At 39.4% G+C, this 144,179-nt stretch overlaps 8 protein-coding genes across 21 annotated transcripts in view; 4 read left to right on the forward strand and 4 right to left on the reverse strand.

Annotated features, from left to right (window-relative positions):
* Positions 1-11,914: 11,914 nt before the first annotated feature.
* On the reverse strand, positions 11,915-23,589 carry LOC101474872 (alpha-N-acetylgalactosaminide alpha-2,6-sialyltransferase 1-like). Of its 3 annotated transcripts, XM_076887641.1 has the most exons (10): positions 22,840-23,589; positions 22,420-22,711; positions 22,000-22,162; positions 20,629-20,791; positions 16,091-16,229; positions 15,901-16,004; positions 15,346-15,429; positions 14,687-14,786; positions 14,316-14,410; positions 12,266-12,434 (listed from the first exon to the last, which is right to left on the reverse strand). In XM_076887641.1, the coding sequence occupies exons 1-10, from the start codon at positions 22,932-22,934 to the stop codon at positions 12,413-12,415; spliced, it is 1,257 nt and encodes a 418-aa protein (XP_076743756.1). In that variant the 5' UTR covers positions 22,935-23,589; the 3' UTR covers positions 12,266-12,412. The 3 variants fall into 3 exon arrangements, with proteins under 3 accessions (XP_076743757.1, XP_076743755.1, XP_076743756.1); XM_076887642.1 differs by lacking the exon at positions 14,316-14,410 and having other exon boundaries at positions 11,915-12,434; positions 22,420-22,594; positions 22,840-23,586; XM_076887640.1 differs by lacking the exon at positions 14,316-14,410 and having other exon boundaries at positions 11,915-12,434; positions 22,840-23,585.
* A 5,605-nt stretch (positions 23,590-29,194) lies between these two features.
* LOC101475163 (alpha-N-acetylgalactosaminide alpha-2,6-sialyltransferase 1-like) lies at positions 29,195-55,674 on the reverse strand. The gene is made up of 9 exons (XM_024803481.2): positions 55,566-55,674; positions 55,277-55,469; positions 54,854-55,016; positions 53,282-53,444; positions 32,698-32,836; positions 32,505-32,608; positions 31,986-32,069; positions 30,811-30,910; positions 29,195-29,433 (listed from the first exon to the last, which is right to left on the reverse strand). Exons 1-9 carry the CDS (start codon positions 55,658-55,660, stop codon positions 29,230-29,232), a joined length of 1,245 nt encoding a protein of 414 aa, XP_024659249.2. The 5' UTR covers positions 55,661-55,674; the 3' UTR covers positions 29,195-29,229.
* A 141-nt stretch (positions 55,675-55,815) lies between these two features.
* On the reverse strand, positions 55,816-63,798 carry mxra7 (matrix-remodelling associated 7). 4 transcript variants are annotated; one of them, XM_004556641.5, is made up of 5 exons: positions 63,199-63,798; positions 62,258-62,477; positions 62,026-62,137; positions 61,124-61,179; positions 55,816-56,306 (listed from the first exon to the last, which is right to left on the reverse strand). In XM_004556641.5, the coding sequence occupies exons 1-4, from the start codon at positions 63,472-63,474 to the stop codon at positions 61,146-61,148; spliced, it is 642 nt and encodes a 213-aa protein (XP_004556698.1). In that variant the 5' UTR covers positions 63,475-63,798; the 3' UTR covers positions 55,816-56,306; positions 61,124-61,145. The 4 variants fall into 4 exon arrangements, with proteins under 4 accessions (XP_004556698.1, XP_076743759.1, XP_004556696.1 ...); XM_076887644.1 differs by having other exon boundaries at positions 62,026-62,134; positions 63,199-63,793; XM_004556639.5 differs by lacking the exon at positions 61,124-61,179 and having other exon boundaries at positions 63,199-63,794.
* A 1,996-nt stretch (positions 63,799-65,794) lies between these two features.
* On the reverse strand, positions 65,795-68,751 carry srsf2a (serine and arginine rich splicing factor 2a). 5 transcript variants are annotated; one of them, XR_013099900.1, is made up of 4 exons: positions 68,212-68,750; positions 66,964-67,879; positions 66,540-66,629; positions 65,795-66,038 (listed from the first exon to the last, which is right to left on the reverse strand). XR_013099900.1 is itself a non-coding variant. In XM_004556649.5 (3 exons), the coding sequence occupies exons 1-2, from the start codon at positions 68,562-68,564 to the stop codon at positions 67,555-67,557; spliced, it is 678 nt and encodes a 225-aa protein (XP_004556706.1). In that variant the 5' UTR covers positions 68,565-68,751; the 3' UTR covers positions 65,795-67,173; positions 67,531-67,554. The 5 variants fall into 5 exon arrangements, 2 of the variants coding, with proteins under 2 accessions (XP_004556706.1, XP_004556707.1); XR_013099901.1 differs by having other exon boundaries at positions 67,531-67,879; positions 68,212-68,749; XR_013099899.1 differs by having other exon boundaries at positions 65,795-66,629.
* A 445-nt stretch (positions 68,752-69,196) lies between these two features.
* Positions 69,197-94,319, forward strand: rnf157 (ring finger protein 157). Of its 5 annotated transcripts, XM_004556646.5 has the most exons (20): positions 69,214-69,811; positions 72,182-72,300; positions 78,190-78,278; positions 78,682-78,831; positions 80,228-80,345; positions 80,458-80,524; positions 80,617-80,660; positions 80,817-80,864; positions 81,031-81,102; positions 81,238-81,397; positions 82,058-82,170; positions 82,262-82,494; positions 82,898-82,997; positions 83,139-83,247; positions 85,131-85,345; positions 85,448-85,510; positions 85,617-85,665; positions 88,955-89,065; positions 90,565-90,599; positions 92,388-92,519. In XM_004556646.5, exons 1-19 carry the CDS (start codon positions 69,724-69,726, stop codon positions 90,597-90,599), a joined length of 1,983 nt encoding a protein of 660 aa, XP_004556703.1. In that variant the 5' UTR covers positions 69,214-69,723; the 3' UTR covers positions 92,388-92,519. The 5 variants fall into 5 exon arrangements, with proteins under 5 accessions (XP_004556701.1, XP_004556703.1, XP_004556700.1 ...); XM_004556644.5 differs by lacking the exon at positions 90,565-90,599 and having other exon boundaries at positions 69,197-69,811; positions 85,230-85,345; positions 92,388-94,319; XM_004556643.5 differs by lacking the exon at positions 90,565-90,599 and having other exon boundaries at positions 92,388-94,319.
* A 2,345-nt stretch (positions 94,320-96,664) lies between these two features.
* LOC101475456 (5-hydroxytryptamine receptor 3A-like) lies at positions 96,665-102,869 on the forward strand. The gene is made up of 10 exons (XM_076887838.1): positions 96,665-96,866; positions 97,453-97,613; positions 97,702-97,746; positions 98,122-98,231; positions 99,247-99,416; positions 99,516-99,676; positions 100,083-100,293; positions 100,409-100,555; positions 100,872-100,957; positions 102,221-102,869. Exons 1-10 carry the CDS (start codon positions 96,830-96,832, stop codon positions 102,437-102,439), a joined length of 1,347 nt encoding a protein of 448 aa, XP_076743953.1. The 5' UTR covers positions 96,665-96,829; the 3' UTR covers positions 102,440-102,869.
* Positions 102,870-114,139: 11,270 nt separating this feature from the next.
* On the forward strand, positions 114,140-128,457 carry LOC101475759 (5-hydroxytryptamine receptor 3A). The gene is made up of 12 exons (XM_004556809.3): positions 114,140-114,226; positions 116,760-116,825; positions 120,792-120,857; positions 121,811-121,974; positions 122,577-122,621; positions 122,755-122,864; positions 125,787-125,956; positions 126,080-126,237; positions 126,927-127,137; positions 127,209-127,382; positions 127,525-127,595; positions 127,833-128,457. Exons 1-12 carry the CDS (start codon positions 114,190-114,192, stop codon positions 128,055-128,057), a joined length of 1,497 nt encoding a protein of 498 aa, XP_004556866.3. The 5' UTR covers positions 114,140-114,189; the 3' UTR covers positions 128,058-128,457.
* Positions 128,458-143,944: 15,487 nt separating this feature from the next.
* Positions 143,945-144,179, forward strand: part of LOC101476051 (5-hydroxytryptamine receptor 3E) — a 5,347-nt gene continuing 5,112 nt past the window's right edge. Inside the window, 1 exon segment of the mRNA XM_076887870.1 lies at positions 143,945-144,036. Within this exon segment, the coding sequence (XP_076743985.1) occupies positions 144,000-144,036 (37 nt within the window). The 5' untranslated portion in view covers positions 143,945-143,999.

Consider the following 144,179-nt stretch of genomic DNA (forward strand, 5'->3'; position numbering starts at 1 on the left):
CCACCGTAAATGTACTTTTATTTATTCACTCCACATAAAATGTAATAAATAAGTCATATAATACAAAAACCAACTATTCACATTTCAACTTTTAACTATTTAAATTTTTAGCTTTTTCCTTTTAAACAAATTTAAAGTGAAACAACACAAAACACTACAAACCAGAACACAATTAAATATAAATTAAAATATGAAAACAAAAAGAAGATGCACATTCTCTGTCATATGGGTCTGCATGAATAAACTTTCTGAATCCTTTATCATCCGTAACTGAAAATAGTTGTGGATGATTACTATACCTTTCTAATGTGACATTGTTGTCCCTGGCTCTCTTTCTCTCTCCCTCCCGCTCTGTTCCTGTGCTACTGCGAGTGTAATTACCGCCCCGAGAGAGAGGGTGAGAGACCAAATGAAACAAAACAAAACAAAAACCCCACAGCTTGCAATAAGGAGCCAGCTCGCGTCGTTCAAGTCAAAGATGCGGCTCTAAGAGCCATTTCGTTAGTGACCGACACATCACTACTGGCTAGTCCAACTTCAGTAACCCTACAGACGTCACTGCTGTTTAGTTTTCTCTCTTCATTTATGTTGGAAGTGACAGCAGAGCTGTACGTTTTTATTTTTTCAGAAATCTCTTAGTCAGAATAAACAGTATATCGCGACAATGACAAACTGAAACACAGGGCTTAAATACATAGAGCGAGCAATCAGGGAATGGACAACAGGAGGGAAACACAGCTGGGGCAAATCAGAACTGACCAGACAAGGAAGCGTAAACTGAACACACTGAGGTAAGACAGAGACCTTCAGAGTAAAACAGGAAACACATAACACAGACTGAACAAAGACACAGACTCGCACGCACTGCAACAGAGGGAACAGAGACGTGGGACCAGGGCAGACACAGACACTGACTGGACACGGGGATATAGCAACTAAGGATACACAGAGACGCGAACTAGAGGATACAGCTGACAGGGGAGACAGAGCAACTAGAGAAGACAGAGACATAAACCATAAGACAGAACTCAAACAAAAACTCAAAGACTAGAAATAATAAATAATATAATAAACTCAAAAACCCTGGGTCAACGACCCAGGCATCCTAACAGTTTGAGACATCGTTATAAAGACATCCATCTTTTAAATATGAAACATTAGTTTAAAGCAAACTAACAAACCTCTTCTCTACTCATACAGCAACCATAAAACAATCACAGAATGTGTATTCATGTGTTTCTTTTCGTTTGCAGATGTGCTGGATTCAGTGAAGCTGATTCCAAAGGCAAAACAGCCACTGCTTCTCCCAAAACCAGGTGGTGATGGCTGTGTGCGCTGTGCTGTGGTAGGTACTGGAGGAATCCTGAACGGCTCAAAGAAGGGGGTGGAGATCGATAGCCATGATTAAGTTGTTCGGTAAGAATAAACAACCCAAGCAAACCTTGGTTGGTTTTGTTTGACAGACACTACTTCTGACTCACAGTAAAGTGGTGAAGATTTACTGCCATTCATGTCAAAGTTATTCTTATAGCTTTTATCTTGATGGTAGTGTGAAAATGTAAAAATACTACTACAGACAACCTTACTAATTTTCTGTTGTTAAGAAGTAATAAGTATCTTTTTCTGTTCTGGTAGTCGGTCTGGAAAAATGAGCATGGGTAAGAAGACTCCAGGTTAACGAAGGATGTCAACCTTTTAGTATTTATCACCCATACCTAATTTCTTGAAGCAAAGAACAAGTATTGTGAAAAATACTTGACTTTGATGGGGAAACCTAGGGACACTTCAGGGTCATATGGCAGGCCCATTGTAACGAAAGATAAAGTAGTGTTAAACATACCCTGCTTTATCTGTCTTTGTGACTCTCATAATTTACAAAATGAACTTCATTTTGTATTCAATAAGACTTTAAACTAGTGAGAGGTAGAAATTAGAGAGCAAGAGAACCTAAGGGTTGTTTTATCATAGACTTCTGAGCAACTTCTGTACAAAGAATACAGGCTTAAATTACTTCCATATTGGCTTTACTCTTTAGATGTCCAGCCTTCATATACAGTCTATGATATATCTCATTCTAGAGAAATTCATTTCATTCATTTTTTTGTATACTGCCAAATAACAACAACAGTCACCTCAAGGAAGGAAAAACTATTCTGCAGTCATAAAAAATGTTGTTTTTTTATCAGTGCATGAGGAATGCCTTGTATGTTTCAGTAAGACATACTATCACGTCAGTGCATACTATTACATCTATTACAACAGCAGTTCTCCACCTGCTAAACTGGCCTGCCTTGAGTCCACACCCTACAAAACCTGAAATACCTTGGTGAGACATGAAATGATTAATCAATAAGGAGGTCAAGTCAAGTGGCTTTATTGTCATTTCAACCATGTGCAGTGGTACAGTACACAGTGAGGTGAGACAATGTTCCTCCAATAGAAAACCGCAACAATGGCAGTGGGATGTGGAAAAAGACTGAGCATTGTGCAAAAAGTAAAAGTATGAAGGTAGGTGTGTGTGTGTGTGTGTGTGTGTGTGTGTGTGTGCGTATGCGTGAGATTGTGCAGATAAGTGCTTGAGGTAGTGACGCATATGAAGGTATGTGTGTGTCAGTCTAGTCACTTAGTGTTCAGGAGTCTGACGTCTTGGGGGAAGAAACTGTTGCCCTAGTCTGGCAGTGAGACGCGCAGGGTACCCCCCTCGCGTCGATAAGTGAAGCAGAGGGAGCCTGACCATGCGTCACACATTTGACAAGTTGGGAGTGAGAACGTGTTGGATTATATCTTTCACCTCTGAAAGAGGGGTATGTAAAACAAGATCACATATTTTCTTTTAATGTTTGTTGGATCTTAGTGGTTGGGTTTGTTTTTCAAATTCAAATTCAAATTCAAATTCAAATTTTATTTGTCACACACACACAACCATACACAGTATGACATGGGGGTGAAATGCTTGTAGCTGTACAATGCCCGACCATTAAATGACAGAAAAAAAGTTTTACAATATTTACAATTTACAGTTTACTACAAAAATTTACAAATTAACTTAGGAATTTACAGTAAAGAATGTGCAAATAGCAGAAGAGATTATAAAGATAAGGATTATAAATTATAGGAATTATAGGATTATAGGAAATGTGTGGTGACGTGTGTGAGAGTCCAGTCTTATAGTGACGTGTTTGGGAGAGTCCAGTCCTACACCTGGTTCAGGCCCCGAATAGCCTGGGGGAAGAAGCTCCTCCTCATTCTCTGTTTTGGCCTTAAGGGAGCGGAAGCGCTTCCCAGACCTCAACAGTGAGAAGAGTCCATTGTTGGGATGGGAGAGGTCCATCATAATCTTCCTAGCTTTGGACTTGCACCGCTTGGTGTAGATGGACAGCAGGTCAGGGAGCTCTGATTGAATGATGCGTTCTGCCGAGCGCACCACCCTTTGCAGATCTCGTCTGTCCTGCTTGGTGCTGTTCCCAAACCAGGTGCAGCTGTTTGCCGTCAGGAAGCTCTCGATGGTGCAGGAGTAGAAGTTCTTGAGCACCTTCAGTGGCAGATGGAAGTCTCTAAGTCTTCTGAGGAAGAAGAGACGCTGACGGGCTTTCTTAACCAGGGTGTTGATGTGACAGGACCATGACAGGTCCTGAGTGATGTGGACACCCAGGTATCGGAAACTGTCCACTCTCTCCACTGGCGTGCCACTGATGATGAGGGGTTTGTAATTCCTCGCCTGCTTTGTAGTGAAGTCCACGATCAGCTCCTTAGTCTTGCTGATGTTTAGGAGGAGGTTATTCTCCTGGCACCAGGTCTCCAGGTTCCTAATCTCCTCCAGGTAGGCCGTCTCGATGTTGTCGGAGATCAGGCCCACAACAGCAGTGTCGTCAGCAAACTTGACAATGGAGGTGGTGTCGGATGTGGCTACACAGTCATAAGTGTACAGTGAGTACAGCAGGGGGCTTAAAACACAGCCCTGAGGCACTCCAGTGCTGAGTGAGATGGAGGGGGAGACTTGTTTTCCCACCCTCACTGATTGGGGTCTGTCTGTGAGGAAGTTGAGGATCCACTGACACAGTGATGAGCTGAGTCCTAGATCCGTCAACTTGGTGAAAAGCTTAGAGGGAATTATTGTGTTGAATGCTGAACTGTAGTCCACGAACAGCATCCTAACATAATTCCCTCTGCCAGTGTCCAGGTGACTCAGGGATGTGTGGAGCAGGTGAGATATGGCATCGTCTGTGGAACGATTAGTCCGGTAAGCAAACTGAAGTGAGTCGATGGTGGCAGGAAGTGAAGAAGTGATGTGATCTCTCATCAGTCTTTCAAAACACTTCATCACAATTTAAGTCAGTGCTACTGGACGGTAGTCATTGTGGCAAGCGGGCTGTTGTTTCTTTGGAACAGGGACAATAATGGACTGTTTGAAGCACGTGGGAACCACAGCTTGGGCCAGGGAGAGGTTAAAGATCTCCGTGAACACCGGTGCTAGTTGATCAGCGCAGGCTCTAAGGACCTGGCCAGGGATTGCATCTGGTCCTGCTGCCTTCCTGGTGTTCACCCTCCTGAAGGTGTTCCTCACGGCATGCTCTGTGATGACGAGTGCATTTTCTTCACTGGTGCACTCCGAGCGCGCGCAGCCCAGTGGCGTGTCTAGAAAATTTTTGTTGGGGGGGCCAGGTAGGGGCACAGATTTGGAGAAGGGTGGCAGATGTAATTGGCAGATAATGTTTAAATAAAAATTCTACCAACCATTAACCATAATTCAATAATCCTATAAACCTAATAACCGAATGCGCTTTTAACTCTTATTAGAATGAGATTTTAACCACTACGGTGCAAAGTTTTTAGATACTGCGTTGATAAAGTACAAGAGATACAATCAGTGCTTTGTCAGTGTTTACTCAGCATTCAAGGACAGCAATATTTGCATAGTATTTTTACTGACATGTAGTGCACATATGTTTTGGGCAAAAACATTTTTGAATATTAAAATACGAACATTTGTAACAAACAATTGACAAATTAGCCAGTTCCAATGTAAAACTTTATCTGCTTATTAAAAAAAGAAGATAATCTTCTCACAAACTGGTGTTTGATTTTGAAACAGGAAAAAAGTAGGGAAACAACTGAAAAGACTAACATTTGAATAAAACCTGAAAGCAAGTAAATACTTTCTCTGCTGCCTTATGGTAAACTTTGGTAATATTGATCAAGAACAACACTGGCTGATGATGAAATACAGTCAGCTGGCATGGTGACACTGCCAGTATTAACCTGCAGGGCTGGACTGGGACAAAAAAATCGGGCATTTTGACTACAGACCGGCCCACCAGGTATTAAAACCATAAAGCCTTTGAATGAAAACAAATGCTGTTGTGACAGTGATGTACACTGTCTTGTTGGTATATGTATGATTTCTATACATTTTACATCAGATAAAAACTTTGGTTGAAAGATTTAGATAATTATTTAATAAAAGCGAGATATTTTAAATGAGAATAAGAAAGAAAAGTAATTTCTTTGTGCTCCACCTTTCCCTGTTAATTCCCTACCTGGCCCCCTGGCATAACTTTGCTAGACCCACCCCTGCACAGTTACCAGCTGTCAGCTACGTAAAAAAGGATCCTGGTGTTATTTGTCTCTCAGAAACAGTTCATAACTTCCCTTCAACTCATTCCTGTCACCTAAAAGGTAAACCTGTTTCTCCATCACCTGTTCAGCTCTGATGATTCAGTAAGGACATCTCCTGGTTTCATCTTCATGTTTCCCTCTCACCACATATACAAACCGACATCATGACCAGCAGCTTTACAGCTGTGGCTCCAGCAAACATCAGCTGATACTTGAAATTAATATTACATAAATTCTAACAACAGCTGATCAAGCTTAAACGTGCTGCTGTTGTTTAGCGCGACATCTGCTGGTTTCCTCTTTCTGGCACAAAGTGGGCGATAAACAAACAAGAGAGACGATCAGCTGATCATTGATCAGTTTCATGATTGAAGTAGCAACAGAAGAGGGAGGGGGAGAGAATGAGAGAAGAAGAGGCAGCTGTGCAGCGTAAACACACAGAATAAATCCAGCTTTGTCTTTTTCCATTCTAGCTAAAGTTTGGGACAAACTGCGTCTCTTCTCAGCTCAATACCAAACGCATAATATTTTCTCTGAATGAGGGACCATTCCATTTTTAAGGAGCCGTTGGCAACTCTACTAACTAACCTTATGAATAAAATAAAGTTCACTATCAGTAACATCATAGCAACTGAACAGCTGTACAGAAACTCCTTCATGCTAGCTCGGGCAGTATGAGTTATTGCAACTGACAGTAAAAAGTCAGCACAACAAAAATAAACTACACCTAAACTTGGTTTATATCTGACCCAGATAGACTGCAGGTCATAACTTCTTACCTGAAGTTCAGTTCACCTGACACTCGGACTGGCGGCTGCCTCGGGGCTCTCCTCCTCCTGCCTCCCCTTCCCTCATCCACCTGCTGGCCTCTGTGGAAGCCCCGCCATAGCCACCACCAAACAACTGAGTTATTTTTACACATCGACCTGCATCTGGCCAATCCACCACCTCTCATTGTTCATGCCCTTACAAAATAAAAATAAAAAAATAAGTCACCGGGCATATGCCCGGTATGCCAGTCCAGCTATGCAACCAAATCTGCAGCTCCATACAGCAATGTTACGACTCAGATGATATCTTATAACTCATAACTCTTATGTTATCTCCCCTCAGTAGCATACTGTCTGAAATATTCGAGGGCTCCAATAATTCTTTAAGTGTTATTTTTTCCTTGGGATTCTAATTTCACCGAAGTTTACTAAACTCAACAAACTTAATATTACTTACCGGGACATTTATTCTGTCCTCATTTTCTTTCACCGAAAAATTGTTTCCAGCGGTGCCGTCTTTCGTGCTTGGCTCTCCTACCTTTGCTAACGTGATGCGCATAGCGCAGAAGCCGATGCTGCATTCACTTACACTCGGATATCTGAGCTTCACCGTGAAAACATAATCGGACATTTGATATTTGATTGAATTGTATTGTTTTGCCTTTGGGGTGGCACCTGGGGTGGCCAGTCTGGTTGGGGGGGTGGCCTGTGCCCCCCCAGGCCACCCCGCTGGACACGCCATTGGCGCAGCCGTTTGTTGTTTTAATTGCTGCGGCGTCGAAGCGAGCATAAAACGTGTTCAGCTCATCAGCCAGTGAAGCATCTGCATTCATCATTGAAGAAGCTGGTCGTTTATAGTCCGTTATAGTCCGCAGTCCTTTCCACAGGCTCCTAGAGTCGCACTGTCGTAGCTGTGACTCTAGTTTTTCCCCGTAGCTCCGCTTTGCCTTTCGGACCGCGCTGCGCACGTTGTAGGACGCAGCCTTGTATAGGTCCATATTACCGGAGACAAGCCCTTCATTGTAGGCAGCGGTGCGTGATCTCAGAGCGTCGCGGATGTTTTTATCCACCCACGGCTTCTGGTTGGGAAACGTTCGGATGATAGTTCTTTCTGCTGTGTCGTCCGCTAGTTTCCCGATAAATCCCACAACCGCTTCCGTAAACATGTTGATGTCATCAGAGCTGTGCCGAAACATGTCCCAGTCTGCGTCATCCAGTGCGTTTTATAGTACACTTTAATTTCTAGGGGTGTAATGGATATAGCATTTGGCTGTTTGCCTTAATGTTATGGTCTTTTTTGTCTTTTAATTTTTGTTCTTTATTGTTTCCAAAGTTTTACTTTCCAGAATTTGTTGAACTTATGTTTTTTACAACTCTTCTGTAGATGTTTTCGACGTTGCCTCAAATTCCTCTATCACTTCTACCTCTTCTTAAAGTCAATAAAGAGTTCTTTTACTGATGGCATGAAGTTGGCTTTAATGTTAGTTGTAAGATCTTGGGGTTGTTACAGCTTCACCTTGATCACAAACTACGCCACCGTCGAACTAAAACATAACATAAAATCCAATGAGATAGTAAGACGAGTGAAGTAAAGACATAAAATGATCTATATAACATACAAACATACCTCGCTGGCTGACCCATGCTTTGAGGCAGAAATGAGCACTTTACAGATACTTTTAAGAAACAACTTTCTCTGAATTAAATTGGCTTCTCTTGCTTCAACTTGCCATGCTCACACATCAACATGGCGTGCATCTCCCTCAGGTGCACCAGTGGAACCAACATGCAGTACAATAGTTCCTACATGAGAATTTTCACAATAAATGACCTAATGGCATATAAAATATGCATAGTGCAAAACAAAATACATTAACTGAAAGTAAGGCAGTAAAATTCCTCAACTACATCAGCGATTACTGAAATGGTCTCTAACATTTGTAAACATTGTGCAACATCTGCATGTAACATCATCTATAAAGCTATATTATGAATGAAATAAAGCTGACCTTTGTGGGATGTTTAGTGTTTTTATCATTGCATTCAATGTCGCAAACTCACAATAACAGCGTCAACGCGTTAGCGCGGTTAGCTCATTAACGCGTTAGCGCCATCCAGCCCCACACTTGCTAACGGAGATTTGCCATGTTAATGCGGTTATGCCGTGTTAATGCGGTTATGCCGTTAACATCATTTTAATGAGATTAACGCTGACAGCACTAGTTTATTTTTATTTTTTTATTTTATGTTCTTTTGTTTGAATCTGCATGCTCAATTTGTCTGTCACTTTGCAGCGGGAGTTTCCCCAATAAGGGACAATAAAGGGTTATTCTATTTTATTCTATTTTATTCTATTTTATTTGCTTCTGCATAGAATAGGACATACAGCACATCCCGAACAAACTGGTACAAACCAGATACCCTTTATTCCATACTTTGCACCAGTACAAACAATTTGGCAGTCACATATTTTAGTCTCTAGTTTTCTTTGATGCAGCTTTTTTATTTTGCTTTGGTGAAATGCTTTTTTAAATATGATCTTCTCCAAAATGTAGTTGTGGGCATAAATTTTAATATATTTCTCAAAACAGTGGTTGGTGTATTTTATGTAATTGTGTTTTTATGAATCTATATACATCCCCCTGAGGATGCCAGTAAGAGGACATAGTTTTCGCATTACCTTAACAACAACAATAAAAACCACCACCACCAACAAAAAACGTTTACTTGCACAGCACTTACTTACTCCCAGAGCTGAAGTGAAAGAGTCATGAATCTTGTTTATTATAGTGACCACCTGGCACTCTCTCCACAAATGTGTTAGTTCGTATAAGCCTGAAGCCATGGATGTTCTTGTGTGAGTATTGATGTTACTATTTTTCTACTTTAAATGGTAAATGGTAAATGGCCTGCATTTGTATAGCGCTTTACTTTGTCCCTAAGGGCCCCAAAGCGCTTTACACTACATTCAGTCATCCACACATTCACACACTTTATGAGAGGTAAACAAATTTATACAGTGTCATGTCACACTGAACATTGACATTATTCATTTCAACATTATTCAGTGTCATGGCCTCATGCAGGAGATCAAGAAATACTTCTCCTATTGCTGTTATTCTGTGGCAGGCCAAACTTTTCAAAAACTTAATGAAGCACCATCCATTCAGGCAATCTGGAACAACAAAACAATATCACACCCATTCCAGCCCGCACTCACCAGCTCAGTTGCTTATGAAGCGTAGCATGAACTAAGTAGAACATTTAAGCGTGTCACAACATCTCTGTTTACATTTCATGATTCATTCTAAGTATTTCCTTACTCATTGTAACCTTTAAACTTTCACCAGAGGCAACAAGTGAGTGAATAAAATGTAGGATAAAAGAAAAATAAGGATGCTAGATTTGTCTTCATCATTAAAACCCTTGGAGAAATACGGATATGTTGGATATATGTGTAATATATTGCAGATACTGTTAACATGTTTATATGAAATATTAGTCTTTACCACTAGATGGCAGTAAAGGATTCGCTAGGCCAATCCAAAAACCTACACCTGCCTTTAGGCAACAGTCAGTTAAAAATAAAGAGATTCGGTTTATCCACACTGTGCTTTTATGCAAAAATAAATCTAGTGTTTCAAGCTGCCTGAGTTACTCGTCAAGTGAATAACTGTTACATTTGCAGTATTTTTGGTATAGAATTCCTTTAATTAGAGTGGGATTGCAGCAGTTGTATATATACAAAAAAGCATATTCAAGAAATCAATATGATTTGATCAATTTTGACAACAAATATTATTATTTGTGCTTCTGACGCAATTAAAAACAATTAACCCTGCTTATAAGTAATTCTGTACTTATTTAGTACAGTTGAGCATTTTATTTTTAATTAATTAACTTAACACTATCATTGCATTGTACAGTAACAAAAATATACTAAATATTTACTAAAATAAAATGCAAATTGTTATAGTATCAGAATCTGAAAATGTACGTGTTAAGAATCCAGCATTGAAGCTATTACTTTGAAAAGGTTAGGTTGCATGCACTCAAAGAAGGCGGTGATCGAACGATTTTTCAATAAGAAAAAAACAAACAGAACAAACATGTTGGCCATGTTTGACAGACACCACCTTTTACTTGTAGTAAAATAGTGAAGGATGCGATACAAAGTTGTTCTGATGATTTGAATCCTGAAGGGAGCAGTTCTTTTTTTATTTGAATTGCAAAAAGGAATGTGATCGAGGGGATTTCAGGCTTCTAAAACGTTGGCTGAGGCTTTCAGTATTCGACAGTGCTATTGCTGTTTGCACATTTTATTTGAATTTACTTGAATATCTGAATAAGAAATGAAAAAGTGCTTTGAAGGGAAAACGCTATCAAAAAACTGAAAGCAAAAATTAAGGATTTACTGAGATATAATGGGAATGGAAATAGTAACAAACTGTAGGAGACTCAGAAAAAGAAGGGAACACACAATAATGTGGGGCAACTCAACACAAGACTGAAACAATAAATACAAAAGATGTCTTGCCCTTTTCACTTTTTTCCCTTTTTACGTAAATGGCCTCCTTGACTCCCCACTCAAACCAGCATTGCTCCCTGTGTGTATCCTCATCATTGACAGTGTCCACTAGCGTGTAGGTGTGAATAGACTGCGGAGTCCTGGCCTGACGAGTTAGCTTTTCCGTGTTGTCCCATCTGCTTAGCCAGGTCGGGTTCCCCGACGTATAAATCATGACAATCCTCCTGGCACCTAACAACGTAATCTATGTTACTCTGTTTGTGTCAAGGAACCCGATCCTTGGGGTGGGCCAATTTTTTGCGCAGTGCATTTTGAAGTTTGTAATCCAAAGAGTTTAAAGAGAATGTGTCTCAACTGCTGCAATACTCCTGACACGTAAGAGATCACTAAGGGTTTTCGCTCAGTCAGCGGTTGTCTTTCTCTCCTGGATTGGCTGAAGTTTTCATTAGGCGCCTTCCCAGCTTTAACAAATGTCCAGCTGGGATAATCACGATATGTTCTTCTGCTTTCCTGGCCACTGTAACTGTGGGGATGGTGTTCGCTCCATGTTGTAGTGTCCTGATGACACCCAATTTGTGCTCCAGTGGATGATGAGAGTCAAACCTTAAATACTGATCCATACGTGTTTGTTTACAGTATCATCAACTTTTCTTTGCATATGAGTATGCATGTACTCTAAAGAGTGCTAAAGTCTTCTCCATTAAACTTTTTGATTTTTTGCCCTGTTTTAATCTTATTTATTGATCTTTTTTGTATTTTCTTTATCACTGAGGGCACCACTGAAATTTTTGTTACGTTCTTGTAACATAATGACAATAAATAATCTAAACCTTGAGACAATTTAGTTACAGTTTAGAGTTATAAACCTTGGAGGAGTCCTTTTACCTTCAGCTAAAAGCAATCAGGTTGTCTCATAATATAAAAAATAACCTACAGACATACACTTCTTTTTCTTTTCTTTTTTTCAAAAAGTCCCATGGAATAAACCTTTAGGCTGACAAGATGTTTCAATGTCTTTAATTTAAAGATTTCTGTTTGTGATGTTGTTATATACTGGACTGAGGACCCCTTTAGGATTGGCAAAACATCCCAAACAAATTAGAACAAATCAGATCACCTTCATTCTATCCATCCATCTATCTTCCACTTATCCAGTTGAGGGTCACAGGGGGGCTGGATCTTAGTCCCTGGCGATATGGTGGATTTGAACACAGGACTTTCTTAGGCTAACCACTGCACCAACGTGCTGCCTGAAACAAGCTTTGAATATCAACAGAGCAGTGGTGTGGGTTCTGTCATTAAGAGGGAACTCAGTGTTGCTTCGGGTTTTCTGTCTTTGTTTCTGGCTCCGTTCTTTGAAACAGCTTTATTATTTTTCTTTTGTGAAGGTTTTTCCATGTATTCTTCTCCAAAATGTAGTCATGGTTGGCATAGAAAATTACATTACTTTTAATGTACTTCTCAAAATAGTAGTTGGAGTATTTCATGTATTCATCAGTCATGAACCCATATGCATCCACCTGAGGATACAGAAAGAGAGAAAGAAAAAAAATATTTTAGTACAGCACTTTTCAAAACATATTTTGCAGAATACCTTAATACAGGATCAATCTGGATCATGCACAGCACAAATCTACAGCAGAATGTCTATATATACATACATGCAGTCAACATTAAAAACATTAAAAAATATCAGAAATGTGTGTGTGTGTGTGTATATATATATATATATATATATATATATATATATATATATATATATATATATATATATAAATTCCCCACTCGCCCCTGTGGGCGGTTTATCCTTCAAGCTCGGGTCCTCTACCAGAGGTCTGGGAGCTTGAGAGTCCTGCGCAGTATCTTAGCTGTTCCCAGGACTGCGCTCTTCTGGACAGAGATCTCCGATGTTGTTCCCGGGATCTGCTGGAGCCACTCGCCTAGCTTGGGAGTCACCGCACCTAGTGCTCCGATTACCACTGCGACCACCTTCACCTTCACCCTCCACATCTTCTCGAGCTCTTCTCTGAGCCCTTGGTAGTTCTCGAGCTTCTCGTGTTCCTTCTTCCTGATATTGCTGTCATTCGGAACTGCTACATCGATCACTACGGCCGTCTTCTTCTGTTTGTCTACCACCACTATGTCTGGTTGGTTAGCCACCACCATTTTGTCCGTCTGTATCTGGAAGTCCCACAGGATCTTAGCTCGGTCATTCTCCATCACCCTTGGGGGCATCTCCCATTTTGACCTCGGGACTTCCAGGTTATACTCGGCACAGATGTTCCTGTACACATGAGTGTGTGTGTGTGTATATATATATATATATATATACACACACACACACACATTATATATATATATATATATATATATATATATATATATATATATATATATATATATATATATATATATATATATATATATATATACATAAAATATATCTTCAGGGACTAAGATCATGCTCCCCTGTGACCCTCAAAAGCTAAAGGGTTGTTAACTAATTCTAGTGCCAAGTAAAAACCACAATGATTAGTGGTCATTAAAACTGATGATTTTCTCATAAATCACAACACTTGGGTGGGTCCTGGGTCGTGTGACCCAGTGTTTCAAGTTTCATGGTATTTGGTTTTTCATTGTTTATGTTTTGGTTCATTTCAAGTTTTCAAGGTTTTCATGATTTTTGTTCTGGGCTTGTTTCCGTTTTTGCTCCAGTTCAAAATCATGTTCATAGTTGCTATAGTCATTTCTGGTTTCCCATTTTAGGTCCTAGTTTAGCTTTTGCCACTGTCCTTGCTGCCTAGTTTTGCTTTTATGGAATCAACCATAATAAAGGCTTGCTTTTGTTTTTTGAAGGTCAAGGTCAAATTATATATAGCACATTTTCAGACAGACGATGTTGCACAAAGTGCTTAACAATATAAAAATGCCATTAAAAAAGAAACAATGTAAAACAATAATAACAATATAAAACAATTATAGGACAATAAAAGAATGAAAACAATAACTAAGACTGTCAAATAAGACCAAAGTCCTTGGGTTATAGTGTGTTAAAAGCCAGGGCATAAAAATATGTTCCGTTGTCCACAGTGTCTGCTTTTGGATCTCCTTCTCTAATCTCCAAGCAAACCGTGACAGACATACTTCTCTCTCCTGGATAAACTGCCTTTATAGGTTTAGATGCATTGTTAGGACGCATTGTCATCGGCAGTACTAACCCTAGCCCAAATTTTGATATCAGATAGATATCAAAATTTGCTGTATCACACAGAACTGCCTTTTGAGGTGGTTTGAGCATTTGATTCGGATGCCTGCTTCACACTTCCTAGATTACGTAGTTTGGGCATTGAAAGAGGACCCAGGGCAACTTCAAGATACGTTTAACAGATTACATGTCCCGCCTGGCTTTGGGGTCCCTTGATGTCTCCTCTAATCTCCAATGAGCTGCAGGAAGTGGCTGGGGTGGGGGGAAGTATGAGGATCTCTGCTCAGACTGCTGTCCGGAATAAGATGAGCAGCAAAAAAAAAAAATGGACGGACAGATGAGCTTGGATGAAAACAATGCAATGCTTTCTGCTATGCAAACAGAGTAGCGTTTGTACTGATATGTTTAAAATATGTGATGTTCAGTTTTAACCAATTTGCAAAATTGTGTTAAATAATTTCTTTTAATGAAAGAGCTGCTCTGGGGTTCAGTGCCTGTCAGTATCTGTATTGTGTGCTTTGAAATCTGTGACTCTCACAATGAAATGTAAAGGTGATAGTAACTCACTGTATCACATGTGTGCAAAGCCAGGAAGAGAGTGAACGCTCCGTTGGTTGGTCTGACTAATGGCCAGAATGTTTCATTCAGATTAGGTGACTTTAGGAACCTGCGGATAAAAAAAGCTTCAATGGAAAATGAACAGAAAACAAACCAAACATATAAAAAGAAGAAGAAAAAAAATACTGACAAGTAAGGAAACACTGCATCCTTCACACTGACCTTTAAGTTAAAATAGCTTCAGGAAAGGCTGTAAATGATTGTTGGCTGTAAATGATCAAATATCTGATTGTTGGATTTATAAGAATTAAATGATTTTGAGTTCAATCACCAAAAATAATATTTTATGGTGATTGCGTGGCCCAGATATCTTACATTTTTTTAATTAGTTATTTCATAATTTACTGGCTTGGAAAAAATTTCTGCTTTCCATGAATGATAAAAATAATTATTTTTTGCTTCCTAATGTCGTTTTACCCATTTTGGCAATTCGACATTACCTTTAAATGTAAGCATCTTATTTGTCATTATTATATTTAAATAGGATAAAATCTGGTATTTTAATGCTGGTTTTTTTGGGGTTTTTTTTTTTCAGTTTTTGGTGTGTGTGTGTGTGTGTGGTTTTTTTTTAATCTAATTATTTATTTTTACCTCCGATAACAACTGACCTGTTCTTCACGTATCGGAGGAAGTCCTGGTGTAGAACGTAGAAGCGGCTCTCATTGTACTGCCCTGAATAGTAGTCCCTTGGCCTGGTGAGGTTAAAACACAAAAGACAGGAGGGATAATTTATATTATTAGTTTTTTTTCTTTTGTTTGTTTCTTCTTCTTTTTTTATAAATTGCCTATTAAAACCTAAAACCAAAGTGGATTACAACCCAAGTTTCATGTTGTTTTGGGTGTTTCAAGAGGGTATTTGTCATTTGAATCTGTTAAGCAAGACACCTGTGCGTCTCTCACTTGGTTGTTGGTGCACTCAGCAGTGACATCTGGGAGCTGTGGCCATGGATTTTTACTAGCTAGACAAAACCACAGCTGCTCTTAAAAAGTTGTCTAATGTCAATTTAAAGCAATTAGAAAATCTAAATTTGTTAAAGAAAGAGAAAAATAACCAGTGTATGTAACAGTCATGTACATCAATGAGAAATCACAAATGAAAGCTAAAAATTTAACAATGAGCATACATCAAAACTTTCAGTCAATTTCCTGCAGATGATAATCACCATTCCTTGTCGAATTGGCCACCAGAGATCTGCTGTCCTTTGAGAAGACCCCCGAGCCATTGAAAATCTCTTATTCCCTCAGGAATCATCACATATTTTATTCCCTGCCAAGAGAAAAATTATGCAGAGTAATCATCTTTATTTTGTGGAGATTATAAAAAGTATCACAATCCTGTCTAAGCTTTAGTACCTCATCATGAGGGGCAGATTTGTATCCATATGTCCCAAAAACAGAAGGTGATGCAGTGATGGAGTACGCTGTGTGAACGTACACTGATGTTCTATTTCCTACATCTTCCTCAAAACCTTTGGTAACGGCACCGTTCATCCTGCCAAACAGACGCAATTCAGAAAATTGATCTTTGGTTTGGTTTATGTTGATTTCATTGCAATGTTCAAGTTCAGTCACTATAGTTCAAGCGACAGCATTCACACTGAAAGTGGTGTGATATGCCTTTCATCTTATTGTGCTTTTCCTTAGTTTCTGTCTTATAGCAGCATTTGTTCAAGGATTTCCTTGATGCCTTCCCATAAAGTACAAGAGAATTTTTTTAATGCAAGTTTATTTACATCAATAAAAAATGTTTTCAGCAATTAATTTCTATATTAATTTCTAGTTATTAATAACCCTTTTTGTCAGTTTTGAGTAATTTTCCCAGTATTTTGACTTAGTGGGGGAAACAAGCTAGTTTTTCAGCTCTTGGCCCTGTATGATGTCACTAAGTGCTCATATCTCAGGAGTGTTAGTACAAAAGCCTCATCCACCTGCCGTCTAGTTGTATGCAAGACTGGAAATAAGGATCAGCATAATATTAATTAGCTGCAATAGCGCCATTGTTTAGTAGGTTGCGGTACCAAAAAAATCGAACAGACTTCCATTCAAAGAGGTGAAACTTATGGCGTAAATAAATTTTCCATGAGTCACTGGCTAAAATCTCTTTGTTTTAGTGTTCTCATCCATTTTGAAATCAGTTCCACAAATAGCATGAATATTAGGTCTGTTTGATGACTGATGTGATTCATATTTCTAGTCTGGATTACCAGAGGGGGGTGTCATTTACCAGTACAGCTGAGTCACATGCCGGTAAGAGATCTTTTCAGACAATAGCTGGTGTTGTTTAGGCTTAGGAAATAACAGTCAGTCTGGGAACTCAAAGGTAATCTTGTCATTCCTCATATAAAGTCGGTTCTTTCTACTTGTATCACTTCCTTAAGAGTTGAGGTAAGAACAAGTTTTGTGAGTGTAATTGCTTGGCTTCTCATTTGAGTTTGAAAGTCTATTTCCTTCTTTGGATTTCATGTAAGGGTGTGGGACACACCACACTGGGCCAGTGTAAGCTTTCCTGTCTTCTTTTCACTGTCCTATCAACATGAAATAAAAAAAATAAATAATAATATTATTCAGGAAGAGACCTCCACATCAGCATGGGTATAAGAGCAGAGGAAGCAAAGAATTTGCATTTTTTCCAGAAAACTGTTGAAGCATCTCTCTCTGAGATGAATCTTTTAGTTCCTGTACTAATAGATCATTAAAATGTTGGTAAAGACCAAAATGATTGCGCACTTGCGCCATATTACAAAAATCATTGGGTGGACAGCAAGCTGAAATCAGACTTGCGACAACGGTGAGCATTAGGTTTAAGTGATTCCATGGTTAAGCTGGTTCAGCTTGTTCTTTATGGATAGAGGCTTTGGCATCTGGAGAGGACCATAGCTAAAAAGTGATTACACAGAGACTTCTAATTATTTCAAGCAACTCTTCCTTTCTCCAGGGATATAATTAGATCCCTTGGAAGGAGGAGAAAGACATAATGAGAAAGATATGATGAAAATATACAGCTATAAATGTTAAATGGTCACATATAGTTTGAATGACCTATTTGTGACTGTTAAATTAAAAACTTATAAATATCAATTCTTGTTTCAGCAAGGTGACAATAAACTGACTATTTGGAACTAGCACAAGAAAGCTGGTCTTCAATCACTAACCTGTGGGTAGGCATACATATAATTGTGGTAGGTGCACAGACATTTAGGCAATATCCTGTTCAGACATTTAAGTGTTTGACACTATGGTGTCAAAGTGTGAACCTCCTCCCTGTATGCATCCTCTTTGTTGTCAGTCATGAGTCAAATGATCCGTGATGTCCATGTTATGGATGGATTGACAGTTAAGTGTACAGAGCATATAGAGGAGGATCGCAATGACTCTAGTGCTCATATTGAGGCTTGGGGTATTTGCTTGTCCAGCCTGACAGCCTGGGGGCATTTGGTGAGCTAATATAGCATCTAGTAACATATTTAAGTCAGTGCATGAACTTTGTCCAACAGCTTATTTGAAACAATGTCATTAAATGGCAAGCTGAAGTCCATGAAGAGCATCCATATCAAGTGTGTTTGTCTACGACAGTAAGGGCTGTATCAAGAGCCAGAGAGTTAATCTGTTTCCTATATTTTATTGGTGTAAAGTTATTGCAACTGATAATGCTGTCTGATATGACGGGGTTTTCATCCTGTGACCAACCAGTCATATACTGTAGCTTACAATGAGGGTCAAAGGACAGAATGCACCTTATACATAAACAGTGGCTTGAAAGATAAATAAATAAATAAATAACAAGACAAGATATGGCACTGTTTCTGTCAAACATATTTGCCTCAATATTGAATTTTTTCCTGTCTTTCTTTCTTTTTTGCACACATTTGTCACATGCTGTAGGTTTTTGATTGTGAAAGTAATTTCAATATTAGACACTAAAGTAAATGCAGAACACAAACTTTTGTATATGATGATTTAATTTAGTAAGGAAACAACAAAAAAACTATCCAACCCTGACCCAACGAAAAAAAAAATTATAGTCCAGCCAATCCAGAGTTTAAGTAGAATGCAATAATTTGACAAAAAAAAGTAATTTGTTCGCCATTTGTTACCATCTTTAAACCGGAGGCTTAATATAAGCCATATATACAGATATATAGAGATGGCACATGAAAAACTAAGTTTCATGACAATTTCATTAATTTAAAAAAAGAGCTAGCTTATTCATCAGTCAGAAAAAAGTACATGTAAGTACTGTACCTATAAGTTTGGTAAGGTAGTGAAATTAAATTATTATGCTGTAGAAAAAATCAGCTGCAAGCGTCAGAGATTTCAAAATGCTTCCAGATTGTCCAGCACTGACTGCTTTAGCAAATATGGCCCAAATGTCCAGCGCACAGTTTCAATGTGTATGTGAAGTGCACCAGCAAAAAGTCTGTTGAAAAAGAACCTAAGGGCTGCCTGCAGTTTGCAAATGAATGAATCACTTAATCACTGTTTGAAAACACCGTATGACAACAGCGATGGATTATTTAGCAGGAAAGCTTTGACTGGCAGGAAAAGGAACTCTTAGGCAATGGGAAATATTTACGACATTTCTGCAACCCTAGTTCCTAGGCTTCTTTGTCACAATATTATATCATAATTATTGCTACTTTTGTCATTTCTGTTTGTAAGGGTTTTCTTTTTATATGCTGCCATTGTCTTTAAGCTCTGCAACAAAAAAGGATAAAAAAAAATCTGCTCAACCAAAATAACCAAAAACACCCAAATACATGTCTGCACATGTTCCTGCTTCTTATTTCTTGGAGGTTTTTTCTTTTTCTTTTTTAAGTTGTTCAAAAGAAAGAAGTTCTTGAAGAACAACTGCCGATTTTCTGAGAGAAATGAGTTTCATATCAGTGTCTGCATAAGTGTACACAAATTATATCTCAAAGGCTCTCCACCATAGTTAAATATTGTCCTATGCATTCTAATACACAGAAATAATACATTGATTTTTTTTTTTTAAGGTGTGGAATATCCTGGAATTTTAAGAGGTGTGTTCTCCTCTTGGATCCTTCTTTAGCTCTCTGACAGGTCTCATTGCAGGCTTTCTTTCTGTGCTATCTGCCTAACTCTACAATTACATATGCTTGAGTGTAAACAGAGATTAGGCAGTTTGGTTTGGCAGTTAGTTTGGCTGAGCTGCTATACTTCCTGACAGCAGCTCTCTCCACTCTCTGTTTACATATGCCCGGCATGAGAGTCTAATCCTAACCCAGTCACAACTGGCCATTGTGTTCGGTTTGCTGTGTTAAGATATGATATGTTTAGTTGTGATACATAAGAGCAGTTCTCTCTTTATACATTCAGAAAATTTTGTGAATAGAAATAACTTATAGGTTAATTTGAGTAACGTCTTGCAAAAAAAAAAATTTTTATTAGGTACACCTATTCAACCCAAACCTCTGGTAAGCCAGTCATAAGGCTTTTCAATTCAAATTTAATATAGACATGTAGAAATTGTGAAAGAAAGGTGACTTTGAAAGTGGCATGGTTGTTGGTGCCGACTGGCTGGTCTATTTCAGAAGGTTCTGAAGAGAAAAAGGACTCCAGCATAGTACTAATAAGGTTTACCTCATAAAGTACCTGGAGAATTTATGTGATGTTGTACCAAAGAAGAAATACTCTCTTTGTGATGCTTTCAGGCACTTAATTTATCTTGATCTTAAAGGTTTATAATATATTTCAGTGGTATTTTTAAATACCACTGAAATATGTTATTAGCTGGCTGTTTCTAGAGATTTCATCAGACCTAAGTGATTGTTGTGCTCTCCATTAAACTGCTCTCAAATAGGAACATTTTACCCCTAAACTACCCTTCAGTTCAGAGAGAATAGGCAGGTATTTTTTAAGCTCTTTCTTACCGAAAAATGTAATCATGAGCATCGATCTCTGCACCCACTTTTGAGCCGTTCAGAATTCCCGCAGTACCCACCACAGCGCAGTGAACACAGCCATCGCCCCCTGGTTTTGGGAGGAGCAGTGGCTCTTTTGGCTTTGGAATCAGCTTCACTGAAGCCATCACTTCTGCAAACGAAAAGAGAACGCATAAGTACAGACACTTACAGGAGCAAACCTGTTCAGACTTGTGGATGCCAGATTTTCATCCTAACATGCAAATTTCACAGCAGAATTTCATCAGACCAAATAGTGTTTTTTCCAATCTTATGTTTTCCAGTTTTGCTGGATTAGGGTTAGACTAAAACTAACTAAACTAAACTGTAGTCTTAGTTTCCTGTTTTGATAGGAGTGGCAACTGGTGTGTGTGGCTTTCTGGTAATTCAAGTTTCAATTTGTTATCTGTTCTTCTGCATACTTTAGTTGTAACAAGTGTTTATTTGCTGTTGTCTTCATATTAGTACAAAGAAATCTGTTCTCCTCTGAACTCTGAGATCAACAAGACGTTTTCACCCAGAGAACTGCCAGTGCTTCCTACCATTTTATGAATTAATTTTATTATTTTATAATTTTATTATTGTATTGTGATGGGTTATTATCATTATTAATTGACTTATGGATGGCAAAAAGTAATTTTTTAATTCACAAAAAAAAACTTTTTTTCAGTGCAGAAAAAAGCTTCTATAGTAAGCTCTAGAGATGGTTGTGTGGGAAAATTAAAATCCCAGTAGATCAGCACTTTCTGAAATATTCAGGCCAGCCCATTTGGCACCAGCAACTACGCCACACTTAAATACAAATAAATCTTCTTTCGTTGCCCATTCAGATGCTCAGTTTGAACTTCAGCAGGTAATCTTGACCATATCTATGTGTCTAAATGCATTGAGATGCTGCTATGTGATTGGATGATTAGGTATTTCCATTAAAGAGCCGTTGAACAGATATATAATGAAATGACTGTATTTTCATTGGGTGCGGTAAGAATAATTTCATGTCTTTCAATACAAGTTCAATCTTAGCTTTTTTGACTGATTGTTTATTACTTCTTTATAAGCTTGATGAGCTTTGTCCTTTGTCTCTCTTGTGCTGGAAATAGTGTAATTACAGAACTGAAAAGTGTGTGTGACACAAAAACAATAATAAAAGGTGACATAATATTTCTTAACACTTAACTGTCTTTCTTATTGACGTGTATCTTTTTCACAATTATTTTATCAGAATATTTGGAGTTAGAATTAGGAAGAGGAAATTAAATCATAAAAAAAAAATCTATTATTCCATTACTTAGCAGTCTGTTACACAATACTTGACCTGATATCAGTTTCACAACTACCTACCATCATATTTGTACTCCATAAACCCAAAAGGATTGTTAAAATGTGAAAGGCGATTCCACTCGCTCATATTAATGTTGTCCTTGTGCAGAAACAAACGTATGTTGGGAAGAAAAGCCTTCTTGAAGTTCTCATCCTGAGAGTTTCGCAGTGATTGGGCACATGTCTGATAATAACAGAAATATTAAATTGTGAAATAGGTTAAAAAGATTTTGTGCCTGACTTATTTTAGAAACCTTTAGGAATAATTAAATGGAGTGAAACCATTAAGAAACCCAGTCAAACAGAAAATACAGGACAGTTACAGCAGAGGCAACAGACTGACTGCATTGCTGAGCTCACTTCAGCGTTGCCTGCCCACACCCATCAAGTTAATTACTACATTTGTCCTGTTTCTGTCATATTGTGTCTTAGCATGCTTACTGTTGGTCTAGGTGGGGCATCCTGGTTATAGACATCATCAAAATCCCACTGAGGAGCCTTTGTGAAATTTCCTTGGTAGAGGAGAGGTATTGGAGTCTCAGCCACGGCTCCATGTGTAGAGTATTTCGGTTCTGTCACTGGGTTTGTTTGTGTTGAATCAACATTTTTTGCTGGGCTGGTTGTGGTAGACACAGAAAGCAGTGCAGTTGTTTTTTCTTTCTGTCCCCAGAGTTTAATATCAAACGAAATGCTTTCCCATCTGAGTTCATGTTTTCCTGAGAAAGTTATCCAACTGAATCATAAATTTCACAGAAAAGCACAAATGGAAACAGGACAAAAGGGAACAAAAAGGAAAGTTCAGAATTAGCAAATCAATTTATGATTCCTTTTTTTAAAAACAAAATAAAATAAACTACTTACCGTTTTGATAACTTTTCCTGAGATAGAATCAAAGCCACAAAAAAAACTGTCATTATAAGGAGCAACGAAAACATCCTGGATGTGTGGACTGCCATCGCTGTTGAGTGAAGGCTTCGCCGTTAAATTGAACACACATAGACACACATATGCACTCCCTTCTGGATTTGACTCCTTCTCACTGAAGTGACTGGGCTGGGCTACACCACAGTTTGCGGACAGATATGCAGTCAAATATATTCAGACACACAAAGCCAACCACACAGAGCTTAACAGCAATGTGGTTTGTTACACAACAATGGAATTTCAGAAACAGACATACCTCAGGGATTAAACCTGTTATACATGTAGTATTTTAAAACTAAAATAAAAGCCACAGCATTCCTTTAATAACGTTGAAAACTGCAAAAAGGTTCATTTGGTTTGTCTTGGGAATTTGACCGTGTGTGGGTGTGTCCTGCCATCTCCCCGCCTTGGGTGCCACACTTTTTGTTCAGCTGACTCTACTCAGCAATTAAGATAAGGAGAAAAAAGTCTTGTTGGTTTTGTAGCCAGTGGGATGTGTGTGTGTGTGAGATGACTGCTTATTCCTGATCAGTAGAGAGGAGTGTGTTTTTTGGTCATTAACTTATTTTTCAGTTTAGTGACAAACTCCTGGGTTTTGTTGTTTTCTTTCTTTAAAGGGTGATAGTGGCTTGTCTTTCACTTTTAGTTTAATTAGTAATTCAGTTATTAGAGAAAATCTTTAATTTAACGGGGGGCACCCTAGTTATATTTTTTGTGCTTATTATATCTTTAATTGGTGATTCACTGTTATCTCACTACACTTTACATGTTCTATGACATTACTTAAAGATGCCACTAGGTGGCGCTTAGTGCAGAGGAGGAGCATAAACCCCCTTGGAGGCAAATCTGCAGAATAAATCCTGAAGTTGAAACTTTAAACAAGCTCATGATCTTTATTTTACTTGAGTCATTTTGAGAGTTACTAGTGCTCAAAAGGACTCATAGGTAACAGCTGAAACAGTAAGGCTGTTGTCAACAGTAGTGAAAGCAGCCGAGAGCATTGTGGGGACCTCTCTTGCCTCCCTCCCCAGGCCCTCTCCATTACAGGTGACTCCACTCATCCCTTCAACAGCGTCTTCAGTTTGCTGCCATCAGGAAGGATACTGAAGAGCCTCCGGGCCAGAACACGCAGACTGAGAGTCAGCTTCGTCCATTGGGCTGTCAGGATGCTAACCATCTCTGAATCGAGAAGGGGGGCCCAAGGGTACATCTTTCGCCATCTTACAATGCTGTGATTGTAGCCATTCCCCACTTTCTGTGAATGGTACTCATGGTCATTGATCAGTAGGCTTTGATTAGTTGTCATTGATCAATGGTCATAAGAATTTGCATACTAACAATCATGGAACTAACCCCCCAGCACATTGTTTATTCAGGGGCGCTAGTTTCCTTCACTATGCAAATGTACTGTTTATAAGGTTGGGGAAACCTGCAGGCAGCTGAGACAGAAGAAGTCACTTGGATGAGTGATGAAACGTTTCTCCCATTGAAAATGTCCAGATGAACAGAATCAACCTTTTGGGATTTACTTACCTGGATGATTAAGCACGCATCAAGACGTTATTTTATTAATATTCTTAAAATGATAGCGGCACACACGAAAATTTTTGAAGCACAAACCAGCACAAATGTAGCACAAACGTTTAACATCAATTTTGTTTGATTTGGGTAATGTGGGGGGGCTGGTTGACCATTGATGACCTCTAGAAATTCTTATTAATATCTTTAAAATAATAGCAGCACAAACGAAAATTTTTGCAGCACAAACCAGCACAAACGTTTGATACCACTTTTGTTGGATTTGAAGAACGTGGGGGGGCCAACTTCACTCACATTGGTGCAATCGGCACCACTAATGGCCTTAATTCAGGTTGAGGATTTTTTAGATCTTCCACTTCACGTTTTTGTTCCATAACCCCCAGGATTATTTAAGACAGCGGTCCCAACCCCCGGGCCTCGGACCGATACCGGTCCGTGAGTCGTTTGGTACCGGGCCACGAGAGTTGAGGCTCAGGAAATGTATAGTTTTCAGGGGTTTTATCGGTTTTCCGCATTATTTTGTTATCGTTTTTATCGTTAACTCGGTTTTCCTGGGTCTTTTCACGCGTGTTATGAATAAATCTTCTTTTTTTCGGTACCGGTACTAGTTTTATTTTGTTGTATTCATCCGCTACACCTTAAAGGCCGGTCCGTGAAAATATTGTCGGGCATAAACCGGTCCGTGGCGCAAAAAAGGTTGGAGACCGCTGATTGAAGAAATGACCGTCTTAACTGCATCCCACCTCAGCAGCGATGGTGCGCTGTGAGCAGCCCTACTTATGCAGTTCAACAAGCCGACCATGTTCAAAAAGGAGAGTTTTTTTGCTTTTGCCATCAGAACATCCTGACAGTCTGACTACCTGACAGAAAATGACAATGAATCCACAGTTTTGCACAGATTTGGCCTGGCGTGTGGTCCTAAACATTTGATCAGCTGTAAAACAGCCTGTCCCAGTTTAAGTTTGTTAAATGCAAGTTAAATGTTTTGTCTCACTCCCAGTTCTGCTTGTTGCATGTTGTTGGAACCTTGTTAAGATCCAACAATGCAAAAGATGATTTGACTGTATTTAATAATCGATTAGTTTCTTCTGAATGGATTAAGAATGCTTTTTTTTCCGCATTCCAATGCATCACAATTGTAAATCATTATACGATTAATTGTGTCAGCTCTATTAGATGTAAGATTGTATATTTGCTTTTGAAATGGGCAGTTTGGTTTATTGTGCTTTGTATTTGCTTTCATACTGCAAGGAAAGAACGCTAATCTACACCGAGCATCTGAAGAACAACATGCAAGTCCTCCAGCACATTGAATCCAAAACCTGTTCCAGTTCCTCAGACACCATCAGAGACTGTTTTGAAAGCCCTCTACTATCAGGTCTGGATAAAAGGAAACTTTGCCAACCACTGCAAGTATCAAGTGTTTTAAATTTTGTTTGACTGTTTATTATGTACTTATTTGTTTTTGGTTGTATTAAGTTTGATATTAATTAGATCAGTGCCTTTTTAGTCATTAATTTGATTATTAAATATTAACTGTTTAGGGCAGCACGGTGGTTAGCACTGTTGCTGCACAGCAGGAAGGTCCCGAGTTCAATTCCACAATCAGGCTGGGGTCTTTCTGTGTGGAGTTTGCATGTTCTCCCCGTGTTTGTGTGGGTCCTCTCTGGGTACTCTGGCTTCCTCTCACCATCCAAAGACATGCAGTTTGTGGGGATAGGTTAATTGATTAATCCAAATTGCCCATAACTGTAAATGTGAGTGCGAATGGTTGTCTGTCCCTGTGTGTTAGCCCTGCGACAGACTGGCGACCTGTCCAGGGTGTACCCTGCCTTTCGCCCTATGACAGCTGGGATAGGCTCCAGCGCCCCCCGCGACCCTGAAAAGGATAAGCGGGGGGCGGGTTTTGAGAAGCTTAAGAGAACAACATACTGCCTGTAACATCATTCGCCATGAGTGGTTTGGTGATGGGCATATCCATGGAGGGAGGCATGGACCTTTGTAGCAACCTTCACAACAGCAACCCTGACTGCCATTAGGTATTGGGATGAACTCCTTGGACACATTATCAGACCCTACACTGATGCAGTGGGTCTGGGGTTCCTGCTAGAGCACAACAATGCTAGGCCTCATGTGGCAATAATATGCAGGTCGTGGAAATGAATTAGCCCCTTTTCCATTATTACCCACTCATTCTGACTTGCCACGGTTTTCAGGGATTTTCATTACATCATAGCACCTGGCACCAGCTACTAACATAGTACCTGCTTGGCCGGGGTTGCAAGTGATCTGACCATGTACCAAAATGTGAAGTCATCAGACTGCATGCCACCGATTGGCTGGTTAGTGGTGTCAGTTCATGAGCCATGAGAGCGAAAATCAAAACCAGCATTTTTGAAACCCGGGAATGAAGGAAATGGCCACTAAAAATGACATATGTGCAAAATACACAAATAGTCAGTGCAGGCTAGCAATAGTTGTAAAATGAATGTAAATCTTCCATTTTCAGTAGGCCAGAACATGGCACCTTATTCCTGTTTTCTTTTGTTGTTGCTCCCAACCTAGACACATATAGGCAGAATGAACATCCTTGTTTGTAGTCATGAATTTTGGCTCTGCAGAAATTTGCTTAGAGTGAAAAGAAACCACAACAAAAACCTACAAGGCTACAAACTCATCAACTGATCTGGACCAGCATATGTGAGCTATAGGCATCAACATTTTTACTGCAAAACTTATACTACTACTACAACTAAGAGAAAGGAGGGAACAGCAGGACAAACTGTGAACTTCTAATAGGTAAAAGTTATAAAAACAAAGACACTGAATGTCATATCTCATAGAAAATTGTTTCAATAAAAACTACATTACCAGCATCAATCTCACTTTGTATCATTTCAGACTGACTAATATTTAATGACTTATAATTGATTGCTGAATAGTTTTTGAGATGACTGGGGTTGCTTGTCTCCACAGGTCCTTGTGTTACATCACACTGACTCCACCATGTGGTAGAGGAGAGGAAATTCCTGGAAGGATCAAACACTGGAGATACAATCAACACCTGTTGTGACACCTGAGGATCACAACATTGCATGTTGTATACAGCGCTTTGAGTACCCCGGGAGAGTAGAAAAGCGCTATATAAGAACCAGTCCATTTACCATTTACAATTCCACATCCAATGTGGAATGAAGGGGTGACAGGAGGAGTAAGAGTGTGATCAGGTAAGCAACGCTCCATGTTTATATCAGTCGCTTAATGGCCACTGGAGCATAAAGAGCTGATTAGTCAGAAAACACTGCTGAGGTCAAGACTGTGTATGGAAATGAAACTTAAACACAACTTTGAAGTAGTTTTCATGCAGTGGCCAGAAAGTAACTCTTCTGGGGCCAGCAGGTGAGAATGACTCATACTTTACCCAGTTTGATCCTTTTTCAGGATTATAGACATTTAAAGTTTGTCGTGAAGTGTATCCTGCGTGTGTGTAAGTGTATGTGGTCAAAGTTCATGAAACACAGGGTCTAATGAAAAAAACCAACCTCCCTGTTGAAGTTCTGCTTGAGGTGGGAGCTGAAGATCTATAAGTTTAGGTCCGTCAGGTCTGAAAAATAATCAGATCATTTAAGTTTTTTTGTGTTTTGCTCTTAAGCACTGACTGATATGAAGAGAGGCATTCAAACTGAATCAGTCATGAAGCTCTCATTTGACAGCTGAGTGACAGATTTATATTATCATATTAAAGAAATATCTGGATTACATCCCACTAACTTGACACTATATAATCTCACAATGATTGTGTGTATAATCAAACCTCGTGTATTCAAGGAACTTCAGTAGGTGAGCAAACAGATTTAGCTGCTTTACATTAATATGTTTTTCTAAGGTTGTAAGTAAACAATGATCTGGGTCAAACATCAGACAATGTATTGTTGCATCTGTTTTTCCATATTGTTGATGTGTTTTTTTTATTAAGAAGCATATTTAATTAAAAATAAACACATTACATTGAGTAAGTAAAGCTAAAAACATTTGAACAATTTCGTTATTTTAATTTCAAATGCAACTATTAGGTATTGTACTGAAGTCATTTATGTTATTTATGGGCCTACAGTTAATATTTTCTTAAACATGTTAAGACATGACTCACAAACCTTGTGGGGCTTCTGACTGAAAAACTCCCAATACTGTAAAATTCCAGGTATACTTTATAATTACTCATAAATGGAGTAATTTTAGTTCTTTAAGCAGCTTTACACTTCCTCCAGCTAAAAGAAATCAGTTTGTCAAGGGGAGTGCGTGTCATGGAGAGCATCACCCAAAAGCAGGACTCGGAAAACAGGACTTAAAACTCAAAAACCGCTTTATTGTTGAAAACTTGTAAAAATAAGAAAATATGAGCCAAGTGCAAATTATCTAAATGAAAACTATCATACAGCAAACCCCCAAGGTGGAACACACAGCTTAAAGGTGAACACAGCAAAGAAGAAAGGACAATGTATACAGACCAGGTAACCATGACACTCACATTCACACCTATGGCCAAAATACTCTCACCAGTTAACCTAACCCAACTAAGTGCATGTCTTCATGCAGCATCAAAGGAAGCTGATGCTACAGAGAGAATCCACACAGACAAAGAGAGAACATGCACACAAAGAAACCCTCCAGTTATATGTTGGATGTGAACACTTCTTGCTGTGCTGACCACTGCACTACTGTGCTGCCTGACATGGCTCTTGAATATCTTCAGTAGTGTAGGTTTTATCCTTATGGGTGGACTCAGTGTTACTTTGGCTTTTCAGTCCCTGATTCTGGCTCCGTTCTTTGATACAGCTTTATTACTTTTCTGTTGTGAAGATCTTTCCATGTATTCTTCTCCAAAATGTAGTCATGGTTGGCATAGAAATGTACTTTTGTTTTAATGTACTTCTGAGCATAGTAGTTGGAGTATTTCATGTAGTCATCAGTCATGAATCCATATGCATCCACCTGAGGATACAGAAAGAGAGAGAGAAAAAATCCTTACTTTTCAAGACATAGTTTGCAGAATACCTTAATACAGTTCCCATCAGGAAAAACAACAGCAACAACAACAATAATAATAGGTCATAATAATAATAATTAATTAAATATTCCATTCGCTTATCCTTTTCAGGGTCGCGGGAGCCTATCCCAGCTGTCATAGGGTGAGAGGCGGGGTACACCCTGGACAGGTCGCCAGTCTGTCGCAGGGCTAACACACAAGGACAGACAACCATTCACACTCACATTCACATTCACACCTAGTGGCAATTTGGATTATCCAATTAACCTATCCCTACGATGTGACAATAAAAGTGATTTGATTTGATTTGAAGCTGCATGTCTTTGGACAGTGGGAGGAAGCCGGAGTACCCGGAGGGAACACACACAAACACGGGGAGAACATGCAAACTCCACACAGAAAGACCCCAGCCTGATGGTGGAATTGAACGCAGGACCTTCTTGCTGTGCGGCAACAGTGCTAACCACCGTGCCACCGTGCTAATTAAATAATTAATGAAATAATAATTAATGAAAGTGCCTGACAGCACAATTCCAGAAGATTGATGGTTGCTTCTTCTCTATAAAAAGAACATAGCAGCACATTTTAATTTACAAATTGCATGTGAATGACCCAGAAAGACTTCAGAAACTCTGTTCAATTTGGGCAGACAAGACAGAGTGGAGATTTTTGTCCATAATGTACAATGGCACATTTAGGAAAACAAACAAACACAGCACATTATTTTTCATATTATAAACACCTCATACCAACAAGCAGGACATCAGCTTTTAGGACAGATGAGTTAAGCTGTATCTTTCAGCCACAGTGCCTGGGCACAATCATTTAGTTGAGTACAAAAAAATAATATAAAAAAAAAACTCCTGCACGTTTTTAGTTTATAACCGATATTCTCAGTGCAACGAATGTATAGGAGAATGACTGAAAAATCAAACTTTAATGAACTGAAGCAACATTGCAAAGATGAGTGGGAAAAAAATTCCTGAACAACAATGTGAGAAACTTTGGTTATTGCTGGTAAAGACGATTCTAAAAGGTACCGAATCATGTTGAATAAATGATTACTTGGTCTGATATGTCATGTGGTGGCATTGTTCATCTGGGTTTATGTTTACGTAATTTCAAGATTGCTTTTTTTTCAAGATTCGTTCGTTTTGTGGTTTGACTGTGACATATAGATGTCATCTACTTTGCAGAAAACATGTGTGAAATAGCTTATTTTCATTAAAGAGCTGCTTTGAGGCTTTTAGTCTGTGTATTGTGTATATAGGTGTGGAAACCAATACCTCTTACACAGAAATGTAAAGGTAATATTAACTCACTGTGTCACAAATATGCAAAGCCAGGAAGAGAGTGAATGCTCCATTGGTTGGTCTGACTATTGCCCAGAATCTTTTATTCAGATTAGGTGACTTTAGGAACCTGTGATTAAAAAACAAACAAACAAACAAACAAAAAATATAAAAATACTGGAAGGGTTAAGAGATGATCTGAAAATGAAAGAAGGAAAACTTGCACAATAAATACACATGATGGTGACGAGGGAAGTGGAAATACACGGGGAACACAGTTGGGAGGAGTTAATCGAGACAGGAGGAAGCAAAACAAAACACACTAAACACAAGACGCAGGCAAGAACACACGGCCTGACATGAGGCCGGGAGGAAGGAACCCAAAGGGGAACAAGAAAGACTGGGGAGACAAACAGAGGAGACACAAAGAGGGTAATACAGAATAATTAAGAAAGATGAGACATGGAGGGGGAGAGAGAGGCGAGATGGGCTGGGGAAAATGTATAGGAAAGCACATGACAGAGAGGGAAGAGATGGAATAAAAAACAAGGAGGGAAACATGTAAACAGAAAAAGGAGACGAGGCACATCGACAAGAAAACATGGAATCAGAAATAAAACTAAACATGGAAGCAAAACCGGGACTAAACTCAATACTAAATAATAGAAACCTACAAAATTAGCACAAAGAAGCCCCATTAACTCAAAATGCTCGGTCAAAAGACCCAGAACAATAAAAACACACATAAAAAAGAATTATGCCTAGTTAATTTCCTGCTATTAAAGTTGATATCACTGAAAATAGGTACATATGAAAACCAAATAAGATTTTGAAATCCACAATGTATTTCAATTGATTGACTGGAAGTCCCAACCATCACTTTAATGATTCTCAACAGAGTTGAGCAGAAGCTCAGAAGAGTCACTCTCCCAGAATGGAGTTAACTTTAAGAGCAAACTTGTTCAGGAAAGAAAAACAATTATTAGATGATGAAACAATGTGAACTGTTGCCTGTTTCTATGTTAGCCCTGGGATGCACCAGTAATTTGTCCAGGTATGGAACCAGCTTTTCTGCAACCTTATTATATTATATTATATTATATTATATTATATTATATTATATTATATTATATTATATTATATTATATTATATTATTACCAACATCTGCTCATATGTAATCACAGTATGCTCATAGGAGTCTGACCTGTTCTTCACGTATCGGAGGAAGTCCTGGTGTAGAACGTAGAATCGGCTCTCATTGTACTGCCCTGAATAGTAGGTCCCTGGCCTGGTGAGGTGAAAACACAAGGGAGAGGAGGGATAATTTATATTATTAATTTTAGTTGTTTTTTTTAAATAAAAGGCATTACAATTGTCCATTAAAACCTAAAAGAAAAAGTAGATATCAACTCAAGTTGCTTTAGCATTTTCCAGAGTGCATTTGTAGAGTACATCTGCTAATAATGAGGCACCTGTGAACACCTCACATGTGGGTGCACTCAGCAGTGACATGTAGGAGCCACGAGGAAGGCCATGGATTTTTACCAGTTAGACAAAATCCCAGCTGGTAAATTGTCTCTAGTTCTTCTCCACTCACACCTCTGAGCTGTGAGGCTGCTCTTAAAAGATTGTCTAATGACACTATAAACTAATTGGAAAAATTGAGATTTGTCAAAGCAGGAGAAAAAAAAATTACTACATAACTACTTAATTTGATAATCACCATTTCTTGTGGTGTGGGCCACTATAGCCCTCATGTCCTTTGAAAAGACCCTCAAGCCATCGGAAATCTCTCATTGCCTCAGGAATCAGCACATATTTTATTCCCTGCCAAGAGAAAAATTATGGAGCAAAATAATCTTTAGTCTGTGGAGAGTATAAACAATATCACACTGTTGTCTTGTAAGTTTTACTACCTCATCATGAGGGGCAGACTTGTATCCATACTTCCCAAAAAAATAAGGTGATGCGGCGATGGAGTGCTCTGTGTGAACGTACACTGATGTTCTATTTCCTACATCTTCCTCATAACCTTTGATAACGGCACCGTTCATCCTGCCAAACAGACACAATTCAGAAAGTTGATCTCTGGTTCAGTTTACGTTGATTTAATTGTAATGTTCAAAATCAGTCAGTAGTTCAAGCAACAGCATTCAAATTGAAGGTAGTGTGATATACCTTTCATCGTCCTGATCCCCAAGGACCCCAAGAAGGGACCGGTCCCCTCCAACTACCGACCAATAACCTGCCTCAGTACTACATGGAAGCTCCTATCAGGCATCATATCGGCTAAGATGAACAGGCACATGGGTCAATACATGAGCGGGACACAGAAAGGAATTGGCAAGAATACCAGAGGCGCAAAACACCAGCTACTGGTAGACAGAACAATCAGCCGAGACTGCAAGACCAGACTGACCAACCTGTGCACTGCCTGGATTGATTACAAGAAGGCCTATGACTCAATGCCCCACAGCTGGATACTGGAATGCCTAGAATTGTACAAGATCAATGGGACCCTAAGAGCCTTCATCAGGAACTCAATGGGGATGTGGCGTACAACACTAGAGGCCAACTCCAAGCCCATAGCACAAGTCACCATCAAGTGCGGGATCTACCAAGGAGATGCTCTGTCCCCACTGCTGTTCTGCATAGGCCTGAACCCCCTCAGTGAGATCATTAACAAGACTGGCTACGGATACCGACTACGGAACGGAGCAGTTGTCAGCCACCTCCTGTACATGGATGACATCAAGCTGTATGCCAAGAGTGAACGAGACATCGATTCACTGATCCAGGCTATACAGCAATGACATTGGAATGTCGTTCGGACTGGAGAAGTGTAGTCGGATGGTAACAAAGAGAGGGAAGGTAGTCAGAACTGAGGGGATTGAACTACCAGAAGGCAACATTGCAGACATAGAGGACAGTTACAAGTACTTGGGGATCCCACAGGCGAATGGGAACCATGAAGAGGCCGCTAGAAAGGCTGCAACCACCAAGTACCTGCAGAGGGTCAGGCAAGTCCTGAGGAGTCAGCTGAATGGTAAGAACAAGATCCGGGCCATCAACACGTACGCCCTGCCCGTGATCAGGTACCCTGCTGGGGTAATAGGCTGGCCAAAGGAGGAGATAGAAGCCACTGACATAAAGACAAGAAAGCTCCTTACCATGCATGGAGGGTTTCACCCCAAGTCCAGCACCCTGAGGCTGTACGCTAAGCGGAAGGAAGGGGGCCGGGGACTGGTGAGTGTCAGCACCACAGTCCAGGATGAGACAACGAACATCCAAGAATACATTGGGAAGATGGCCCCAACTGACCGAGTGCTCAGTGAATACCTCAGGCAGCAGAAACCCAAGAAAGAGGAGGGAGACGAGGAACCATCATGGAAGGACAGGCCCCTGCACGGTATGTATCACCGGCAGATAGAGGAGGTGGCTGATATCCAGAAATCCTACCAGTGGCTGGACAAAGCTGGACTGAAAGACAGCACAGAGGCACTAATCATGGCAGCACAAGAACAAGCTCTGAGCACAAGATCCATAGAGGCTGGGGTCTATCACACCAGGCAAGACCCCAGGTGCAGGCTGTGTAAAGATGCCCCAGAGACAATCCAGCACATAACAGCAGGGTGCAAGATGCTAGCAGGCAAGGCATACATGGAACGCCATAACCAAGTGGCCGGCATAGTGTACAGGAACATCTGTGCCGAGTATAACCTGGAAGTCCCGAGGTCAAAATGGGAGATGCCCCCAAGGGTGGTGGAGAATGACCGAGCTAAGATCCTGTGGGACTTCCAGATACAGACGGACAAAATGGTGGTGGCTAACCAACCGGACATAGTGGTGGTAGACAAACAGAAGAAGACGGCCGTAGTGATCGATGTAGCGGTTCCGAATGACAGCAATATCAGGAAGAAGGAACACGAGAAGCTGGAGAAATACCAAGGGCTCAGAGAAGAGCTCGAGAGGATGTGGAGGGTGAAGGTAACGGTGGTCCCCGTGGTAATCGGAGCACTAGGTGCGGTGACTCCCAAGCTAGGCGAGTGGCTCCAGCAGATCCCGGGAACAACATCGGAGATCTCTGTCCAGAAGAGCGCAGTCCTGGGAACAGCTAAGATACTGCGCAGGACCCTCAAGCTCCCAGGCCTCTGGTAGAGGACCCGAGCTTGAAGGATAAACCGCCCATAGGGGCGTGCTGGGTGTTTTTTTTTTTATATGTGTGTGTGTACAGTAAAAAAGTACAGTTTTTAAATTTAAAACTTGTGCGTGTTTTTTATTTTGACAGCGAATGCGCACCTGCGGACCACTTATGTGCACCCCTGGTTATTTAGCTCATCATATCGCAGCCACAGAAATTATTTTGTCCATGAAACCATAAAGCTGCACTTTCTTTTTGCCTTATAGTCTGATTTGTCATAACTTTTCCGTTTTGTGGTAAGCTTTTCTTTGGCTGTCACTTCTTCACCCTGACCTGTCTTATTTGGCTCAGCAGAACTAAAATATATATCCTGCTGCTTTTACACACGCACTCACATTCTCTGCGCGATCAACCTCTCACATGTTTAAGCTTGCTGCCGGAGATTTCACTTGTCATGTTTGCATAGTAAGCTAACGATTAATAAGACAATGTCAGAGGAATTGGTGCACAAATTATCATCACTCACCAATCAGTACTGTCGCTCTCTATACACAGTTCACACGATTGCAAAGTGAAAGCAAAAAAACAAGCGCAAATTCAAACGCGCTTTCAATATGTCACATATTGACAGTGGCTCACCGATGCCAATGACATAATTACCCAGCTACATTTCCGAAAGAATGCAAAAGCATTGACATATATTTTTCCTTCCTACAATAGCCGGTGTTCCAGATCTACTGGCGTTTAGATCAACTGGCGTTGGTCGAACAGATGTGTGGCATTCTTGCGTTTCAGGAGCTGCTACCGACAAACCAGCAAAAAAAACGCCAAATGTGTCACCTGTGACACTTGTGAGGTTGTCTCAAACACACTCCGTCAGTCTTGATGCTGTTGAACAACAAAATGTATAAAAATGTGGCGAGTTTACCTGGTGATATCCTCATGCGCAACGCGATCGCGAAAACAGCAAACAAGTAATACCACGCCGATGTTGTTCACAGGATAGCAAGAGTAAACGATCGGGAGACCCTAGTCGTCGTTATCGTTCCCCTTGCACGGTTTATTTCTCCAAATTCAGCGTTTTTGCTTCACAACTAAAGCGAGCAGTTTACTTTGTGTGCACTAACATGGACTCGAGTCAACCAGCGCCCCCCCTGGCCAAGTGCCACAGCCTACAGCCAGATCAACCTGTGACACACATCTGCACCACGTTTGAATTTGTTTCATGCACAACACATTTGTACCTTTCAATTGTGTCTGTTTGTGCGTCATGCAAATAAACCTTTGAAAAGAATGAAATGATATCATATATTCCTTATTGGCCTACATTTGTTCAAAATCCCAAATTATATACACAAAGTCATAGAAATCACCACTCCAATTGGTCATCATGATTTTGATATTCTCTTTTTCCATAACAATGAAATACGCCTTGGACAAATATGACACATCAATATTTCATTAGTGTTGTCACATCACATCCTGTAAGCATCGTTTGTCTGTGTCCTTTCTCTGGAAATGAATATTTCCAGCCAATATAGGCAATCCATCAACATGGCTGGAGAGTTGGTAGTTATATACAGTCTGTATAAGTGTGGTTAATCCAATGAAGATTTGTAAGGAGACGGCAGTTACTTTGAATTCACAGCAGTTACACAGTGATTAGTAATAAACAGAGCCAGTGAGAGTGAGTGGATTTAAGAAAGTCAGTGACTCAGGTGTGTCGCTTGGTTTGTCATCTGTTTGTGAGACTGGAGGAGACGTAGAAATCTTTTGTTTTAAATCTTAGTTAGGAAGGTTCCTGTTTGAAAACAAGCACATTTTGTGAGAAATGCAAGAAGTACATCTGCAGAAAGCACACAGTTACATTCTGTCCATCATGTGGACAAAATAGAAAATGTTGAGCATTGAAAAACTGAGAACGTTGGGCAATTTCAACAGAAATGTGTTTGTAAGAACGAAAAACCAAATTGTTTCTAAATTAGTTATGGAAAGTCTAACTGTTGTATGTCTGTGTTCTACATGTTTATCTAATGGAAAATAAAGTTGCTATTGTTTTATTGCAGTTTTTGAACAATTCTGAGTGGATTTACACAGTACGGGTCAAAATGACCCGCAACAAAATCAATGTCACTTTTTTGTTTTTCAAAATAATACAAGGGTTAATTTCCAAAACTTCCATATGATCTTCAATTTGTAGCAGATCCACTATCACACAGCAGCTGGAGCAGTTTCAAATGGAGGTCAGTCCACTACTACCATAGCCTACTACTAGATTAACTTGTGACACATCTACACCTGCTGCTACGATCACAGTGAGTAGAGGCTGAGTGGCTGCACTTACCCCTGGTACATCCAAATCTACCCACAAACATGTTGACAGATGCAATGCCAGCAATGTGGATTGTCAACACTGAAAACAATCAGTAAGCAAAGACAACAGGGATCATTTGTTTCTGTTTATTTAGCATGCACAACATTTGTAGTCGCCTTCTGCACAGGGGAAGTCCACACACACTGTGTGGTACCACTTTCCACAGAAGGTGCATTCAGTCTGCAAGACTGAATGAGATTGTCAGAGTCATTGTCTGACTGTTTATTACTAATCACTGTGTAAATGCTGTACATTCACAGTAACTGCCATCTCCTTACAAATGTTCATTAGATTAACCACACTTATACAGACTGTATATAACAACCAACTCTGAAATGTTCGTTTGCAGAGGGAAGACACAGACAGACTACGCTAACGACATGTGATGTTACAACAATAGTGAAATATTAGTGTCATTTCATTCATTTCAAAGGTTTATTTGCATGACGCACAAACAGACACAATTGAAAGGTACAAATGTGCATGACACGAATTCAAACGTGGTGCAGATGTGTGTCACAGGTTGATCTGGCTGTAGGCTGTGGCACTTGGCCAGAGGTGGCGCTGGTTGACTCGAGTCCATGTTAGTGCACACAAAGTAAACTGCTCGCTTTAGTTGTGAAGCAAAAACGCTGAATTCGGAGAAACAAACCGTGCAAGGGGAACGATGACGACGACAAGAGTCTCCCGATCGTTTACTCTTGCTGTCCTGTGAACAACATCGGCGTGGTATTACTTGTTTGCTGTTTTCGCGATCGCGTTGCGCATGAGGATATCACCAGGTAAACTCGCCACATTTTTAAACATTTTGTTGTTCAACAGCATCAAGACTGACGGAGTGTGTTTGAGACAACCTCACAAGTGTCACAGGTGACACATTTGGCGGTTTTTTTGCTGGTTTGTCGGTAGCAGCTCCTGAAACGCAAGAATGCCACACATCTGTTCGACCAACGCCAGTTGATCTAAACGTCAGTAGATCTGGAACACCGGACAGGCAGGGCAGAGATAGATTTTGGTAGCCCGACTGGAAATATCGCTAGCCCCAGGACGTCGGGCTAGCGATTTTGCGAGCCCTGTATCTGATTGAGGAATCACTCATCTTTGGAAAAGAGAGTTTATTACAGAGAAATGTCTCTTTCCAAAATAAAAGCTATACTATCCGCTTCTTCTGGGCTATATTCTCAGCAGCATATTAAACATATCAGGTCCCCATAAGGAGAATCATGTGCTAACGGCTGTCTAAATGAATTGGGTAAAGTTTGTAGCATGCATGCTTGTTGTTTTTGTCTTTGCACTAGGATGATGTCGGTGTAAATGTGCAGTCATATTCGTTGTGTTCCCACTAGTGCTTTTAGGTTAACCTTGTTAAAATGACCTTAACGCCACAACATGGCAAATCTCCGTTAACGAGCTACCCCTGATAGCCCCGTGCATGGGGCTAGATGGCCAACACGTTAACGAGCTAACTGCGCTAACACACTAGCTCCCACCCATGTAATTGAGCATTGTGTGGCACATCCAACATACTGTTTTACTTTAGTCCATGACGCGCTTACCTTCAGGGTCATACGTCACATGAAAACCAAAATAATTCCAAACGCCAGATCTGAATGAGGGTGGGGGAGGTTCAATTTTCCATGTTGCAAGGAGAGCTTAACTTCTGTCTGGCTAGCTCGCCCTGCGCTCTTCCTTCTGACGATGCTGTCTGTGTGGAGCGCTCAGTGGATCTGCGCTCGACAGTGCAGCCTAGGCGGAGTAGTCGAACGCAGATTCACTGAGCTCTCCACACAGACAGCATCGTCAGAAGGAAAGTTGATAAAATAAATTACAAATGTTGTATTGTTCGATACATATGCGTACCAAACCGAAAGCACTGTATCGAACGGTTCAATATCGATACGAATATCGTTGCACCCCTAATATATATGTATATATATATAATTGTATATATATTTTTCATTTTGAGTTATTACAATCAGAATGGACAGGACCGGGGGACAGGAAAGAGAAAGAAGAGAGTTAACAGAAGGTGAAGGGAAGAAAAATAGAGGAGAAGAGGGATAGAGAGAAAAGACACAGTAAAACTGCCTGATCATATTACAAAATAAATATATATTCTTAGTGCTTATTTTCTATTTATATTGTTTTATAGAGGCCAGAGTAGGAGAATGCCATTGTGACTAGAATCTGAGCCAAAAGTACTGACAGGAAACTGCACGCTTTGTGCAGAGAACAAGAAGCGTGCAGACAGAAAGTGAAACTAAGCAGAGTTGTTTTGATCGAAACTGTGTGTGACGTATAGCAGAACTATATATACGCCTTTGGCTTGCAATGCTTTTAGACCTGTGTGTGCGTCCTTGTGTCTACAGCTCTCCGTTTCCGGAAATGTACAATAAAGATTATTTTTTGAGCTTGATCACACTGAGTCCGGGGTCTTTCTCTGTCATTAAAAGAATTCTAAAGAACCGAATTCGATAATCTCCTGCTGATACAAAAAAAACAAGCAAAAAGAAGACAACACTGTAAGCAAACCACAATGACCAACATAAGCATCAGTAACAGTAAATAATACATTTTCAATGTTACTGAGCAGCATACAGTACTAATAATGCATATGTTTAGAAGCAGCAGTCAACCAAGATATACATGTACACCCAGGTGTAAATGGCAGCTGGATAGTGTAGTGGTAAGACTACACACCTTTGTGTAGTTTGATTCCCACCTGGTATCTTGCTGAAACCAAGCCCTGGAATGGCGCAGCTACATCAAAAAATTAAAAATTAATTCACCCCAATGGTGATTTTATTCAAGTTCTAACCCTTTTTATTGGTCTTCAACAGACTTCCATCTAAAGAAAGGAAACTTGTGACAGAAACTCATTTTTTGATGTGTCATTATAATATCATTAGTTAAAATCTCTTCTTCAATGCGTTTAGTCATTTTGAAATCAGTTCCTTAAATAAAATGAATATTTTGGAAGGGACCTACACATCAGCATGAATATGAGAGTAGAAGAAGTTGAAACAGTAAACAAAGAAAACTGTTGCAACATCTCTTTCTGAGATGAATCTGTGAACTCCTATACTAATAGTTCATTGAAATGATGGTAAAGACCAACACAGTCATACAATAGTGCCATGTTGAAAAAGATCAGTTGGTGGACAACAAGTGGAAGTAACACTGAAAGTAATACCACTGTTCATTAGAATGACAATGGTGAGCATAAAGTAGTGATTCCATTGTTAAGCTGGTTCAGGAACACCACACTGTGTCCAAGGGATGGACCATCAATCATCCTAAAGATATTTCCTCATTTGGTGTTTTCATTATGTGGTCTAAATCTCCATTAATTCTCTTCTTTTCTCTTGAGTACTGTTACAGGAAAAATGATTCTATGTTTCTTTACCTTCTTTTAAATGTACAAAGATGCCTTTTGTCTGCCCTCTGCCTATGGTTAGATTAGTTTAGAATTATCTTTTTAGACTTTCCCAGCAAACACATCTTGTTTCTGGGACATATTGTTTTAGATTGTTTTATCTTCCCTAGCTCTCTGCTGACGAGACTAGCACCATATATGGAGTTGTTTTATTTTATCTGTTTATTATTTGTTATCCTGTTCTCACTGTCTCTGTGCTCTGTGCCTATAAAAATTACCAAGCCACTGTGCATGGTGTGAGTTGTTCTTAGCAGCTCACCCGTGTACACGTTTGATAAAGAAAGTAACTTTGTCTCATTGTGTCTTTATTTCTCCTGGGTCTTTTACAGAGTTTTCCCCCAACATTTCTTGGTCCTTCGGAGCCGGAGCGCCTCCATCGTGTCCCATCTCCGTGACCAGTCCACGTTGTTCGTCTGTCGACAGCCCACACACACTAGGTGTGTGGTCAAAGACCAAGGGCGTTAAATTCGAGTCTTGGCCAACGTTCTAGAAAGCGACCCACGGTGGTGGGGCCCGATCGAGGTGGACCAGACCCGGCGACACCGACCAGGTAGATACAGACACACTGACACAATCTTGCGTAAAAGCGTATTTTAAATTCAGGGAATTTAAAATAGCGAGAGTAGCTCGTCGCGACTGGAAGCTCCCCACCTCTGTGGGTTTAAAGTAGCTCGTCGGCTGGTAGCTTGGAGCTCGTCGACTGGAAGCTCCCCACTTCTGTGGGTTAGGTTTGGAGCTCTGGGTAGCTCCCCCAGCTGGGTCTAGACAGGGTCTAGGGAATAAGTAGCTCGTCTACAGAAAGACTGGCAGCTCCCCTTATGATAAGGGTTCCGATCGCGCGAATAGGTGTGAATGTGAATGTGTGTGTGTGTATTGTTTTAATTAATGGAGCAAGCTGAATTTTCACGGTCCAATAAGAGACTGAGCTGCTCCTACTGTGTTTTTCTTTTACTGCTATTCACTGACGTGCTGGTGAGTTGAGAGAACGGTCGAGTTCCGTCTCGTAAAGTTCACACCGCTTTTGGAAATAGTCCGAAAGTAGAAGGGCGTGTGAGCAACCACTCTCGTCTCTAATACCAGCGAAGGTGATAGCAGCTGTATCGTGTATATATTACTTAATAAACAAAAATAAGTAAATACATAAATAAGATGGGTAATCAAGCAAGTGAAATTAAAACTCATTCCTGCTGACGAGCAGTGGTGAGAAAAGAAAAGTCCAGACGCCGGACAAAAACTGAGAGATTTAAGAAAACAAAATATAAACAGTCGGGAGAACAGAACTCAACTGCCAGTTTAGTAAAACCAGAAGACGAGACACTGTGCAGTTCCCACAATCCTTTTAGTAAACCATCACCCATTCCTGCAGCCGCATCTGCAGCAACACCCATATCAGGAAGAACATAATAATCCCTTATTAGGTGAAAACTAGAGATCAAAGTAGTTTGAAGTAGTTTAAAAGGGTTGAAAACAGACCCCACTGAGTAGATATAAATATAAAAAGTACGAAATAAAGATAAACAAAGGGAAAATTACAGTAGAAATGATCTTTAGAGTATTTGAAATTAATAATAGCAAGGATAACAACCTGTAAAGTGATATTAACAATGAAACACAGTTGGCATGATGACCATGCCCAGCATGTATAAAATGAATATAAAGCAAATAATTCACACGAAAATATTTTAATAAAATAAATAAGGTATATTAAGGCTGTGTCATTGTTCAGCCAAGGACAGTGTGTGAAAAGGTAACTGTCTCCACCCTGGGAAAAGGATGATTCTGCAGGTCATCTGAAGCCCTTGATGGATACAAAATAAAATATAAATACTATATTATAATAGAACTGCCTGGTCCGCCATGCAACAGAGAGAACAAATGTGACCGCAGATTGGATGAATTCAAAATTATCTGTTTGCTGAATAAGATGATCCTAACTATCAAATTGGCTCAGGAGTAGTATAGTGGTACACACTGATAAAATATTATAATATGCTATTGCTGTCATATAAGACAAAGAGGATAATATTAACAATGACATAATATTAATATGAAGAGGCACCTTAATCGGTTATGATGTAAGGTGGATAATTGTTAAGCAGTAGTCTGCATCAAGCTTAAGGTTTGCTGAAACTCAGTGTAATGACATGTGGGATGAAGACAATACAGAGTATAACTAAACTAATGAAGTGCATAGAGGCACTTGACCAGCTTGAAACCTATCATCCTAGAATGACACATTGCTGAGATATAGAGCACACCTATAATAACAACCAATAAGCAAAACCCTGTAGACAACAGCTAAAACTACAGGATTGAGAAGCTGAATTAAATATGTAGACACTGCTAAGCTGATGAGCATGTTCCACATTTTCTTTTCTTTTTCTTTTCTTTTAGAGCAGAAGCTGCTGTAACACACCCAAAGAAAGACTCTAGGTCTGACCAACCGTCTCAGTCGTGGGCAAAAAGATGACAGTCAATAAAATTCTAAAAGATAATTTATTGACGAAAAATATATCAAGAGATAAAAGATAAAACAGTCCAGTGTCCCACTTATGAATTGTATAAAAACACACAGTCCCAAGGCCAGAGCCAGCTATGCCACACGGCCAAGTTGCACTCCACATGTTGCCTTTAACAGGGTTAGAAGTTGTCCTTGGAGACCCACCACCCTGCAAGCATATAGTCAGTGGTCACTCAAGCCTCTGCAACCCTGCTGCCTTTAGGCTGTGGCATATAATAGGCCCTGGACTGCACAGAGAGACAAAACAACACAGCAGTGTTTGTAGTGTGGGCTATATGTAGACCAGTGTATCAGTGCAATCAAGTACACCTGCCTCTAATTAGTCCAACCCCATTCCAGCCATTGGCTCACCAAAAATGTGACACACACAAAACCACTCCCAACCCAGTGCAACTTCACACAATAATATGGAGCTGAATTAACACAGGCACATTAGTCTACCATGTTACAAGCTGCATGCTATTACAAGCCAACATATGCAGACTTCTGCCTTGTTCGGGTGGCAGCATTTTTCTTTTTTCTTTTGTGTCCTGACACGTTTATGTTTTTTGGTTTTGTTTGATTATTTTGTTGGTTTTGGAAATGAATTTAAACGAACTTGTGACCATACTTGAGAATCACAGTGACACATAGTGATTAGGCATATGATTGAAAAATGCCTAGGTTTAGAGCTGTGAGCTATGAGCTGTGAGCAATGCAAAGTTAAATATATATATGTATAAATGGGAAACAACCCTAACTTGAAAGTTTGAAATGTGTGAGATCCATGAATTGTTTGAAAAACTAGAAATTATTTAAAATTGCCTTAAGTGAAAATGTAGTGTTGCATCTATTCTCCCAAACCAAGAAAAAAAAGAAGAAGCATTCTGTAACTTAAAAATAAGGCTGACGTGTTGACAACAGACTAAAACACTAATCCGCAGGTGGCTATCAGGAACAGAGAGGCGAGCAAAGTCACAAACACCAAGGCTGCAGACAGCCATGCAGAAACAGCAGATAACATAGAGACAACGCCTGCTAGAACCGTGGAGAGGAAGGTCACTTCCCACGAGATTGTAGGAGTAGAGGACAAATTAGTTGTAAAGTCAGCTTCAGGCCACACAACTGTACAACAATTAACTGCCCTTTTAGAACTAGTACACACAGCAAGTGGCCGCAGGTGCTTTATTAAATGCATATATGACCCGTCGTGTCCAGTAAATTTGCTAGGTAGAGACGCTCTGACAAAACTTAAGATAGCAGTCATGCCATTCTTTTCTGGTATTACACCTGAGTGCCAGAAACCGACCGAGTATCACAACATTCTGAGATTTAAACAAACTCCAGGCCCAGATCCACCTTATGATCAGCAAGTGTGGAAGCTAGGAGAACAGCATTTGACCTTACAGCACAGGCCGAAATTGTGTAGGTTACGCAGTAACCACAGATAGTAAAATAATAGAAGCAAAACCACTTTCTTCTTCATGTCCTGCACAGAGCGCTGAGCTGATAGCTGTGATACGCGAAAGCTAAATACACAAAGACAAACTAATAAACATACATACAGACAGCCAGTATGTTTTCTCTGCTGTGCATCATTTTGCAAAAAATTTGGCATAACAGAGGAATGATTACACCAACTGGCAAACCAGCATGCCAACCTCTTACAACGCCTACTGACTCTTTCATTACTACAGGCAACAATTTTGCTGACAGAGCAGCAAAATAGGCGGCACAACAGGCAAACATCACATTGATGGCAGTAAACACACATCAGATTCCACTGGATGTGTTGAAAAATGAACAAAAAGCAGCAAGCACAGCAGAGCAGGCAAAATGGCTAAAACACGGTGCAGTTCTGACAAACGACTTAATGATGTGTTATGGCAAGCCAGTGTTGCCAAAAAATTCCTCCACAAAATGGCGGCATTAGTGACTCATGGCTGTACGCATTTGTCAACGGGGGGACTGACCAGTATTGTCAACTCTCATTTCTACACTGTAAATTCTACACAATACTCTCATTTCTACACTGTAAATTCTACACTGTAAATTTTGAAACCTCAGCAAAACAATTTGTCAGAACATGCATGACGTGTCAAAAATGTAATGCTCAGGGAAACCTGAGACCACACAATCCATATGGACTTTATTGAGCTAAATGAATGCCAAGGGTAAAAATACACCCTAGTGGTTATAGATGTATTCTCAAAGTGGCCAGAAATCTACCCAGTGAAAAAGGCAGATACAATTTCAGTAGCAAAATGTATGTCTAAGTTGTAGGAAAATAAAGAGATGATTGTAAATGACGAAGAATGTAATGATGTCTATCAAGTGTCTTGCAGATCACAGCCCGGTGACTGGGTTCTGATCAAAGTGCTCCAAAGGAAAAACTGGAGCTTGCAAAATAGCGGAACGACCATCTTGCATCCATCAGAGCCAGTAAGTGAAGCCATCTAAACACAGCTGACGGCAGGCTTGCCCACTTGTTGTGATCTCGCCCGGTGGAGGGGTCAGCTTTCCTGGCCGGGGGGTCTACTCGCGACAGGAGGGTGTGTCCCGTCGTCATGAGGTGGTGGCTCTTAACAACTGCAGCGGCCCTGACCATGGCCGGGCTCCTCACCTTTGCTTCCGTGAGGGACAACAAGTCACGTTATATGGAGAAAAGGCAGACACTGTATGACAAAGGAAAGTACACCAAGTTTCCCCATGGCTATGCCACTAATTTCTGGTGGCAGTTTATGAACACTACAGCTTACTTGAATAATAAAACTGACTGCTATGCAAATACATATACACTTTCTGCCCACCAAGGAACGAGAGGAAGTGTATGGACTGTTCACTCAACGAAACCTGTGCCAGTAACGCGACACTGATGAGCCTCAACTGTCGCTCCAACTACAGCTACCGAATGATACTACAAACAAAGACTCATTACCAGACAGGATGTGCACGGACGGCACCAAGCAGTAAAGGAACCAGAGTTTCGCATCTGAGGAGGAGTGAAATTCTTACAGAGCTTGATCCCCGGCATTGGAGTTGCCGAGGTGCGGGATCATGTGGAAATCAACCGATATGCTCTGCTACGACACATCAACTTGACTAAGACCCTGGAACCGCCTTAGCAGGAGAACAGCAGGCCATCAGAACGATGGTGCTGCAGAACAGACTGACACTAGACCTGCTAACAGCATCACAAGGAGGAGTTTGCAAGCTGATCGGGGAAACATGTTGCACTTTTATCCCTGATGGATACGAAACTGGAGGAGACATTTATGAAACTTTGCAGAATTTGTCCATTCTGCAAAAATATGTCACTGACCACACATCTGGAGCAGCTACACCGCCATGTCTAAGAGTAATGATTTCAAAGATGATAACAACTACAATGACTGCTTATGTTGCCGTGCCTAAAGAAGAACAGCATCCCGTTGCAATTCTGTTAGAGGAGAACTTGTAATAACTGCTAATGAATGACGTGGTGATTAAAAATGACTTCTGCCTTTTTCAAGTGATCATGCACTGATTAACACATTAGTAGTTTATGCAGGTACAATATAAGGTTTTCACCCTTTTATTTTTTGAAGTTCTCATCCTTTATTTTTTGAAGTTTTCATTATTTTACATATAAAGTTTTCAATTTAAGGTTTGCATCATTTTAAGTATAAGGTTTTCATCCTTGTATTTTTTTTGAAGTTTTCATTTTACATATGAAGTTTTCATCATTTTTAAATACAAAGTTTTCATTTTAGTTTTCATCCTTTTATTTTTTGTAGTTTTCGTTTTAAAATATAAGGTTTTTATCTTTTATTTTTTGTAGTTTTAGTTTTATTATTTTTTCTTGTTTATTCCACTTGTTATTTCAATTACTATGATTTTCATTTACTATGTTTTTCTTTTTATTATTTTCTTTTGTTTTATTCTTTAGACCAGATGACTTCCATTTCTGCTATGCTGACATTTTGAAAATTAAAAAATTGTTTAAGATACTTAATAAATAACCTTCACAGACAATTGTTGTATACATTTAAAATAAGTTAAAACAGGAGGGAATGTTACAGGAAAAATGATTCTATGTTTCTTTACCTTCTTTTAAATGTACAAAGATGCCTTTTGTCTGCCCTCTGCCTATGGTTAGATTAGTTTAGAATTATCTTTTTAGACTTTCCCAGCAAACACATCTTGTTTCTGGGACATATTGTTTTAGATTGTTTTATCTTCCCTAGCTCTCTGCTGACGAGACTAGCACCATATATGGAGTTGTTTTATTTTATCTGTTTATTATTTGTTATCCTGTTCTCACTGTCTCTGTGCTCTGTGCCTATAAAAATTACCAAGCCACTGTGCATGGTGTGAGTTGTTCTTAGCAGCTCACCCGTGTACACGTTTGATAAAGAAAGTAACTTTGTCTCATTGTGTCTTTATTTCTCCTGGGTCTTTTACAGAGTTTTCCCCCAACAAGTACGAAGTTAAATTTATATTTTTAATACATGATATTTAAATTTGCAAGTCAGAGCAACCAGGATGTTGCCTAAATATCATTTAGGCAACATCCTGGTTGATTCTGGTGTTGAGGACTATGTTATTATTTGCAAATGTTAAGTGTGAACCTCTTCCTTGTACGAATCATCTTTGTCTGTCACGCATCCAATGAACTGTATGATCTGCAAACTTAACAGTGGTGCTCATGTTATAAAAAAATTGATGGTTGTGTGTACAGAGCATATAGAAGAGGATGTTGACTCTACGCTGGAGCTCTTTGTTTGCCCAGCCTGACGGCTTGAGAGCGGTCAGTGAGTAACATATGTCAGTCAGTGCATGAAGTTTGTCCACCACTTTATTTGAAATGGTGTTACATGGAACTGAAGTTCAAATAGAACATCCGGACCTGTTGTGTTTGTCTAGGGGAGTAAGGGCTTCATCGAGAATCACAAAGGTAATGTATCTGCCATCAGACAAATGTGTATATATATATATATATATATATATATATATATATATATATATATATATATATATATATATATATGTGTGTGTGTGTGTATATATATGTGTGTGTGTGTGTGTATATATATGTGTGTGTGTGTGTGTGTGTGTATATATATATATATATATATATATATATATATATATATATATATATCAGGGGTGCAACGATACACAAAATTCACGGTTCGGTTCGGTTCGATACTTTGGTGTAACGGTTCGATATTTTTTCGATACAAAATAAAATGTTCATGCCTTTTTAATTGGTCATTTATTAAAATTATAAATATAGATTTTAACTTAAAAGTACAGTTTTTAAATTTAACCCTAACCCTTGTGCGTGTTTTTTATTTTGACAGCGAATGCGCACCTGCGGACCACTTATGTGCAGCCCTGGTTATTTAGCTCATCATATCGCAGCCACAGAAATTATTTTGTCCATGAAACCATAAAGCTGCACTTTCTTTTTGCCTTATAGTCTGATTTGTCATAACTTTTCCGTTTTGCGGTAAGCTTTTCTTTGGCTGTCACTTCTTCACCCTGATCTGTCTTATTTGGCTCAGCAGAACTGAAATATATATCCTGCTGCTTTTACACGCGCACTCACATAAGCTCAGCGATTCTCTGCGCGATCAACCTCTCACATGTTTAAGCTTGCTGCGGGAGATTTCACTTGTCATGTTTGCATAGTAAGCTAACGATTGATAAGACGATGTCAGAGGAATTGGTGCACAAATTATCATCACTCACCAATCAGTACTGTCGCTCTCTATACACAGTTCACGCGATTGCAAAGTGAAAGCAAAAAGACAAGCGCAAATTCAAATGCGATTTCAATATGTCACATATTGACAGTGGCTCACCGATGCCAATGACATAATTACCCAGCTACATTTCCGAAAGAAGGCAAAAGCATTGACATATATTTTTCCTTCCTACAATAGTCGGACGGGCAGGGCAGAGATAGATTTTTGTAGCCCGACTGGAAAAATCGCTAGCCCCAGGACGTCGGGCTAGCGATTTTGCGAGCCCTGTATCTGATTGAGGAATCACTCATCTTTGGAAAAGAGAGTTTATTACAGAGAAATGGCTCTTTCCAAAATAAAAGCTATACTATCCGCTTCTTCTGGGCTATATTCTCAGCAGCATATTAAACATATCAGGTCCCCATAAGGAGAATCATGTGCTAACGGCTGTCTAAATGACTCGGGTAAAGTTTGTAGCATGCATGCTTGTTGTTTTTGTCTTTGCACTAGGATGATGTCGGCGTAAATGTGCAGTCATATTCGTTGTGTTCCCACTAGTGCTTTCAGGTTAACCTTATTAAAATGACCTTAACGCCACAACATGGCAAATCTCCGTTAACGAGCTACCCCTGATAGCCCCGTGCATGGGGCTAGACGGCCAACACGTTAACGAGCTAACTGCGCTAACACACTAGCTCCCACCCATGTAATTGAGCATTGTGTGGCACATCCAACATACTGTTTTACTTTAGTCCATGACGCGCTTACCTTCAGGGTCATACGTCACATGAAAACCAAAATAATTCCAAACGCCAGATCTGAATGAGGGTGGGGGAGGTTCAATTTGCCATGTTGCAAGGAGAGCTAGCTTGCCCTGCGCTCTTCCTTCTGACTATGCTGTCTGTGTGGAGCGCTCAGTGGATCTGCGCTCGACAGTGCAGCCTAGGCGGAGTAGTCGAACGCAGATTCACTGAGCGCTCCACACAGACAGCATCGTCAGAAGGAAAGTTGATAAAATAAATTACAAATGTTGTATTGTTCGATACATATGCGTACCGAACCGAAAGCACTGTATCGAACGGTTCAATATCGATACGAATATCGTTGCACCCCTAATATATATATATATATACGTATACACACATATATATACGTATACATTGGACACATGAACAATAACCATATGACTGTACCCGCCACTAACACATGACCCTACGCTGTGTCACTGCATCATTCCATGTTTGGCACTGATCACCACCTGCACTCATGTATATATCTTTCAACGTAGCACTCTTAATTCTTATTCTCATGTATATATCTCATGTATATCTCATGCACATATCTTTCCACGTAGCACTTTTAATTCTTATCCCTACTTTTATTTTTTTTCCATGTCTATTTAAGTGCTATTTATGACACTATGTTTGCACTGAAGCACCGCAGCAATTTCCTAATGTTGTAAACCTGCTCAACATTTGGCAATAAACCCCATTCTGATTCTGATACATATATATATATATATATATATATATATATATATATATATATATATATATATATATATATATGTGTGTGTCTTGATTTTGACCCAGGTGTCGTCCACATATCTGTACCAGTGGCTGGGTACTCTTCCTTTGAAAGAGCCAAGAGCCTTCCTTTCCACTTCCTCCATGTAAAGGTTGGCTACAATAGGTGACACGGGGGAGCCCATGGCACAGCCATGTTTTTGTCTGTAGAAGCCTTCGTTGTACTTGAAATATGTAGTGGTGAGGCAGAGGTCTAACAGTGTGCAGATCTGATCGGGTGTGAAGTTGGTCCTGTCCTCCAAGGAGCTGTCTTCTTGTAGTCGTTTTCTGACAGTCTCCACGGCCTCAGTGGTGGGTATGCAAGTGAAAAGAGAGACTACATCAAAGGACACCATGGTTTCATCTGGATCCAGGGTAAGTTTCTGGACCTTGTCGGTGAAGTCGGTGGAGTTCTTGATGTGGTGTGGGGTGTTCCCCACGAGAGGCGCAAGGATGGTAGCAAGGTGTTTAGCAATGTTGTAAGTGGCTGAGTTTATGCTACTGACTATGGGTCTGAGTGGAACAGCTTCCTTGTGGATCTTAGGAAGTCCATAGATGCAGGGTATGGCATCCCCTGGGTAAAGGCAGTGATATGTAAGGCGGTCAATAATTTTGTCCTTTTCAAAGTCTTGAAGGCAAGCTATAACTTTCTTTTTGTAGCTGCTTGTGGGGTCTCGCTTCAGGGCTTCGTAGGTATTGTTGTCACTGAGGAGAGTAGTGTACAACATGGATGCTCTGAGCCTCCCTTTCCGTTAGTGTGTGTACCTGCTTCCTGTGCTCAAAGATCACTACTGTCCTCACCTCACCTAAGATCCACAAGGAAGCTGTTCCACTCAGACCCATAGTCAGTAGCATAAACTCAGCCACTTACAACATTGCTAAACACCTTGCTACCATCCTTGCGCCTCTCGTGGGGAACACCCCACACCACATCAAGAACTCCACCGACTTCACCGACAAGGTCCAGAAACTTACCCTGGATCCAGATGAAACCATGGTGTCCTTTGATGTAGTCTCTCTTTTCACTTGCATACCCACCACTGAGGCCGTGGAGACTGTCAGAAAACGACTACAAGAAGACAGCTCCTTGGAAGACAGGACCAACTTCACACCCGATCAGATCTGCACACTGTTAGACCTCTGCCTCACCACTACATATTTCAAGTACAACGAAGGCTTCTACAGACAAAAACATGGCTGTGCCATGGGCTCCCCCGTGTCACCTATTGTAGCCAACCTTTACATGGAGGAAGTGGAAAGGAAGGCTCTTGGCTCTTTCAAAGGAAGAGTACCCAGCCACTGGTACAGATATGTGGACGACACCTGGGTCAAAATCAAGACACAAGAAGTGGAATCCTTCACTGCGCACATTAACGCTGTGGATAAAAACATCAAGTTCACCAGGGAAGACACAAAGGACCACTGTTTGCCGTTCCTGGACTGCGCCGTGCACATTGAAGAGAACGGCAAACTCAACATCGAAGTTTACCGGAAGCCCACACACACGGACCAGTACCTCCTCTTTGACTCCCATCACCCTTTGGAACACAAACTTGGAGTAATTAGGACCCTACACCACCGGGCAGAACATGTTCCCTCTAAGCCTGAAGGAAAAAAGAAGGAACACACACATGTAAAGGAAGCACTCAAAACGTGCGGCTATCCTAAATGGGCGTTCTTAAAGTCAGCAAAGAGGCACAGAAAAGAAGACCAGACACCAGCGAGGGAGGATAAGAAGGACAGACGCAACAACATTGTCATCCCCCATGTAGCCGGTGTATCAGAGAAACTCAGGAGAGTTTTCTCCAAGCATGACATCCCGGTGCATTTCAGACCCAGCAACACACTCAGACAAAAACTGGTTCACCCGAAAGACAAAACGCCAAGACACAAACTTAACAATGTGGTGTATGCTGTACAGTGCAGCGAGGAATGCTCAGACCTCTACATTGGAGAGACCAAACAGCCACTTCACAAGCGCATGGCACAACACAGAAGAGCCACCTCCACAGGACAAGACTCAGCAGTCCATCTGCATCTTAAGGATAAAGGACACTCTTTCGAGGATGCCAATGTTCACATTTTGGACAGAGAGGACAGATGGTTTGAAAGAGGAGTGAAAGAAGCCATCTATGTCCACTGTGAGCGACCATCTTTGAACAGAGGCGGGGGTTTACGACACCAACTCTCTGCCATCTATAATCCAGTTTTGAGATCCCTTCCCAGACGCCTTAACGCCCACTCACATCCTGGGCCATCTGACCTCAGGAATTCGCATGATAAGGTGGGGCCAGGTTTCACAATGAACTCACCCGAAACTCTGGCTGATTGGGACCCACGCCCAGTTTCACACCTTGGCTCAGGCGATTAGAGGATCATCAGGGGGTCCTTTTGTCCCTCTGTGGGGGGTTACTCCCACTAGGTTTATATCTGGGACTCTCCACCATTTGACCTTAGAACTGAAGAAGCTTCTCGGATGAGAGGTGAAACGTCTTCAAGCAACTTAAAGAAGTCCAGACGCTTTTCTTTGCAAGCTCCTTTGACAACACATATTATAGAAATACACACTTGATATATACTAGGTATATATTTCTGGATTTTTGAATGTTGTGTGTCCCTAGAGATTACATCAAATCTAAGTGATTGCTGTGCGCTGCACCAGCTGCAATGTGATTTTGAGACATTTGACCCTTATAATTCCCTTCAGTTTAAAGAACATTAACAACAGGTTTGTTTTGTACCTCTTACGTACCGAAAAACGTAATCATGTGCATCGATCTCTGCACCCACTTTTGAGCCGTTCAAAATTCCTGCAGTACCCACCACAGCACAGTGAATACAGCCATCGGCACCTGGTTTTGGGAGGAGCAGTGGCTCTTTTGGCTTTGGAATCAGCTTCACTGAAGCCATCACTTCTGCAAACGAAAAGAAAGACATGAGTACAGACATACATTTAACATCATGCATAATTCATAGCACTCTCTTCTGTAATAAGTATAATGGTTTTATATTATTCGCATATGTATTCCCCCATTCTTCGACACAATAACTCAGGGTAAAAATAATGAAAAATCTAATATTTGCATTGCCTTGTAATCTAATATATATATCGCATTACCCAGTATATATATACTTTTGGCCATCTTTTTTTAAACATGTTCAATATGAGATTTTCATGTTAACTTGTCATCCACTATTACACCCAGAAAATGGAATTCTGTAACTCTTTCGATCAATACTCCATCTATAGATGATACTACCTCTTCCTCCTTTACATGATTTCCAAACATCATAAACTTTGTCTTTGCCAAATTCAATGATAACTTATTTACATCAAACCATTTTTTTAGTTTTTACTTTTCAATAACCATAATTTTAGCCAATTCTTTCAACTTTTCTCTAGAACAATAAAAAATTGTGTCATCTGCAAATGTCGTTTATATATAAAAAAGTTTTGTTCCCAAAACAGAACCTTGAAGGACCCCACATTCTATTTTCATTCTTTCAGATGAGTTACCTAAATACTGCACAAATTGAAAAGTATTATCTAAGGAACTTAACCAGTTCAATATAATTCCTCTCACAGCATAAGTACTTAACCTGGAAATCAAGATGGAGTGTTGCAGAAAATAGGTTTAAATGTTAAACAAATTTCTTCCAGTCAGAGAATGTTGCATATAATTAAATTTTTGCTTGATGCATAAAGTTAAAAGATTAAAACTAATAAAACAAGTTTTAAAAAGAGACTTTTCCATTTGATTACATTTTATATGATGGATTATGCAGAAAAAGTAGAATCGGGCTGAAAGATCTATCGCTTTATCACCTATTCAGGTTGTAAATCGTGCTTTTAAAAAGTAACTAAGTAACTAATTACTTTTGAAAATAAGTAATCAGTAAAGTAATGGGATTACTTTTTGGGGGAGTGTAATCTGTAATTAGTTACTGATTACTTTTTTCAAGTAACTTGACCAACACTGGCTTGGAGTGTATCTTAATTTAGTGTTGTATGAATAATTTCATGTGTCTTAATACAAGTTCAAACTTCACTTTCTTTAACTCATCATTTAATTAATCCTTGGTGAGCTTTGACCTGATTCACCAGGAACTTTTTACTACAGAAAACTGTAGATGACACAAAAAACACTGCTTAAAGGTGCCATAATATATATTTTTTAACACCAACAGTGTCTGTCTTTATTATAATATCAGGAGTCAGAAACTGGAAGGAGAAATTAAATAACAAAAAATCTATTACTTAGTTGCTGATCAAGCTCACATATATACTGATATTTAATCTGGCATCAGTTTCACAAACACCTACCATCATATTTGCACTGCATAAACCCAAAAGGATTGTTAAAATGTGAAAGGCGATTCCACTCGCTCATGTTAATGTTGTCCTTGTGCAGAAACAAACGTATGTTGGGAAGAAAAGCCTTCTTGAAGTTCTCATCCTTAGAGTTTCGCAGTGATTGGGCACATGTCTGATAATAACAGAAATATTAAATCATGAAATTAGTTAAAATGATTTTGTGAAAGCTTTATACCCCGAGGAAACAACAAACACAACAGTTACAGAAATTTGATGAATAATTAAGAATTATGTATTTTAATTAAAGGAGTGAAACCATTAAGTGAAAGCAGACTGACTGCATGGCTGAGCACAAGCGTTGCCTGCCCACAGCCATCAAATTAATTACTACATTTGTCCTGTTTCTGTCATATTGTGTCTTAGCATGCTTACTGTTGGTCTAGGTGGGGCATCCTGGTTATAGACATCATCAAAATCCCACTGAGGAGCCTTTGTGAAATTTCCTCTGTAGAGGAGAGGCATTGGAGTCTCAGCCACAGCTGTTTTTTCTTTCTGTCCCCAGAGGTTAATATTAAACGAAAAGTTTTCCCATCCGAGTTCATGTTTTCCTGAGAAAATTGTCCAACTGCAACAACAGCAACAGGACAAAAGGGAGCAAAAAAGTTCAGAATTAGCAAATTAATACATAGATATACATAGATAGATATGAAAAAAAAATTACCTTTTTGATAAAGATTCCTGGGATAGAATGAAAACCACAAAACTAACTGTCATTACAAGGAGCAATAAAAATATCCTGGAGATTTGGGATGCCATCGCTGTCAAGTGAAGGCTTTCTGTTCAATTAAACACACATGTATGCACTTCCTTCTAAAACTGACACGCTCTCACTGATGGGAATGGGCTACACCACAGCTTGCAGACAGATAAGCAAACAAATGTATTCAGACACACAAAGCCACACACACAGATATTAGCAACAATGTGTTTTATTAGACAACCAACTTCAGAAACAAACATAACTCAGAGTTTATATCACTTATATCTGCAATATATTTTAAAAGTAAAATAAACAGCATTCCTTTAATTTCTTTTAGGATTCATTCATATATTAACCTGCTCAGTGTGAGAATTGATCCAGTCTAGTTTGGTTTTCCCTTCGTGTGGATGACAGGTGGTCAGAACAACAAAATCCAAGCAGTAAAACACAATAAATCAGAAAATTGGGAGAGCACTGTCCAGCCACGTTGAATACTGCAAAAAAGTTCATTTGGTGTACTGGAGAAGTTTTTTAGTAGTTTTTAAGAATAAACGGTTGTAGTGAGCATCTATGACACGACAGGGCTCTCAGATGGAGTAGAGTCGGAGCTGCTCCTCTATGTCTCCCTCTGACACCTCCCCAAAAGTCTCCTTGTTCTCTTTCAGTAGCTGAAAGATTGCAGTCAGTTGCTCATGCTGCACCCTGGGAAGAAAAGAACAAAAGAAATACTGAGAGGTGAAAAATGCAAACAATCCTGGACATGTTGGATTACTTTCAAAGACTTTATTTACACTATTTAGTTCAATAATATACTCAAATAACAAAAACACACAACACTCAAAACAGGAATGGTTTTACAGGTGGAGGCCACTGACGATTGACTCTATGAGAGCTGGACAGGGCCGTAGAAAGTTATTAACCCATCAGTAGGACCTGTATCTGCTCCGTTGTGGATGCAGGAACAGTATAAGCATTCCCAGAACCCAAAAAATCAGCAAGCCACTGGTGTGACTGTCTTTGACCAAACAATCAGAAACATGCTTCATGAGGGTGGCCTGAGCAATGTGGAGCCCAACTGGCATTTGCCACAGAATACTCGAATTGGCAGGTCCACCACCGCTGCCCTTTGCTTTTCACAAATGAAAGGAGGTTCACACTGTGGGTCTGGAGAAGCTTAAGAAAACAACATGTTGCCTGTAACATCATTCACCATGTGTGACTTGAGGATGGGTCAGTTATGGTCTGGGAAGGCATATCCATGCAGGGAGGCATGGACCTTTGTAGACTAGATAACGTTACCCTGACTACCGTTAGGTATTGGGATGAAGTTCTTGGACACATTGTAGGATCCTACACATATACAGTAGATGTGGGGTTCCAGCTGGTCCACAACAATGCTAGGCCTCATGTTGCAATAGTATTCAAAATTCAATAAGTTTATTGCCATGTGTACCGCAAAACACAAATGGTTACGCAGAGCAATAAAACTCATACATTCATACATTGCAGGTTCCCTTCACACAACTAAAAGAAAGTCATAAATAAGTAATACGGGGCTTTGTAGCACTTGTAACTTATGTAGCTTATGGGTGGGTGTAATCAGAATTTAAAGTACAAGTAGTTGGAACACAATCACAGTGATAATATATACAGAGTATGCAATATTAAGGTGTATATGTAAAGATATGTACAAAAACTCCAAATCTACAGGTTAATATAAATGTAAAAAAATGGCAAATTTACATTTATGGATAATTAAAGTTTGACAGTAGCCTGATGGCCTGTGGATAGAAACTGTTGTTTATTCTGGTTGTCCTTGTTTTCACAGTCCTGTAGCGTCTGCCAGATGGCAGGAGTGTTAACACTGTGTGCTGTGGGTGGGTGCGGTCCTTGACATGTGTGCCCTTTTCCTGAAATGAGTGTTGTAAATGTCCTGTAGTGGTGGGTGTGGTACTCCACAGATGAGTTGTGCTGTTTTAATAACACACTGGAGAGCCTTTCTGTCCTGAGTGGTGCTGTTCCCATACCACACTATGATGGAGTTTGTCAGGATACTCTCCACTGTGCACCTGTAAAAGTTGCTGAGAAGTTTGGAGTTTAATTCAAACTTTCTCAGCTTCCTTAGGAAGAAGAGTTGTTGTTGAGCCTTCTTGGTGATCTGCCGTGTGTTATGGGTCCAGGTGATATCCTCACTGATGAGGGTGCAGAGGAATTTGAAGGTCTTCACCCTCTCCACCCGAGTCTTGTTGATGTGTAGTGCAGCGTGCTGGTCTCTCCTCAGCCTTGGGTCAAAAATAATCTCCTAAGTCTTCTCAGCATTTAAGGAGAGATTATTTTCCAGGCACCAGGACGCCAGCTAGGCCACCTCTTCCCTGTAAGTAGTCTCCTCTTCACCAGTGATCAGCCTGACGATGGTTGTGTCATCAGCAAACTTAATGGAGGAGGTCTTGCTCTTGGAGTGGACGTAGTCATAGGTGAAGAGGGTGTACAGGAGTGGACTAACTGAGGTCTGCCTTTGAGGAAGTCCAGGACCCAGCAACAGAGGGGGGGTAGTGTTAGGCCAAGAGTACACAGCTTCCCCACCAGTCTGTTTGGGATGACGGTGTTGAATGCTGAACTGTAGTCTATAAACTGCATTCGAACACCGGTATCCTTATTTTCGAGGTGTGACAGGGCTGTGTGGATGGCAACATTAACAGCAGGGGTCCCCAACTCCAGGCCTCGAGGGCCGGTGTCCTGCAGGTTTTAGATCTCACCCTGGGTCTCTTGCCTCTGGAGAACGGCAAGACATGTTGAGGAGGTAATTTAGCAATTTGAATCAGCTGTGTTGGATCACGGACACATCTAAAAACTGCAGCACACCGGCCCTTGAGGCCTGGAATTGAGGACCCCTGATTAACAGATTACAATTGAAGTGAGTGTGATGGGGCAATAGTCATTCAAACAGGTTATGGTTTTTTTTCTTGGGGAGGGGCACTATGGTGGTGGACTTGAAGCATGTGGGCAAATTGATAATGTCTGTAAACACCACAGCTCTGAAGAGCAGACCCTCAAAGCACAGCCGGGGACATTGTCAGAGCTGGCTGCTTTTCAGGGGTTAGTTCTCCTCAGAACCTTGTATAAAACTCAGTCGATGTCAGTGAGTGAAGAGCTCTGTGCTGCCTCCACTGGTAGAATCCCTCTGTGATAGTTGATGTTGAGGGTGTCGAAGCGAGCGTAGAACTCAGAGCGCGTTGCAAACAGATCTGCCACAAGGGGCGCCATGTAGTATGGAAGGAATTCATGGAAATGAAGTAATTAGCCCCTTTTCCATTACTACCTACTCGGTTCAACTAGCCATGATTTTCAGGAATTTTCATTACATCACAGCACATGGCACTAGGTAATAATAATAATAATAATAATAATAATGGATTGGATTTATATAGCGCTTTTCAAGGCACCCAACGCGCTTTACAATGCCACTATTCATTCACTCTCGCATTCACACACTGGTAGAGGCAAGCTACAGTTGTAGCCACAGCTGCCCTGGGGCAGACTGACAGAAGCGAGGCTGCCATATCGCGCCATCGGCCCCTCTGGCCAACACCAGTACTAAAATAGTACCTGCTCAGCAGGGGTTGCAAGCGATCTGATCAAGTAGTAAAATGTGAAGTCATCAGACTGCATGCCGCTGATTGACTGGTCAGTGGTGTCACTTGATGAGTCATGAGAGCGAAAATCAGAATTGGCATTTTTGAAACCCGGGAATGAGGCACCATATTTTTCGGACTATAAGGCGCACTTAAAATCCTTTTTATTTTCTCAAAAATTGACAGTACGCCTTATAATCCAGTGCAGCAGATATATCATTGCCTCAACGTCCACCTTTGTTATAGCGACCACCATGCACATTATGTGGTACTCAATTGTAATGGAAAACCAACTGATCCGAGTCGAGGCAAGTTGTGGTGAGCTGATCTGAAAACATGTTTTAAAAAGTGCTTTTTCTTTCTTTTCTTCTTTTCAGGTGTTGCATTTCTTTGAGTGTGAGTAGTGAGCAAGTGTTTGCAGACAAGTCGGCATCTTTCATGCAAACTATGAGTGCCCAAAGCAATCTGCTTGCTGAACCATAAACATTTTCTATGACCAATTTCATAAACCAAGAGCAAGCAACCTCTAGTCACCACTTCAGAATCAGTCAGGGCACTTTTCCTATAGTGACCATTTGTTACCAGACGGTTGTTGATCGGTCTGTGGGACTGGGTCCTTAAATATTTACCAGATGGAAGGACTAAAAAGTCATTAAAGCCAAATTATCAATAGTTTGCAGGGTTGTTTAATCTTATTTATGATTCTGCAGAAAGTTTGTAGCAATTCTAATATAGTGAAGAGCGCAAAAGCTTTGTAGGGTGTTCTCAACTGCAGTTTTTAAGTCAGTTTAATTTTTTGATTAGTTTTAGCAATCTGACTAGAGTGAAGAATAAAACAACTGTAACAAGAGCCTCTGGAAATAGGGGTCTCTGTTCAGCTCCAAACAATCTCCAGAGCAGTTTGTTTATGGTGAGAACATGATCTGACCTCAATCCAATCCAGCTACCATATAATTTGCAAATCTGAGATTTTTACCTTCCCCCAGTCATCCCATATGCTTTGCATTCTGGGATGCAGCAGTGGTACCATGTGCAGAATACACAAACAGTCAGTGCAGGCTAGCAATAGTTGTCAAATGAATGTAAATTCTCAGTTTTCACTAGGCCAGAACATGGCACCTTCTTCCTGTTTCCTTTTGTTGTTGCTCCCAACCTAGACATATGTAGGCAGACTGAACATCCTCCCATGGTTTGCAGTCATGAATTTTGGCTCTGCAGAAATTTGCTTAGAGATAAAAGAAACCACAACAAAAACCTACAAGGCTACAAACTCATCAACTGACTTGGACCAGCATATGTGAGCTATAGGCATCAACATTTTTACTGCAAATGTTATACTACTACTGCAACTAAGAGAAAGGAGGGAACAGCAGAAATAATTGTGAACTTCTAACAGGTAAAAGTTATAAACACAAAGACATTGAATGTCATATCTTGTAGAAAATTGTTTCAATAAAAACGACATTACCAGCATCAATGTGACTTTGTATCAGTTCAGACTGTCTAATATTTAATCACTTATAATTGATTCCTGAATATTTTATGAGATGACTGGGGTTGCTTGTCTCCACAGGTCCTTGTGTTACATTACACTGACTCCACCGTGTGGCAGAGGAGAGGAAATTCCTGGAAGGATCAAACACTGGAGATACAATCAACACCTGTTGTGACACCTGAGGATCACACGTCTAATGTGGAATAAAGGGGCAGCAGGAGGAGTGAGAGTGTGATCGGGTAAGCAACGCTCCACAGTTACATCAGTCGCTTAATGGCCAATGAAGCTTAAAGTCAGAAAACACTGCTGAGGTCAAGTTTGAAGTAGTTTTCATGCAATGGCCAGAAAGTGACTCTTCTGGGACAAGCAGGTGACAATGAGTCATACTTTACCCAGTTTGCTCCTTTTTCAGGATTACAGACAGTTAAAGTTTGTGGTGAAGTATATCCTGCAATGATAAGAGCAGGGCATGCAGAAAAAAACTATTATTTTTCACCCAGCAGTGCTAAAAAAACAAAAACAAAAAAAAAAACTTTAAATGTTTTTTTTTTTTTTTTAAGTTGAGTGCCATTCATCCATCAGCTAATGCCTGGCAAAGACTCAATCTCGCCTTACTCAGTCTAGCCTAAAGCTGTGCAGTGATACAGGAGCTAAAGATGGAAGGCTCAGAGTGTCAGTCTAAAGAAACACAACCACACGTGAGGCAGCGTAGATAAGGTTAGAGGGAGGAGGGTGCTGAAAAAGCAAAATAGATGAAAAACACACATTTAGTTAAGATTGTTTTTAGAGTTACAAATGTTAAACTAAGGAGTGATGACATCCAGTTCTGAGATTTTAATTTGCAATGTTATAAATAGATGTTTTTTATAAGTTTATTTGCCATAAGAAAACATTTTATGATGCTTTAAGAATAAAGTGCAAGCCACTAAACGTGAACCTTTAAACGCTCTAACAGCCTGATTTCTGTTTAAAAGACATAGATTCCACATACAGGCAAAACACAAAAAATGGATGTGGCTTTAGATTGTGTTTCCGAACAACACCTTCAAGCATGCTGGGGTGGTCAGCTTCAAACCAGTGCTAGCTATGCCATGTTAAAGACTGCAGTTAAATCAATCAAAAGTTCTGCACGGAACCTTTAATAAAAAAGATTTCTGGTCACCAGGTTGTGTACAGGTAAGTATCATGATGGACAGTTTTGGAGAATAATAATTGCTTGTTGCTGATTAATAAATTGCCTTTTTCTATAGGCTGAGCCTTGAAACTGGTTTTCATATTTGTAGTTTTCACTGACCTCTGCTCCTCCTCCAGCTCCTCTTTGGTCATCATCTTTTCCAAGTGGTGGGATCGTGCCTTTCCTGGGACGTACTTCAAGGAATTATTTGCATTTGATTCCACCTTTTCTGCTGAAACAGATCAAATTTTGATTAAAAACAAACAAACAAACAAACAAACAAAGGCAAAAACAAAAACAAAAAAGGAAATCTAAAATATTTTTCTCTTTCCAAGTGAGTAAAAGTGCATACCATTCATCCCAGCTCTCTCTGATGCTCCTTCAGTTTGGGGGTAAGAAAAAGCACACTTTAGGAGCTCTGTATCAGAAAGCCCAATGAGCGACCTTCGGCCTGTCCCTGATGAAGCATTGGATGATGACTCTGCCTCTAAGATTGTATTCCTAGATCCAGGCCTGGACCAATCAGCCAGGGTTTCCAGTTCTTCAGATTGAGGGTGGGAGTGTGCTTCCTCCTGTTAGATAATTAAGGGATAAATGAGGAGAATCATACCATACTTTTCAATGTTTTCCTCACAGACAGTGATGTCACTGATGAATTTACACACTCAGTAAGCATATCCTGGATTTCCCACACAGACCCAAAATGAGGGGCCTAGTGGTAGTTGTTTTTTTTTATTAAGTTAAAAAACAACTACCACTAGGTACAGTTTATACTTCTCATTTTCTTGACTGATCAAATCATCTCTTATTTTTGAATTATTGCCAAAAACTATCAGGAATGATACACCTACTATGATAAGAGAAACCTTTATTATTCACATTTGAGATTCAACTTTGGCTCCAAGTAAGCATTTTATCAAAATTTATACTGAATACTGTCCAATCAGCTGACATACGCAGCTGTCTACAAAGAAGGTGAAACATCTTTGTGAGGAAAAGCTACAACCTTAAAATTCTGATTTCACGTTAATGCATCAGTACTGATATTGTATTCACATGTAACGTTGTAAACACTAATACATCAGAATTAGTGCATTTTTTACACAACCTTTAAGTTTACGGTCATTTTAAATCGAGAATCATAGAAAAAAGGATCTAAATGTTTTTCTGAGCTTCTATACTTGGGTTTGAGTCTCTCAGTGGGAGGGATAGTTGTGAAACAGATTGTGGGAGATCTACGCAGACCTCTGTGTTTACACTAAATGACAGGCGGATTACAGACAGGCTACTTACAGAAAGCACAGATTTCACTACATCCCAGTGATCGTGTGAGCTCCCGCTGATTTCGCACCAGTCGTCCGCCTCCTTCTTCTTTTTCTTATCGGGTAGATGGCCATTCTGTTTCGGCCCGGATTGATCTAATCCTCCGGTCACACCATCTCTGTGTCCGAAATAACTCCGCGCATTTGCAAAGTCTGCTGCAGGCGAAGAGCCGTTAAAAAGCGACGTTGCGACCACAATGGCGAGAAGCGTAGAAATAATAGCAAATAATACAAAGGTTATATCCATTGTAGGCGTGCCTTGCCCCCGTGTTGTAACTCTTAAATGCTGCTGTTCCGCTTTCCGTTCACTTTAACCCACCGTATGCGCTCAATCGGCCATCCCGCTGCTTGCAGTAATCCCCACCAAACATCAACGTTAACGAGCAGCGTTTACGAGATGGTATGGTACAATCTCCTCTCCGAGCTGGACGTCACATCCTCTGGTTCCGCCCCTCACTCCATGTGAGCCGAATATCCCTGCGGTTATATCCCCAGGCTGTCGTGCTTGTCAGGTGGGCATGCACGGCCCTCTGCAACGTGCTGTGTCTCGGCTCGCCGCCCGTCTGTGCCGTTAATCGCATCAGCGGCGGTCCTAGCGCACAAAGCGAGAAACTAAAATGGTTTGTGACAGAGCCCGTGTGCCTAAGGTGCAGGCTGATGAAGTCAAGCCGGGTTTACCGACAGTTTATACATAAGGTGTTCTTACCTTAGTGTGCACCTTCCAAGTAGTCTGCATCACGGATTAAAGTGGAAGGTGAACCAAGAGCGAACTACATGAGATGAGATGGATGGATAGACTGTAGAGGTGGCCACAGTACAGAACAAAGTAGTCTTTTCTTTGTTAATGTTTCGTGAAGTGTGTTTGAATCTGCACTATAGACCCCAAAAAGGGTCTAAACCCACCAATAAAATGAGATCATAAACTCATTAAGAGAGTGTTTCTAAGGTTATAGACAAAGCGAGCCAAATACATTCTGTATAAATAATTCTATACAACCCTTTGATACTGGTCAAGATGCCCCCCCTACTGGCCATTAGTAGGAATGCAAATTTAAGCCATTACAGCACTTTTACTTTTCCGACCTTGAAGGAAAACCCATCCATCATCAATCCCTCCGACAACAAACAACTACAGTGTGCACCTGCAACTTTTAAGTTTGAATTTTTTAATAAATAAATGAATAATATACAGACTAAAGATCAACTTACAAACATAGATGTTGCTAATGTAAATGATGGTAAATAGTTTTACAACTACCCTGAGCACCAGTGTAGTCTCCTGTTTGATAAACTTTTCTGCTAGAAATGACAAATTGTCCACCAAAACTGTAGTTGCAAAATAAAATGTTGACATTAACTTTAGCAGAGTTCACCCACTTTAACTTTTCCATGCCCATCTTGGCTTACATGAAGCATTATAATTGTTATGGTTTTACAATTATAAGCACCCCATCAACAACTGCTGGGATTAATTATGGAGCCTATGTTTTACACCCAAATCCATTTCAGAGTGCATAATTAAACATTAAATATCTGTTTATATTAATTTTATTTTCTGTTTTGATATAAATTCAAAATTATGTACATCAAAGGAAGTTTAAATCATTTATTTGCTACAAGACCACCAACTCCTGCTCCTCTTGGGAGTGTTTATATTGGCTCAGTTATTTATCAGCTGCTTATAGGCAAGTCCACAGATCAGGTTTTTGGGCCCAATAGTTTATCTGTAACATGGAGCCAGCTTTGAAGGTTATCGACTGCTGTATTTATCCTCTGAGGTAGTGTCAGTATGCCACCCCAGCCTTCCCATTTGTGTGAACAATTCATTTTAGCATATTTCCACAGGCTTAGCAATGCTTTCAAGACAAAGTGTCGCATTTCTATTGTAGATAGATATTAGCTAACAATTAAAACATACTACACAGTGATGATGGTCATACACACACACACAAAAACAAAACACCCATCAGATTGTTATCAAGTATCTTAAATCAAAACCGTCTGTTGATATAAACACTGAGTTGTCAGATATCGATGGATCAGTGTCTTTGACTTGTGACAGATTATGGATACAACACCACCTAGCTGAGGCTGGGGGTGTCGCACGTCCTGAGGAACTTTTGCATGCGAGGCAGACGTGTTAACCACTGAAAATCTTTACTGATAATGACTGCTGTTCCCAATAAATGGCACAGTCAGTGGAAGCACAAAAAAATAAAAATAAAAAACAAAAAAAAAAAAAAACAAAGAAAAAAGTCGAACACTGTAGCTTTTAACTGGAGTTCTATATTGCTCAGCAGCAATATAGACTCTAAACAAGCACAAAGTGTGAGAAATGAATTTATTTTAAACAAAAATGTTTATTAGCATTCACCGTAAGCACTTACAAGACATTTGAGAGGTTCACAGAGGAATGCAATACACATCATGAAGCAGGCAGAACTGCCCTTGAAACCCTTCAACTAAGAGTCCCACTGGAACCACTTTCAAAGACCAAGACCAGTTATCAACAGTTGATAAACCATAGAGAGGAGCAAGGGGGGGGGGGGGGGGGGGGGGGGAGGAGGGAGAATAAAAAGAAAAGAAAGAAGAGGATCTGTACAGCACATGGAGGGAAGGTGAAGTCACAAGACAGGAGAGGATGGATGATCTGCCACACCTGTGAGCTTACAAACCGGCAAACAGCAGCGGAGGGTCGAGCCCCGGAACACACCGGGCACTCAGCACCGCAACACGCCACACCATGTCACCACCGCACTGCACCGCATCTTAACAGCTAACCAGCATTATTCAACTGCTACACAACTGCGCCTAGTGCACAAAAGATACACAAGAAAGAGGGTTAGAGTCATAGGAAAGCAACTTTAACCAGACAGAAAAAAAAAATTGACAGAAAAGAAAAATGCATGCTGCTGGATTAGCAAGTCACAAATTAAGTGGGTTGCTTGTCACTGAACAACAAGCCATTTTCCAAGTAAGAGTGGTAAAACATAGCTGTAAATACACTGAATAACACCCCCCCTCTTTTTTTTTTTTTTAAGCAACTTCAAACTTTCCATAGCTAACTGGGAAGGGTGTGTAAACAAGGGTTTTCACTGGAGGAAAATCTTTAGTTCAGAGTAATTAAGTGTAAAAATCAAAGTGAAAAAAGAAAATTTAAATGAAGGAAGAAAAAAAAAAAACCCCTCACAAATACCTTTGAATAAGCTCAGCTTTACAAACAATGATAAATCATGCCAAATTTACAGAATTTGTTTAGGTAGATCAAGTCAAATTAGACATTTAAAACATGTTAGACCAAGTTCCAATAACCTTTGAGTCTGCATTCAGTGGCAATATTTGAGTCCACTTCAATCTGAGACTCTTCCTGATGTCCTCAGCATAGCATCAATCATTTGAGATCTGGAAGGAAAGACAGAACAGAGTTAGCAAGAGCCAAACCCAGAAGTTACATCAACTCCTGCAGCTGACCTGGATTATAACATGTAATTCTGTACTGATCTTTCTCCTGACACATCAAACTGGCTCTATGGACATTAATTTCTCTTAATAAGCCTAACATTTCTATTTATTGTCACAATAGTTAAAAAACAAAAACACGCTTCCTCTCCCCAAAACTAGCTCTAACAAGTCTCTTACACTCGGGCATATTTGAAAAACAAACCTCGGGGTCCGTTCCCTTTGTGAGAGGCGGAGGACACCACAGTGCATCTGCCTGTGGTCCCTGTGAACGTACCTCACCACACCACCTCATACACCAACTGACAGCCCGAACCACCGCCATGACGACCTGCTCCATAGCAACCACCGTTGCCTTGTTGACCTGCTCCTTAGTACCTGCCATCGCTCTCAGCAACAGGCAGGTCACATGGGCGGGTCACACACTAACTGCTCTCACACTGCAACACCCCCATCTCCTCCTCCCTTTGCAAACAGGACTCCGCAGCTTGGAGGAAAGAATTCCACATTTAGGTGAACGTTTTGAGTGAAGCACCCCCCCACACGTCCCAACCACCCACTCCCTCCCATACATACTCAACAAATATCCCAATCTCCCATTGCCTGTGCATGCTTTAGATTGGCTGGACATGCAAGCAAAGTAAAGCACACACAGAACTAGGACTGTTGGCTACAACAGTCCAACTCTTATTTAAATAACACAAATATCAGGGATTCTGCAGACCTTTGTATGTAAATGGCCATAATGTCAAAGACTGCAGAACACAAACCCAACTGGTGCTGATTACCACCCTAGTTAGTATAATTGAAACTAATAATATAAGCCACCCTTTCCCCTTTATACCGTCATGTTGCATCTGCATTTGGGTTAAGACTCTGCTCCGGTGTCCTCTGGGGATTTAGGTCTACTCTTGGATTTGGACCTGGACCTGGACTTCGACTTTGACCTGGACCCTCTGTTGGAAGCTGGGGTTCGACTCCTTGACTTGGACCTGGAGCGGGACCGAGATCTGGAGGGCGACTTTGACTTGCTTCGCCGAGGGGTTCTGGATTTGGACTTAGACTTGGACCTTGACCTGGAGTAGGAACGGGACCTGGAGCGGCTGTAGTGGTGGCGGCTCCTAGATCTAGAGCGGCTTCTGCTCCTGGACCGGCTGTGGCTACGTCTTCGACGGCGAGGACTGGCTGAACGGCTACAGACAAAGAGAGAGAGAAACAATATAACAACTTAGCCAGTAAAGGTCCTACAGCTTTTTTTAAATAGGAAAAAGTGAAAGTATTTTTTTTCTGTTTTCATTCACGACTAAACAATATATTTAAGTTACCAACAACTATTTATACCAAATAATGCATTTGTAAACTACCTTGCGCTCTAGCCACCTTGTCAGTGAGGATTACCAGGCAATCTTTGGCTGGTAAACATAAATAGTGGAAGAATGCTAACTACTTTCGTTTAGGTCACCATGTGCTTTGCAAACAGCTTAGTGTAAACAGTCCCTTGCGCTAAACTAACGACCTAAATTACCTTCTGCTTCTGCGTCCGTATCCGTATCTCCGTGGCGGAGGGCCTCTCCGGCTGTACATGGAGTCTGGCGGCCTTCCGTATCGAGCCATCTGAACCCGAAGCTCCCGCCCGTCGAGCAGCGCGCCGTCCATGGCGTCCATTGCGTCTTCGGCGTCGCGCTTGTCGAGGAACCGCACGAAAGCGAAGCCTCGGCTCTCCTTGGTGTACCTGTCCCGCGGGATATACACATCTCCCACACGGCCGTATTTCTCAAAAACTCGGCGCAGAGTCTCCGGCGAAGTTCGGTAAGTCAGGTTGTCCACCTTTAAGGAGGTCATCCCCTCAACGTCTGGCGGCGGCCTTCCGTAGCTCATTTTCTTCTCCAGACAACTAAGCAGGCCAATTAGGACAAAAACCTTTAGACCCTAGCGTGCTATTAATCCGCTACAATGCTAGTTAAAGCTGTAGCTGATGAACTGAATTTGAAATCTCGCTGTTTTTCTGATAGTATCGCTCTGCTCGTTTCTTTCACCGCGCTGTTTTTCACGTGAAATGGCGGCAAGGACCCTTCCTTTTCCCCTTTCTTTGCGCCCGTGTTGGCTTCCTCTGATTGGCTGTCCCAAGAGTCACTTTAACGCTACACTGCCCCCTGTGGACAGGAGGTTACTTGTAACGGCGACTGCAGACCGTTATTTCTGCCTTTGTTCCATGAGTTGGGTTAAAACGCCCCTGTTCGCCGTTTGTGAAAAGTTAACGACCTTTTTTCCTTTTAGCATGTAGACTCCACAAACTTGCTATTACCACCGGATCCATGTCAGCTTGATTTACGTGAGCTCTCTGAGCTTTTTTGTCGTACATTATTCAGCTTTCACTCGTTTTCCCGCACAAGTCTTGCAAGTAACACTGTTTTCGGCTCGGCGTGTATCCCACAGCGCCGTCCTCTCTCTGCACTGCAGTCAGCGCTGCTTGCACATTTGGCGTAGGAAGGTCACGTTATAAAGCGGCTCGTCACTAGCGCCTGCTGGAGAGGAGAGAGGGGGACTGCGCAAAAAACCACGGTCTGGATTTGTGCCTGGCTGACGTCATGGGGAGCCACAGAGCTCTCTGACAGGATCCAGCACCGACGAGCACCCGGTAGGGGGGAATACACGATCAACATCCAGTAGGGCCGGGAGACGAGCACATCGCCGTTTTCTTCCACAAACGAGCCCGTAAAGTGAAGCCAGGAGCGGGGATCGCGCTTCGGTAACGACTGCGGCGTACCACGAAAGCGCTTCCCCGCAGTTAAAGGGACTACCACAGCTGTTTTCTGCCTCAAAACACAAGCTTGCACTGTTGGCCAGGGAGGGATAAGCAGCAAGAGAACAACTACTAATCCCCGGAACGGTCACATTCACGGCGGGGCTCGGACCCGACAGTAATGGACAGGGGAGCACGAACTGGATTAAATGATAGGGAGTAAAGAGACGCAGCGTACAAAGCGGACCTGAAGTGTTATGCCCGTTAAGCCGTGCTGTCTTTATTTGACTGGAAATGGGAGCTCTAACAAGCAGACAAAACATAGGCGTGGAAGAAGTGGACATCCCGTCCAATTCGGTGTACCGCTATCCACCGAAATCTGGTAAGTCACCAAACAACAGGTCGGACTGGGTTGGGTGAGTGTTATCTAAAACTCGCTGCAGATGATTTATTCTGGAGGGAAAACATCACCTTCGTATCCCGTGAGTTTACAGGCCTGCAGGGGCATTTCAGCCTTTAACCCGGAGCGGCTACCTGTGGAGACCGGTGTTTTTCACGAGCCACCTTTCCACCCACTTAAAAGTGCGCTTTCCATTTACTCCATATTTATGTGCTAGATGATTTATTCTAATTTATTCTTCATCTTGCAGCATTGTAGTGACATCCATAGAAGGACAGCAACACGCAGCAGCACCCCTATGTTTCTATAACTAACTGTCCTTTGCACGTATTTATGAAAATTCAACTTCAAATTTTTCATGAATAGGAGAAACTGGCAGGCAGAACTGGGTTTGGCTTTTCCTTTGGTGCATCTGGTTGGCATTAGGACTAAATCAGGCTGTGGAAAGGAATAAATCCTGATGGATGGCATTTAAAAGACTAGTCAGATATATTCATTTTGAGAAATAAAACTCACAAATTAGAATATATTTTAAAGTTTAAAGCTTGAATTTTAGCTGTGATGATCTATGCATTTTTAAAACTGTTAATTTACTAACTATAAATCTCAGTTTATTTGTGAATGTCCACCCAGTACTGCCTGTCAATTATGTTTGCATTATTTTATGTTCTTGTGATTTCAACTGTAAAATACAAGTTCAAAATGTCTAAAATCTAAATATGGCTAGTTTACAGTTTTCAATCAAATGAATGACTCATACAAAAAATAATTTGTAATCCTAATAAAAGCTGAAGCTGGAAACTTTTACTAAAAGAATAATCAAAATAGTTGCAACATAATTATCAATCAATAATAATTTAATTCCTTCAGCTCTGTGGAGTCTTTTAGTTTTGATCATTTATTTCCTTTTTTTCCCAAGATATTTTTTTCCTGACTAAATATAAATTTAGTCAGACTAAATATAAATGCCATATTATGGGATATATCTGGAAGACCTTTTCTTTACATTTAAAAAAATAAATGAATAAACATTAGTCCGCACGGGTCACTTACGCTCATTCGACCCAGCTAATAAAGTGGCCCTTTCCTTCAGACTGACCTGTGTGTTTTCAGTCTGTCGTGTTTGATATTTTCTGATTGCTGCATTGTGTCCAGCCCCCTCCCCGGATTAACAATAATACCAAACAGGCATTGTGTTAGAAAATGTAATCGTATTGCTGTTCAAATCTGTCAAATGCGACTACATAAATTAAAATAAAATCTCCCACGAAATTAGATCTGCAACACAATCCGGGAATATGAGTTTTCTCACGCTCAGAAACATCAGAGTAATATTTCAGATTCATCCTGACATCGTGTGCTCATTGTGATGAGGATGGAAGGGAAGAAAAGTGGCTGCCATTAGCCCCGCTGTTGCCACAGCAGCTGAGTTAGTCGTAGGCGATATAAATTTGTGATATAACAGCCCCGGTTGTAGCCTGGAGCAGTAGTGGTGGTGATGCTGGCAGGGAGGATAGAGGTGGCTATTGCTGCCAGCGAAACCGATCTGTCAGCCCTAGTTCCTGTCTGTGGGATCTGGTGACAGAGCCTGAGCCCAGGTCGCCTCTCCCACCTGCTGTAAATAAAGTGATGAAGAGAGAGGGAGACAGGCTCATCGCTTAGGCTGTTTTTCCCCTTTATTATGTTAATGGCTTCAAGGTCAAACTATCAAACCCTCATCCTCCTGTATGGTCTTAATAAGTGTGAAAAACCAAGCAGCCAGATTCAGACCAGCAATGCCAGACCAGATGTCCTCCCTGCAGAAACATGACTCGACTGCCCAGCATGTTATTTAGAGACCGCAAACCTCCATTACAGTCTTATGATATTAGCCTAACCTGTTATTAAAAAGCAGAATGTCCATTTAGTCTAGCTGCCATCCCCCTTGAGTCTAGGTAAACAGGTATAGAAGCTACAGCACAATAACAGCCCAGCATTAGTCTTTTAGTCATCAGCTTTTTATTTCACTATTTTCGGTCATTTTGTCTAACCTGCCAGTTTAGGGACAGGATGAGGTAATTTTATCATGCAGTTTGGGATTACTTGGCTCTTACAGCGAGTTATCTGTGAATACTGAGAATGTAGGCTCAGAGATTTATAGGAAGTATAAATGTTTTATGTCGGTGAAGTGCCAGATGGGTAGGACTCGCAAAGTGTCAGTTTGTAGCAGCGTAATTTCGCATGGCTCCTTCAGTTTTCGATGAAAATGATTTCATCAATTTGCATTTTGTATACGGTATGTAGTTTTCATGTACATTGAAACGTAATAAACGATCATAAATATGTTCTTATTTCTTCTTTTTCGTTGTGCAGGGAGTTACTTTGCCAGCCATTTCATCATGGGGGGAGAGAAGTTTGACTCCACTCACCCGGAGGGTTACCTGTTTGGGGAGAATACAGACCTTAACTTCCTGGGGACCAGACCAGTAGCGGTAGGTATTTTTACACACTAACAGTAAAATATAATGTCAAAAGCAAAAATTTGGGGTGTTTCTCAGGAAATTTCTTATCACATTTTCATGCTTTTTCCTTTGTACTTCTTTGTTAGTTACACTTTGCTAGTACTGATTTACACCCCCCTTTTGCCTTCAGAATTTCCTTAATTCTTTGTAACACAGATGATTTACTGTTATTTATGCTAAATTCTGACCCTGAAATACTCAGACCAGCTAGTCTGAACTTAACCAACTAACATGCTACTCTCAAAGTCAGGTAAATCACCTTTCTTTCCTATTCTGATGCTCAGTTTGAACTTTAACGGGCTTCCTTGAATAATGTACAATAATTATATGCCTCAGATCACTGCATACTAGCATGTGATTGGCTGTTAGATGTTTGTGTACCCAAAAAAGTGGCTTTTGATACTGTAACAATGGTTGATGTTCATGTTAAACGTGGACAAAACATCAAACATTAACAAAGGCTCCTTTTGTTTTCTATCCGGTTGTTCAGTGATGACGCGACGAATCCTACTTCCGGGTCTAAAGTAGTCTGCGTTTAATATGGCTTTTGTGTTGTTAACATGTTTAATGTTATGTATTTTCTTCTGTTTGATCTCAAAAAGCTCCTAAAACAGTCAGTGATCACTGTTGACCTCCCTCGGCTTTTATTACCGCTAATCATTTATTTAAGCTCAGTTTTTAAAACCTTAGGATGTAACTACAGCCCAGCCCATGCAGCAGTATATGAATGACTAACCTCGTATTGTGGATGGATTATCTCAGTTGTTCTCCTGGCTGAAGTTTGGTCCTTTTACAGCATCCTGCCATGCGATTACATTTGTTTCTGACCACCGAGAACACTCACGTTAACTTTTATCGAGTGGAAAAAAAGTTAGCTTGTTTGTATTATGCTAACACAGCTGTGTCGCTAGCGGTCACGTAGCACATCATTATATACCAGCTAGCCCAACTTCAGTAACCCTACAAACGTCACTGCTGTTTAGTTTTCTGTCTTCATTTATGTTGGAAGTGATAGCAGAGCTGTACGTTTGAATTTGTTTCCAAAACCCCGCAGTCAGGACATGCTATATTGTATTTAGATAGAAGCTAGCGAGCTAACTACCTGCTAACTTCTAACTCCGTTAAATGTCATAAATTCCGTTTTCATGGATGCCTGGATGTTAAACTCAATTGTTACACCTGGTAGAGCAGAACGCTGATCATTTTATTAAAGATGAAAGACTTTAGACAGTTTTTCAACTCTCAATAATGCCATAGTGATGGTTTGATATATGGACCTGCAGCGGAGTTTAGGCCCAGACACGGCTAGTGACGTCAGACTGAACAACCGGATTGATTGATGATACGTTTGGTTTTTCAGCAAGTTTTTACACAATAAAATGTAAAAAAGAAAAAAGAAAAAAAAACAAAGAAATGAAAATGAAGGATATTCATTGTTTCCAAGAAGACAATGTTTAAATGTGTCCAGTCTTAAAAATTTGCACATCTGAGAAGCAAAAACATTTTTCTGCATTTGATCGATGGAAAAATTGATTCTTTAACACTTCAGCATCAATGGTATTGCTGTCTTCTTCCTATTAAACAGGAGTTGATAAGTTTCAGCAGGCTTGACTCCTGCAGTGGCAATTACCGGTCTTTCACACTGTCATTGATTGAAATTTATTTTAACGTCTCATCCTGTCAAACTAATTAAAAATGAAATGAGAGTCTGCTGAGTCCGTCTACAGAGACGTTGATAAGTGATGGTCCCTCCGGTGGGTGCGTGCAAACCTAATCATGAACCTGAAGTTCAAACTAATGAGAGCTTCAGATTGCAAAGAGCTCAAACCCGCAGAGGAAAAAGAGAATTTAACACAGTCCAAAAGGCTCGAAGGGGCTAAAATGTTGGAATAAATTGAAGCTGATATGGAACAGAAAGACTGGGCTTCATCTAGCTCTGTGTGCTAATCGCAGTTGCAGTGCTGTTTCTGTCTAGACTGGGGCTAAAATTAGGAGTGCAGTTTTTCTCCCGATTATATGGGTGTTTATAATCCTCCCGTGGGCTCAGAATTCAGCTGGTGATGTTTTGTTTTTTCTGTTCTTGTATGTGTGTCTGAAGCTTTACCAGCATTATATAATGGTTGGTGGTTTCGAAGCAGATGGTGCTGTGGAATCATAAATCCAACCGCAGTTGTTGTGTTCTCAGTCTCCCGCACCACTCGACAAACAGGATAATGGACGTGGCTATATTTAGGGATTTTGTTTTAAGAGTGCCCTGGCTGGACAGCACAAATGCAAAATGGATTTTAGCCACAACACGGGTTGGCAACAATGGTTAGGTGGCCTACTTTGAATCCAGTACCTTTGGGTTGTTGTCAGATTCTTCAGAGGCATTCCTAATTCACAGAGGATGAATCACAAGTTCTTTGGTGATCACTGACTTCCACTCATCAGCTTGATATTTTTAGGATTTTGATAAGTTTTTTCATTTCCATTATTATTCCAGAACATTTAGGCTAAGGCTAGGCTAAGGATTTATAATCCCTAAACCTAATCAAGGAAGTAAAAATAAATAAAAAATTTGTAGAATAATTTGTGATAAAAGGCCGAAAGACCGTGTGAAGTTGAGACACACAACCGATGATGGGTCCCGCTGGTAAAGCTTCTGGCCTGCCTTTCCTCATAGTAGCCATCCCTCAAGACTTTCTCTATTTGAAGCAATGTATTATAAGGGATTGTAACACCTAGTCCTTTTATTGAATCAGGACTTTAGGTATCTGCAGATTTTGTGTCAGGATTGGAATAGTATCATATACAAATATCAGATTGGAACATGAAAGGAGCCTGACGTTCCTGTATTTTCTTTTTTAAAGTTGCCTGGGTCTGTTTCTATGTGTTTGCCCTGAAACAAACTAAGAACCTGTCCAGGGTGCAGCCTGACTCTTGCCCTGTAACAGATAGGATAGGCTGCAGCCGCTCCTTCTTGGCACACTCTCAGTGTAGTAAAAGCATACCTGGAAGGAAAACAACATAGTTAAACATTATCAACATGAACTGGCCTCCCCAGAGGCTGCACCTAAAGGTTACTGAAGCAGTGTGAGATCATCGGCCAACATCTAAAGACGACCTTTGCATGTCCTCCAAGAAGCCTAGAGAGCTATTCCTGAAGACTACTTAAAGAAATTACAACAAAGCTTTCATGATTTTTGCACAGTACTGTATTTGTCTGTATTGTTATAGCCTTTTCCTTTCTCCTCCTCCAAACCTGCGGTTTAAATCCTGTTGTTCTTGATTGCCAATGATCACAGCACAATTTTTTACTTTGGGACTATTTTTCAGCCAAAGCTAGAATGTGTAGAATGGACAGCCAGCAGCACATTCTCTCTAAAAAGTCTTTTACAAATAGATACATTTTGAGTCACATTTACAGCATTTATTTATTTTTTTAGATATGCAATAATATGATCAATATGTTCTGCCTTGTAAGACACACCAGTCTACTGTTGGATTGGGAAACAGCATCAGTCTGGCAGTCTGCCTCGTAACCACAATACTGTTTCAACTATGCTTGCTGGGTTTAATTTATGACCACAAGTATTTAATTGGCATGTTCCAAATCCACATGTTCACGGTAACTATGAGCAAATTTTCAGGGCAAGTGTGCATGGGTTTTGTCATGCACAACAGCATGAATTCTACACAAATTTTAATTAAAAGATAAAATAAAATAAAACCTCTCTAGGCCTGTCTAGATGACATTAAAGCAATCTTAAATTTAAACATTTTAAATTTTAATGAAACAAAATCCGAGGTGTTCCTGTTTGGACCCAGTCGTCCCTGTGAGTCTTCCTCTGTTGATTTGGGACCCCTGGAAGTTTATTTTAAACCTGTCATTACCGACCTTGGTTTTAAGTTGGACAGTGATTTTAAATTAGAGCAGTGGTGAAGTCCACTTTTTATCACTTAAGGCGATTGGCAAGAGTGAAATGTTTTCTGTTTTACTGCACTGGCTGCCTGTTCATTTTAAAATTCTTATGACTGTTCTTAAACGCTTTCACAGTCTTGCCCTGCCTCAGCGCTCTGATCTTCTTCATCCATACACACCCTGTACGTCTCTCAGGTCAGCTGACCAGCTGCTCCTGAAAGTACTGAGGTCTAGGAGGACACTCAGAGGGGACAGGGCCTTTTCTGCCATTGAATTAAATTGAAATTGAAAGCCTTTATTGTCATTATACACAGTATAATATAATAGAAGTACACAGCACCGGGTGACACAGACAGACAGAGAATGATGACACGGACAATTTGAGCACCGACAATTTTAAGCACAGACATAAGTCCAAGGAGCATCAGAATGAGCACGAATGGTCGGGGTAATTTATGTCAAGTGGTGCAGGGGTCAGTGGAGATATTTCAGTGCAATTACTTTTGTGCAAGTTTGAGTTGCTCCTAAATTATGGAATAACCTGCCCTTGCACGTTAAAACCCATTTTTATTCTTTGACCTTCGGCCCAGCGAAACGGAGTTTTTTCTTGTTTTAGGTTTCTTTTTATTTGCTTTTTTTATATTTATGGTTTTATTTATATCTTATGTATTTTTATGATTTAGTTTAGTTCCAATTTACAGCACCTTGTGTCAGCTATGGTGCTTTATAAATAAAGATGGATGGAAAAAATCTGTTAGAGGTTGAGCATCTCTGGAAAGAATTTGGAAAATGTTAAATTAAATTGATCAAAGAGAAGAGTTTAAGGTTCAGCTGTCCGAGGCTTCGTGTAGGTATTATTTCCTGAGTGGTTAATATGTGGTGCCTGCTATAGAGTTAGTATTAGGAGTCTAGCTTTAGGACAAGCTTTTGCAAAGTGTAACTACCAAATATTAGCATGCTACATGCTAAACTAACATGGTGAACATTGTAAACACTGTAACAGCCTAGTATCAGCTTGTTAGTGGTGTCACTCTGAGCTTTTTTCTACAGTTTCTCAATACCAAAACTGACCTGTGGGTTCTTTGAACAACACTGGCCTTTATTTGAACAGGAGAAACAATCTGTGGGTTTTGATTTTACTCTGGGAGTGTGCGAGGAAGTGCAGAGTGTTGCTCTGATATTTATGATTTTTAATAAGACCTACAGTATTGCCGTGAGTTCCCGATGAATGGCTCTTTTCAGCATCTGTTACTCGATGTGTGTTTGTTTGTGTGGTTTACAGGCGTGACTCCTGCTGAGCCCAGATGTGTAATAGTGCTGAATACGGTGCCATTCACAGCCACGCAAACACACTTAAACACAGAGGCGTACAGATTTGGGGGTTGTAGTGTCGAGGTATCTGACCACATCCTCCAGAGATCCTTAAACCACCTCGGCTCTCCGCTTACGCTAATTCAGCAACTTTTGGCTTCAGACACGCAACAAAGGAGTGCTGAGCAGTGATCCACAAATAGGGTCAAGTTTCACGCTCATGTGTTAATTTACACCAAGGTTTAACCCATCACAGAAAGTCTTTATATTCTTGTCAATTAGCCATTTGTCTTGTAAGTAGATTCAGTTTTACGCTGGGCTGTTTTACACACAAGTTCAGGAACCTACCGAACACTGTCTGAAGTGTCAGGCCCATCCCTGGAAAGACACAGCAAGGGCAGATTTTTTACTCTTGCTCAGCACTTGTCAGCATCGACGAGATCTGTGCTGACAAACCAAAAACATCTTTGTGTTAAGGTTAAACTGGGAGCAGCCAGGGTCATCATGCAGCCCTAAATTTGCTGTGGTGAAGAGAGGAATGTTGTGCGGTCGAGACAAAAATGAATGGTAGTACTCTTCAGTATCATAACATGTATTTAGCATCTATAATTTGTTTTTTGTTTTCTGTTCCTTTCTGTTTTCAGTTCCCGTATGCAGCCCCTCCACCTCAGGAACCTGTAAAGACGCTACGAAGCCTTATAAACATTCGAAAGGACACACTGCGACTCGTACGGTACGCACATCTGTCCACTGATTACACAGCCTTGGTCTAATTTTATGTCAGCAGATCTGCTTTTAGGGAGCAAGTCATAGCAAAAAATATAAGAGAGAGTGTCAAATTATGCGTGTTGATTTCATTTGTTTTAATTTTTTTGCGAGATGAAATCTTTGTTATTTGTAGACATACAAGAGGCCTGGATACACATGAAAGCTTGTGCTGAGTTTAGAGCCAAAGGCAAATAAATACATATATACAAGTTATTTAACCATGATTTACGTTATTGAGATATTTATCGCACTCTATAAAACAGATTTTTTTGCTTTTCGCAAACACACACAAAAAAACTTCATAATCATAGACTAACAAACAAAACTAAAACAATAATTGACATTGTTATTCTCCCTTTTTCATCCAGGTGCAGTGAGGACCTGAAGCTGCCCGGTGACGAAGCAGCGGGGAAGACCAGAGCCTGCTACAATGTCGAGTTCACCTTTGATGCTGACACACAGGTGGCCATCACCATCTACTACCAGGCCATAGAGGAGTTTCACAACGGAGTGCCAGTGTGAGTGAGAGTCATTTTCCTGATGAAGTAACTATATAAGAACCGGTCCATTTATCATTTATTGAACTATAACTGCATATCTGGTGTTAGTCTGCAGAATTTGTTCCAGTTATGTAGAACCAGATGTCTCGTAATCACAGCTGTGTTTCTATTTGTGCTTATTTCTGGCGAAACCGTCTAGAATCGAGAGTCCGTAAACTCTTGAGTTGAGCACAAATTACTCTGGCTTGTGTTTTCATAAAACACTGATCCACATTAAACACAGATTCTTCCTCCGTGTGGCAACAGGTTACTTTCGCCCCACAAAACTACTGCTGCAAAGACAGGATCGACTTCTATGTGTGTGTGTGTGTTTTTTTCTTTCTGTTTTCTAAACATCCACTTGTGGCCCAAACAGAGCCTGTGGTAGTGTGATTCAGGCCCCACTGGTGGGTGCATAGAGCAACTGCGGTTGTGGTGTAGATGACCAGGGGAAAAATATGAAGAGCTACTGAATTGAGTCCGTTTGCTTTGTGTAGGAAAAAAAGAGTGCTGATGCCGTCTTGCTGATTTTATTTTCGCTAAATCTTCAGCTTGGATCATAAAAATGTGGGAGGCGTGTAGCTCTCACCATAGAGCGAGTGCCCTTGTTTTAATTTCGGATTTGATCACTTTCGCTTTGTGCTTCTTCTCTTTTTTGCCACTGCCAGCAATATCTACTAGCCTACAAGGGAAAACAGAATCACTATGTTCATTTTTGGTTAATATTAACATATGAAGACCAGCTATGGACTCGTGTTTTTACATGAAAGTGAGCCCAGTGACTTCTCTGCAATGCCATGCGGACTTGAAATTAGCGTACACGGAAGTTTGGAGTTTGAGATAAGTTGTGGCTGACAACCAAAGCTAAATATATGTGAATATAGTGTGTATATGCCTATTTATGTGTTGCATATTTAAAAGGCTTTGTTTTTTGTATGCAGAGAGGAAAGTGAACCAGAGTCCAATTCGTTTAAGATGCTTCTGATTCTGAATAAATATTTGAAGAGAAAAAGTGACATTGCTGCATCCTTAAAGAAAAAAGATAAATGTGTAAATTAAAACAGGCTAGTGTGGCAGAGAAAATTGTTATGCCAGCACGGTCTCGCATATCTTAAATGCAGCTCAGTGTTTGCATATCTTGCATAAGAAGCTGTGATTCTATTTCTGTCCAAACAGGACGGAGGACCTATGCACATTTTGCTTTTTCACCACTTTACTCAGAATAAATTACACTTAAATGAGACTCCCCCTCTCCAGCTGCTACATTTAAAAAACAATTACCTATTTTGCTTATAGTCAGCTACAGCAGATAGAAACAGCCATTTCCTGTTACCTTCCTCTTATATCCTGACCTGTATCTATCTGCTTCCTGCAGTTACCTGCCCCAGGACAGCTCACTGCAGTCTGAGACGGTACACTTCAAAAGGGGAGTTTGCCAGCAGTTCTGTCTGCCATCACACACCGTCAACCTCAGCGAGTGGGCCGACGACGAGGTAGGCGGCTTGTACCTGCAGCGCGATCACTGAAACGTGTGTTTACATGAGGTTGTGCTGGAGCATGAAGCCAGTTTGTACAGATGGATATCTGCGGTGTTTCTCTCCTCAGCTGCAGTTTGATATGGACAAGGAAATCTTCCCCATGGTTGTGCAGGCTGTTGTAGACGAGGGAGAAGGTGAGCTAATGTGCTTTGTCACACTGGTGATGTCATATGAATATGCATAAAGATGTACCAACTTGTTTTTTGTTTTATTTTCATCCTTGCAGATCATTTGGGACACTCTCACATACTGCTAGCTACATTTGAAAAGGTAAGAGCCAAAATTATATTTCCAGAAATTTGGATCATTTATTCTTGATTTATCACGATTCATTGTTATGATGTCTTGTCAATATTAAACTCCAAAAACAGGCTAATATTTTACAGATGTATTAATAATACATACAACTGTTGCCTTCTTTGCCAGCACATGGATGGAAGCTACTGTGTGAAGCCTCTGAAGCAGAAACAAGTGGTGAATACATCTGCCTTTCTTCTTTCCCTCCATCTTACGTCCTTTTGTGTAGCAACTTCATTCTTTTGAAAGACAAAGACACACCAAAGCTTTATTTCCTCCTTGAAACTCACGTCTGGCCCGTGAGAGCGGCCGCCTTTATTCATCGCTGTGTTCCTTTTCCCAGGTTGATGGAGTGAGTTACCTACTGCAGGAGATCTATGGGATCGAGAACAAATACAACAGCCAGGAATCAAAGGTAAAAATGGGAAAACATATGAAGCGTTTCAGAGCACTTTAGAAGTGACGTGAAAGTCTACCAAAACAAATCAGTGTCACTGCCTGCTTTCGCAAATCGACTTCTTCCGAGTGTTTTGATGATTTTTGTCTCCAGGTTGCTGACGACGAAATCAGCGACAACAGCGCGGAGTGCGTTGTGTGTTTGTCTGATGTACGAGACACGCTCATCCTGCCATGCAGACACCTGTGTCTCTGCAATGCCTGTGCAGACACCCTGCGCTACCAGGCCAACTGCTGCCCTATCTGCAGACTGCGTAAGTTCAGATATCGAAACACTGATCTTTTGGCACATTTGTTTTACAATCAAATGAAAACAGTGCAGAACGAGTTCATATTTTAGCTGAACAAGATGTATTCTGCACACTGAGGGGGATAAATATCCTATGGTTCCTCACTCAGTTAGTTTTTCATTTATTTAAAGACTACAGGAAATAAAAAAGAAATAAAATCCTTGTTTGATTTCATGTAGAATTAAATATGGGAGGAAGGAAACACGTTTTAAACAATAGCTGCTTCTATTCTAGAGACTATAGGAAACTGCATCAGAAATGTAAAAGAAAAAAGTGTAAAATCTGCATCATAGATTGAACAGATCCACTGCAGGAGAGATTTGGAACCTCTCGTGCTAAAACATTTCTTTTGTAGCTAAAACCAGAATACTTAAAAATATAGTAAATTTTGATACACTTTGACAGGGTTAGTGTTTCCCAAACTGATAAAAGCCAAACAAAAATGAAGACACTTGTTCACAAACAATCTGTAATGTAAAGGTGTCAAATTGGCAATTAAATAATAATTAACTCAGTTCCTCCAAACCCTCTTCATCTTGTTTGTAGCCTTTAAAATCATATTTTTCCTCAATTTTGTTTGTAGATGTATGGATTGTTTGAATTTCTGTCTTCTTTGTCTTTAAGCATTCAGAGCTTTGCTGCAGATTCGAGCAATTAGGAAGAAACTCAGTCCTCTGTCACCTAGCAGCTTTAACCCCGTCATCACTTCCCAGACCTCCGACTCAGAGGAACACTCGGTGAGACAGAACTCACGCAACAGAGAGACAGTGTTGTGATCATTTCCAGTCATCCTGAACTCAGATTCTCACCGCCCTCTTCTCCTCACAGGCATCAGAGCACATCCCCCCTGGTTACGAGGCCGTGTCTCTCTTGGAGGCCTTGAACGGCCCCCTCAACACCACCTCAGTAGCTCCTCCTCCTCTACACTCTGGTCCCAGCCACGTCTCTGGAGCTCTTCCTCCGTATAGCAGCGAGCCTCACCCTGCCCCGGCTCGCTCCCTCTCTCCTCTGGACCACTCCAACTCCGGCCAGGCTCTTAAACTCAAGAAGAGTGGTTCAAAGTGAGCCTGCCTGTGAGGCCAGAGAGAAAACTGGTCAAAGTTGATGTTTGTTTTTTCTGCTTGGATCAGCGAGAAGGGTGGAGCTGGCTGCTTAGGACAGCATGCTTTGATCATAGGAGCATATAAAAAAAAAGTTATGGTTGCCCCGCTCTTTCTTATGAGAAATTATTTTTTTCAGTTCAAGTCTGCTAACTGTAGCTTAATTTGTTGGACCTTGAAGTAGATTTCACAGAGAAAAAGTAAAAGATTTTTCCACACACATTTTTACAAAATTATAATAATAATAATACTTATTATTATTATTATTAGCCTACTCTATTGAATTTCAGTTTCTGCTCCATAATATTTTCAGCCTCCTGGTGTTATTTTCTCTGATGTACATTCACTTTGTCGCTTGTCTTAGGTCACTTTCCCAGAATTCCTCTGTGCTTCCCGAGGAGGACGAGAAGTCTTGCAGTGAATCTGAGGCCTGTCGCCACAAACTCGCTGCGGACCAGCAGGAGGTATGTGTGTGTTAAACATACACAGAGAGAACATGCATTTTCACAGTGTCACATGTCTCCTACGGCTGTGGGAGTTTACACGTTAGTTTACACATCATGTTGTGAACGTCTCTCTTACGGCTTGCTCTTGTTGGTTTACAGTGCGGAGTAACTCCAGACAGCGAGAACCTGACTTTCTCCTCCTCTGGAGCCATCGACCAGTCATCCTGCACCGGCACCCCCCTCTCCTCCACCATTACCTCCCCAGAAGGTATACACTGACACACATGCACACACACACTAAACCTCAAAATACTCCTTTTCCTACCTTTTTATAACACCTCAAGCCTATTTTTGTGTGACTCACACTTGCATAAGCATGATAACATGCATAATGCATGTTATGTAAATTTTGAGTTGCTCTAAAAATTGCAGCAACTGATGTGAATCACTTCTATTTTCTAAAGGCAAAGTGTGGTTTTAAAGGTTTTGTTTTATGCCTCACATTTTATATAGTTGATGCCACTGTAAGTCTTTTCATCATGCATGAAATGTGACTCTGGACTTAATTTTTATTGTGGGCCATAATTTTCCAGTGATAGCAAGTAGGCTTGCTATGATCTATGCCACTGTGAAACGCTGGTATGTGCTCCTATAGAAACCACAAGTCTGATTATATCAACCATGTTTAACAAGAAAAGGTTTTTTTGCATCGCCATGGACAAAAACACACAACCATACTTTGAAACAGCAACGGCTTTTTTTGGTGGAGATCATTTTTACTATACTTAAACCTGCCAACATCAGGTCACTTAAGAGCATAAAATCACCGATTCGATTCAGGAACGAAGCACTGGACCGTACCAGTAAATAGGCTGTACTGTACTACACACATACAACACAAACTACAAAGTATATTGTAAAGTGTTATTATGCAACACTACAATACTGAAAAGGATTACATTTGAGAAGATTGAAAATCATTTGCTATTAAATCTGGGATTTGCAGTGGAGTAGTTCCTTCACTGTTAAATGTAATTACGTACACAGTGTGGTACCTTTGCATCCTTTTTGTTTTCATTTCCCTTCTTTTTTCAATCCAAATCAAGTCTTTTTATGGCCGCGATACACCTTGTAGTTCATTGTTTCGGTGCAGGCTGTCAAATGGATATCAAAATTCAATTCTAAAACCAGAGCTATCAAAAAGTTGGGAGTCAATCTTGTGGGAAAGTGATGATGATGGTGGCCATCACTGTGGCTACACCCATTATGATCATTCTATAGTTTCCCCTTTAAAACTCTGTAATAAGTTTAGTACACCCTCGTACTTCAGATGATTAAAAATATGCATCAACTCTAATGCCAATTAATTTGTGCAACACCCAGCATGTGAGGTAATAGGAAACAAACTAGAGTCCAGCTTAATTTCTTGCACTATTCCTGAATTACATAATACAACATAAGTTGTCCACTTAATAAGAGATTTACTTAAGTGGAAGCACACACATGATGGTCATAATCAAGACGTCAATTACAAAGTAAGTTTGCCATCACAGAAAAAGGCTGTGACGAACTCTTAAACTCACTCTTGTTCTTTCACACCCGAATAAAGGTATAAAAGTCACAAGAATTGTAGTGTTCTCATTTTTAGGGTAACTTGTCCATAGTGTGGTGTTATTGCTATACTCTTTTTTTCTGTTGTAACATTCATGCAGGGTTAATTAAGTCCATCTTGTTCTAAAAGTTGGTTTCAGCTGCTCTACCCAGCCAGGAAACCCATTTTCCTCAAAATGGTGTTCAGTGTCTCAGAAATGTTGCATGAAAGTTAAATACAAGGAGCTCAAGGCAGCTTCAATGAAGGCTTTTAGCATAAATAAATCAGAGGTTTACCACCTCAGCGTTTTGTGTTGGTGCCACTAGATGAAATTTCCTGGGAAATCTACAGAGCGGCCTTTGAGCAAAACCCAGAAAGCAAGGTCTATTATTCCAGCTGGAATGATTTTTGCAAGTCACTATTTACATTTTCTGCCGCTGATAATATTTGCGGACACACGGCCTAGTTTTTTCCAACCTGGCTGCCGAAAAACGAAAACACACAAACATCCGAAACCCCCCAAAGCTGGACCGTGATGTGTGTCTCCGTCTGTCTGCCAGACCCAGTGAGCAGCAGCCTGGCCCAGTCAGTGATGTCCATGGCCTCGTCCCACTCGCAGCACTCCCACATCAGCACTGACACCATGTCCTCCATGTCAGGGTCCTACCTGGCCGGGGCTGAAGGTGAACCCGGGGGGGACGAGGGGGGAGATGTGGACTGCGAGGAGAACCAGGAAGCCTCCATGGAGAACCGAAGACCGTCACAGCAAGACAGGGTGAGCATGGAGGATGAACTAGCTGCACATTCATGTAGTTTTAAATAAATTGTTGTCTCATCGGTACTCAAAGCTTCCCTTTGGTTGTTTTCTTTTTTGTAGGAATTTTCCAAAGAGCCAAAGGAACAAAACTATTCAGTGGCTGTAGAGGATCAGGACTCAGAGGTGACTAACACAGTGATGAACAGACTGTGATTATTGCTTATTTTATGAATTAAGTTGCCTATTACAACGTTTCATAACGCTCCCCCCCCCTTCCTATTTTCATCAGGGAAATGATGTCACTGAAGAGGACTGCTCATCTCCATCTAATGGGAAAGGTAACTATAGTAACCACCATTCACCTTTCACCCATGGCAACTCATCTCTGTTTGCATTTGTTGTTCTCAAGCTATGAGAAACAAAAAAGTAAATACACCCTTTCATACAAACTACATATTATAGCAAATCTGTTCGTGTCATGGCTGAGTGATACCAACCCTTTCAAAGTAATGGAGTTGTGTGTTAATAGCTGTCCTCTAGATGGGGCAGTCTCTTTCAAAATGCTTGCAATTTTGGCTGCATCTGTATGAGAGTGAATGGCTTCTCATGCAGTGTGTCTGCAAAAGGAATCTGATCTTCTGCACAGTGATGGCTGAGCTCACAAGACCACAAGAGCCAAAATAAATTACAGATGCTTTGATCAAGCCTTCAAGATGTTACTGTTACTAATTAAATCACTTTTATAGTCAGTATGTGATATTTAAGTCTTATGCTGACATTAACAGCTGTGATGATCTAAAATGTGTTAATCCAAGTGTTAGTTAAGAAAAGGACTCTGAAGGTGTCTCAGTAAGCTTGTAGGATGCAGGCATACTTCTTAGGTATGGATGGAGGTTCCACAATGAAATTAGTCAAGTAAAGCCAACATTATGAAAATCATAACCATTAATTACACAGTCTAAGGAGCTTAGAAAGAAAGCAACTAGGAATGCATTCTTTTGAATGTGTACCATAACCCTATGAATGAACCCTATAAATAAAATGACATTTTATCAGTAATCACCGTACCTCGGTGATGATACTTCCACTTTCCGCAGTGATAAATCCATCAACGGGCTTCAGGGTATTGGTAGCAGCATCTGGGTAAATTACACCTGTATAGTCAAAGACAGTTCAGTTTCTAGATATGAGTTTTAAAAGTTAATGCTGGAAAGGTGTGAGGGTAGGAGTAGGAGTATTAGCCAACTGCACCTCAGTCCTAAGCACCAAACCAGCCCTTTTCTTGTCAGCAGCCACCCAGAGTTGTTACAGAGCTAAATGAAGCAGCACAAACTCAGTTGATTTGCTCTTACTTATTTATTCTGTTCTCCAAAGTGTCCTCATTCTGAATTAAAGGCTGGTCATTTGAAATAAGTATTCTGATCGATCAGAGCATCCTTTCACTAACAGTAAACGAGCCTCTAGAGTCATCCTTTGTTGATCAGATTCAGGTTTTGCTCCACACAGGGCTGCTGACTTGCATCTGCATGGTTTGAATTTCTCTGAATGTTTGTGTAGTTGCTGTTGGCGTTAGTGTACAATCTATGTGTTTTTACACTCTAAGCCTTGCTGCCTGCACCTGCTTTTATAGCTTCTGTATCATGAAACATGCTCCACCTGCACTGCTCCTGGAAGCCGTTTATGTGTCTGCAAGTGTGTGAAGTGCGTGTGTGTATGTATGTATGTATGTATGAGAGAGAGAAGGCAAGTGCGGTGGAGTGCTAAAGAAAGTGTTGTGGTGTGCACCGTGTGGGCGTCCATTACCAGTAAGGCTTGAAGCGAAAATAACAAGGTCACCTTTAATTAGACAACGGTTTGAAACGTGTATATGTAAATTACTTGTGTGTGCGCGTGGGTGTGTGTGTTGTGATACCTCGGGCCAGACTGAAACAACCTCTGCGAGTTACTGAATGACCTTTCAGTTTTTTAGGAGACGAGCGGACCTGTGCTGCCTGACAGACTGTGAATGAGCACACGCGCTGTAGGATGTATGTTTGCACGCACACTTGTGTGCATCTGCACCAGCGCTGCCAGACGGCTTCTGAATGTGCCCTGTCTGTGTCTCTGTGCTGAGCTGCCAATCATTCACTCATCACTTCCTTATTAGCACACACACTCTGCACACGAGCAGGCTTGCTGCAGGCATGAGGCACTCACACATATGATACATCTCAGTATTTATTATCTGGCCATGCTGGAAAAGGAAGAAAATCATATTCCATACAGGTCACGTTTATTTCTTTTTAATTTATTTTTCATCTCATTTATCTGTGCTTCATGAATAAGGTAAAACACCAAAACCTCAAGTTCATTTGCTTCATATTAACTTACGATATATATATATATATATATATATATATATATATATATATATATATATATATATATATATATATATATATATATATATATACACACACACACACACATACAAAGACATTTGTATGAGAAAGACCTAAATTCCACAGAAGAACAAAATGTTGGACAGGCAAAGCTAAAGAAAAAAAAGCAGCAAAATGTGATTTTTACTATACGTGCTGTCATCATCACCACAGCAAATCAAATCACTTTTATTGTCACATCACATGTGCAGGTACATTGGTACAGTACATGTGAGTGAAATTCTTGTGTGCGAGCTTCACAAGCAACAGAGTTGTGCAAAATACAATAACATAAACAAGCAAAATACAAGAATGGCTAAATCTGAAACTAATAAATATATGTACAATATATAATAGTATATGCGTATAGTATATGCATATGTATAGTATATGCACAGCAGCATAGTCTACTGTGAGTGCATGTGGAAGTCAAATACAATGCAGTCTATGAATGAGCGCAAGAGATAGAACTGAATATATCATCAAATTAAATGCACTACCATTTAATGTAAACCATGACTGATCAAAAGAGCATAAAAAATCAAACCGTTCTTCCTGTAAAAATATGGAAAGATTTTTACATATAAATATGGAAAAATTGTGTATGTTTCTGTTCTGCCTTGTGTGCTGTTTGTTTGTATATGTGTCTTTCTTGCTGCTGTTACACCCAAATTTCCCCTTGTGGGACAAATAAAGGATTATTCTATTCTGTTGATTCCTGTTGGAATAGTGAATTTGACAGCCACAATGATCCGTGACAGGTCAGAATGGCAGCGTTTTGACAGTCCTGACACTGCAGTCCTGCACACTAAGCTTTGCAAGTGTCCAAACTTCTTTGTTTTATCATAGTTCCTTCACTTGTCACATTTTTTTCAGCAGAACATACTCACCTTTGCTCCATTTTTTTCCATCCAGTCACTGGATTATGATTTGACATATGCATTAAGCTGAAGGCCAAATAAAGAAAAAAAGTGAACATCTTCACAAGCTTTCTTGAAACTTGATCCTAGAGACTCATATTGATCAAATGTGCAAATATTTGATCAATTATTATTCTGTTATTGCCATTCTAGCATGGCCACCTCTGACACCCTCCCCCCTCTTCCTCTTTCTCTCACCCTCCTGCCTGTCCCACCTTCTCCTCCTCCTCCTCCACCCCACATGCTGTGCCTGGCTGCTCTTGTTTGACCTTTGCCCTCGCTTGCAGGTGGGCGGAGCAGGTGTCCAGAGTTGGCCAATAACAATCAGGGCGTCGCCCTCTGTGACACGCCCTCTTTGGGGTTGGATAATGAGCAGGCTCCCAACAGCCGTTTCGCGGGTGAGTGGCAACCTCCCGAACATGGACCAATGAGAGCTGAAGACTGAGAGTGTAGGGACGGGGGATGAAGAGAGATACAGGAGGAAAGAAAACGTGAGGAGAGTTATCTGCAGAGGACTAAAGGATTTCTGATGCATTAGCTTGCTATGCTAACGTGCTAATGTGAGTGGAAGCTAGGGAGAGCAGCAGTTAGGTTTTTAAACGCTGTTTTTAGATGAGGATTTGTAGCATTTTTGCCCAGCATGAAGACTAGGAGCCTTCCTTCTCTTCATCCTTACCCTTTGATGTTGTGGTGCTTCATTGCTTTTTTTTTATTTTTATTTCTCCAGTAGCGGTTAGCTGTCCACTCTCTCCCTCCTCCTCCCCTTTAGCTGAAGCCCCGTGTGCCTGAGCGCGCGCGTGTGTTTGTGTAGCCGTGTTTGAGTGAATCTTATGTGTGACTGACGGGTGATTTCTGCATTTGCTTTCATGAGAGAGTGTGAGAGAGAAACAATCTGGCCCTTCCCAAAAGTTGAAGTTCATGTTCAGTGTCTGCCAGCTCCGAGCCGCTTTGCCAAACATCTGCGACTCATTTTCACACCCTCCATCTTCCCTCCTGTCCTTCCCCGGCCCTCCCGTCTGCTTCGCCACACGGGGTGAGTTACTGTGATGAGAGCTAAAGGTGTCGATTTTGTTCTTGACGGCCAGCGTTTGTAAATCGCAGTCAGTTATTTTCTGGACTCCTGGTTGAATTTGATTCCATTTCTACTTTGTTTCACACCTTATCTTTACACTGTTTCAGCAAAAAAAAAATTGCCTATAAAACTTCCCTTTCTTTGTCATTTCAACAATTTTAAAGCTGCCAATTTAACACAGATCTCTTTAAAAAGCCATCACAACCTTTGGTGTGGTATGAAAAATATTATTAAATGGCTGAAAGATAAAGTCAAAAGTCAAAGTCAAAGTCAGCTTTATTGTCAATTCTGCCACATGTACAGGACATACAGAGAATAGAAACTGTAAGGATAAGGATATTGTTTAATTATTTATACAAATACAAATGTGACATGTAAAAGAAACTCCATATAAAACATTTAAGGAATTCTCTCAGTTTATTTTTACTAGATATTCAAATACAAGAGTTCACCATTCAGTAAATAGACAAACTCTGGAGTATTAGTTTACCTCGTCAGCATATATCATTTTGTGTTCAAACTTTCTTCACAGCCTCTAGCTCTCCATCATTCTCGTAGCTTTTGACCTCGTCCCCTCTCCAAACCCCGAGACTCCCTTCGTTCCCATGAACCCACTCGACCCTGTTTGCGTTTTACGGTGAATGTCGTGACATGTTTTCTATTCCTGTGTTGTAAAGGTGTTTTGTTATCTCTCTGTTTCTCTCCTTTTTACTTCCCATCATTCTTCACATCCTCTGCTGTCTTTTCCTGGACATTTTTCCTTCCCGCCCCTTTCTTCTTCTCTTCTGTCTTTTTTCCTTCTTTCGCTTTCTTTCGGATGGACAGATGAGGAGTCGTGCCCAGTGCACATTGAGGACTAGGTATGGAGATGTGGTTAGATGGTCGATCAGACTTTAAAATCTCAATTTGGGGGTTTGTAATTTATAAACTGTAGCAGTTGTTTTTCTTTTGTTCTTATTTTACCTTTTGATTTCTCATTCAGCCTCATCATTAAATTGTATTTCGCAATCTAATTAGGTCATCGAGTACTAAATCGATGAAAGTAAGAAGCGTTTTTTTTTTTATTTTAAAAAGAAAATGCAAGTCTACATTTTTTTTTTTTTTTTTTTTTTTTTTTTTTTTCCAATTTATAATTTCTTCAGGCTTGCAAAAGGTACAACTGTTTAGGAAATGTGGATCCACCGAATTGTGTTTCTGTTTATTATTCAGGTTTTCGCTGGTGACATGAAAAGTATGAATTATTTTCTATCTTTGTGTCTGTGGCTTTATTTTTAAATAGGGAATAGCACAACATGCGTCACTGAGATCTACTGAGCATTGATTTATTATTGTTTATCTAAAAATAGAATACAGTTTTTAATATTTGAATGTTTTGGATAAATTTGATTTGAAAAGAAGAGAGTATGATGTCTTTGTACACACCTCAGCTATCTCTGTTCTTTTTTTTATAATGGGTAATCAACTTAATGGTTATCGCTTGTTATTGCAATAAACTGTAATGTAATGAAAAAGTATTCTTAGGACGTTTATCACTTTGATCTTGGTCTAAAATATATGATAGCCACCCCCCATTTCTATGTCTTTAAAAACACTTTGGCAATAGTTCTCCAGTCTTTCTCTAAATCTTTCAATTTTTCTTATTTGGACGTCAGCTGTTTTTACTCACTTTCTGTCTAGTCCATGTACCTGTCATTGCATAGGGCTGCATTTCAGCCAATGGGGCGATCGTGGCTCAAAAGTTGGGAGGTCGCCTTGTAATCGGAAGGTTGCTGGTTCGAGCCCCGGCTCGGACAGTCTCGGTCATTGTGTCCTTGGGCAAGACACTTGACCCGTTGCCTACTGGTGGTGGTCAGAGGGCCCGGTGGCGCCAGTGTCCGGCAGCCTCGCCTCTGTCAGTGCGCCCCAGGGTGGCTGTGGCTACAATGTAGCTTGCCATCACCAGTGTGTGAATGGGTGGATGACTGGATGTGTAAAGCGCTTTGGGGTCCTTAGGGACTAGTAAAGCGCTATATAAATACAGGCCATTTTACCATTAGTAGTGTTGGGGAACTTGTTAAAATTGATGGAATTATGAATGCAGAAAAGTACCACCTGAAAGGCATCAAAGGCACTATCTTAATTTTTAAGCACGGCAAAGATAACACAAACAACCTGCCAATGCAGGAAAAGCATACCTGGATAGAAAAACACAATAATACACTATCAGTCATGATTTGGCTTCCAGAAGTTGGATCAACATTGTTACGCTAAAACAAAAGACAGCCAACATCCAAAGAAGGGCTTTGACTGTCTTTTAGGAAGCCTGGAGAACTATTGTTGAAGACATACAAGAAAGCTGACTAAGAGAATTTAGTTCTGTGTTGAATAATACAGGTGATCATATGAAATATTAATTTCCAAGCTCATTAGAACTGCACAGACTCTGTTTTTGCTTTCTACATATATTTGCACGTTTCAATGAATTGCTGCACCCATTTCCCATTTTTCTAGCAAAACATAAAGAAATGTGGGACAGTCCAAGACTTTTGCACGGTACCTTGGGTTTATTGAGTTCTGCAAATAAAGTTTAACTGAAAAATTACAGTTTGTCTGTGAGTTACCTGGAAAAACTGATTCAAATCATCTTCTCGTTCTCTTCTCTCATTCAGACCTGTTGTACCTTGGGGGCTACAGGCCTGTTTTGGAGCCTCTCCCCCACCACAACTCCACCAGCAACATGAACCTGGAGGAGCAGGGGGCAGAGAGCAGGGTCCAGAGTCCCAAACATCCCTGCCGTGGACCACTCATTGTGTAACACACACGAACACACACCAATCTAAACTTACTCATCCAGTCAGCTCTTCTTAATCCTGCCACAGTGCTGCAGCGCTGGATACTGTCCTCACTGAACATCTTTCTCAAAATTTCCTGGATGATTCTGGATTGGAGTCAGGAGGAAAGAGGAATCACACCTCTCCATTGTCTGTGCGTTTTTTTTTTTGTTTTTTTTTCCCTCACAGGAGTTTCCTTGTTTTCTTGTCTGTGATTTAACTTGTTGTGGGAATGATTAGCCTACTGCTACGTTATTATTTATTACCTGTAGGTTTAATGAGAGCTGTGTATTGTGACACTATCATTAGAAAAAATATATGCTGCTCCTCTTCTTTTTTCCCTTTCTTCCTATTACCAGCTAAACAGTCAGGGGCTACTGTGATCGGCAATCGGATTTATTACTAGCGTATTTCTCCTTCTCTGTTGTAAACTGTATGCCTGACGAGTGGTCGGACGCTTTGACGCTAAAAGTCAGCTGACACCGGACTACCTTACCTTACTGAGCTAGAAAGTGCTGACCCCTCTCCTCTCATCAGGGAGCTCCTGTCTCGACTTCGCATGCAACTTTCCAAGTTTTCCTCTCATTTCCACCATGATTTTGAAACACAACGACCTGTGCTGAATGTCAAGTGCAGAAGTGATCGGACTCGTATGGCGGTCGATGAGCCAAGTTACAGTGGCCAAAATGAACAGAGATCAACTGGAGGAAGGAAAAAAAAAAAGATGCCACACAGAATGTAGGACGATAATCTCTTAGAAGGGGAATGTACGGGACATCTGAAATGTCCCCTGACTGGAATCAAACACAAACTTTGACTCACACTCAAACACACCACTGGCACCGTCTCCATCTACAGCTCCATCTTAGCATGTCAGTATTATTGTAGTGCAACTTGAAATCAACAAATACCACCGAGCAATAAAGACACTGCATCTCATCCTTTTTTTCCTGCACTAGGATGCTTGTTCGCAGTTCAAACAGTGAAAAAAAACTGTTTGCGCTGCTGGGTCATATTCAGACGTTTCATTGTGTTACTGCTTTTTAAAAAAAATAAAAAATTTCAGCGTTGCCATTGTAAATGGATTTCTTGTGAGACAAGCATCAATACAGTGAAAGACTTGGCCCATGCTGCTGTCTTGCATCTTGCTCATCTTCATGCTTCCCGGTTTGTACCATTCCCTCGAGCCTGTTTCTTCCTGTTTGTGACGCTTTTAGTTCGTGAGATATACTTTAATGTATGTCACCTGTTGTTGACCTTTTTGTGTTTTATTTTGTTGCAGAACACTGTGTTGTTTATTAGAATGTGGATGAAAATATGTGAAAAATTTGTAAAGGTTTACACACGAATAACTGAAAAGGGACAATATCAACATTTAATGCACTATTAGCTGATTCCTAGACGACACACTTTGCGGTGCATGAGGCGACAGTAGAGTAAGCATGTTAGTCTAGGTCAGCCTGCACCCTACTGTAGACTTGATGATGGATCACTGCACATGCATAAAGACGTAACGTATCCTTCTGCAGTGTTAAATATCAGTTTCTGGAACCCTATTCTGTTGGCCGTTAAGGTCAAGACTACTGCACTACTATAACCAAGCTGCGAACAGTCACATGATCACAGTCCGAATGTGTTAATGAAGCTGTATTACGGCACCAGTCACAGTATGATATCAAAGGGATGGGTCCCAAATCTGCAAGACCCACTTTTCTAGAGTGAAAATGTCAATGAAGACTTTGAACAGACAATAAAGTTTTTGCAACTAAACAGACATTTGAGGGATTTTCTGTTGAGTTCAAATGGAAGGATTCATTAATCAGTGCTAGGTTGTGTTTTGGTTTATGTCTCTGAGCATGAACTGCTTCTCTGAGGAGTTTCCTAACATGGTCACTGTGAGTGAAAATCGCTCGACGCACTTATTTTACAGTCATTTTTCAGACTTTGGTATGCTTTATTTTCCCAGAAGAAAGTTCAAACTCACTAGTAGAAAATTCTTACAGCTAAATTGGAACCATTCCCACACAACAAAATTGACCTTTCCATCCATCTATTCTCTTCCTTTTATCCTTATCTGTGTTGCCCCAAATGATCTTTTCTGCTTACAAATATATACATGTGAGCGGATTTGTGTACTTCCCAAAAGATGTCACCAATCAGCATAACAGTAGCCAAATGTGGCATCCCTATCAGTCCCTGTCCTAAAAAAAGAAAATGAAGTAATAATCCAAAAACAGAAAAAAGAAGAAGAATATGGTTTCATCTTTTTACTTATAACTACACAACTCAGCAGATTTTTCTGTATCTGTCAGCTAACTTGTTTCCATCACTCCAAACTAAAACCAATCTTGTATTGCCAATGATCCGCCTGGTGAATAGTCCTCATTCTGTGATATGGTTTTGGTCGTCCTCCGTATGACTCACACAAGGCTATATAGGGAATTCCAGGAGCTGCTAAAAATTCTTGACAAACCCTCCTTTTCACTAGGGTATGGCATGTAGTTTGAGCTGGAGAAGATTTAGACAGTCCTAGCACAGTGTCCTGTTGTAATCCAGACACATTACAGTACAGTGTTTCTCTGTGACTGTGACTCTGTGTGTCTATAGCAACACAACTGAAAAATGCCAAAATAGCTTTAAACATGACTCTGGTCCTCTCATGGAAATAGTCTCAGTATCTATAACTACAGTTATTTGAATAGTTTCCAGATTTGTGAACAATACTCACACACAACAATAAATTGATACACTTTAGAAGTGAAAAGTAGTCAGTCACCTGTCAGATATATCTTTATCTTTCAGAAGTTCAAGAGCCATTCTCGACTATATACTGCACTATATAAGATAGATATGTGACGTAACCTGCTTATTTGTGGGCTACTGTTCTGAAGCCTCTAGGGTCTGACATTTTGCCCTTTGCTCTCTTGGTGTTTTGAAAACAGATGTGACCATATTTAAAAGAGAGGATTGAGCTAAACAGTTAATACTAGTAGTTAGTACTAGTATGCTGGAGGTTAAAGGTAGTTTCTATAAAAATGATTGCTAAAAGTCAGTTAAATATGTTGGCTGGGCTGTGGCACAGTTTTTAGTAAGGCAAACCTTTTCCATTGGCAGTTTTCGTTGGACTTCTTTATTGTACTACCACTTGGCTCATGGTTAGTGATTATTTGCAGGCAAATTTGAAAAGGCTCCAAGCAGCTGTCACAATGCTAGCAGCCAAAGCAATCAGAGCTTTTTTGGTACAGCGCCTTCTTTGCATCTGATTTCACCCAGTGAAAACCGGCAACCTCCAGGAACTGCTGCCAACCACTCGGGAAATACACATTTCCCCAGCAACCAGTGGTTGTATCACATCTAACTCAACAACTCTTAAGCAATGTGCACATGATGTCGTGAGAAACCTCAATACTACTAGAAGACTTTTTGACAGGCAGAGGAGGGGCCCCTGGTTGCCCATCATTGAGAACTCGGGTTTAATTTGCATTGGCATACTTTTGTAACAACCCCACAGACACTGGTTAAGAGGTTAAAAGTTACGAGCTGTTATACGTTATACTTATTAATCAAGCAAAAATGAAGCTCAAACACTCAACTGTTCATTTAGATAGGTAATCTAACAAATAATCAGTAGCAAAGGTAAACTCCAGTTTGATAACAGCCAGCCTGTTAAATCTGGACTGTATGAGTGAAGTCACTTAACTGTACAGAAAGTCTTTTTGCCTAAATAATACATGATATTTGATGTTCAGCTGGGCACTGAGACTGGAAGACAATGGGAGTAAGTGGTTTTAATGGGGACAGTGTTCATAATGTCATTACCACTTTGTTTTAGTGATCAAGTTGCGCTCTAATTGAATTCTACCTTCTCATTTGAGGTTTGCAGGTTTGTGTCTGTTACAGGAAATATCTCTTATGTAACTCAAAGACTGTGTCACCAGCAAGCTGCAAATTTGCGTTATCTCTGTCCCAAAACATATAAAGCCCCTCCACCCGCCTTTACCTTAGTTTTATTTGTTATTCTTCTCGTAAACCTATAATCTTTATCTGCCTCAAGAAGTAAGTGTCATATATACTGTATGTCCCTTTCCTCTGTAAGCCAATTACAGAATCAGAGTGCAGGGGAGGGTTTTTCTCATTTAAGGCAGCAAGCCAGGTCATTTGTTGTGCCCAGCCCTCCCCTTCTCAGATTAAATGTCAGGGCAGCAGCTCTAACAGCAGGGACACATGCTTCTCTGGAAGTAGCTCAACCACACAGAGACACTCTCACAGCTGCATATACGATGTATTCAGCTTTTCTCATCCTGATCATCTTAACTGGTAAGACTTTGTGTTGTTTGGAGTGTTATTTCATTAATAGACAGCAGAGTACTTCCCATCCTGCATGTATCTGATTCTTTAAGTTTTTACATTGTTTGTAACAGTAACTTTTCTTGGACATATCTCATAAAGGCATAATAGAGATTAAGACAAATCGGGGACCGAAAAATGTTCAAATGAGAGTTATTGTTATTATTTCCAATAAAAAAGATGAAACTTGAGATTTAAGCAAGGGAAGAAAAAAGGAAAACACAAGTAATTTAATGGGCTAGAAGTGTAGGATCTTTAATGACAATAGACAGTTTAAATTATTTTAAATCCACATTAATCTAATTCTAGATTTAAAAATATTATGAAACTTGAGTTTCCTGAAAACAGTATCCTGACACTACAAGGAAAATTAAATGATAAAAGCACTGCAGACAAAAAAACAACAGATTAAGAAACAAGAAACAAACTAAGCAGCTGTGTACAAGCTCTCAATTTCTCTTTTTTCCAAACAAAAGTTAAAAATGAATGGCAAAATATATTGTTTAAAATCTAAATTCCAATAGAAATCATTTATCTGACAACTATTTTGCTGTAGATGTGACTTCCTGTCAGAAAGTGTGCAGTTACCACGATGTTCTGGACTATCTGAACCTGACCACAGATAACAGTGTGTTTAAACTGACGCGGCCTGTGCTGGACTACACGCACCCCACCAAAGTAGAGCTGGACATCATCCTGTATGCCATCCTGGCTGTGGTAGGTGCAACATTACTGCATTTATGTGTTATTAATGAGCTAAATGCTACAATGAAGGTGGTCATTACTGACATCACTTTATTTTCAGATTGAGAAAACACAAACTTTTATTCCCTTTGTCTGGGCAACCCTGGTGAGTTTATTTTCTTCAGATCTACATTAGGTTAACACAAAGCCCAGCTAATCTTTCTGGGGTCTATATTAAAAATATATGTCAACACATTTCAAAACAACATAAAACTAAAATAAATAAATATAGAAAGCACACTACAAAAATGATAATTTGACATTCATGATAAAGCTAAGCTCCACAGATGTTGTTTTAGGACTTGTTAAATTAAGTATTGTACATTGATCTGTTTGATGCAGTCTTTCATTGGTCTATCTGCTCTATTCTGCACAAGGTGAAATAAAAAACGGCCCAATGAGGATGCAAATCATGGTCTGCCTGAGACACACCTTGTGCATCTCCGTCTTTGACTTTTCTGATAATCTAACCTTACTGCAGATATGGAATAATGAACGCATCTCATGGGACCCTGATCAGTTTTGTGGAATTACTCATATCACAATTCCTCGAGAAATCCTCTGGAAACCAGATGTCTTCATTTATGAGATGTGAGTCAGCAACACACACGGACATGAAGTGTAGTTTATTACAAAATCAAACACAAACAGGTTCAAAAGGAGACACTTTTATTCATTTTGTTCAAATCAAAGTGTGTCAAAAAGTGTTTCCTGGCCTGAGAGATCAATATTTTGAATAAAATTGGATTCACATTGCAAAATAAATACTTTTGGCATGTTAAATCTTTGAAAATCACAGTGAAATGAAGGTCATAACTCTTTTTCTCATAGCTGAATTTGAAATACTTTTTATTTAGAGTGAAATGTGAACAGGACTGCTGAGGGCAGCTGCTAAAACAAATCATATATAACAACCTATAAACTATGACCGCTCACCTGTCATAAGTGTCAAACAGAATTATAATTTGTTAGGTCATCACCAATTTATTTTTCATGGACAATGCTGCTTTGTGATGCTATCTATTTATTAAGCCAGTTTATTGATATAACAGACACTTTCCTGTTTGCAGTTTACGTTGTTTTTGGCTAGACATATTTGTTAGGTACACCTGTTCAACTGCTTGTTAACAGGAATATCTAATCAGCCAATTATATGGCATCAACTCAATGCATTTAGCTATATAGACACTATGAGAACAACCTGCTGAAATCCAAACTGACCATCATTATGGATATCAGTAGGGAGGAATGTTTGCAGGAGCTTGCTTTTTTGCAAAAAATCATTTTATAGTTGTTCAACATCAAATGTAACAGCTTGATATCTGCTGCCATCCTGTGTTTGTTTAGAAGGTCAGGCGCTTCATTGTGTGCACACTTTATTAAAGTACACGCAGCAGCTTTTATACTACTTTAAAACAAACACATTATCCTGCTGCTGTGACAGCAGGAGCTTCAGAATAATTCAGTCAGTTTATAATTAGTATCATCAAATTATGCTATGTAGGTGCTCTGCAAACATACTGAAAGAGAGAATAATGTGTGTGTGTGTGTGTGTGTGTGTGTGTGTGTGTGTGTGTGTGTGTGTGTGTGTGTGTTGTGGTCTTAGGATACAGACGGACGACTCCCCTCAGAGTTATTACATCTCCGTAGCCTACGATGGGACGATCACTTCTGAGGACGACATTAAGATTGTCAGTACCTGTAAGATGGATGTCCACAAGTTCCCCTTCGACACGCAGAAATGTAACATCACCATTGGTTCTGCAAGTCACTGTGGTGAGGGAGGATGAGTGTTCTGGTGTGTTTTCTCCTGCTTTCATAGTTGTTTGAACTCTGAAACGTTTCTCTCATTCTTTCTGTCATTTCCCAAAACAGTAGATGAAATGCGACTTTCTCCTTTCTCCAACTCCTCCCGGGCCACGCAGTTTTCCCGTGAAGTGATGAAAACACAGGGAGAGTGGGAATTCCTCCAACTGTCCATCTCCAAAGTCAATATGACCTTTGAAAATAAACTGTGGGAAAGCCTCATATACACTGTACGTAATACACAGAAAGAAAAACACAAGTGGCAAATTACATTAAAAAAACAAAAACAAAAACAAGATAAGAGACGTCATTAACATTTACATCTCTACAAGCCCAGTTCCAAAAAAGTCAGGACGTTGTGTAAAACGAACAGAGAAAACAATGAAATGTTTAAACTGAGACATTTTTCAATTTCATTAAAAATATTTCTTTAAATAAAAGCTTCTCGTATTCACAAAACAGGAATGCTGCAGAACTGACTACAATGGTCTTGTGATAATAACTTTATATGACCAAATCAAGCAATTTATGATAAATAACCAATTTTAAAAGTTACTTCTGCAATACTACACCCACACAATATGATAACTTTCACACAAGGTAAATCTAACCTAACCACTGAACCTGTTTTCCCAGTTCAGCATGAAGAGGAGACCACTCCTCCACGTTATTAACTTCCTGTTGCCCATCTTATTCTTCCTAACTCTGGATCTCGCCTCCTTCTTCATCGCTGACCATCGAGGAGAGAAGCTGGGCTTCAAAGTCACCGTCCTGCTGGCAATCTCCGTTCTGCTGCTCATCCTGAACGACATCTTGCCCTCCATGTCCAACAAGACCCCACTCATAGGTAAAGACTCCTTCCTTAAGGGATGATGTTTAAGTGTGGTGACGTATTTCATGTATGTAGAAGAACCAGATACCAAAAGAAAAAAAAAAAACTGTTGCTTGTTTCATCCTTTCAGCAACATACTGCATTGTGATTTTTGCCCTTATGCTGCTCAGTCTGCTGGAGACAATTTTGGTTACACATCTGATAGAAAAAGACTCCCAAGTCAAGCTTAAGGTGAAGAATGAACATAAAAAAGCCAAAACTAATAAAAGCGATGCAGGTGAGATACGTAAAAAGCTTCTCAGATACTGATCACAGATTTAGTCTATAGTATCAGTCTGCTAAAACAAGAATTCAGATCTCAGGTAATCCCTGAGAGAACCTGCAAAGGAAAAATGCTTTAAAACATTAAATGCAGTAAACATGAAAAGTGTCTGGAAACACAAGCAAACATATTGAAAAAGAGAACAAAAAGAAGGCGATGATTTGCATGCTGTACATTTAATTTCAAAAGCTTCATCTTATCTTTAGTTAGCAGATGTTTCATGTTTTAAATGTGTGTAAATTCTTGTGACAAACCTACTGTTTGCTTTCAGAAGACAAAAGACAGACCTGCTGTTCCTGCATCTGCATAGTGTCCAGTGATGAGGAACAGCATGAGCTACTGCCTGTTGCTGAAGTGGTACAGTTTGAGCACATGCATGCAGATATTGCATTAATATGACATGACAGGAGAGCAAAATCGTATTAACATCTTTACAAGATCTTAATTAATCAGTGACAACAAAACAAATGTGTAAATTCATCTTGAGTGGGATGAATAAGATCTTCAGAGCACACATTTTGACTGGCCAACATCAAATCAGGGCTCAGATTCCTGTTTACAGACTAAAAAGAAAAGATACTTTGTTGTGAAGAATACAACACAGCCTTACAGAAATGGAAGAAATTAGCATTGATTATGTTGCAGTATTATTTGGGGATCCTCTCGGGTCCTGATATATTCCCCTGGACATTACTGTCACATGAAAGTAATGATTTGGATAAAGCTGTTGTTGGTCAGTGATAAACTATGTGCTCTGTAGCGCTGGAGGAAATGTTTTAAATAAAATATCATTGCTCTGATGATGAAATAAACTTGCTCTAAATAACTGATACTAAGATTATTTATAAATGGGATTAAGTTCCCTTAAACACACAAGAAAAGCCCCCAAAAACACAGTTTTGGAGGAAAATGACTTAGGCTAAAAATGATCGTTGATACAATAACAGACAGTTATTAAATTATTAAAAGTACATGCAGTTTTAATAAAAACAAAGACCAAACTGTTGTTGCAGCATTAAAACACCAGGGGTCAGTGCAGATGGATGAGGTTACAGAGTGTTACATGATGGTTCAGTGCAAGATTCAGTAGTTTTACACATGAACCCTCACATTTATTAAGAATAAGTAAGCGGTGGCACTAAATAAAAAGTAAAATGCTAGTATTCACAGATGTAAGATTGTTGTAAAATATTTATTTTCATTATCTTTAAAATTGTGAGTTTCTCGTGTGTCAAAACCTATTTCCTGTTTAATCAAACTATTTGAACCAATATTGGGAAAAAACCTTGTGTTAATAAGCGTTACAGTATAATACAGAAAAAAAAATTGCTGGCATCTCTGCGATAATGCAGAGGCCTGATATATTTTTTCCCATCAGGCCTCATTTCAGCGTGAAATAGTCATACAAGATTTGATTTAGCTGGAAACAGCAGAGGTAACGTCGCAAAGCAAATATAGGCCAGTTATTATGCTGATTGTGCTCATAATATCAATTTATGTCCATTCAATGTTTTTAGACTCCAGATTAGTGTTTTTGCCACTATTGCTCATGATGCAATATCACTCTCATCACCATAAACTCTCTCTGACATCCTTCTTTGACTGCTTGACTTTGTGCAGGTTAACAACAGTAATCATACAGGAGAGTATAATGTGCTGGTGCTGATCCTGGAGGAGCTGAAGGAGCTGAAGAAATCACTAAATCTGCACCTCAGTGGCAGCGAAAAGGGAGGGAAGTACGTCCAGTGGGCAGCCAGAATCAACAGGGTTTTCTTCATTTTCTATGCTGTCACTGTGTCGCTCTTTCTCTCTCTCATGTACACTGAGTGGAACACTTAGAAATGTAGAGTATTTCCTATTAATACTACAGTTTCTGTACAGTAGAGTGTTTGTGTCAAAATATGGCTTGTATTGTCTTTTTGTATTTTAGGACATCATGTTAATGTTGTAAAACCTTATTATTTTTTGTTTTATATACACTTTATATAGTTTCGCGTTCAACTTTTCCATAGTTAAAGTTAGATGATCCCTCAGACATGTATTGGAATGAGAATGATCAAAGTGTTAACCCTAAATGTTTGGCTTGATTAATCAGCCATCACTTTATAGGCCAAGCTGTTGTATTATGCTTAATGAATGCTGAGTGAAGTGTCCAATAAACCAAGAAACAGAAAAACCCAAACTACTTAAACAATGACTCAGTTTGTGGGCCATAATAAACAAATATTATCATCTCAGAATATTTTTTAATAAATAAAGCCTTAAGCCATCACATGTCTCTTTATATTTTGTTTCCAATGAGTCAGACATTCATGTAATTTTTAAAAGTGGTCTTCAGCAACAGTTCCCCAGGCTTTCTGAAGGTCTTGAAAAGTTTCAGAAGGATGTTTTTTATTCATTTATTTGTTTGTTAAGTCACTTAACTCTGACATATGAATCATTTAAGCATAAAAAGCCACCTAAATCAAAGAATGAACTGGTGTTGTGTCTGTACATGTCAGACAACAACAACGAAAACACTGTTTTGACTATGCAACTTTAGACACTGTGTTGTTAAAAGTCTATTACATTAACATTAAGGGAAGTTGTTCCCATTTCTTTAGCTGAATTTACAAAAAATCAAAGCGCTATATATCAGGTGTGCAGTGTGCACTTTGACTGGATATGTGAAAGGCAAAAGAAGATGTGGCAGGCCTAAAAAACTAGCAGATGGACAGTATCTGAAAGGCTATCCACTATCCACAGCCTGGTCACAACCAAAAACATCAATATTATTCATATAGTTTATAGCATCCCAAAAATCTCTAAATGTTTTGTTGTAGACTCAAAGAGAAAAAATACTTCAAAAAATGATTTAACGGTAACAAGATGAAAGAAACCTCAGACGAGCAAAAGGAGAGGGTTCCCTTTACCGGTGCAGGCAGGCATGTCATAGATGTTTGCTACAGGAGAACAGCCTGGCAGATTAGTGTAAAGGACATTTGAGATTAAATCCTGCCTGCATCTAGTCTAATGTAAACTGGACAGGGCAGTAAATCAGTCATTATCAAAGGGGAACATCTATCTTCAAACTTCATCTATCAAACACGCACTCACTGACCTCACTGATTTCATATTTCTGACGTTCAATCTCTCCCGCCTGTCATACTTCAGTCCTCCTTCACCTCACAGCTCATTTGTTAAAACCAATCATGTTCATTCTCAGCCACCTGATATCGTGTTGTAAACATATTATGAGAAAAGAGGCCAGCTAGTAATTTCATTCAGCACAGGGTGGATCTGGGGTTAGTGGACTGTTCCTCTTTTATTGTCTACGCCATTGAATCAGCCATGTTGGCGTGCACCACTTTACCATTTGGACTTTAAACTGCACATTAAAAACAAAAGCAAACACACATTAAGGTGTTCTTTGATAGTAATGATAAATTCTGCAAACCTTTAGTGTTGTCGTTATGACTATTACCAAACTTAACTCAGTTGTCTACTTTGTCTATGCTAGTTTGCAGTTTATTTACTTAAACAATTTTTCTACAAATCAAAGTTGCATCTCCAGTGGTGTTTTTGTGTGTTATAGGATTAAAGTAGAAACAGCAACCTTTTTCACTCACTATGTTTTTATACACCACTCTGCATTTACTTACTAGTTGTTATTAATCTCTAATTGTCTTCCGCAGCATGTCCTTGTTCTGTCTTCATCCCCAACCAGTTGTGGTAGATGGCCACCCCTCCTTGAGCCTGGTTCTGCTGGAGGTTTTGTCACGATCCTGGGTCTTTTGAGATTTTGTTTATTTTGATGTTTATGTTTAAGTTCATTAGGTTATCTAAGTTCATTTGTTTATTAGATTCCCCTTTGTGCTGTCAAGCCCTGTGTTAAGTCTCTCTTGTCCTTTATGTGTTTCATGTCTGCATGTCTTTTGTTGTCAAGTTCGTGTAGTCATGTCTGCGTTTCATTTTGTTTCCTGTTTTATTTTGACGAGGTCCTGTGTTCCTAGGTTAAATGTGTTTAGTTTTACTTTTCCCCTGTGAGTTCATTATGTTCATGTGGGTTGTGCTGTTTTGATCTTTATAGTTATTATTACGCTAGGTTTGTTTATGGTTATTGTGGTTATAATTCTTAGGTTTTGTTATATGGCTTCCTGTGTTCCATGTTGTGCTTACGTGATGTCTTTCTGTCCCATGTTTCAGGTCCCTATGTTCTGTCTCCCCAGTCTGTTAAGTTTACATATCTGGAGTTCAGTCAGTGTGTTTCCTGTTTTACTTTGAAGGTCTGTGTCTCATGTCAGTGTTTCTAGTTTTGCTTCCCTTGTCTCGTCCAGCCTAATTACTCCCAGCTGTGCTCTCCTTCTGTGTCTCATTTCCCTCGTTATCCCTCTGTGTATTTAAGCCCTGTGTTTCTCTTTGTCAGGGTTGTAGTGTCCCTCATAGCGGTGTGATCACCCCTGTGGTTTCATGTATGATTTATTATTAGCGTTCCCAGTTTAGTTTTGTTCTTTGTTTCCCTTCCACCCCTGCAATAAAGCAGTGTTTTTGAGTTCACGTTTGTCTTGATGAGTTTTGCGTTTGGGTTCTTCTCTTGCCTGTAGTGATGGTGAGATGAAGCCTCATGATGAACTGAAGCTTTCCACCCAATTGGTCGACTCATGGTTGGAAGCATTGTGATGATTAATTTGCTCTACTGCGCCATCAAGTGGACAATTCAAGTGAAGCGGGCTCTGTGATTATAATGATGTGTAAACCTCTAAACTGAATAAATAAATTGTTTTCTTGGTTATTTATCCCGAATATTGTCTCAGTATGTGTGATACAAAAGAGAAAGTGGAAAGTATCAGGACAGCGTTTTGGTATGATTGTGTAACTGTCAGCCTCAGACAGTCAGTCAATAGTATAATTCAGATCATAGATCTGTACATTTGCATATTTGTATAACTATAAAAAGAAAGCTGACACTTTCGAGACTTTATCTAATGTGTAAGCATCACAGCAGATGCCTTTGTGTCAACATAGCTGAGGCTAAAACAGAAAAACGATTTTATAAAAATATTCAGCAGTAGATCAAAACCAAAAGAAAACCATCAATCAACAAATGAACATTACCTGATGCTGCTGAATTGAAGCGGAGCAAATAGAGGTTTTATTAGAGACACACCTTAGCGTTTTGCAATTTTGCATAATGTTAAAAAGTTTCAATTATTTTAGTAGCCTATTGAACGGCAGAAATTAGGTTTTCTTTTCGGAAGTATTTAAATGGGAAGGAACAGCGGCTGACAAACAACGGAGGTCTTATGCGTAACAAACAAGCGAATAATGCAGAAAACAGATTTTTAGACGGGAAACTGTTCTTGAAGTATACTGTGTGTGTGTGTGTGTGTGTGTGTGTGTGTGTGTGTGTGTGTGTGTGTGTGAGAGAGAGAGTGAGAGAGAGAAAGCTGTGCATGAAGTGTGATTTTATCCTGGTGAAAGCAAAACAGCAAAAGTCAGAGGAAATTCATGACGATGTTTATGTGAAGCGTAGTTTGGATCTTCTTTTTCTGCTGGTTCGGTCAATATTGTTTGAAGAGAAATAAAACCTGCAGCTTCAGAATCAGCGCAAAAAAGGCATAAACACGAAGCACGGACCCGCCGACGGATCAGAATCAGTGAACTGTCGGCTTTCAGCCCCGACCGTGTCCGTGCTGTCTGGTGAGAAAGGCGACATCTCACTGATTCTGATCCGTCAGCGGTCCGCGCCTTGTGTTTACGTCTTTGTGCAGAATCGGTGTACCTGCTCTCATTTACTGTTTTAGCTGTTTGGTGGTGGTTGAAATGTAGTAATATTTATATTAAAAATCGATTCAGGATTTTAATGAATCGATATCACGTTATCCAAGCTAGAATCGATTTTAATCGATAATCAAAACCCGCTCCTAGTACCTGTGTAATCATGCTTATGTACATCTGGATAATGACACAAACTAGTGTTTGGTGCTTCACTTTTTAATAAACTAAAAGACAGAAATCAGATTATAGGATGTGTAGTGTTGTTTATTTATATTATGGTGTTTATCATTTGTGATATTTATTACAGTGTGCATACTTTATTAGGAGAGACAAAATTAAAAAAAAAACCCTCTCTTCCTTGCTGGTTCCATCGAAGAAGAAATGCTCAAGTAACTATGTAGCACGTACGTAATCCAATTCCACAACATAGTGTGATGGGGAATCAGCTGTTTTTCTGCCCATTTTATTTCGAATCTGGCGCGAACCGGTGAACCAGTCCCTGAATCAGTCACGTGGTACGGACTGCCCGCGAGGCCTCGAACGTCACTGCATACGTAATCAAGGCAAGCCTCGATACGCGCTTCACAAAAACGCCCCCGAGATTACCCGACACACGATTCGACGCTTCGACACACAGGACACATCACTACTTGCCTGCACACAGTTGTTTTGTGACAGGTTTCTTCCTGTTAAAAGGGAGTTTTTCCTTCCCACTGCTGCCAAAGTACTTCCTCATACGATGTCATAAGATTGTTGAGGTTTTCTCTGCTTTCTTTGCATTATTGTAGGATCTTTACCTTATAGTACAGAGCATTTTGAGGAAACAGTTTTTCTGATTTTGTGTTATGCAAGTAAACCTGCATTTAATTTAATTGAAAGTTTAGAGAGTAAATTTGGTTTCTTTCTCCAGTTTTTCAACACAACACTGTGTCACTAAAACCATTGTTGCATCAGGCTGTAAACTAGTTGTTTCTACTGTAAACTTGGGTATTTCATAGTTTATGTAGAAAGAGTCACTTTTGTAGCAGGCTCAAAAGGCCATCTGCTCTGGCTTCATTTTTCACTCCATGGGGCTGCTGTTTGGCTCAAACATGAAACAGTAAGTAATGCTTATCTCTGTTTCTGTCATAAGTTACATTCCAACAGTCTCCTGTTCGACAAGTGTTACCCCATCAGGATTCGATGAAGTTACAATTAGAAAAACCCTGAAGAAGTATGATTTGTTTGGAAAGACGGCCAGGGGAAAGCCTCTTCTTTCTAAAAAGTACATTACACCATGTATTATGGTTGCAAAAACCAATTTAATTCAATTGTATTTATACAATAGTAGTACAGTAATACAGAGAAAACAGGGAAAACCCCAATAGTTAGATGACACCCTATGAGCAAACACTTCGATGCTAATGCACCTCTCCACAGAGGTGGCTGTGAACGTTCAGTCTCTGCTTGCACAATTGTGAGGTTGTTGCAGCGACACCAGCCACTATCAGTGTTTCAAAGGAGCTTGTAGGCCCCGGCATCCTCTGCATAAATAAGAGAGATTGATGAGATGATGTGCAGCATCTGTCCCACTCAGCATCTCCTTGGCACTGAACCCCGAAGCTCTTCTTCCATCTTTCCTCCGTACAGCTGAGCCAAAACCACACCCTACCCATACATTGAAGGTTTAGTTCCTTTGATAAAGGACTTTTATTCTAGAAGCCTGGTATTTTTTTCTCTTGTAACATTTATTTTTGATAATTATAAATTTTGAATATTTGATCATTAACAAGAAAAAAAGTCTTATCTAATTATTCGATGGAATCAATAGAATACTTGGCTGCTAAAATAATCAGCCCCTGCAGCCCTATTCTCCTGTGTACCAAAGCATTCTAGAGTCAAATGAGAGGCTACATGTCCAAGAGCTAAAGCTCGGACCAAGTGGGGTCACGCAACAGGACAATCCAAAGCACAGAGGCAAACAAAATGGTGGAGGAAGAATGAAAGAATCAAGTTGTTGTAATAGTTGAAAGTCCAGACATCAAACTGAAAGAAGTGCTGTAATTAGGAGCTGTGTATGACAAATATGTACAAAACTCAATAAATGTAAGATTTTTTCAGCATTCTCAGATGATTAAATATAGAGCCTGAGCAGGAAATGCATCTCAAATCCAAATGAACACATTGCGATATCACAAAAGTTAAAACCTTTGGTCCAAGACTTAGTAACATGACAATGTAATAATTGTTTTAACCTTCTATTCCATCATTTCCAAACTTCCATAACAGGAGAAATCTGTCATTCCCTGTAGCGATCTTCCTTCCTTTTAAAAAGCTTTTCCAGGCAGTATCATTAGCTGTTCCCTGGAATATTTTTCCCAGTGATGTCATTCAGATTGGGAAAGACAGGAAGCTAAAGCAATATCACAATAGTTACTCTGTTTTTATCTTTGATTTTCTTAAACTGGAAAACTGAGTAGAAATTACATTTCTATATAATTAAAACAGTGAGAGTACCTTTAGTACAACTACTGGCCATAGGAAAGGTACGAATAAAGCTGACATAAGGTAGAGTTTAATGTGAATGAATGTCACCCCTCTACACTCTGTATGGGTGACCGATTCTATGTGGACTCGGCTCCTACTCACAGGTCCATGTTTACATACATTAATTTCCTCAAGACTTACCATAACTTGCCTTACTCTTTAATCTGAGAGCTGGAAAGAGAAGCTCAATATCGTTCTCATCTCCACACCACTGGAGCTTTGTGTAAATGTGGTCATGCTTACTTTGGAAAGTTAAATATTTCAGTTTTTTTTTAAATTTTGAGAAGTTACTTGAGTTCTTATAACAGACAAATGCCTAACATATAATATTTAGGTCATGTTAAACAGCTAAAAACTCAAACTGCTGTTGCAATTTTTCGTATTCTTTAGTCTGTATTAGAGCAATTAGAACAGCTATCCAGAATAGGGTCAAATCAGACTCCCCGCCCTGGTGTTGAGGCGCTTTGTTTCTGGAAATTTGGGGCACGACCTTAGAGTGTATGGAGGGCCAGGAGTGACAAAATGAATCAATTAAATATGCCATTAAATAATTTATTAAATATTTCATTAATTAATTAAAAGTGGAATTAATTAATTGAATCAATATTTCAATAATTACTTAAAAGCACATTTATTTTGTTTAAAATGTTTAGTAAATTCTTTTTTTATTTATTCTATTAAAATTTTATTTTAATTAATTACACATTTAATTAATTATTGACATAGTTAATTAATCATTTATATGTTTGAAATTGTAATCAACCAATGAAACATTTAATTAATTATTTTATGGCATATAAATTAATTAATTCTGTCACTACTGGCCCACCATAAATGGAGAGGAGCTACAGACAATATGAAACAAAGATTAATTTGAACTATGAAGCAAATGTGATGGAGAGAGAGAATGAGGAAAACAGAGGACAGATATATGAATTTCAGAGCTGTTTATCACAATATCAGTTACACCAGATCACACATTTGTAGTACTATCACTTAACAGCCATAATGAAATGATAGTGGCAAGACTGGAGGGTTTTAGACAATACCTTTGGGTCTGATATCAATGAGAGGAGATAAGCGGTAAAATATCAAGGCAGAATTGTACACATTTGCAAACGTACGTGTGAGGTACAACAAATATCAGCACTAAAAGGTAGCAGGAGATTGTAGATGGTATTTAGATAACTAGGGTGAAGATTAATTGTCTGGGAAAACTGAAAATATCACAAGTGGAGAACACAAAGGCATCTTGGAAAACACTTACCTTTAACCAGGTAACAAAGGTTGTCAGGACAGCATGAGTGGAACCTGGCAAATCCAAACAAATCCAGACAAAGTCCAGAACAAAAACCTAGGAACAACATGGAAAATGACTTAAGAAGTCAGGAGAACATACACGGGACTTACAAAAGATCTGAACAGATAGACAGACAGTAGACAACAACAAAAAGAAATCACTGTCAATAAACTTTCTCACCTTTTCCAAACACGGCCTCACTCCCTCTACTGATGGAGCACTTGCTGTGGTCTCTCCCACACCACTTATTACATCTCAATATGCTGAAAATAAAGATGCAAACATGTAAAAGCATTTACCCACATCCTGATTTTACCCGAGATTGTGAGGAAATGACTTCCCAGATACATTATGAACATTTATATATTGCAATTACTGCTGTTTTCAAGTCGCTTTACATAAATATCTCAAACACACAGCATGAACATCAGCCTTGAGTGGTTGCTGTGAATTCAAATACTTTTACATTTTAATGTATCATAAATGCTCTTCAATGGTTGTTTGGATGGTTACAGGAAGTTCTGTTATCCTCTTAAAAAAATGCAAGATGTCTGTTTGTTTGAGCTAACTTTCGAAATTCTACTGCTACTGCTACTACTAATACTAATATTAATAATAATTCAGAATTAAGTAGCACAGTTTTTCCAAACACCCTAGTTTTTTTTTTTAATATATTTTTTTAGATGGTTACATTATTTTACTTTGTACACAGAGCTACACAGTTTTTCACAAAAAAAACAAAAACCATGGTTAAAATTATGAACCCCCCACCTGACCTCCTGAAGTAATTTGTTGTAGTTTTCTACAAGTCTCACACACGTCTGCTCAACATTCCCAGCCCATTTTTCTCTGGCAAACCTCCCAAGCTCCCCAGACTTGATGGTCTTCTGGCTCTGATCTTGGTCTTAGTTTACCCCACAGATTGTCAGTGGGATTTAACTCAGGGTTTTGTGCAGGCCAGTCAGTAACAATCACTTTGGACTTCTAGATTTAAACGTACCTCCATATAAAATGTGAAAGTGTGATTAGGTGGAGGGGAAATGTCCTTCCCAGTTACTGTATTTAAATATATCGGAGGAGCATAGCAATCTACACAAATTGTAGAATCGCTCCTATATATATTTAACACATTAGTTTTACATTTAGCAGAATGCATCGGTTGGTAGGAATTTGTAACTTCACAGTATTTTATGTATATTTATGAATACAGAATCATTTTCTATTAAAGTAAAATAAAATAAAAATTACTGGCTGCACGTTTAAATTATAATTTATTGCAAGTGTAGCACTTCTAAGAACATATTAAGTTACCAGCTTATTTGTTGGAATATAAAGAAAATATAGTTCCTGTTGTAAATCCTGCATTTACAGACACTTCATGTTTTAGCATGATGAAATCAAACTCCTGTCATCTGGTTCTAAAAACATATACAGTAACATAACACTGTTGAAATAAAAGCTTCTTTTCTTCTCATTTCTTGGTATGTCTTTGTGTATTTATTGCACAACCAACAGATCTGTGTGCCTCATTAGACACACAGAAGATAGTCCCATATTAAAAAGGTCCAACTTAAGGTATAAAATTAACTTGTTTAAAGACAAGTACAAAAGTTTTGATCAATAAAACACCTTTAGGGCAACTAAAAAGATCCAAAGTTTAAATTTGGTGCTGTGCTGCTTTGCTTGACAACTGTGCAAAATCAACTAGCTCTCGTTGGTGCCTTCACGTGCACTGAGCTGTATCTGTATCTATTTTCCACAGTCTTTTGATCCCTTTTTGAAGTTTCATTGAATGATGTCAAAACAAATAAATGTGCAATAAACTTGCATCTGAAAAATGTTAATAAGGGAGATAACACTAGCTTGTGGAGCATACTGATTTTTTACTCAGTACAAGTCACTCTTTGGGAACACATCAGCTAGATTAGTTCCATATAGTACTGTGCAAAACGCTTAAGTGATCTCTCGTTACTTTATATTTTCTTATATTCCCTCCAGGGGTATAGGCTGTCTTGTGATTTTCCAAACATTCTTGAGCAATAGTTCTCCGGGCTTTCTGAAGGATTAAAAAATATCTCCATCCACATGTAAACGCAAAGACACAGGTGTTTTTTTAAAATGTTTTTTTTTTTAATTTCTGTTTTCAGTGATCCAAAACAGTGTTTACGTGTGGACGAAGGCCCTAAACGCATAGAAAAAGCTGGGTTTTCAAAAATACCCGTGTGTGTGTGGACGTAGCCTTAGTGATAATGTCCACAAAAAAAAGGAGGAAAGTATATTGGTTTTTTTTGTTTTCTTTTTGTTCTTATGAGAGAATTGAACCCTAAGCTGCGTAAAGCTGACACTAAAGTGCATGCATTTATGTTCTGGTGTCAATACACGCTGAACATGAAAATTACCAGTAGAAGACAAATTGAGTTATTATGTTAATAATATGAACGTTTTCAGTTTTATAGCTGAAGAAGCCTCTTAGATAAAGTGTGAAACATCTTCAGGAAATTTCTTTCCAAGCTTTTCGGACTACCATGACTGGGATGACTGAAAACCTACACTGTCAGTAACTTTCTCAGCTTTTCCAGTCACTCCCTATGCTGATGGAACACTTGTTGTGGTCTCTCTCAAACCACTTCTAAAGTCTCGATATGCTAAAATTAAGATGCAAACATGTAAAAGCATTTACCCACATCCTGATTTTACCCGAGCCAGTGCAGTAAATGATTTCCTAGATATTGTGTTGTTTTACATCAACATCTAACACAAACAATGAACATGAGTCTTGTATTTGTCGATGGTCAAATGCTTTAGCATCTTAATGTGTCATATGTTTGGATTCTTCCAAAAAACCTGTTTTTTTATATCAAGTTACTTCTTATAAAGTGCAAGAAGTCAGTGTCCATTTGTTGCCTAAGCTTGTTATCTGTCATATCATTTTGAAACAATAATATTAATAATAAAAATCAATTCACATTTTATACGTTCTATTGCATCACTAAACTTCCACCGTCCCCTGTAGTAGTTTAGTAAGTATTTTCAAAGAGCTCTAGTTTCATCCTATCTGCCCAAAGCACATGCTTCCAGTATGCTTAATATAAAGGCTGTCCTTAGCTGGGTTTAGTGATGATCTTCTCTGAAACTACAGTTCCCAAGATGGTTAAGTCACTCACTAGTGCCTTGGCAGTTGTTCTGGGTTTTTTTTTAGATACTTCTAACTAGTTTTCTTTCCAGTCTTTAAAATATTTTGACTTCCTACCTTTGCCAGGCTTCTTTTGTACTGTGTGCCTCTCTTTGAATTTCTTGATGATTCTTCTCATTCCTGTTCTTGACACTTGGAAATGCTGTGTAACTTTTTACAGTATATCCATCTACTGCTTTGTGAGCATCAATAGTTATTTTTAAACTGATTTCTTTTGTTGTCAGCTTGATGCATCCTCAAAACAGTTTTTTGCTGTTTTATACTAATTGTAAACTGGAAGATAATCCTCAAGTTTAACTTGATTTTACAAGCTTTGAGCATTACGAAGTTAAAGCACATAATTGCACAGCAGTGGTTTGCCACTTTTTCAGGGGGCTAGTAATACTGACCCTGTTTTTTTGTTTTCTTTTTCTTTTTTTAAATAGGGACTAACAATTTTGGTCTCATTTGCATATAAATTGAGACAAACCAAATTTTATGATTTAACTTTTGTTTTTATACAAAATTGTCTTCATATTATATTTTCAAACCTGTGATTTGTCAGACTTTTGGCCCCACTGTGACACTTATGTATGTGTGATACATGATGCAATGCTGGTCACAAGCTTTTTAACTGTAGCATTTAAGATTTTCACTTAGTTTAATTGCTCTGTCTATTGCCTAAGACACTGGTCTTAGGATTGATATTGGGATAAAACCATGATTGGTCTTTATATTTGCCCTGCCCCCTTCTAGGCCATTACATTAATAGAGCAGGAATCATCTCCTGCCCACAGAGAGAGCGATGATCATCACTGATCTTTCAAAGCCACAATGATTACAGGTTTCTTCTTCCTGCTCTTCTTCATGGGTAAGTGCATTTAATTTTTGAATTTTTAAAAATTCATACAGGTTATAATTTCTGCTGCTTTACCATTTAAGGCTTTTATTCTGGTTAAGAAGAAAAGATGATTGCAACATGTATATTATGTGCTGCCATCACTCAGGGTACTATCTCTCGTGGGCACAAGGGATTATAAATTGAATTATAAAATCTTGCTCTGCTTCCAACACAATACAAATATGCGTATTTCAGAAATGTGATGCAATGTTCATTTTTACAATTAAATTGTAAAAATGAAAGATAAGGAGAAACCAGAAAGCAGAGCATTACAAGTTTTGGATATAATAAAAGAAACGTTCTTGCTCTAGAAAAGTTTATTAAGATTGGTCATCTATGTACCTGCAAATCTTTGTAGTGTATGTGTGTGTGTTTTGTGTCCAAGATTTAGCCATTTACCTGATTTTGATATTTGTAAAGATTTAGTATTATACACTTTGTATATAAAAAGCAATATCTGTTTCCTGCCTACAAAATTGTGGTTTCTACAGCCCTCTAAATCTGCTGTGGATGATTGGACATCCAAATACTAATTCCTAATGACAACTACAGACAGAGATTAAGTTATGCTTAATTCCTATTAAGAGGTATTCAAGAGAAAAAAAAAGAAGTGTTCAGGAAATTCTGCAGTGGTCAGAGGGGAATGATCGTTCTTTCTTGCATTTTGTAAAGTTAAGAATGAATTACCCTCCTGCCTCCATTTCTTTATATTGATCATAAATGATGTGCAGAGAATTCAAGTGCACTTACATGGAATTATTTTTATTTCATAACTATTGCGGCCCTAGCAGGCCCTCCTCCTGAAATTGACCTTATGTGGGTGTCTTCTGCCATATCTCCTGCCTTAGGAGCCAGCTTTTTTGTACAGCTGACTCCCATCAGCAATTAAGAATACTTAAGGCCAGAGAAAAGTGAGCTCTAGTGCCAGAAAGCCTTGTTGGGTTGCAGCTAGTGAGCGATGTGTGTGGTGGTTAATTGCTCCTTCTGTGCAGAGAGGAGTGTATTTGGGTATCGACCCTTTTTGGCTTATTTTCAGTTTATCAACAGTTTTGTTGTTTTCTTTCTTTTATTAATAGAAACATTAATAAAACCTGTTAATTTAACCATTTTACCTCCCTGTCTCCTTTTTTCAACCTGGAAACCTTTTGTTACTTTCCCTCATCCCCTGGAGCTTTTTAGGGGAACAATAACTTGCGAGCAAAAACACAACAGTATGTGCTGTAACATGTCCTTGCTGGAGATTGAGCAACTTTTTGTTGGCAGGTTTAAATTTTGCTGTTTAAATGTTTTATTTTTTAAATCCCAAAAGCTACAGTATATAATACAGGGACAGCAGTGCAGAGGCTTCAGAACTTGCCTTAGAATCCTTTGATTTAAACAGTTTCTTCAGCAGTAATGTAATCCAGTGATTGTTGTCAGGATTTCCACTGTTACACAGCAAACAATAATTGTTAATTATTAATTCGGCAATCTTTTTTTCCAAATTAAGACAACACTGCTGCAGTGTAACTCAGTTTAATGATGTAGCCTGAAGTGTCTTTCAAAGTGACCAATAACATCAGTAACCCGTCCTCCTTTGGGCTCCGCCCCCCCAAACTTTCAAAAGTTGATTCTCTCTGGATTATGTTTTTCCTCATGCTTAGGTTATGATATAAAAATTATTCAATAGGTTTGCGCTAAACTACATTCTTCAAAAGCACTATCAAAACTGCATTTTAAATTGTGCCCAACATGATTTTACTATGTTGTTTCGTGCATCTAAAATAACAAGTCATGAAAAATATCTTCAGCACCAAAGCAGCAATTATAAATAGGAAAAAACTGAAATTAAATGTTTGGCACATTGAAATTAGTTTTCATCCTGTCCCATCATATTTTAATTTCTCACTGAAGTGATCATTCGCTGAAAAAAGGAATGTTTCCTTTCCTTCATAAAGAATCTTTTATCCCAACCAAGCATCGGGCCCTTTATTACTGTTAATAATACTGATTACTAAGCATTGATACACCTATAAATCTTTATCTCATGAAGATAAAATAAGACAGAATAGCTACACATGTTAAATGTCATATTACACTTGAAATTAAAAAACACTTACACTGAGTGTTTTTGCTTGTAATAAGAATGAAATCTGTGAGAGGAACAGCTAAAAATTGCTCGAGAATGTTTTAATTGTATGCATTTGTCAAAACACAACTAGTCCCTTATCAAATCATTATATCATACTACAGCAAATCTTTATGAGATAATCAGACTAAACATTAAATGTATATGACAGTTTTTTTGTCTGTTTGTTTGTCTTTTTCTACACATAATGCTGAGGTAGACTGTCCCTAGGTTGATTCAGTGTCACCAAGTGTTTGCTCACAGGCGGTCACCTGATTGTTGCGGTTTTCTCTATATTATTGTAGGGTCATTATTTAAAGTCCATTGAGGTGAATGTTGTTCTGTGATTTGGTGCTATATAAATAAAACTGAATTGAATGTACTTTTTTCTGTCAGGGGGAAATGCCTCCAGCGTAGAGCTGCAAGATGACCAACAGACACTCAATGAGACTATTACCAGAGGTAATGAAAAAACACTTCAAAACTTATTTAATAAAAAAAACAAAAATATGCAGCACCTGGAACACAAAATTGTGAAAATGGACAGGTACATAAATCAACAATCTTTATGTGGTGTGCGTGCGTTCATGTTAATGTGTGTGAGAGAGAGAGAGGTGGAGAGAGTGACAAGTGGGGAGTGTGTATGTGTGTGTGTCACAAAATGTACTTGAAAATAAAGGTGGGAATCCAAAATAATGGCTCCCAGGAGCCAGAGGCAGACAGAGATTGATCAAGGGGAACTGGATCATCTGCAGTCCACAAGAGTACTGAAAACCTCACCTTTAATGGCAGATAAGTTAGATAGTTACAGTTAGGTGGTCCATTTCCTACTCTGGCTCTGCTTGCTGGACATCCCGGATGAGTGACTTAATCTCCTGGGTGAGGGATCGGATTACACATGAGGGAAGCAAAATGGTCTCTTCCTTCACAGACTCATCGAAAGAAAAATTTCAAGACAAAGTATTAGGCTTCACATTGAGAGAACCTGGTTTATAGGTTATTAAAACCTATAAAACCTGCTATCTAAAACCTGCCGGTGTCCTGCAGGTTTTAGATATCACCCTGGGTCAACACACCTGAATCAAATGATTAGTTCATTACCTCTCTGGAGAACTTCAAGACATGTTGAGGAGGTAATTTAGCCATTTGAATCAGCTGTGTTGGATCAAGGACACATCTAAAACCTGCAGGACACCGTCCTTTGAGGCCTGGAGTTGCCCACCCCTGGGTTATGGTAAAGCTAAACTGAGTAAAAAATGAGAGCCCAGGATGGTTCCTCAGGATGAACCAGGATCATAGTAGAAGCGAAGCATTGTTTCAGGGCGTCGAAGCTTTGTCAAAACGAGTTATCCCAGTGGAAGGCAACCTTGAGGAGCTAAGTGGGTGAACAGCAAGGCAATCTCGCAAAAATCCAAATACTCACCAATAATAAATCGTTGGTAAAAAGGAGCAAAGCCCAAAAAGTGTTGAAGTTGTTTGCTTTTGAGAGGAACTCACTCAACCAATGGTTGGACCTTGGCTGGCTCTGCCCTTAATTGACCCTTCTTATTCATGAAACCCACAAAGGAAAACAGATTGGACATGAAACTTGCACTTCTTACTAGAGATGGACCGATACCGATAAGTAATATCGGATCGGTCCAACTCTACTTCTTACATTTTACATATGTCATCATTTATTGTGCCCGCCAGTATCTCTAAAGTTACTGCTGGGCTTAACCTGCTGGCACACGAGGCAGTTCGACAAAACTTCATCTCATTCCACAGTAGAAACACTCATCAGAAGTTAGGTATCTGTCTCTTCCCAATGGACAGACGAGCCTAACCGAGCTGCATGATGGTTTGCTCGCCGCTCTCTTCTGACTCACTCTCTCAGGGATGGAAAACTTCATGGAGGACTCCCAAAAAGTTGATTATGTTTATTTGGATGTAGCGTTTTCAAGTTTCATCACTTATCCAAATGACTTCTTTAGTCTCAGCTAAATGCAGTTTTGCTCAACCTTTTAAACAGTACATCTGCATAATGACTGAAACTAACACCATGGGCCAACAATGAATTGTGAGGTCAATTTCTTGGTCATTAATATGAAAATGTTCATGACATTGATCAACAACCACTGATCAAAGACAATTGATCAGCACCATTCACAGACTTGAGAAATGGCTGCAATAACAGCATTGTAAGATGGTGAAAGATGTACCCTTATGCCTCCTCTTCGATTCAGAGATGGTCTTTCCCTTTTTACAGAAAGCCTCCTTGAATCCTGGGCTGAACTCACTTTATTAGCTGATAAGACGCTGTGTTAGGGTTGGATCCTTTGTCAAAAACATGTCTTGGTCTTAAACTTGCTAAACTCCTCAAAAGACTGTTCAAGGTTAGCTTTTAACACTACAAAACCTAACACCTGTGCCCACTTCAAAGCTCATCCTTATAACACAATCATAAAAGTTTTCTAAGGTGCTTGGAAAGAAAAGCTACTGAAATTCTGTAAGATTCTTGAAGGTGGTTCACCTTTCATCCGAGAAGCTTCTTTAATTCTAAAACCAAATGGTGGAGAGTCCCAGGTCTGTTGTGGGAGTTCTCCCTTAAGATCATTTACCCATTATTGATCATGCGTCTCATTACATGAGCCAAGGTGTGAAAAAGGAAAATGAGTAAAGTCAAGGGTTGAAGTGAGATCTGGCATGCGGGGAAAACCTTAAGGCCATGTCCATCTTTTTCTCTCTTTTTTGGCTTTCCTTCCTCGCTGAGACGGCGTTTTCGTTAAGGAAAACGCTCTCCAAAGCGTATACATTTGAAAATGCCATAGGGTGGGCATGATTAAATTATGGTTGCCGGCTGTGACAACCAGCCTCTCCTGACACTACACCCTGCCACAGTGACCGACTGAGAATCACTTTAATAAAAATTAAAGCTCAGTATTATACAGACACAAAAACATTCCCCATAATATATTCATATCCATATATACCATAATATCCGAATCATATCTCACACATGCAAAATCAATTAAAAAAAAAAATCATGATTAATGAAAAAATGTTTTAGGAAGTTATTTGCTCTTGGCTGCCGTAAGTTGGTGCTTAGTTAACTTAAGCTTTGTGACGGCTCTGATCCCAACCGTAAAAAAAATGACTTGCTTCCTTTCTTATTTTCCAGTTTGTACATTCCTGATTCCTCTTCAACTCCTCTCCTCACATCTCAAGTCCTTGTATACAAAATAAAAGTCACAAGAAGGGAGAAATTGAAGCAATTAAAAATGAGGCTCTGAAGCAAGCATTTCTAATTTTGTTAAAGTGATGTTGGTTAATTAATTGACAATTGGCACAACTTGCACTGAGCACATGTCATAGATGTAAAGAGTCAGGAGGCCTTCATTTGACCATTGGAATCACTCAAGGAGTTCATGTAATGTGCATGAAGTCTCTTCCTGACAGTTCAGAAACACATGCACATGATGCTGTAGCCTGCTGGAGGTAATTTTGTAGGGTTTTTTTTAGGGCTGTTCCTGGTTGTATTTGAAATAGATTCACAATGGTTATGCCTCCTAACCATATAGACTGAGATCCCTGAATTTCAAAAAAATGTTGTTTTATACTGTGGCATGTGAAACCCCCAGCAGCATAGACTTATAGCAGCATAACGTTGGAAGGACTTAGGGTCACCTAATCCAGAAAGGATGTTTATGAGCGTTTCTTTCTTTATTATATGTTTATACACCGCTGTGCATTTATTGATGGCAGTGTGTCTTTTGTCTTGTCTTCCTTCCGTCACCCCTAACCTGTTGTGACAGGGAAAAGGGAATGTCCACACACATGTTCCACTTCTCCAAAACCACTCTCCTCTTCAGTCACTCATGTCTCCGCACGCTTTGCCACTCAGTTGCTCCTGGGAACAATCACACAGGGTTACAGGAGCAGGTCCAGGGAAAATCTATTTACAAAGAAACACAATCAGAAACTGACTTGTAAACACAGAGTTTTAGATACTGCTTGACCGGGTAGACTAACGTAGGCTACTCAACAATCCGGCGACGAGTAGGACAGAACGGCCATTCTAAATAGTGCTCAGGATTGCAGGAGATCAGTGGCAGGTGTGATGATTAGCACAGGTGCGTGGGCCAGAGGCAAGAGCAGAGACAGAGGAGAGAGAGCGAGGGAGGGAGAGAGAGCACAAAACAAAACAAAAATAAACATGTTGCCTAACACCGAACCAGCCAGTGAGACACGGGGGCCATGACAGAAAAGGAGTTTTTCCTTACCACTGCTGCCTTACCAAGTGCTTGCTCAAAGGCAGTCATCTGATTGTTGGGGTTTTCTCTATATTATTGTGGTGTCAATACCTTACAACATAAAATGCATTGAGGTGACTGTTGTGATTTGGTGCTGTATAAATAAAATTGAACTGAATGTACTTTTTTCTGCTAGGGGGAAATGCCTCCAGCATAGAGCCTGAAGATAACCAACAGATGTTCAATGAGACCTTTACCAGAGGTAATGAACAAACACTTCAACAGTTCACAGAAATTCAGTTTATACATTTTAAAATGTTTTTTTCTGCCACTGTATTGTTTAATCAAGTCATAGAATATAAGAAACTGAAGTGCTTCAAATAAAATTCTGCAAAAAAAATTTGGGGGCTGCAATTTATCAATATTTGTAATGAAAGGGGAATTGTGAGATGAGTTAATGGGATATTATGAGAAGATAGTTGCATAAAATTATAGCTATATTGATAAGCAGGGTTTTGTCAAGGTGCAGCTTGGAAAAAGCAGGACTCAGGCACAGAATCTCTAAATGTAACAGTGAAATTTACTGTTTAATTTACTGTGAAATATTGCAACAACAGTTCAACACTAAGGCCTTTATAGAAATGACCACGGTTCAGTTTTTTTTCTTTTTAAGATCCCCTCTGGCAGCTTATGCAATCAGAATTATGATCTGAATGCACTGTTGTTCCAAACACATTTTGCTTTTCCAAGATCATCATATCATTGCTTTCGATCCCAACTTCATTATATACTGTATCAATAAAAAAATTAAAATATTTAAAGCATCGTCCTGGTTGTGGAACACTGGATCAGCATTTCATCCTCTCAAGGATACTTGAGGGTGCATGCGAGTTTGCCCAACCAGTCTACATGTGTTTTGTGGACTTGGAGAAGGCATTTGACCGTGTCCCTCGGGGGGTCCTGTGGGGGGTGCTCCGGGAGTATGGGGTGTCTGGCCCATTGCTACGGGTCATTCAGTCCTTATACAACTGTTGCAAGAGCTTGATCCGCAGTCGGACTTGTTCCTGGTGGTTGATGGGCTCCGCCAGGGCTGCTCTTTGTCACCGATTCTGTTCATAATTTTTATGGATTATGATGCGCTTAAGATGAGCATGAAAGTTAGCGTTTTTATACCATTTTTATATTCATTGACAATGTGTCTTTATATCATTTCAGAAAATGAAGAGAATAGTACTAAAAGCTGCAGATATGTTGACATTATTAACCACCTGAACTTGACCCAAGACAAGGATATGTACATTATGACAAGGCCTGTGGAAAATTACAGTGATGCTACACCCGTATACCATATTATGGGAGTTAAAGCCATCTTAGATGTGGTAAGTTGTTCTGGCTAATGTTGCTGCCTTTCAAATAATGAATAGGTCATTGTTCTGGGTCTTTGACCCAATGTTTTGTGTTTTTTGGACTTCTGAATTCTGTTTTCCATGATTTGTTTTCAGTGTGACTATTAGTTTCCTTACTGTTTAGTTTTTTGACATTTATGTATTTTCTTTTTAATTAAACCTGACAGAATATTTGTTTCTTTTTCTTTTATCTGTAAACGTCCCCTTCTAAAACAAACAAACAAACAAACAAACAAACAAACAAATCATGAGCTTTTTCCACTGGAAAATGTTGTCGTCCACATTCAGTCAACATTGTAGTGTACTGCCTCCACTTTTGTTTATATGCTGTATCATAAAAGTAGATTCTGAAAATAACACACACAACGTGTTAAACTGTGCAACACATCAAGGGTGTTAAGCTTTTAAAACACTTTTTCAGTGTTTACACATTCTTACACATTTTTTTATTCCTATCTTTCATAACTTTTATTTGACTATTTTTGGGGACTTGCTCACCCTTCCTTCCCCACATGTGGAAAATCAACTTTGAAGCCTGGCTGAACTAACAATATGTTTGTTTTCTTTGCTCACAGAGGAAAACTGACCAGAGCCTTGTTTCTTACATTTGGGTTCAATATGTGAGTATTCTCTTGGAAATACACAATTTTCCGTTGTTGAAATTCAAATGTGTTATAATCATTTCTTTTAATCCTTTCTTTCTGTTTTTCTCTGCTTGTATCTTTTTCTTCTCTTTCACACCATCCTGTGTAGCATTGGTGGAATCAGTTCATATCTTGGAACCCAGATAATTTCTGTGGACTTGAAAATATAAAATTTCCTGCTGCAAATTTGTGGATGCCAGATATAACTATTGAAGAAAGGTAAATTTTATATGGAAACGCACCCACACTTACAGATGCACATATAGTCACTAATGATGAAGACTAAGTATATATTTTTTAATTTATCAAATGAATTGCAAACTGAAAAGGAATATAGCCAAGACAAGGTTAGAATTAACAACTGCTAACTTAAATATTGACATTGTGCTTTTAAACATCACTCTTATAAATCTCAGCCTCACAGAACCTTGATGTTCTAGCTGTCTGTCTGTTGAATATTATTTTGAAGTATTTTGCAGTGTGCTTTAGTAAAGTGCCTCCCAGTTGTCAGTTTCATAGGCATTAATGCACCTCCATACCACACGCAGGTGTTTTGAGTTGAGTGCTGACAACAACCCATCCTTGTTCTCTTTAGTCCAGAATATGCTGTGTCAATGATTTTAGAAAAAGAATATACAATTTCAATTTGTCTGACCACAGAACAATTTTCCAATTTGCCTCAGTCCTTTTCAAATAAGCATCGCCTAGACCTAACAGCATAAAGGAGGACAAGTAGGTGAGTTTTCTTACTTCCAGAAAAGCAGAGCCAGTGGCAGCTTAAAAATCAAAACGTGAAATGTGACCATGAGAACTTCGCAAGAAGTTCTCAACTTATGTAAACATTTACCACTAAGCCTCAGCACCCTTTTTTTTTAAAGCACATAAGGCGCTTGTCCATATGCAACAACAGCCTATTAAGTAACAAAATATCTGCATCTGAGTGGCCATCCTATCTGGAATACACTGTCAGATATCACATGAGAGTAAAGGAAGTCTGGTGGAATCAGTGTGACCCATGGTGAAAAAGGGGGATAAAGTGGAAGAGCTATTACAGTGAAGAGAGGGTGGAGCACTGCTAAGAGGAACAGTCATGACAGGAGCACATAGAGGCTGTTCCTCAGGTCTTCAAGGGACATGTGGGAGAATAGGAGGACAGAAAGACAAGGCTCCTGCCAAAGCAGTGAGGTATGGGTGTGATGTGAATGATGGGTAGCTGTACAGGTGCTGTGGCGATTGTGAAGTGGAGACTATAGCTGCTGAGGGTGAACTACTGCTGAACCTTTGGATGGCCGACAAAACAGATCTTCCGATGTTTTCAGCTAAATCGCTGGACATGCTGGTAGGCAAGAAGTGAAGCAGCAATATTTAACACTTAGATTTAACATTTAAAATTTTGTTTTAAATATAAAAAGTTACAAATATTTTACTAAATGTTGTAAAAAAAAAAGACTGGAAAAAACATGTTTTTGTAAGGTTTTGAGCTAAATGTGGAGAAATGTTGCCGTTAATTTCAGCATGTTTCACTTTACAAATGGTGCCCCATAATCCTTGAACCTTCCCCCAGAGAGAGAAACTTTCACAACAGGATTGTCTACAGAAACATGATTTAAACATCCATAGCTTGGTTTCAGGGCACACATTAAGTGTACATGACTGCAAAGCAAATGTGTTAAATTTAGTTATGTGGTGGAGCAGAGCGTTCTCACTCCCGAGGCGTAACATGTCGACGTTTTGTCACGTCCCGCGGCGTTCCTGAGGAACGCGAAAGGAGACCTTCGGCGTTCTTATGGTACGCGGCGGGTTATTGCTGGAATCCAGTGCAATGACGCTCCCGCGGTAGTAGACGTTCCAGCCCTGTATTCCAGCCCTAAACCTAACCTTATCCCTAGCCCTGACCATAACCTTATTCCTGACCTTAACCAGGACTTTAATGATGCTGCATTCACATTTCTCCCTGAACAACCCGTTCTCACTCCCAAAGCGTAACATTTTACGCTAGGTGACAAATCGTCACCATATTACGTTTTCGGCTACCCACCACGTTCCTAAATGACGACCTCGGAAAAAGAGGAAATATGAGAACCGTCTGGACTGAACCTACACATGTTCGCTCTTTTTCTTCAAATCGCTTAGAAACACGCTATTTAACATCATTAAAGTCCTGGATAAGGTCAGGAATAAGGTTATGGTCAGGGCTAGGGATAAGGTTAGGTTTAGGGCTGGAATACAGGGCTGGAACGTCTACTACCGCGGGAGCGTCATTGCACTGGATTCCAGCAATAACCCGCCGCGTACCATAAGAACGCCGAAGGTCTCCTTTCGCGTTCCTCAGGAACGCCGCGGGACGTGACAAAACGTCGACATGTTACGCCTCGGGAGTGAGAACGCTCTGCCCTGAAGTACAGACTGACTCTGGGTTAACACTTTAAGTCCTCACAACTCTCTGGTTGCTTTGGAACTAATCCTAGACTCGGAGGCAGCAAGTTCAGTCACGCAAAAAACAGAGTTAACAGCCTCAGAGGGGATTACTGTCTCTTTGGACTCTGCTAGTTGAAAAGCACAGTGGGTTTTGGAATGATATTCAGAACTCCCCATCTTCCCCCACTAGAAACAGTCTTTGACATTGAATCAACAGGGTTTTCAGTAGAGTCAGATGCCAAATTAACACAAACAGAAGCAAAAACATAATTGTTAACGGCAGAACTAGATCACAGCATCAGAGTTGACTGTCTCCTGATTGGTGATTTCAGTACTGGAGCTAAACAGTTCAGAAATATGACCCCTATTATTTTCAAGGGAACGAATTCAGTCTTTGAGTTCATAACATAATCACAATCGTCATTGCTGCTATCCTGACCAGGAACGCTGAAACCAGGCGAATCGTCCATGTTGAAAGCAGCCAACCCCTACTCACTCTCTTGATTCTACATCTAAGGGTCTGGAGTAAATATCAGAAATACTCACTACTAGACGGTTCGTGGACAACAACACCACCGGTGGCGTTAGGTGTGTTGCAGCAGGGACACATGGAAAAGTTTCAGGACACCAGCCCTCGATGATTGGAGTTTGAGACCCCTGCGCTACACTATATGTGCGTACCATATTTTGTGCCGTAATCTGTTTTCATTTGCTCTCATACAGGACAGACAAGGACAAAGAGACTAAAAGTCCTTATCTCTTAATTCACTGGTATGGTTGGGTCGAATACACATATGAGCAGGTGGTGACAACTGCCTGCAGGATGCGTGTCTACAAATTTCCCTTTGACATTCAAAGGTGCAACATCTCCTTCAAGTCTATCATGCATTCTGGTGAGTCAATATCAAGTTCTACTTACATGTGTTTTTCGTACTCTCATATATATAAACCATGAAATATCACAACACATAGTCCTTTGTTCATCTGCTCACATTTATTTTTCTATTCCATTTTAGATAATGAAATAGAATTAATTTACAACAAAAACAATAAATCATTGACAACTTTGACACGCAGCATGATGTGGACCCAGTACGAGTGGACATTCGAGGACTTGACACCCACAAACAAATCAAGCATTATGTATCCACATCAAACTGTAATTATTTACACGGTAAGTACTTCTTAACCTCTTAGGTCCTGGCGTCCACATATTGGGACATCACATTTTAGGTTTAGACCACAATACTAAATTTTGCAAAGATTTCCAAATAGCAAAGAGAAATTAAAAATGCATGCCATGAAAGGGTTTGGGTCTTAGGAGGTTAAAGCAGAAACACAGATGTGGAAATTGAGTCATTAGCCACATTTTAATAACATTTGTAATGAAAACAAAATTGCAGTTTGTTTTGAAAGGGTTTTAAAAACTCAGCAAAAAAGTTGTTTTCCTTGTGGTTTCGTTCCCCCTGAAGCATACACAGCATTTATTGGACAAGTACTAGATTTCTTTATCCTCCTAACCCTCTTTTAAGTACAATCTAAAAAGGCCTGCAGCCACTTACCACATCCTCAGCACATCATGGCTTATACTGTAAACTTGCTGTTCCATACAGAAGATTATCAAAGTTTACTCCTGCTATGCTGGGAAAAAAAAACACATCTGTATCCAATAAAACTTTAAAGCAAAGCATTTGTCCTTGTATTACAAACATTATTTTATGTTATTATAAGTTATTGGTCATATTTGATAAGTTCTTAGAGGAGACACAATTGCAGGCAGCACAAGAAACCAACAACAGCTAAAAGGCAATAAGGAATTCTTTATTATTATTATTATTATTATTATTATATTTTATTGCACAGATCACGATGAGAAGGAGGTCAGTCCTCTACATTGCCAATTTCATTTCTCCAGTGCTCTTCTTCTTGGTTCTGGACTTGGCCTCTTTCCTGATCCCAGATGCTGGAGGCGAGAAACTCAGCTTCAAGGTCACTGTCCTGCTCGCTGTCACAGTGTTGCAGCTTATTCTGAATGACATTCTGCCCAGCACTTCAAAAAAGGTTCCACTTATAGGTAACAAAGTGGGGTTTATTTGACTGAATGCATTAATAAATTACATTACTGACATAGTCTGCTCTCCTCAGCTATCTACTGCATTGGGACTTTTACCCTGATGCTGCTCAGCCTCCTGGAGACTATTGTGATGATGTATCTGATTGAGAAAGACTCTGCAGCCCATCACAATGAGACAGATGAAGAGCAAAACCTGAGTGTAAATTGTGGAGACAAATGGTGCAAAGCCAACTTCTGTGTTAGAGGTGAGATTATCTAAACTCATGAAAACAGGTTTATCTTTAGTTATGGTTAAAATACCCACACATTAACATTAGCATTTACATGCCATTTAAATCTATCATTTTAATTGTGTACCCTTAATCATTTTGTCTTATATCCTCCCAGGAATAAAATCCAGTGACTGTGCATCTGTTTGTGATGAAAGTGCCGATGAAACACAATCTGTGACTGAAAAGGTGAGACTTTAGCTACACTTTAAAGGGCTATTTATTTAAAGTGAAGTATAAAAATCATTGAGCTTGCATTTGAGAAATTACTTAGAGAAAGAGATCAAGATGTTTGTTTGTATATTAGTAGAAAACCCTTTTATTTCAGTCACAATGGAAACAAACCATTGTGTCAAATGTAGTAGCAGTCAGTGGCCTAAATTTGTTGATAACTTTCTTTAAAATGTAAAAACAAAACTTTTGCAGAGAAGCAGCGACAAGCTGACAGAGGTGTCCCTTGGTCTTGAACAAGTCTCAGATGAACTGAGAAAGATTGGGAAAACAATAAGTCTGCTCAGCAGTAACGAGAAGGAAGAGAAGTTCGGATACTGGGCCAGAATGGTAAAAAAAATCAACAGGGCTTACTTCATTTTTTATGTCACAGCAGTCACTGTATTTTTGTCAGTTCTTGTTTCAAGGTGGACCAGCTGAAGTAAAATAAAATATGAATTCATTAAAAGAGACAGAACTTATGTATTATTTATTTTTTTCATAAATGTCATTCATTTCAATCAGTCCGAAGAAAACAAATGTCCCATTGAGTACAGGTTGGTAAGGTGTTCACTTCTTATATTTAGTGATCTATTTAGCATCATCAGAAATACAGACCCACAGCTGAAGAAAAAAATCAGATATTTAACAGTGATTTCTGCTCCACTTTACTGTGGTGGTTTCAGAGCCCCAGCGTAACAAAAGCTGCAAGGAAATGACATTGTTATTTGTCGCATATTGTGTAGCATCAAAATTGTGAAATTCAGCATCAAAGGTTTGGTTTCAACCAGTTATGAGGTAAACTTGTGTAGTAGTCTTCATGACTATTTTCAGTGCTCCTTATCGCAATAGAAAAATTCCAACATTTAAAACATTATTAAAATGTACATTTATATTTAAGGTGGTGCAGAATGACAAATTATATCAGATGATGATATTAAACTGTCTATTGTTTTATATTATACTTAATTCTTCATTTTGTGCTGTGTAAAAACAGTAATGTGATCCTTTGCCCTCCAGCCGAACATCTTCGAGTTTAACTTAGTCAAAATGCCAGATAGTTGCTGTGCTATCAGATGCACTAACTAGCATTTATTTAAAGCTGTCACAAGAACATCAAGTTCAGCAACAGCATATGAGACACCCAGCTAACCCTGCCTTACAGCCCCTATCACACGAATCCCTGCTTTTACCTGACACTGAAAAAATACTTGATCAACTTTATGTTATGGCACAACATTAATGTGAAAATGAATACTACCGGAACATTTCTGGCTATACAATGTAAATGTCCAGGTCAGCAAAATGTAAGATTTATGTGTGGTAACTGTTTAAGCTAGCTATGTAGCATTTATCTTTGCTTTAAAGATAAGCTGTTTCTTTTTCTTTACTTCCCACATGGCGATATTATTTACCCATTATTTACAGATGGAAAATATATGTAGCCAGGGCTGGACTGATAATCTGTGATATCAGGCATTGTCCCGCAGGACCGGCACACTTTTTATACGTATATATCTGAATTTACAGAAAATGCACTATATTTAATGTATGCTTTTATTGCAATATGAGACCATATCACACAGCTTTATATTTCTACTCCTTAGCCTTTAAATGATTTTCTTGTAATTATGGTGGACCTCATGTCCAATTTAAATTACATTTATTCTTTGCTTTTTGCAGTCAAAAATAATGTTTCAATATATATTTAGGACATATATACATGTTTAATGTTCAGTAAGCTTCACCACAAGCCTCTCAGAACCTACAGCCCCTTTATGCACCTGCATGCTTTTGTTTAAATAATTATTGCACACTTTCTGTAAATCCAATCAACTTCATTTCACTTCTGAAATATCACTGTGTGTGTCTCCTATATGATATATTTAACTGACATTTTTTATTGTAACAACCAACGATTTATACAGGAAAATAATGATTATTAACAAGGTTGCCCAAACTTTGGCATCCCACTGTATTAGTAAACTTATATCTTAACATATAAGGAAATTAATGTATGCTTAATTATTTCTATTTCTTGCTTCTTGGCAACAAATCTTATACTGCTCAAAGCTTGTTTATGTCCCCTGAAATGGTCCCACATTTGTAAGTGGGTTGAGCAGCAGAGTTGGTTATGTGGATTATGTTCAAACTGGGAGCACAGACACTCCTAGAGTGGTTATCTTATGTCTGTTCCAAGCATTCCACATTTGACTGATTTGTCCTATGGCCTGTGCCATTCAAGTTGATGTTCTGCAAAGCCAAGTTGCAGTATTATTTGGAGTAAGCCCTACAGATTTGCAGTCAAAGTTTACAGGACGACATGGCTGACAGCTCTCTATCCAGACAATTTGAAAGACACTGCACACAGTCAATCTCCGATCTCGTAGGGATGGCAGGAGGCCTGCCATGACTGCCGTTCACCATCAGGTTTATCCAGTGTCTGCAACATGTGCACTGGAATTAGAGATGGACCGATCCGATATTACGTATCGGTATCGGTCCGACACTGACCTAAATTACTGGATCGGATATCGGAGAAAAATAAAAAATGTAATCCGATCCATTAAATATCACGAAAGCACCTCACAAAACTTGCAACACGCCGTAACTCACCTCAGAACGTTAGCACGTCGGAGCAGTATGCATCACGTGATAGAGCGGCTGTGGCATGCGGGACCTGTCGGTGGTCTGGATAGCATTTGGAGCTTCGCTAGCAACCCAGCATTTCATCTCCGATAAAGTTATCCCCGAGAGAAGTAAAGCAAGTTTGTAAGTCCATCTCTGAATGTTTGTAAAGCATTCCTGCGTTAAGCTTAACAAACGACTGCCTCTTCTTGCTGCTACTTCGATCATGAAACTGCTTAACGATCAGCTGATCGGCTTTTCTGTCGCGAGTCCGTGTCTCTAGTTTGCTTTTGGCCCACTTTGCACCAGAAAGAGGAAACCAGCGGCTGAACAACAGCAGCACGTTTAAGCTTGATCAGCTGTTGTTAGAATGTATTTAATATTAGTTTCTACTCGAGGATCTTTTTCTACGTAGCTGACGGCTGGTAACTGTGCAGGGGCGGATCTAGCAAAGTTTAGCCAGGGGGGCCGATAGGGCATTAACAGGGACAAGGGGGCACAAAGACATACTTTTCTTTCTTATTCTCATTTAAAATGTCTAGCTTTTAATAAATAATTATCTGACAGCCAAAGTTTTAATTTGATGCAAAATGAATAGAAGTCCATTACTGTATATAGTGACTATTAAGTCTAATATATATACCCTAGTAAGCTATAGTACTTTTTCCTTTGGGAAGGTACCATCTGTGCAGTCTGCAATTTTGTTGAAGAAAGATGTTGAATCTATTTAATATTTCTTGAAAAATAATTGATTTCTGTGCATTTTTTTTCACACTGCATCAAATTAAGGTTGATTACGTCGATTAAGCATCATGAGGTGGCGCGTGAGGGGTGGTTCCCTATTTTTTATTTATTTATTTTTGTTGTTGCTGGGAGTTGGAACCCTATTAGTTAGGTTGCTTAATATTTATGCTAAGTACTCTTTAAAATACCAGAATAGGGAGGATGGTGCAGGTTTAAGTTTATTAGATTGATCAGAATTGCTGAACTATGAAATATTTTTTTTGCATACAGGTATAACAGAATAGCTTTAGTGTAGTTGTTGTTTTAAACTTGAGTATGAACTTATACAAAATGCAGCAAGATATTTAAAAAACAGTTTTGTTGATTAAAAAACACTATATCGGATTCATATCGGTATCGGCAGATATCCAAATTTATGATATCGGTATCGGACATAAAAAAGTGGTATCGTGCCATCTCTAACTGGAATCTGAACATTTGGAAGAAAATTATGCTCAGCAATGATTCCAGGGTGGAGAAGTGTGGAGAAGATGTGGAAAATGGAGTAACAGCTTTTGGCGGAGACAGTGTGATGGTGTGGGGCAGCATCTTCCTCACTGAATAAACAAGGCTTGTCATCACCGGAGGCAATCTGAATGCAGAGAGATATCGAGATGAGGTTCTGCAACCAGTGGCGATGGCATATTTCCCCAATCTGGGACCAAACTGATGACAGTGCTCGCCTCTGAAGAGCACGGCTATCAGAGGCTACCTCCAGAATTTGGGAGTGGTGATGATAGAAAGGACTGCCTGAAGTCCTGACCTAATACCTATTGAACACGTATGGGATCAGCTTGGGCATGCTGTTCTTTCCAAAATCACCAACTGTGGCTGTACATGGCTCTCATGTTACTGAGCCCCCCATTTGATAAATTAATGAATTATTAAATTGCCAGTATGTCTTGTTTCTCCAGACTTCAATCAGACAATCCAATAAACAACACCAAACATAGAGTCAATAGCAGAATAAACTGTTTTGGCATTGGTAGAGAGAATTTTGGTGAGTTTGTAATGGGCACAACCCAAATACTAGACTTTACAGCTCAATCCAAATCCAAATGCATTTTCCTTACAAACATGGCACCATTTAAGGGGAAACAAACAGGCTTTCCTAGAGTATAAGATTTATCACCAACAGGAACTGTTACAATATAAGAAATAATTAAGCAAAAATAAATGTATTTACTTTTTCTGCTAATTTTATATGCACACATAATGGATATTTTTGCATGTTTTACACCATAGATACATAACACATACTCATTTATGGCAACAGTTGCAGTAGTTAGCAATGTGTACCTGTTAAGTAATATACTGAGTGTTAATATTCTTCTGATCTTGATCTCAAATACACAATGTATATATTAAATATACTGAAAGTGTAGCTCTTTGAAGACTCGTAACTCATGTGTTGTGGGAATATAAAACAATATAGTTGATTCCTGTTGTAAATTCTACATTGACACCTGTAAACTATATAATTCATGTATTAGCATGATGGAATTAAAGTCATATTATTTGGTTCTAAATACATGTACAGAACATGTAGTCTTGAGTCACTTCTGTGTTATTTTATTTCTCTCATTCCAAGAGGCTAAAGAATTGTTTAGCTTTCTGAAGATCTTTCAGAGTTTTTCTTTGGACTTTGGCTGCTTTTCCACTTATTTTCAGTCCAGTCCTTAATGGACTGGTAGCTGATCATTTTCAGAATTAATGTGTTTTGTTAGTTTGCCACTTAATACTCAACTAAAAAAAAAAAAAAAAAAACTCAAGGGGAGAACTACTGCTACATTTACATATAGCATAGAACTTGGCAAAGATCCAATTTAATTTTAAATTGTATATTTAGACCCATTGTTGCTAGCAGCCTGTTCTCAAAAAAAAAATGCTCCAGATAACAGTTTGGCAGGTGTAAAACAGAAGCTTAAGTAATTGTGTTTTTGCCGAAAAAAGGTAATTCCCAAGAACCTAGTACTTGAAAACGTGGTATGGACAGACTTGTAAATCCAATTTTTAGATTGCAGTTGCTCAGAAAAGGTTAATCTTCCAGTCCAGTCTGGTAGTTAAAATCCAAGTGCAAACCTTTGATCTAAATATTTGTGTTCCTTTGTGTTTATAAATATTTTGATGAACTCAGACAAGTGGAAGTGGACAAAAAAAAAACAACAATCAACAATCTGACACAAACAGATGCATCAGGCACTTCAGTTGACCCATCTGCTATTTGCTGAAGTCTTATCTGAAATTGTCTCAGTGGAAGGGCAGCTGTCATGTCGATCTTAAATAGAAACAGGGAGAAGATAGTATGCCAAACTAAACAATAATATTTAGTGGAGCTCTATGCCGTGCTACCCAGAACATGTGTGACTGGCAAAGAATTCATTTTTCGACCCAACAATGATCCCAGTCTCACTGTGAATGTAGCAAATGCACACCTTTACAGGGAACGCACACAACAGAACACTATCAGTCCCAGATTGGTCTCTCTAGAGCACGGACCTAAACATTATTGAAGCAGTGTGGAATCATCCTGACAGAGAATTGACCCAAAAGCAGCCAACATCCAAAGAAGAGTTTTGAATGCACTTCAATGGTAACTGGACTCTTTCTTATATAGCAATTATCTATCTCTATCTTAAAGCGATTTATACAACTTGCCTCATTCACCCATTTACACCCATTCATACAAGCACTGTCTTTCTATGTAAGTGCTTTCTATCTATCTAATATCATATTCATACTACGATGAATGTATTGGAGAGCAACTCGGGGTTAGTATCTTGCCCAAGGATATTCGGCATGGAGACTGAGAGTAACGTATTCTGAATACTTTGGATTACTTAATATATTATCATGCTTTCTACAACTTAATGAATGTACTATTGCTGTGTGATTTATTACTTTTACTGAAGGTTACTCGTCATACCAATACCAACTACATTTTTAAATCTTAATATAAAACGAATAACAGTAGGGTGGACAATAGGTAAGGCTGCACTTTTTGCAGCGATCTCGTATAGAAAACTATTCCGCACGTATATAAAACAGGTCTGTGGCTCCGAACCGTAAAGGCGTAAAACTGTAAAGGGACCATAAAACATGAGACGAGGTACTTTCAGAGAAAGAGAAGTACAACAAAATATGGCGCACACAGTCAGGAGACTACCAAAGTAAAACAGGAAGTAATGCACAGAGATGCAGACAGACACAGAGGCTATGTCCCAATTCATAGGCCGCATGCTTCGGAGGCTGCATTTCCAGTCCAATCCAATTTTATTTATAAAGCACTTTAAAATACCCAGCACAGGACCAAAGTGCTGTAAAGAAAATAAGTTAAAAACAATAGAATAAAAGAAAACAGCAAAATTAAATAAATAAAACACATAATGCATAAAATTAAAACAGCCCTATATTAAAAGAAAAACAAGAGAAAACAGCATCAAATCAACTAAAAAACAACTAAAATAAAAATAAAAATAAAAACCAACATCTTACGGTGTCACATTTGAAGGCCGATTACGTCACAGCCAGGCGACGAAGGCTGTCCCAATTCGAAGGCTGCTTCAAATGCGGCCGAAAAATGCATCCTTCCTTTCCCCGAATTTGAAGAATGGGTCGGGTGTATCCTTTGTGGCCCAACCTATCCCAGAATTCTTTGCGCAGCCCAGCCAATTCCACTTTCCAACAATGGTGGCAGCTACTTAGTTTCTGGGTCACAAAATAAACTTTTAATATATTTTCAGACGAGAATGTAACCTGACTCCTTAACTGTTATAGAAAACAGATTACACAAATTCAGTGTCCATTCAGATGAAAATCTCACACACCTTTTACATGTGGAGAATGTTCTACACGACAGCTTATTTCAAAGTCCCAAATAAAACATGTCCAAGGGTTATAGTCAAAAAATTCCCAGGGTGTGAAAGAAAATAGGATGAGAAAATGTCAGTCAGCGGTTTTTTGTACAACCAGCTGTGTGCGAAAGTGTGAGTGATACAGTCCTATCACACAACAAGGTGCAGCAGATCATTAAGTGGAAAAGAAGGGATTCCCAGTCTCTCTTAGTCCAGGTGGGAAGGCTCACCATGTAATTCACTGGAGGAATCCACCTCAGGAACAATCCAGCATAATTAATTCAAATATTAATTATGCTTTTCTAGCAATTAAAATACTCAAATTTGTAAAAATAAAACATCTGTCTTATATAACTATGCATTACTGCAATATATTGTCAAAACTCTTTTTTTAAAAATTGTAAAACAAACACTTTTCTAAATACAATATGAAAACATTACACCGTACTGATCAAACTAAGTTATTGCATATGCGACAATTATTACTATGAATAGGTTTGGCATTTGTGGATTTAAATGCTTTAGCGTCTTAATGCATCAGAAATGCTCTCAAGCAATTCTTGGAATGATTGCAGGAAATTGGTCTGATACCAAGTTGTATATTGCGCAACTAGTCATCGCTTGTTGTTTGCTTAAGATTATTATCAATTGTTTTGCTTTTATGTTATCATTATTGCTATTATCATTATTATTATCACGATCAGTAGTTAACACGGTTCAAGCGGAACAAGAGGAGTAAAACTGTCAATTCAAAAAGTAAAATAATATAAATGACTATTAGAAAACATACACAATGTGACATACCAATATTTCTGATTTAACTTGCTTTATATTAAATTTTCTTTGTATGTCATTAACCTGTGATTTTGTCAGATATTTTTCAGTTTTGGCCTAACTGATTTACTTTACAAAAGACAAAACGCCTTGAAACGTATGTGTGCTTTTCATCAACTTTTTATCGACAGCATCTGGATAAGATAATACAATTTTATAATTTTTACAGTTTCATACAGGCAATAATTTCTGCTGCTTTACCATTTAAGCCTTTTTTTCTGGCCAAGAAGAGATGTGTCCTGAGTGCTATTACAACATGCACTTTGTATGTTGCAATGATGCTTGGGACACACCCTGTCTTTGTGGCTAGAAAAATGCTTGTGAAGCATGAGAGTGTATAAATTGAATTGAAACATCTTGCTTTGATCATAGTACAATATTTGACTACCATACAAAAGTAAGACTAATTGAAAAATTAAAAATTTTCATATTGTCCTCTCTTTTTCCTAATTAAAAAAAAAACTGAGAACCCATTAAGAGAAACTTGTTTGTTCTTAACATGAATATTACACTGAATTTAAATGTGAATATGTTTTTTTATGTATGTGTGTATGTGTGTGTGTGTGTGTGCATGTGTGTGCGTGCGTGTGTGTGTGTGTGTGTGTGTGTGTGTATATATATATATATATATATACACACACACACACCTTTTGTTTATGTCATATATTATGTCATGTATACCTACCATATGACACAAACAGTTTATGTCATAATTACATTAGAAAAGTAGTTATTTCAAAAACGACCTTAAATGAGGCAAGCCTGTAATTCTACAACAATTTTAAAATTTATCATCAAAGTGATTACGTTTATAAAAAAGTTCATAACATTTTTAAATAAATTTTATAAAAATGTTATTGCACTGTATTTTTGTGTCTTTGTGTGGAATAACAATCACCATTGTCAAAAAATAGTTTATTCACAATTACAGGTTGCTTATGTTATTTTATATTATATGTGCTAATTCACATATTATGTGTTAATTATTATTAATATAATTAATTGTTATTTCATGCATTTAAAAATAACAGAAAAAAATAACAGAAATCTGTAATTATTTTATATTGTAAAACATATAGAAAATAATTACAGATCTTTTTTAGGATGCATCTAAAAGAACAATTGGTAATTGGAAATGTGATAATAAAGTACAATGAAATTTTTGGTAGATTGACATTTGGTACTTATTCTGTCCTCTCATATTTTGTTTTCCTGCTGGAGTAATGCTCCACAGTAAACTTTCCTTTTTAGATAAATTAATTAATGATAACTCCTGAGGCTGAGATGCAATAACAGACATGAGTGATGCAAACTGATTTATAGTGAACCTTCAATTTCTTTTGATTATTTTAATAGCATAATGATTTTATATGAAATAATAATCTTATTTTTTAATAATATCTTAATTGTTATTATCTTAATTATTAAGATTAATATATATTTTTAAACAAATTAAGATCCTAAAAAGGAGTACCAGATATGGTAGGTTGGTGCTGCTGGTAGGTTGATGCCCTACAGCTCTGTCCAGCTCTCCTTGTGTTATGGCTCACCTGTTAGTATCTCCTCCATGCTCTGTCAGAGACACAGACTGTGGAGGTAGCTGGACTACCTGTGCAACTTGAATGGGCTGCAGTTACCATGTCATGCTACCAACAGGGACAAGAACAAAAGCAAAACTAGAGAAAAATCAGTCAGGGGGAATAAGGACAGTGCAGCTGTCTGTAGCCACCATCTGCAAAACTCTTTCCCTTATGGGAATTCTCTTGTTGCATCTGCAGTGCACCTGTTGTATCTTTCACCTGCACCAAAGAAGATGAATTGGAGTCATAATGGTTTATAGTTCCTAATTGGACAGATTGATAATGATTAATTTAAGCTAATTGTCCTTAAGCTCTTCGGCAGGGGCATATACATATATATACACATATATTTACATTAGGGGTGGAGCCGGACCCAAATACTGTATTAGGAAAGGCACGTGTTACGTTCTAAGTCTAGGTGTGCATTGAACGCAACAAGAAATTGGCCCCACTCACGCACCACCCAGGAAAGAACACAAACAGTAGTATCTTTCAAAGTGCTAAGCAGCCCATTATTTGCTTCAGTAGTGAGCAATGCCAAAAATAACAAACAAAACTCCCTATGCTTTCCTACACACACACACACACACACACACACACACACACACACACACACACACACACACACACACACACACACAAGAGGTTATACTTGCAAATCAACGGGCAAAGAAACAACGAATCAAAAACACACGCTCTTTGTTGGATGATGGAGGCTAGGAGAGAGGGGGACCAGGTGGCTGTCATCTGGTGGTTAAATACTGGAGGTGATCAACCAATTATTCAAGGGCGTAGATTTGGTTTTGGCATTGGTGGGGACGGATGATTCAACCACCGAACCCTGCCCTGTTTCTTTTTTTTCCCTTTTCGTCTTTGCTTCTTGATAAAAAAAAAGGAGAAATATACTTGCCTACATATGCTATTCTACATGCTTTTAAATACATTCATGAGATATACTACACCAACATCTCTTATACATTAGCACTAAGGGAGCACTGAATGACCTGGTGGTTTTTGTCCATAAAACTACTCATCTAAGATTACCACAAAGTAACAGATCTCTTAGCAAAATTATGCAACATTTTAGGCACACTATTGCCCCTATCAAGTCAGTGAGCTGGGATGTTTTACTCTAAACATGAACTACTGTTACAGCAACAGACATGGACTACTGGTGTCCCACACAACAACTCAATGTCCACTATGTGAAGGAGCCAAACACATGCCTGCTCCTCTAATTAACTGAGATAAACTGCTGGCATATTTGTTTTACATCTATGCTGTCCAGTCTCTCCTGGTGGACATGGCAACACGTTGTTCATGGTTACATACAATTTTAGACTGATGTGGGCCAAAGCCTAAAACGATGTGCTGGGAGTTTGCTGTTCTCCCCGGTTCAGATATTTGAAGTTTGCACAGCTACATTCTCGCCTGAAAAATTTTAAACGTTTATTTTGCAACCCAGAAAGAGTAATAAGGGGGGCACTGAAATTCGGGATTGTCCGAGAAAAAACGGGAGGGTTGGCATGTATTGCCTTGCATAGCCTGTAACGTTATTATGATGGACAGATTTTATGAGTGAACTTGACTTTAAGTGACTTACAGGTTTCTTTGAAAAATACTTTCTTATATCCAGGTGTGGATAATAGCAAACACTGAAATACATTTTTTGCACGCAGCAATGAAGTTTGTTCACTCAAATTTAGCTTTTCTTCGCTCAAAATAAAATTCTCCTCAAAATGCAACACTTGCAACTGCAAATTTTTTTTACGTGCGCTCAAATTTGTTTTTACGTGCGCTCTGAATAGTAGCACAAAAATAACGCTATACTCCTCCCCCCTCTTTCCAGCGCAAAGCACAAGGCTCGCGTGCGGAGTGAAGCGGGAAAAAAAGGGTGAGAGAAAGGGTGAGAGAAAGAAAAAAAAAAAAACAACCCCACGGCTCACGTCGTTCACTTCAAAGAGTTTCGTTCGCGACCGACACATCACTACGGCAAACTAAGTGAGAAGACAGTGCTGCCATCTGGACTAGATATCTGTCAAAAATTAAAACTTACAGTAACGTGAAGACAGTATATTGATCAGGGCATTTATTCCAGATAGTTTAACTACACAGCTGTGACAATGATGCCGGGTCCTGGGGCAGACACTTTGAAGGCTCCAGGATGTGTACACACCCATCATTGAAAGAGTGTTCACTGGCCTGTAGGTGTAAATAGACTGTGGAGTCCTTTGTTGTGCCATGGTCACGACAGTTTGCATATTAATGATCAAGGAACTAACCTCCGAGCCCATTGTTCCTTCAGTGGCGCTAGTTTCAGTCATTATACAAATGTACTGTTTATAAGATTGGGGAAGCCTACAGTCAGCTGAGACTGAAGAAGTCACTTGGATGAGTGACAAAATGTTTCTCCCACTGAAAACGCTACGTCCAGATGAACAGAATCACCTTTTGGGGACATAGCTTCTCACATTTCTCTCTCCCTCTCTCTCTCTCTCTCTTTCTCTCTTTGTGGAACAAACACATGCAGCAGCATGACTGAGAGTGAGAAGAGGAGGTAGACCCTAGCCAGTGATGCTATACTCTCCTGGCTGTGCCTGATGAAGCCCAGAAATGATGAGCAGAGAAAAAGACTTGTAAATCCAATATTTAGATTGCAGTTGCTTGGCCAGGATGAATTGGTAAATGATAAATGGCTTGTATTTGTATAGCGCTTTACTTAGTCCCTAAGGACCCCAAAGCGCTTTACACTATATTCAGTCATTCACCCATTCACACACACAATCACACACTGGTGATGGCAAGCTACATTGTAGCCACAGCTGCCCTGGGGTGCACTGACAGTCCGGTAGGTAATTAAAATTCAGGTGCAAATCTTTGATCTAATCCATTCTTCAAGATGATCTTTCTGCTGATCTGAGGTCTGGAGAAAAGTTCTTTATAACAGAAGCACCACTTTCTATATTATTCCAGTGATTCCTGAGATTAGGGACGAAACAGGTTTTAATTTTCTAAAATATATTTTTGGATTTTTCAAAAACACATTTACATATAATTGTTACACAAAGTTTTGGCTGTCTCACCATGTTTTGGTACAATCTCCCAGGTGTAACATTTTTTAATAATTTATGTTTTTGCTGGAGAAGTGCAAGGTTTTTCTGAACACCGTCAGACACAAAGAAATGCAAAAATATATATTTTAAATTAAGTTGTTTCAGCTATTTTGACTATTAGCAGCTTCTCTATTCTATTGTTTATGCACATATGTTTTCAAAGTAATTATACCACATTTAAAAGTAAGATTGTTTTGGCTTTTTATTATTAGAGTTACAGTCATACATATTTTCAGAAGCTTGTATTTAATCTGTATAAGAAACAGTCATATTAAGCAGGATGCAAATTACACATTTATTGAGAAAATTACATATTTTTATTGGAAGATCATGAGGGAGGAAACTATATGGTTCTCCAAAAGAGAAAAATAAACAAAAACTCCATATTATGGAGTTGACAAGGTGCTGACGGTGGTGACACACTAGTAGAAAACAAGATATTATTTCTTTCAAAATGACAATTAAACCTTAACAACCTTCGTAATATCACAAGACACATCATAATAATTCTGTTTTTGCACATGTCAAGTTCTACATCTTAATAGTTCACCAGCAAGTAGCTGCCTACTACTCCTTGATTCCTAAAGTTCTCTGTGGTTGTGTGTTTAGACCCTGCTGGACTTTCTCTCCTTTTGTCTCTGTGCTTGTTTCCAAAACCTTCTCTTCTGACTTTTTTCTCTTCCTTTCAGATCACTGGTGTTCTTTATTTTTCTCTTTTTTCCCTCTATTTCTCCATCTGTCCCTTTCCTTTATGAGAACCTCTTTCTTCAACTCAGGCTAACTGTTAATTTTTTCTCCCTTTTGTTTTTGATCATCCCTGTTCCTTTGCTATTTTAGCCTGAAATGTACCATTTTGTAATTACTATCATTTTTCTGAACCTTATGCTTTTTCACAGATTAAGGATGGATATTCACAACACAATTATGCATTAAGCAATAGGAATGCTATCCGGCCATTAAGTTTGATGTCATTAGCCATTTCCAGGTCCAAACTCTGCTGCAGATCCCAAAGTCGAAGGAACTCTGTGGCATCACTGAGAGTTACAAAGTGTCTAAATTCTTTCATCTTTAATAAAATGATCAGTGTGGCTGCTCTACCAGGTGTAACATCCAGGCATCCATGAAAGCAGAATATATGAAATTTAACAGAGTTAGAAGTTAGATTGCTTGTTTCCACCTGAACATGATACACCAGCTCTGCTACCACTTCCAACATAAATGGAGACAGAAAACTAAACAGCAGTGACTTCTGTAGGGTTACTGAAGTTGGGCTAGCTGGTATATAGTGATGTGCTACGTGATCGCTAGCGACACTGTGTTAGCATAACATAAACACAGTGAAGCTGGAGGATGAATGCTAACTTTTTTCCACTTGATAAAGGTTAACGTGAGGGTTCCCGATGGTTAGGCTGACAGTGATCACTGGCTGTTTTTAGGGGTTTGTTCAGATGTAATAGAACAAGATAAAAAGCATTAAAACATTTTAACAGCACAACAGGCTTAATAAACACAGAGCAGTTTGGGCCCGGAAGCAGGATTCATACATCATCACTTAAAGAACAGCTCCCGGGGCACAGCTAGCACAGTAGATGCCACATGATCGAAAGGTTGGGCGTTCAAATCCAACGAACAGAGGCTATCCTGGATTGGTAGCTGCCCACTGCATCACTCAGTGAATGGGTCAAATGCAGAGGACTAAGCATTTTCCTACAGGATTAATAATGTATACATAAACAATGCACGGCATCTGTAATCATGACTTGCCGGCAAAAAAAGGTTGGCTGTTTGTCTGTGTTGTTGTTGTTCATGGGAGTCGGGCTGTGAGCTGGAAAGCTACAGCCAACTCAGTGTATTTGTGGCAGCAACCGGAGTACTGTATTTTTCAGACTATAAGGTGTACTTAAAACCCTTTAATTTTCTCAAAACTCGATAGTGTGCCTTATAATCCGGTGCGCTTTATGTATGAATTCTGGTTGTGCTTAAGCCGCACCGCTTGATGGATTGTTGGAACATTACGGCTAACAATCGGGAGCCTAGCGGCGTGCTATGTACTGTGCTTCAACAATTATTACTGTATTGTGTGTGTATAAGGACCCCAAATGGCACCTGTTAAGAGACATGCTTACGAAGTGGATTTCAAACTCAAGGCTATCAGTCACGCAGTAGAACATGGGAAGAGAGCAACTGTGAGAGATCAACATTTATGAATCAATGGTGTGTTGAAATGTTTCGTCGTTCAGACAAAATTTACCAGTCAGACTATAATTTACCAGTCAAGATGTGTTTATTTTCCTCTCACACACTAAGTAAACAACCTAACCCTAGTTGAAGAAACCTAGGGTTAGGCTGAGCAGAGAAAAACTCCTCAGTAGTCCTGCTTCTCATGTAATGGTCTCCCCACTGTTGAGAGCGTGGTGAATACGGTACTGCCTATATCTATTAGGGTACCTAACTGAAGGTAAGTGTAATGTTTCACTGAAAAATAAAATTTTGTGCATTTGGCTTTGTAAAGATGGTAAATAACCTGAATATTAACATAAAAAACAACTGTTGTTCACTGACATCTGAGCGGAGTCCAGCAACAATAAACTCATTATAAATAACTTGGTTTTTGTTTTTTTTGTTTTTTTCAAACAGGATCTTTCTACTTCCTCTAATGGAGCACTTAGCAGTGTTTGTTCTCCAGACTGGTATCTCGTGCTGCCATGGTTAATGAATATGTGAAAATCTAAGAGCTTTCCAACCCACATCCTGTCCAACATTAATAAGGAAATGTACAGTTGTCTAGATATTTTTCAAAGATCTCTAAATAACAGTAACTTTAGGACAAGTTGTGCAATCTGACACATTTTTTTACATTATTATTTAAACAAATACACCTGAACATGAATTGCTTTTTATTTATTGTCTTTATTGTCTGGATATATCACAAATGCTCCAAAAGAGTGTTTGGATTACTGTAGAGTCCTCTAGTTTCATAGACAAGACCAGAACAATAAAGATTTATTTTTTTCTGTAGTAGAATAAGAAAAAAACCCAAGTAAATCTGTGACAACATCTGCTCAAAAAGACAATTTAGTCACTGTATCTTGAAGTTTATTGTGTTTTTTTTAAAATTTTGTTTTATTAAAAGCTAATGTTAATGCACTTCAGCTGTTTGGATTTAAATGAAACTGATGTCAGTCTGATTCATTCACTTTTAATGATTAACCCTACTGTCAAAAACAAAAGCATCTGAAACCTGTCAGAGTAGAGTGCGGACACTTTGGCAGAAAACAATTTTAAAAAATTTATCCAAAGTAGCAAGAAAATAAACTATTCAACCTGACTGATGCTAGGATGATAGAGGCTTGGGCTGTATATCAAGAGTTTGGTTAATAACATGAAGTCATTATTAGTTGCTGTTATATCAGCTGTTATGCTGATGCATAGTGTGCTGATCCCACTGTGTTAGGATCGATATGCGGGTAGAAACACAATTGGTCTTTACATTTGCTCTGAAGAGGGCAGGACAGTGACATCAATAGAGTAGGAAGAATCTCTGAACAGCGCAGAGAGGGTGAAGATGCTCTCTGATCACTCGAGGCTACAATGATTGCAGGTTTCTTCTTGCTGCTGCTACTTGTGGGTAAGCTGAGATCATTCGAATTTAATGCAGATGACAATTTGGACCATTTTAAATAAAATGTTGTATTATATTTTATTCAGCAACACTGTTTTTACTTGGAATAGATAAAACGTATTTCAGCAGAGGGGCTGCTTGGCTCTATA

The sequence above is a fragment of the Maylandia zebra genome, linkage group LG8 (assembly GCF_041146795.1).
Source record: "Maylandia zebra isolate NMK-2024a linkage group LG8, Mzebra_GT3a, whole genome shotgun sequence".
In the NCBI taxonomy this organism is placed as follows: Eukaryota; Metazoa; Chordata; class Actinopteri; order Cichliformes; family Cichlidae; genus Maylandia; species Maylandia zebra.

Bases quoted from the DNA above. Each gene is read 5' to 3' on its own strand.
- rnf157 (XM_004556643.5), top strand. From the start codon at position 69,724: ATGGGAGCTCTAACAAGCAGACAAAACATAGGCGTGGAAGAAGTGGAC. The intron at 80,661-80,816 runs GTAAGAGCCAAA...CTTCTTTGCCAG, and splicing joins TGCTAGCTACATTTGAAAAG to CACATGGATGGAAGCTACTG. The intron at 82,998-83,138 runs GTATGTGTGTGT...GTTGGTTTACAG, and splicing joins TCGCTGCGGACCAGCAGGAG to TGCGGAGTAACTCCAGACAG.
- LOC101474872 (XM_076887640.1), bottom strand. From the start codon at position 22,934: ATGGCAGTCCACACATCCAGGATGTTTTCGTTGCTCCTTATAATGACA. The intron at 16,005-16,090 runs GTACTAAAGCTT...TTCTCTTGGCAG, and splicing joins AATCTGCCCCTCATGATGAG to GGAATAAAATATGTGATGAT. The intron at 12,435-14,686 runs GTGAGTTACTAT...CTGTATCCTCAG, and splicing joins CTTTGCACACATGTGATACA to GTGGATGCATATGGGTTCAT.
- LOC101475163 (XM_024803481.2), bottom strand. From the start codon at position 55,660: ATGGCATCCCAAATCTCCAGGATATTTTTATTGCTCCTTGTAATGACA. The intron at 53,445-54,853 runs GTAGGTGTTTGT...TTTCGTTTGCAG, and splicing joins TATGCAGTGCAAATATGATG to AAGTGATGGCTTCAGTGAAG. The intron at 32,070-32,504 runs GTGATTATCAAA...TCACCTCACCAG, and splicing joins GGCCCACACCACAAGAAATG to GCCAGGGACCTACTATTCAG.
- LOC101475456 (XM_076887838.1), top strand. From the start codon at position 96,830: ATGTATTCAGCTTTTCTCATCCTGATCATCTTAACTG. The intron at 99,417-99,515 runs GTGAGGGAGGAT...TTCCCAAAACAG, and splicing joins TGGTTCTGCAAGTCACTGTG to TAGATGAAATGCGACTTTCT. The intron at 99,677-100,082 runs GTACGTAATACA...CTGTTTTCCCAG, and splicing joins GGGAAAGCCTCATATACACT to TTCAGCATGAAGAGGAGACC.
- mxra7 (XM_004556639.5), bottom strand. From the start codon at position 63,474: ATGGATATAACCTTTGTATTATTTGCTATTATTTCTACGCTTCTCGCC. The intron at 62,138-62,257 runs GTATGCACTTTT...GATCTGTTTCAG, and splicing joins AGAGAGAGCTGGGATGAATG to CAGAAAAGGTGGAATCAAAT. The intron at 56,307-62,025 runs GTCAGTGAAAAC...TTTTCTTCCCAG, and splicing joins GAGCTGGAGGAGGAGCAGAG to GGTGCAGCATGAGCAACTGA.
- LOC101475759 (XM_004556809.3), top strand. From the start codon at position 114,190: ATGATTACAGGTTTCTTCTTCCTGCTCTTCTTCATGG. The intron at 121,975-122,576 runs GTAAGTTGTTCT...CTTTGCTCACAG, and splicing joins TTAAAGCCATCTTAGATGTG to AGGAAAACTGACCAGAGCCT. The intron at 127,138-127,208 runs GTAACAAAGTGG...TGCTCTCCTCAG, and splicing joins AAAAAAGGTTCCACTTATAG to CTATCTACTGCATTGGGACT.
- srsf2a (XM_004556649.5), bottom strand. From the start codon at position 68,564: ATGAGCTACGGAAGGCCGCCGCCAGACGTTGAGGGGATGACCTCCTTA. The intron at 67,880-68,211 runs GTAATTTAGGTC...CTTTGTCTGTAG, and splicing joins TACGGACGCAGAAGCAGAAG to CCGTTCAGCCAGTCCTCGCC.